The 144,179-nt window shown below is 38.2% G+C and overlaps 2 pseudogenes; both read left to right on the top strand.

Moving 5' to 3' along the window:
- The first annotated feature begins 57,762 nt into the window (after positions 1-57,762).
- On the top strand, positions 57,763-112,071 carry LOC112857251 (ribonuclease MRP subunit p24 pseudogene; annotated as a pseudogene).
- Positions 112,072-124,331: 12,260 nt separating this feature from the next.
- On the top strand, positions 124,332-124,830 carry LOC112857253 (large ribosomal subunit protein eL20 pseudogene; annotated as a pseudogene).
- Positions 124,831-144,179: the final 19,349 nt, after the last annotated feature.

Here is a 144,179-nt window from a genome sequence, read left to right on the forward strand (position 1 = left end):
TGTTAAGAAACTAGAAGGGGGGTAGAGGGGAAGTGAAGGAAACTAGAAGAGCAAACTAAACTCAAACCTAACAAAAGGAAGGAAATAGTAAACATTAGACTAAAAAAATTTTTAATAAAATATAGGGAAAATAGAAAAATTAAAACTAAACCAAAAGTTGTTTGTTTGAAAAGATCAACAAAATTAAGCTAGAGTAGCCAAGAAAGAAAAAGACAGAAGATACAATTATTAAAATCAGAAATGACATGAGACATTGCTACCAAACTTGAGGGGAAAAAAATATTTTAGGCGACTACTATGAACAGCTGTATGCTGACAAATTAGCAGGCTTAGGTGAAAGGGATAGATTCCAGGGCACCTGGTTGATTTAATCAGTTGAGCATCCAACTTAGGCTCAGGTCATGATTTCATGGTTCATAAGTTCAAGCCCAGATCAGGTTCTCTGCTGTCAGCATGGAGCCCGCTTCAGATTCTGTGTCCCCCACCTCTCTCTGCCCCTCACCCACTTGTGCTCTCTCTCTCAAAAGTAAATAAACATTTTAAAATAGAAAAATAAAGAAACAGATTCCTAGAAAGACATCAATTACCAAAACATATTCAAGGAGACATAATACAACATCTACATAGACCTAAAAAAGTAAAAAGAGCCCACTAGTAATTTCAAAACTTCCCCAAAAAGAAAAGCTTAGGCCCAGATCATCTCATTGATGAATTCTACCAAACATTCAAAAAAGAATTAATACCAATCTTTCACAAACTCTTCCAAAAGATGTAAGAAGGAACAAATTAATTCAGTGAGGCCACTATTACTCTGACAACAAAACCAAGATATAACAAGGAAAAAAATTACAGACCATTATCCATTATAAATGTAAATATAAAAATTCTCAACAAAATACAAACAGTACATAAAAATCACATCTAGCAATATATACAAATATACACCACTACCAAGTAGGATTTATTCCAAGAACACAAAGTTGATTCAAAATCTAAAAATCAATTAATGTAATATACTACATTAACAGAATAAAGGACAAAAAATAATCACCTAAGGGGCACCTAGGTAGCTCAGTTAGTTGAGCATTTGACTCTTGATTTCACTCAGGTCATGATACCAGTGTCATGGGATTGAGCCCTGTGTTGAGCTCCACACTGATCATGGGGCCTGCTTGAGATTCTGTCCCTCTGCCCCTCACTCCCACTCACACTCTCTCTAAAAAAAATAAAAAACTTAAAAAGAAAATAATCATCTCGGTGTAAGCAGAAAAAGCATTTGGCAAAAATCTAACACCTTTCATGATATGAACACTCAAGAAACTACAATTAAAGGGAGTTTTATCACCCTAATAAAGGATATCTAAAAACCCCATAGTTAACATCAAACTTAATGGTGAAAGTTTGAATGTCTTTTCCCTAAGGTCAGGAACACAACAAAGGTGTCTGCTCTCACCACTTCTATTCAACATTGTAATGGAGGGCCTAGACAAGGCAATTGGACAAGAAAAATAAACAGCATGTAAAGTGAAATGAAGTAAAACTATCTCTATTCACAGATGATATCATCTTGTATATAGAAAAACCTAAGGTAACCACTATAAAAATATTAGCACTAATAAACAAAGTCAGCAAGATGACAGGATACAAGATCAATACAATAAAATTGTGTTTCCATACACTTGAAACAAACATTATGAAAATGAAATTAAGAAAATTCTATTTATAAAAGCATCAAAAAGAACAAAATACAAATAAATGTAACACAAGAAACACAAAGCTTATAGATGGAAAACTACAAAGCATTGCTGAAAGAAACTAAGGAAGACCTAAATAAATAGAAAGATAGTCCATGTTCATGAATCAGAAAACTATATTGCAAAGGTAGCAATATTCACACTAAATTGATCTACAAGTTAAACTCCATCTCTATCAAAATCCCAGTTAGCTTTTTGTGGAAATTTACAAACTCATCCTAAAATTCCTATGGAAGAGCAAAAAATCCAGAATAGGCAAAAAAAAAAAAAAAATGTTGAAAACTAACAAAGCTGGGGACTCCCACTTCTTGATTTCTTGTTACAATGCTTTAGTAATCAAGATGGTGTGATAATTGACATAAAGACAGTCATGTGGATCAATGAAATAGAACTGAGAGTCCAAAAATAAACCCTGACATTTATGGTCAATTGATTTCTGAGAAGAGTGTCAAGAAAAATTAATGGGGAAATAGTCTTTCCAAAAAACGGTGCTGGGACAATGGAGAGCCACATAAAAATGAACGAAGTTGGATCACTACCTCACACTAGACAAAAAAAAAATTAACTCAAAATGGATCACAGACCTAAATGTAAGAGCTAAAACCAATAAAATTCCGAGAAGATAACAGAGGAGTAAATCTTCATGATGTTGGATGAGGCAAAGGTTTCTTGGATACAACATCACCTGTAACCCAGAATGTCTAATGATCAATGGTGATAATAGGCCAATGCCCTTTATATAGGCAGCCTTTCACACATTTAAAGGAAGGGTTTTTATAAGCTAGGGTCCATGAACAATCCCCCAGGTCAGCTTTGGGTGGTACCTGGAGCTCTTAAAATCATGTGTAATCTTACATACATAATCCCTTTGTCTTACAGAGAATCCTCAGCTGTCAACATATTCTAAAATTATATGTGATCTCCCCAATAGTTAATAACCATTGATTTAAAGTGGACCATGAAGCACTTCACCTTCTCCAGAGTTTTCATCTCCCCAGAAGTAGCACCTCCAGTTCCTCCAGCCATACCTGTTTATTTCCTCTACTCTACTCCTCAGACATGTTCTTCCCTACTCTTCCCCATCTGAACAAATGGTAGTCACCTGAAAGTCACATTTGATTTCTTATTATCCCTCACCCTAGCTTCCAATCCAACACAAGAGCTTTTAATTTTCCTTTTCAATGTACATGAATCCATACAAGTTTCTTCCTCCAAGCTGCTATGATCATTTCCAGCCTGAGCTTATGCAGTCTCCTAATTGCCCTCTTCCCCCTTCCATGCTCACCCCTCTTTCAGCCATTCTTCATATGGGAGCCAAGAACAATCTATCTAAAATGTAAAGTACATCATATTGTTCCCTTGCTTAAAACCCATGACACTCAAAAAATTTCAACCTCCTACCCCTACTCCTCGACCCAAGCCCTTCCCCTCTGATGCCACCACATTCTCTCTCTCCCCTCATTTGCCACATTACACTGACAATAGCCTGCATTCAGTTCCAAGGACGTGTTAAATTTCTTCTCATCTGAGGACTGTTCCACTCTGCTAGAATGCTCCTCATCCTGTTCCTCCCCATTCTTCAGTCCTCTATTTATTTCCCTACAGACACTGCCTCTGACAATCTTCCTAAATTAGGAAGTACTTACCCCTCCCTGTTTATCACAGTTCCCTCAGGAGTTAGTTAGCTAGCTGATTTGTATGTTTAACCATTTTCCCCTTTAGACTAAGCTCCATGAAAGCAGGTTCAAGATCTTTTACTGTTGTATTTCCAGTAGCTAATACAGTGGGTGGCACATGATAAATACCCAAAACCTCCACGGAATGAATGAATGAATACATGGTGTCAAGTCCACTCACCATTCTTGATATATTCTCATGTGTAATATACACCTTAAGATGTGGTCCCCAAAACTAAACTCAAATTTCCAGCTGAGGCCTAACTCTTTCACAGACATCTGGGTATGCCATGTTCATCTAATTTTTTTTCCTTTCTAATATCAAAATAGCCTATTTCATAAACCACCCCAAGAAAATGGTCTAATAAGATTTGCTAGCTGTGTATCTCTCCCACTGGTAACAGTAACCATTCATATAGTCAGTATGTCATAAATAATAGAGAGAATATAAATATGGACTCATAAAATATCAGTACAGAATGCAGCAAGCCTCTGGCTCACAATTTGGTGTTCTTTGTACTGCCTCCCTAAAATCAGGTGATGACTTCAGATTTACTTTTAATTAAATTTAACTTTGGCCCCAAGTAAAAAAGATTTCAACATATTGACCATAGGAATTTGTACAACAAAGAACTCTATTACACTGCCTCCAAGATGTATGATGGCTCACCAGTTTTCTTCCCCTTCACCCTTGATGCTACAAAGCACAGAGGCACCAACAATGCCAGGGATTTCCCTGGACACGAGAGATCTGGCTTGTTTTCTGAGAGGCAGGGGTAAGCTCAAAAGATGTTCTACAATTCAGACATACAAACAAGTTTGTGCTAGAAGAGGCTGCTGAGAAATTGCTATCTCCACGTTGTTGAGATACGCTGCACACAAAATGAAACCAGCCTGCTAAAATTATTACCATCTCCATACTTACCAGCAATGATGCAGGGGACAGCAGAGAGCATTAATCACCTGAAAATACCTAATCAGAGTAGAGACCTTTTATATTACCATTCAAATTCTTAACTGCCCCCAGCCTGATTTCTTTTAAGCAAAGGCCCACAGGCCTTACACATTTCATGGTTATTTTCTCTAGTTATGTAGCCTGTATTTTTTTCCTAGTGTCTCATTTTTGTCCACCTCCCCCTTCCTTTCTTTCCCTTCAAATGGACAGAACCTGGTTCCTATCACCTAGAGATGAATTAATCTTTCCAAATATCCTGACATTGCCTTCCTAGAAAAGTTCCCTGGAGCTCTGTAGCTGTTGGAGAAGAGAGGCGGCTTGGCTCTGACTTTCATATACATTTTGAAATACCTTTTGCAGGATGGCTGGAAATAAGGAACTAATAACAAAGGACTTCTAAAATTACCGGTAAATCTGAAGCATTCCGCCTGGTGCACAGCCTTTGAGAGTCTTTAATTCATCAATTAGGTGATCAAAGATCTTGTTCAAGATATGATTACATTTCTTTTGTTCTCTTTGCGCAATCATATTAAAATTGATAGCATTCCTGAAATCAAACGGGTTCCAAAGCTAAAAATAAAAACAGGCAAAATGACACTCTCACATTCATCACTTTCTAAAGGCAAGGCTATGATCGGCCCTTTAACTATCCTGGGACCCAAATGTTAGGACAAACCATTCTATGGTGATGATATCAAAAGAGGAACTTGAAGTTTCCACACTCCTAAAGCAGCTACCATGCATTTAGGCTGTGGTCGGGCTCTTCTCCGGTGTGTGTGTTGGGGGGGGGGAGGGGGGTTGGGGGGGGGGGACAGAGAACTTGTGGCCACTCGCCAAAGCCAAAGCCAACAGCTAACAATTTCAATGATAGAGAATGGAGATCTTTGAGTGCCTGCTGGTGGCCTCTGTCACACACAGAGGATTAGTCTTCCTTATGCCACTAAAAACAAAATAATATCATAGCCTGAGAAGGAAATGTTTCTCAAATGACCACAACTCTTATTCCTTGTTCCCCAGGAGTTATGCCAATTGTATTTTGTCTGAATATTCTTGATCATCATACAAGAGCATATAGTAAGGTATTTCAGTAACAGGTCAGATGATAAGTATTTTAGGCTTTGTGGCCCACTCGATCTCCTCCACAACCACTCAGCTCTACCTATGTACCATGAAAGCAGTCACAAATGACATGTCAATAAATGGGCATAGCTGTGATCTAGTAATTCTTTATTCACAAAAACAAGCAAAGGCCAGATTTGCCTGCAGACTGTAGTTTGCCAATCTTTGCTCTAAAACACGGTCATGACCATAACCCATACTTGTGGAGTTTAGTCTACATCACGCTGATGCTGGGCAGTTTGAAGGAGAGTCCTTATTATGACCTCAGGTCAGAAAATAGAATTGGTCTGATTAGGGGGGAAAAAAGGTCACTGAGCTTTCAAAAGTCCAACTTTAGAGTGGTTTTCTCTTCAAAAAGTTCATTTTACTCTCCAAATAAAATTTGTCGGTCATGTTCATTGTTTCTTTTAAAGAACATTAGATTTCACATTGCATCCCACTTATTTATTACCTGAGTTTGGGTCTTAACAAATATGATTCTGTTATTCTCTGTCATCAATAGAGCAAGCACATGTGGTTTTGATTGACAAAATTGTGATAAAATTCACTGCATCCTTAAAAAAAGTGATTGAAAAGTTTTCAGACTCTTGCAGAGAATGTAGGGGGGAAAATGAGAGGATTGAATTTCAACAAAAGACATGCCAGGTTTTGTTGTTTTTTTTTTCCTGCTCTTGTTATTCAACATTCCCACTACTCAGTATCTAATTAGATACTAGAACAATCCAGGAATCATGTGTTTCTCTTTAAACTTTTGGCAAAGTCCATCCCACCATGGTTAACATTGGGTACACTTAGGTTTCCCTCCAGGGGCCAGTACTGGGTGACATCATATGCCATGTCACAAACAATGGAACATAAATAAGTACACATGCTCCGAGACATGCAAAACACTTGCAGTCATTCTGGTTTTCTCTCTTTTCATTCACTTCAAATCCATGTTCATTTGGTTGCTTGCAAACCCTCCTTTGTCTCTCAAGTTTTTTAAGAAATAGATATCCCTTGCTATTATTGCCCCCAGAAAAATCACAGTTCAATTTTTTTAAAATCTCATCAGTCACATAACAGTTCTGTCTGCCTCATCGAGTTCCATTGGAATGGCTTTCTTGAACACTGAACAAAACAGTACATTCCCTGAGAACACCATGGTAAGTCACCACATAACCTACGTGCTCTTATAAACAGGTCACCAACTGGACAAGAAAAAAGAGAATGGACACAATGCAAACAGCTTGACCTTCAAAGCTGTCTGGCATGTGGCTCTTTCCCTTATGAACTGATATCCATGTCTGAGAAACACGATCCCATCTTCATGCTACACCCTTTCTGATACAGAACTGGAGCAGACAGAAGTTATGTAACTCATCAGCTACTAGGGAAAGGTGGAGAATGCCAAAAAACACACAGACATAGTCAGAACTTTTAACTTGAAAAAAATGTGTTGTTTGTGAATGGGGAATAAATATCCTGAAACTCTTCCATATGTCTGCTTTCCTTCTCCTGGGCTACATTCCAGAGAGGTCATAGTAGTTCCACGTTTTTCTCTAAAATATGAAAAACTATTGCCGAACAGGTTTTATAAATGGTTTTTTTCACAGTGACTAATATACAAATGCTCCACATAATTGGTTCAAATGAATTTACCAAATATTCAGAATTCCTTGGCCAGGTAGTTCCTAATTTAATTTTTAACTTAGAGTCATCTCATCAGATGATCCTCACCTACTGTTGCTGGGAAACGAACACTTTTTAAAGAATACACCACTTGACAATGCAATCTACTTAGTAACATTGCCTCATGGCTACAGATATTGTGCTACTGACCAAATGCTTGACATGAGCATAATGCTTTCTAAACTTCTTTTTTCAAAGGACTCTTGTAGAATATTCCTTTGAGGAATGAAGATACCAATAAGTTTGTAGAATCTAAGCCTTTCACTGGGTCATCCTCAAATACAAGTCAGTTATGATCCCACAATGGACACGCTTTCTTATATTAGTCATTTTTGCTTCCCCAAACCACCAGGTCAACCTCACTTATCTGGCTTAATGAAAAGTTCTGGGGAAATGACTATCACCTATCAGATTCCCAGGATAAGCCTTACCAAAGTGAGCAACAGACCTACTACTAATCAGCTCTCCATTTCTCTTGCTTTTTCAGTAAGCTCCTTTAAATGTTTCTCTCTCTTTTGTTATAGGTCTTTATTTGTGTTATTCTTTACCAACCCCAAGGCAGAAATGTGGGCTTTGGGCATCCAAGAAAATCATAAATAATTCCTAAACTGTAGAAAGTAAATATAACTGAAAGAAGAGTGGTAGATTTGGTGGACATTTGAACCATGTTCATCTAACTCCAAAGACTATCCTCCAATTCAAGTATGTCAGCCAAGGCATGGTTCAAAGTGGTAACATAATAAAAATGATCTCCACCATTCTTCATCTCTCTGATAAAAGGGGCAATGACCTCCATATCTCACTGTTATTACAGGTCAAAGAGATATGCATGGATTTGGCTGTTTTAATAAACCAAAAACATTTTCAAAAGAAACTCATTATGTTAGAAACAATTACAAATTCATATTGAGGCAGCATTCTGTGGTTCATAATTCTGTCCTGTCTGTGGAACTATAAGTCTATTATTTTATTTCATTTTTTATAGATCTATTATTTTAAATTTTGGCTTTCTATGGAAGCCTCTCCACTGATTTTGTATTAATTTTCTTTCCCCTAATCTTTTCTAGCTCCACCACATTTTTAGTCAATCACAGCAAACAAAGCAACAAAGGATGGCTATTCTAGGAGCAGATACATTATGATCTTTAAAAAGACATATTTTATACACTATATGGTTTAACTAGTCCTATATACAAGTCTACACAAAAACTCAAGTTGTTTCCTACCACTATTTCAGAGGCAGAAATTTTCAGAGGCTGTTATCTTCCCCACTGGTTCTGTAGCATTCTTCCAATTAGTGTTTTGAGCTACTATTTCAGTCAGCTTTGAAAACTGGAAAAAAATTAATAATAAATACTTTGGAAAGAGCATAGGCATCATTTAAAACATTAAAATCAGGATATATAACTTCCAAAAAAAAAAAACACTGGCAAAAACAGAAGCAAAGAATGCACAGTTTATGGATGAAAAGACAAGTGACAGCAAAAATATATTTCAAAAAGGAAATTTTTTCTGAAAGAAATAAGAGCAATATGGATTATCCTAGTAATTACAATCAATATAAATGAGTTAAACACCCCTATTATGGAAAAAAAATTCTTAGATTTGATTTAAAAATTGCCTCAGGATTTACAAAGTAACACAGAAAGTTAAAAAGTAAAAGGACGAACAAAAATATAATGGACTAATATAAACCACAACGAAGTGATAGTTCTTATATTAGTATCAGTAAAAGCAAAAATGAAGGCCAAGCATTAAATGAATAAAGAGGATATTAATATATTACAAGATACAAAAATATAACATAACTCTAACAACTATTAACTTTTATACGTGGAATAAAATTGTCCCACAATAGAAAAATAAATCTAAAAGAAATAAAGGAAAACTACCAGAAACTCAAGAAATGTCAGAGTATAAATTTAACAGATTAAAGAGTGAAACTTAAATAACAGTACATATGATTACTCATATGAAGCCAACATTTTCATATCCACAGAACATTCGTATTATTTTACCATATATTACCTAAAAATAAATACAGGATAAAATCAAAATAGTAAAAATTACACAGGCAGCAAGCTCCATTATCTTTCTACAGTATAATAAATCTTTAAGCATAAACAAAACAAAAGCCTTCAACAACCTGAATACTTTTTAGGGTCTCCTAAGTAAAACCACTCACAGATCACTTAGGAAATAGTAACAATAACAACACTACTACAGCAATTTATGAGATGTACCTAAAGCTATTCCCAAAGGCAAATTAATAGTCTTAATTATTAGTTTATTTAACAGTAAAGAATCAAAATAAATTAACTAAAATATTGAAATCTATATATATATTCACACATATATAAATTAAAATATTCAAATCCAAATATATATACATATATATTTTTAATGCATATAGTATACTATTTTTAAAAAGCCCATTATATTGAACCTTTATATTCACAGAAGAAATGCTTGATGGTTGGCTCTTGTCTACTGCTTGTGGATGAGTAAAGGAACACCTACCAGTAAACACACGAACTGCTATGCTTAGAATGCTACCAAGAAAAAGTAAAGAGAGTAAATATACAACTCCAGCTAATTTGAGTTTTACTAGCTACATATACTAAATAACCCAGGTCAACAGTTCCCAAATATTGTTCTATACCTAATAGTGGTGTCAAAGTATTGAATACTTATTTTTAAAAGTAGGATTCCTGGGTCTTACAACCTATCTTCCAAATGACAATCTCCAGGAATAAGACACAGGCGTCTGTAATTTTAATAAAGCCTTCTGGTCAGTTTAATGCATACTCAGTTTGGGGAATAAGTACATACTCTACTGATCTTAATTTTTAGGGATTGGACAATATGGCAAAGTTACTCAACACATGAAGATTAAGAGCAAATTGAAAGAGAAGAAAAACTAAGACATCAGACCTAATGTTAATGCAGAAAACAGTAGAAGGTATTTGATTTTCTGTTTCAATGGCATTAAAGAGGCTATTTTATCATTAAACCAAGAATAGAGAAAAGGAAGAAAGGATAAGAGAGAGAAGAAACTACTTGAGAGCAAGAATGAATTTTTCAAAATTTCGATTAAAAAAATAAAAGTATGGGTGATGACTTTAACAAAGGCAGTGAAGAGCAGAGTACCAACTGCTGAAAACTGAGTAAGTAAATCAGAAGACCAGGAAGAATTCTCCATGTAATAACAGTTTTTAAAAGAGCAAATGTGGATATTCTCCAGTGTGAAGACGTTATCATCTGTCAGTGTGACTAGGATGGATTACATTTGCCAGAATCCCACCACTTTCCTAGGTAATTATACATGGAATCCTCACAACCATCTTCTGAGATTGATTCTGTAACTATCCACATTTTATAGACGCGGCAACTAAGGCACAAAGCAGTTTACATGAGGTAGTCATAACGTGTTACGGCACATAGCTAGTCCGTGTCGGAGCTGGGTTTGAAACCAGACCCAATGGCCCCAAAGTCCACCCTTTTAATCACTACAAGTCACAGAGAGCAATTAAACCAGACACATTAAAAATTGCCCAGATAATTATTGCTAATGTGCTTTTGAAATTTCATGTTTTTATTTATCAAGTCTACTATAGTCATGTTTCTTTAATTCATTAGTGTCTTTTGCTCCAATGCAATTAATAGGGTCTTTTTTCTTTTTTAGTGTATTATTTTCCTAATTGAAAAAACTGTACTCCTAAAAAGCTCAAACTACAAAGAACTGAAAAAAAGTGAAAGCACCACCTGATTCCTGCTTCTGCTAAGTTTGTTGTATATAATTCCAGACACTTTTATGCATACTTCCAGAAGGAAGACAAAGAAAGGATACGGAGAGAATTATACAAGAGGCTTCAGTTAACTGATGGGTATATAGGTGTGTAATTTATTTTTACTTTCTACATCTAATATGCCTTTGTAAAAATATTTGACAAATAAGCAAGATGCCTTCCACCACAAATGGCATACTTCTTAATACATTCACCAACTTTATTAAACTTTCTAACAGTGATCAGAGATAAAGGCACATTTTGCTATTCTGCAGTTCCCAAGATGACCCTCAGAAATTTGAACTATGCGCAGTGGAAATGCTTGAATGAAAAGTAAAAAACACTGGCATTCATAATTGGAAATTATAACTCTATTATTTTGTGCACTCTCAGGAGCAAGAAAACATTCTTTTCCAGGACATTTTAATGAAAACAGTATTAAATATAGTCCTAAAGTATAATAACAGCACAGTTACTCTGTGTTCAAACACAGGATCTTCCCATTGTGCTGCTTTTTAAAAAACAAAGACAATAATAAAAACAAGATGTGTCAGGCACAGGTCTAAGAACCTTCATGTGATCTTTGTGCCAAATGGTTGAGGTCAGAATTTTTATTACCATTTTACAGATTAAAAAAAAACTGTAGCTCTGAGAAGTTAAATATACCCCAAGTCATATAGTCACTAGGTAGCAACCCCTGCTTCCAACCCAGTTTCTTGTGTACAAATCCAATGCTCTTTGTATCTTATCACTGAATAGGTTATAGAAAGAAAAAGGAAAAGGATTAAAAAGAAAAAGAAGAAGAAAGAAAAGTGATAGTAGGGAGTGCACAGAATTCCCAGGAAGGCTGGAGAGCTAGATTTGGGGCAATACAGACAAGAAGACTCCCAATTATCATGCCTCTGAATGAGTAGAGAGGGAACATGCCTACTGTCCTTGTTGAGCACTCAAGAACACAAGCAGGAGCATAGATGGTCTCAATGATGTCGCACCAATGCTGTCTCAGCAATGCATTCTTTCTGTAGCTGCTGCCCTATAGAGTGGTGCCCTTGAGGGTGTGCCTTCCTTTTCACTCTAAGACAGCTGCCCCTAGAGCTTGTATTATGTGCTTGCACCCCTGCTGCCAGAGCGTCAAAGGGGACTCTCAAAGGGGATAAGAAAAGCAAATAACTGGTATTTTCAGCATCTCCAGAAAGAGATAGGTAGTATCCACAACAAGTCTCATAGGAGGAGGGAGTACCCAAAACAAAGGAGGTGGTTCAGATATTGAGTGGCCAAAATGGATGAAAAATGTTCCCTTAAAGACCACCCTTTGACTGTTCCACATCAACCTACATTGTTTTTTCCTCATACAATCCCTCTTATGCACACAAGGAGCTCTTGCCTAACCTAATACAGCCATCCTATCTAAACTAAAAACGCACCTTCCCTCCTCCAACAGTGGGCAATCCAAAGACCTTTCAGTTAAACGCATCCAGTTCCAAGTCCAAGATCCTCTCTACTACTTTCACTTTCCAATATTCTATAATCTAGAATATAGTTTATAGAATAACCTATAAACCATAAAGTTAATCACTGACATACAATCACTAACATAATTGCCTATATATATAAATAATTGCCTATATATAATGTATACATAATTGCCGATATACACATATATACGTATGTGTGTGTGTGTATACCCACACATAAATCACATGTATAAATCACACACATAAATGATAGGGTAAAAAGAAGAGAATTTTTTCAAGTACAAAAATATACATGAGACATCGTAACAGATATGAAAATATGGCAGATGTTACAGTTCTCTGCAAATGGGCATGATGCTATCACTGTTATCTTACTTCCCTCCTCCACACCTCCTTCCAGGTCCAATTTCACCCTGCTTCTATGCTGACCAGGTTTCTTTACCCAGTGAAATGATCTAAACCTTCACTCCTGGGGGACGTGAGATATTAACATAGTCTTTTGTTAAGGTATCTCACTGAAGCAGTACAAGATGCTACTTGTACAAGATGTGGTACAAGGTACCACAGAGCATCCTCTGGGATCCATGCAGCAACGTGTTGACAGCAACAATCTCCCATATCAACCCTAAACCCTTTTACATATTTATCAAGTGGCACAAGAAGTCTGAAATTCTTGTGGGTTGGCTCAGCCTGAAATCAATGGAATAGTTGCTATTTCCCTGAAGGAAGCCATCTTTCTTTGGGTACTAAGCCTCTCAAGCAGCAGAGTTCCAGAGCTGAGAAATGTTCCATATACAGTTGATAAGTACTCACCATTCCAATGTTCTTCATTTCAACTACCTAATTCCAGAATAGTGGCTACAGGAGGTTTTTTTTAAAAGCCATTATTCTTAAAATGACTTCTGATACTCACTCTTCCAGCCTTCCAATGATTTCATAAGCACCTAATTACCCACATTAAAGCCCTTTCTGCCTAATACACTTGAAGTGATTTTTATATCCAGCAATAAACACTGAGTGACACAAGAAGTAAAACTTTTTTGAGTGGGTCATTAGCTGAACCTGTAAGAGGTATTATTATTTTTTCCTCCCCCTTGGTTCCCAAACTTACATATTCTCAATAGGACAGACACAGAATCACATGTTGATCACTAATTCAAACTATATATTGTATCTCATATGACAGCACCTCAACCTCACCAAATAGTCTCTGAACTGAAGCTGTAATAGTCTTCAGTGGGCCAATCCCCCATTCTGGGTATTTATACAAATTCAGAAAATGGTCGATTGACTCTTAGTATCCATTCCTACCCTTCTTCTTTATGCTTTCCTTGATTCAAGGAAATACAAAGCTAAAAATTCTATTTCACAAACTCCATTGCACTTTCGGGAAGATTACATGAATCTCACATGCTATACCTATTGCCCTACTTTTTTTGATGTAAAGTGAGTTCATATTCAGTAACTACATGGTGTGGGACACCATGATGGAAAATAAAGCCTTTAATGGATCTAAGGAGGGTGGGGCTGGCTAATCACATCAGGCAAGAAAAAGCAAATTCAAACTCAAAATACTTTTGCTCCATGTTATTACAGTTTAGCATGTTAGGTATCTGGCTAATCTCCCCTGAGCATGGTACCATATTGGGGACTACAGTCTTCAGGCTGGGCATTCAGTAATGATGATAACTCAAGTCAACCTTGATGAGATAAAGTTTATAAACTGAGGCCAAACTATCCCTAAGTATATTTGTAAAACTAAAACTGTCCATGTCATGTTGGTACTAACCTATCATGCAACAACAGTGGCAATTAAGCCTTCATTTTTCTTTCCTTCTTAATCAATTGATCATAGAACCCTTCCCTTGACACCTAAGTATAAAGCTGAGAAAAATCTAATTGAGTTAGATCACATATATACCACCTCCACTTGAAACTATATTGCAGTTTAGCACATCCAAATATTTGACTAGGTCAAATAGCAGGCACCGTAAGTAGCTCAGGTCGAATAGCTACATACGCCATGCTTAAACATTTAGTCTATATGGCCTTAATGCAACTTGACAACAGTTTCTCAATAGACTAGTTAACTAAGAGAGCATGGCTTTAATCCTGAATCCCAGGGACATTAGCAAGAGTTCTCCTAATGAAACAATACAGTCTTCATACAGCATCCCAGTTTGTCAAGACACAGAGTAATGGACACAAAAGTATGCTCTGGCAATCACAGAAATCTCTCAGACCAAAGAATTCAGGTGCTGTCAGTTATAAGTTTTCTTGGAGTGCTGAGAGAGGTACAGATAAGGGGATATACGTGAGGGGTGTGGGTGAGGCCACCTGCTACACCTAATAAGTACCTTCAAGCAACATAGCCAAATGTGGTATACATTGCCTTCAAAATGAAGAGATCCACTAAGTTCTGTGTCTCTTTCTTAATGGTACAAGATTCAAACTTCAGCAAGTATCTTGAAAATTTCCAAACCAGTAGACCCTCTACATGCAATCCTCTACACTGTGCAACTCAGGCCTTATGTTTTCATGGATATGGCTCCCATTTTCTGGTATATGTGTACCTAACGTGTCTGCTACTTAATATTCTCCAGATTATGTCAGCATAAAGTCATTAATTTCAAGACCTAGCCTGATGTCCTTTGGGATAATAAGAAAGTCCTTACACATTAAATTACAGCTCAAGGTCAGAGAATGTACAGAATTCTGAGGCAAAGTAGCAAAAGTATATTGCTATCCATGCCAAGTGTAAAAAAAATACTATTGGTGTTCTACATACATTGAGATAGAAAAAATATTCGCAAGATCAGTAGATAAGATTATATTCATTTGCTTCAGTAAAAACACCACATCTGCAACACTTTATTTAAATGAAGTTACCACCAGGGGTGCATGGGTAACTCAGTCAGTTAAGTGTCTGACTTTGGCTCAGATCATGATCTCACAGTTCGTGAGTTCAAGCGGCACATTGGGCTCCATGCTGACAACGTGGAGCCTGCTTAAGATTCTCTCTCTATCCCTTTCTCTCTGCCCCTTCCCCACTCGTACTCACTCTCTCAAAATAAACAAAAAAGAAAGAAAGAAAGAAAGAGAGAGAGAGGAGGAAGGAAGGAAGGAAGGAAGGAAGGAAGGAAGGAAGGAAGGAAGGAAGGAAGGAAGGAAGGAAGTTCCTACCTACTAAGCTCAAGCGATAATTCACCAGCATTCTTCAAGACCTATTCATACTAGAGAGTTACGTCAGGAAGTAATACAATTTAACATCCCTGCTCCTTTTAAGTGGTTTATGATGATACTTATTTCTGCAGTTCCCCAGGGATGGAGTAATGCTTTTCATTTATTCTCCTGGTTGTAAGACATATTCCAGTGGTTTCCACTTGGTTCTTTCTCATATGCCAGAAACCATTATAGGGTTCTTCTACTGCTAACGATACATGTTTATTTTTTCTTCATGTTTATTTATTTTTGAGAGAAAGAAGAGTGCGAGCAGGGGGAAGGCAGAGAGACAGGGAGACACAGAATCTAAAGCAGGCTCCAGGCTCTGAGCTGTCAACACAGAGCCTGACGGAGGATGGGAATGGGGGGGCTCAAATTCACAAACTCCAAGACCATGAGCTAAGCTGAAGTTGGACGCCTAAGCAACTGAGCCACCCAGACACCCCTGATGATATATATTTCAAAAATAAATTCATGAATTAAATAAATGAGTGATGCATTCAGGATCAGAGTGGATCACATCAAATCTCTATCATGTGAATTCTATAAATCCCATATTCTGACAGAAAAACCACATCATATTCTGAGTCCAAGGGCTTGTGTTAGTGCAGAGCTAACATCTACTGCTTTCTGAAAGGTCTAGGCATTTCTCCCAATTGCCCGATTGCCCAGTTGCTCTGGTGAATTTCCTGGGTCCCTTGGAAAAGGATAAAAAGATGTATATATACCAATTAAGATGTACTGTAGACTTCTCCCTGTCAAGGTATCTGGCCTCCCCTGCATGTAGAGAGTTCCTAAATTATAAACTCGTAGAGATTTCAGACTTTTTATAAAGGGATCATGACTACTGCCATGGTTCATGTCAGGCTACAGTTCATCAAGTATGTAATATTTCTAATATTTCTATTGAATAGAAACTTATTGGGCTACTCACAGATTTTGGTATTTTTTAAGTTCTATTTATCTTTTTTCATAATCTCTACACCCACCATGGGGCTTGAATTCATAAACCCGAGATCAAGAATCACGTGCTTTTCTAACTAAGCCAGCCAGGTACCCCCTACCCATCTATTTTAATCCTAGTCATCATCAAACACTAGAGTTGGTCAAACTATTATCTTACTAGATTTGATGCATATTATGATAACCATATCTACTCTATTGTTTCTGATGCTGAGCTGCTACTCAGACTTTGCCGCTCCAGAATCCACGTAAGCTGACAAATTCGTGGAACTCTGCTGTCTCCCACAAGTGTCACTTGCTTATAGAGAATGGCCACTTCAGTACTCTTCCAAGACCTGGAATAATCTCATTAATATATTTCTAAATGCATAAAGGGAGTATCTTCTGAATTCTCTTAGAGGACATGGTTAGAGTTAGGCAAACATGATAAATTTACTCCAACATTTCTAACTTCTGAGCAGGTGAATGCCTAGCGTGACACTGAGCACTCAAACTTAAGCTACTATATTGAATCTGGAAGCTACAGTAAGCATATCCATATCAATTAATTCAGTTAAGTTTAAAGTTATACTCCTTCCTTGTTCTTTTATCTTCAGAATCCATTTGCCCATAAACAATCAGATTTTTGCAAATAAAAATTGGCAAACTCCTGTAGTTTCCACTCTATAACTGATACTCTAGGGCACACTAGGATCAGTCTTAAGCATATAAGTCTGGGGATAGTGTATAATGTTGAGAATGGCCATAAGGAATATTGCATTCCCTTTGCAAGGGGTCATTCCAAAGTCTTCAAGCAAGAACAGGGCAGTAAGTCTCCTTCAGCCCACAAAGTAGACTCATGGAGTTGGAAGTTCATTATAAGCTAATTCATTCAAATTCTTCACTGTATCTCCACCTCAATTTCAAGGCTTCACTTTTTTTCATCAGTATACTTTCACAACAGGCAATGAGTTCAACTGAGTTGGCAATTCAACAATAGACTCAAAACACTGCAGAATTCTCCCAACACAGAAAAAATATTAATGTTTGTCAAAACACCAAGTATATCCAATAGAATGAAATAGAAACAGAAATCCAAGGAAAAGTCATTTTCTAGGACTGAGGATGATGCATTAGAGTAGTACTTTGTGCATAAAATTAACAGATCTAAACATTAAAACACTCAATAATGGTAAGGTATGTGGAAATAGCATTCTTATACCCTGTGCTGGTCGGAGTGGAAGATTTCTGGAGACCAAACAGACAGCACCTACCTCAAAGGCTCTCCATTTCTTCTTTTGTGCCTATTTACAGTTTCCAAAATCTTAGGGTGAATGTTATTTTATAATCAGAGAAATAAAGTCTTACCAAAAAATTTAAGCAACATCACCAAGTCCAGCACAGATTACATTCTATCTTTTCTTCTGGAGGAACCTACCAAATATTATTTTTCCCCCTATTCAGGTACTTGTTCAGCAAGTATTTATTGAGCATGTGTGTGTGTCTACTCTTCATCAGCAGCCGGCAGTTTGGAAAATTATGTTTATAACATTCTGTCAACCACATTTTTTAATTGATGAAAGCAGAATACAGCATCTTCAAGTTCTTACGTTGAACTTGAGTTGGCATCTCAAGTCGTAAATGCTCTTAAATATACTTCAATTGCTCTGCTACAAATTAAGGTAATAACAAGCACTGAACTTTTATATAGCCAGGATGCCACAAGCATTAGAAGCTAACAACTCAGAGATCTATGCATTTCCCAAGCCCCAAATTCATTGTGAATTCACAGCAAATCCTCCCCAAAGTGTATCTAATAACAGGTCTAGAGTTCCTAGACTATTGTTTGCAGACAACACAAAAGGGCAGTTCCAATGTAAACACTGTATTTTAATGGAGGCTTAATTTTTAACTCTAACCACAGAACTCCAAGTATTTGGTTTCCTGGTGCCTAGTACCGATAGAATGACTAAATATTCAAGAGGTATGTAAGGAATGTCGAGTATCTTCCTGCCCAGGGAGCTTCAACGTTTTTTGTATGCAACTGTTGAGCTCTTGATCATGTTTTCGTTACTTGGAATTCCTTTCGGATCCTCCAAAATTCTGCAATAATTTCAAGGAGGCTTCCTGGCATGTGTTCTAGATTGGTCTCTACATTAAACTGATAAATCAAGAGATTTCTTTCCTCAATAGGTCAAAATCATCATTACCTTCCTCTCCCCTTTTGGAGGAAAAGAACTTTATCCTTCTATGTGATTTATTCTTTTCACGGGCATCCATTCAAAACCGAGCTATTGTTTCAGAACAGGGAAAATGTATTCCTTTTACAGGTTTATTCCTTCAACTGGAATTTGTTTAAGGAGGTTCCACTGCACAAACACAAAAAGCCCTAATACATGCAGACTGGGTCGGCTTCATGCCATCAGATGTCACCGCTGACGGGTGATGGCACTTATATAGATTTACACAACAAAAACTACATTAAAAATGTTAAGGTGGTGAGACAAAGGCACAAAGGCCTAGAAATTCACAGCTCGGGATTTAAACATACTATATCTAAGAGGAATGGAGTGCATTAGGGTAATGCGAAGGTGACAGCGTCCCTATTATACCTACCGTGCTAGACGCTTAATCCCTAACTGAATTTCCTGGTGGTGCTCGCTTTGTCTCATTCTTGGGGGCTTATGTTTTTTAATGACATTATTGTTGTGTAAATGTTCTTGTTTTATAAAGTAATTTCAGGTTGATTATCATCTGTTTATGCAATTAGTGTAATTACACCTAATTACAGAGTAGAATCAACATATATAATTAGTTTATTAGAGGTATAACTGTGATATGTAAGGATTTTAAAATCTTTGTGAAACTTTGTGAACAAATATTCTATGAATGGGAAAGCAAAATATTTAGATGCCAACTCTCCTACGTTATATATACATTTTTTAATATGCTCAGTAATAATTAGATTTACTGCCTGTCAAATATAGTGTTAAAAATCATAGAGCCATACTAGAGGGAGCACACATATAAAATCTGTCCTTAGGAAAATTAGAAACACTCTCTGGTGTTTTCTTTAAAGTTTGGTTTTATAAATCTCTCCTCAATTAAGATTTCTTACCTATAGAGCGTCCCCCTCAGGTGAATTTTAACAGTAAACTTATAAGCCCAGTAAAGAGATTTATATTTAACACCAGGACATATAATACTCACGTATGTTATGTGACATTCCTAACAAACTAATAATAGTGCCCCCTGTACTCTCGTGTTGGATTTCTCCATTTGATTCTGAGCCAAAAAGGAAAAATGAGATGAACTACAAATGTTGTGATATAAAAAAGCAAAGACATGGATCATAAAATTAGAAAGATGATGTATGTTTCCAAAATCAGCCAAGAGTCTTAGGAAGAAGAGTTGAAAATAGCTGCCAGAAGAGAACATAACCTGAACACACATACAAGAAACGCATATTAATGCAGGGGATGCCTATTTATTTCTCTAGTTAATTTTTATCTCTGTTTTTGGGCACTTCAGAAATTAGTATCTGACCATTCCTTCTCTCCTCAAAATACTGAAACCAAAAAGAATGCAATATAAATAAACTGAATACCGAGATTTGCTGCTTTTAAATCATGTGGTACATTGTGCCAGATGGACGAAAAACCATCAAATAGTCTCAGTTATTGCTTACTGTTAAGACAGGGATTGGAGGGTCTAACTGACACCACTGGAAACTTTAAGCAATAATATCAGAAAAGCAGCACTTTAAATATTAGCAGCACATTACAGTAAAAATATAGTTCTTCTGCTTTTGGAAAGATAATAACTTTGTGAATAATGAACTCCATCAGAAGGTAAGCATTCTTAGCAATTGGTCTACAAGAGACTTGCATTAAAATGGACCCTGGGCTTCAATTATTATTGAAGCAAAGTACCAGCTCAAGTTTTTAGTCTTTCCACTAAGATACCTATTCTTTTAGAATTGCTGTAAGCATATTCAACATATTTCTTTTTTTTTTTTTTTTAATGGAACAAGAAACTTTAATACTGAAGGTAAAAAGGTTTCTTGGCTTTTTGCTTCAGATCAGCAGGAATTATCATTACTCAAAAATCAAAACATGCAACTAATCTTTCCACAGAATAAACAAACAATAAACGTTTTTCCTCTTTCATTTCTTTCCTAGTCTTCTTTTCACAAGGACTAAGTTGGTATTTAAAAAGGCAAATAGTGGGGCTCCTGGCTGGCTCAGTCAGTTAAATGTCTGACATCGGCTCAGGTCATGATCACACAGTTCATGGGTTCAAGCCCTGCGTTGGGCTCTGTGCTGACAGCTCTGAGCCTGGAGCCTGCTCTGGATTTGTGTCTCCTCCTCTCTCTGTCCCTCCCCCTCCCCCACTCACGTCCTGTCTCTTCTCTCACTCAAAAATAAACATGTTTTTAAAAAGGCAAATATTGGGGCGCCTGGGTGGCGCAGTCGGTTAAGCGTCCAACTTCAGCTCAGGTCACGATCTCGCGGTCGTGAGTTCGAGCCCCGCGTCGGGCTCTGGGCTGATGACTTACAGCCTGGAGCCTGTTTCCGATTCTGTGTCTCCCTCTCTCTCTGCCCCTCCCCCGTTCATGCTCTGTCTCTCTCTGTCCCAAAAATAAATAAACGTTGAAAAAAAAATTAAAAAAAAAAAAAGGGGGCGCCTGGGTGGCGCAGTCGGTTAAGCGTCCGACTTCAGCCAGGTCACGATCTCGCGGTCCGGGAGTTCGAGACCCACGTCAGGCTCTGGGCTGATGGCTCAGAGCCTGGAGCCTGTTTCCGATTCTGTGTCTCCCTCTCTCTCTGCCCCTCCCCCGTTCATGCTCTGTCTCTCTCTGTCCCAAAAATAAATAAACGTTGAAAAAAAAAAAATGTAAAAAGGCAAATATTCAGACCCCTCCCCCTCAAATACAATAAGTTGTATAATCTAACGTCATAGTCTAACAAAGTGTCTGGCACACAATAATCACCAGGAACGTTAGCCCATGAAGAAGATTCCAAACAAGATAAATATTCCCCAAAAAGTTCTGAAAGCCATCAAGGAAAACCCTTTCACACAATCACAGTGACTCCAAAACTCAGGAAACAGGCACTTAGTAATTATTTGCTTCCTCTCATCCCTTTCTGGATTCCCAGGGGGAGGCAGAGTCCATGTTTTTGGAGGAGGCCACCTGGGTAAAGAATATTAATACACTCTAAAGGGAAGCCCTGTGTTGACTCTTGGGAGCTCTCCTCTGCTCACTGTTTCCCTCTGTACCAGGGGCGGCTAATGAAGTGGACCAGCCAAAGAGACACAAAGAATCAATGTCCGACATTAAAAGGAAGCAGTGACAGGACATAAACCTGAGAAGCAGAGAAGAATGCGACTCCTAGGCAGCTAGACCCAGATGTACTTTCTTTTACTTTCCTGATAGACCCATACACACTTTAAAATGTATTCAAAAATTGACTTGATGTTGGCATTCAGCTGTAACAATTTAATGAAGACTAAACAAACAAAAAAGTTAACTCCTATATCCGGACTTCAGAATCTGGGGACAAAGCAGAATCAGGAATGGGTTGTTCAAGACCAACTCTTTTCTCTTCACCTCAGAAGTGTCTATCCCACAGTTACGCCTGGGTTTGGCAAATATTGCGCTTCCTTTCCATTCCCGTGGCCTAGACGTGAACCCTATTGTGCAGATAAGGAAGGCTGTGAATACGTGCTTTTCAGACAAAATCAGTATAACCGTAAGTTTGCTGACTTGTTTCAGCTGTGCCGGGCTTCTGGGGAGGTGGGTTACTCTACCTTAATATTTGCAAAAGGTGTAAGCCAGATGGGATGGACTTCATGGACAGTACAGACAACCAAATGATTAAACAGAAGCATCCACAATTTCCAACCCAAGAATGGCACCAGCACATACCTGACCAGGGCAACAATACTAAAATCTCATGTAATGTCCTAAAAGGGGATGAAGTAAAAAGAGCTAATAATCACCAGATCACATTAGGTCTTTTATGCACATCAAATGAAGAATGGACTGCTTATCTCTGCTCTTTGAATTGGATCCATAGGGTGAAAACAGTGAGAACTTCTGGAACATTCCTTATAGTCTCTATCTGGCTGTGAATGCACATCTTTCTATCTTAATCTGCCACTACTTTTTCAAAGAGGTCCATTGCCCCAAACGTGACAGCTATGTATTAAACTTTGAAAAATGCCTTTCCTTATTTTCTCTCATAAACCATTAGTTTAAAAGCTGGAGATTAAAAATCGAAACATTTCCCTAGCTTTATACTAATGTGGCATTTACACATTCTTCCATACCGTTTGAATGCACTCACCAGGCTGGCATCCATTCTAAGCACAGTGTAAAGTCCAGAAAGGCATTTTATTCTTTCCAGGTGTGCTCAACTGGCTTATTTATGGTCTGACTTCCTTTCACAGTGTGAGAAACCTTAGCCTCTGCCAGCTGCAAAGGATTGTTAAGAAGAAGCATTTTTAAGTTAAAAAATATATAGCAACACTTCTCTCCCTCTCCCCATTCTCCCTCTCTTGCTGCCACACTTTATGCACCTTCTTGCATTGGTTAGTGTGTGACATGTCTAAATAGGCATTTAACTGTACTCACCATCAAAGAAGGTGCCCCATGCAGGCAACAGTATATTAACTTAATGAATACCAGAAAGGATAAGAAGGAGGGTACAGAGCTGTTAACTCAGCCAAAGTTATCCTTCCTGAGAGCACTCATTGCATTCAGTGCAGACACACACACACACGCACACGCACATACCTTTCATGTACTTTCCCCCCATTCTTTGGTTCCAGAAAAGCCATGGGTCACTACAATGAAACACAGCTGAAAGACACACCTGACTTGCTGTGGGGCCATGTGAGATGCTTATGTTTTGTGCACACAGTACATCAACTAAGTTTTTAAAAAAAAATTTTTTTAATGTTTATTTAGTGTTGAGAAATAGACACAGAGCATGAACAGAGGAGGGATAGAGAGAGGGAGACACAGAATCTGAAGCAGGCTCCAGGCTCCGAGCTGTCAGCACAGAGCCCGACGTGGTGCTCAAACTCACAAACTGTGAGATCATGACCTGAGCCGAGGTCGGTCGCCCAACCAAATGAGCCACCCAGGTGCCCCAACATCAACTAAGTTTAAATGTTCTCTCATTTAGGACTGACATCAGAAGGTCCTTAGCAGTATTTCCTTGTCTGACTACTTACGCAGTCCAAATTAAAGACCACGATTTGCCTCTTTTAGTGGCCACATAACTCAAAAGTATAAATGTAAAAAAATTAAGTAACTTTGAAAGATAAATTTTTGATACCATTAAGGAGAAGGTAGTGTATTTTCATTTAAACAATTTCTCACATACATGCAGACCTAGGTAAATAGTTTGGGCTGAAATAAACGGTTCTACCTGCTGGAAAAAAATTTGCCCTCAATTAGAACAAATTTCTAAATGTTTCTGAAATAACCATGGTTTTTAAAATTATTTAAGGGAGTCATTTATAACAATTATGACTCTAAAAAGAAGAAAGCATGTGAATGATGGCAAAGATGAGACATAATTGACAATCAGTAATAAAAAGGTTGACAGGACTTGAACATTTTTAAATAAAAAAATGACTAAACCCAAATAGCATGGATCCCAGGGAAAATTTGAGTGCTTAACTAATAAGATCACAGAGTACCTATGTTTCCTGGAAAAAGAAAATGCATTTTTATTGGGAAGGCGTGGTTCAAAAAATTACAACATAATTTAAGTATCCACGGGAATCTTTGGCATTTCAAAACTTGCATGGAGCCTTTGGAAAAAGCTCATCACAGCTCCTTTCAATCTTTGAGGACGCTGGCACTCCATGATGGAGTTGTTTAACAGCCTGGCCATGCCAAAATTCATCATAGCACTGCCCCAGGGAGGCTGCTAGCTGCCTGACCCTAGCAGCTCAGAGTGGGACTGGAACAAAAGGCTAGCATCCATTTCAAAAAGAACCCCAGGAAGCATCTACGGGAGGATGAAGAGTGTTGAGGTAGAAGCTGGAAGACTGTGGGAGTGAGGAAAGCACTAGTAAAGGAAGGCAAAGAGAGCTGGGAGCAAAGAAGGCTGAGCCAGCAGGTTTACAGGCAAAAGTCACACACACACACACACACACACACACACACACACACACACACACACACACACGACTGCGAGGCAGTGGTCAATTTCCAGACAATAATAGCAGAATAACCACAAAGCAGTAAAGATGAGAGATCATGAAGAATATATCTTCACACACAGAGAAATGACAAAGAGAAGGAAAGGGAAAAGGAGAGACAGAAGAGAGGCAAGAAGAGAAAGTGGGAAAGATTATGAAGGTGGAGGAAAAGCCACCTGAAGAAAGCAAGCTTTATCAACATGAATTACCAGGAATCTTGGTGTTTACAGACTGTAGAGTCCATCTAGACTGGCTAATGGCATGCTATTTCTTTTCTTCTGCTGTCAAGAAGTATTACTGATTGTTAATAACGTTAAAATCTTTATCACTTAATTTATTTTATTAATCCCATTCGGGTTTAACATTACTAGCACACAACTGTAAATAGCAATAATAATGCCATCGAGGTTGGTATCAATGATGCTGAAGGGTATTATGTACAACACAGCCAACAAGCAGTGAGATGACAGGTTCTTACAAACCTTTACATTAGATTAAGGAAAAGCCTTGCACAGATTCACCAAACTGTGATCTTAATATGATACAACATCCTCTGTCCTTTGATGTCCCTCTAGAATCACTTGTCATCCTCCAACATTTAAAAAACAAATCTCAACATCCAAGGAGCATCTTAAAAAGAGTTAATGTCAATTTAAACGACGCAGTTTCCTTAACTCTTTGCTTCTGTTTCTACACTTCTCCCCAAGTTAAAGCCATTCTTTCAAATAAAACTTTGATTTGTTAAATAGCATGCTTTTAAAAGTAAAGATAGTTTAAAGATGGGGTTATTGCTTTAGATAATATTTTAAATTATTCACTCAATTAAGTGTTTTATAGTCATTTTAATTCACCCAACTAAGGACGTGAACGGTGTCAGGTGGGCTCGAATCCTCCCGGGGCATCTCCCATCACTAGCAAAACAAACAGGGGTGAGCTGTTTCAGTGCCATCCCCCAGAAGAGGTTTTGTGCTTCATTCTGTGGGACTTGAAGACTTTCTCTGGGTTTCATACACTCTTACTCATACATCAGATTGGTAAGTAAAAGTGATTCTGACCAGCTCTGTGGGCTCTCCTTGGATTCATCATACCACATGTGCAACTGGCCCCCAGTGTCAATGTGGGGAGTGAAGGCGATTACATTATGATGAATGAATTCGTTTGTGGTAATTAAAACAAAAATCTGTGAAGTTGGAAACAATTATCTTGACACTGAAAAACTCAAATGCAGTAACACTTTCTTACAACACAAAGTTTATAGAAATTAAATTTGGAGAAATCAGGTGACCTTACCTAATAAAGAAGTATCTGTAATGGTCGGTATTAGATAAATCTCAGGAAGACATGCTCATAGCAGTTAAGGGGTCTAATTAAATTGGTGTACTTATGAAAAAAATCACTAGTGAAGAATATCAGGGGTGGTTTTTGGTTTTTTAAATGCTGAATCTGCTATATAAACGTAGAAATCGCATGAGGGATTCATTAATTGGATTATTTTCTGTTTCGTCTCAGCACTGAGTTTTGGAACTTATGTTAAATTCAGATGTGATTTCTATGGAAAAAGAGAAAAAGCTCTATCTGGCAATTTAAAGCTGTTTCAGGCGATACTTTTTTTTTTAAGTTGAATAATGTCATCTTCCAATATGTTTTGTAGTCTTAACCCAGAAGCACCTTCATTTTTAGGAGTTTGTCCTCAACACTGTAACTTCCTTAAGAAAATAGTTGTCTAGTCTAGGCTTATCTTTACATAACTGAGGCCTCCATCAACAAATATCGATAATAACTAACTGGAGTAATTGTAACTAACATTTCTAGGCATCTGGTAGGTTACCAAGTGATAGAATACATTTTCATTTTCTTAAACTTCACAAGAACGCTAATGAATTTTGTCCCCTAGCAAGTCGAGTCTCAACCTAAGGTAAGAGACATCAAGTCTCCTTGACATCACGCCAGGCAAGAGGTAAAAATGGCATCTTAACCCCTGGATTCCGATTGCCAACCTTCAGATCCCACAGGATGATACAGAGAAGTCGAAACTGGGGTTCCAGCCACTCCAGAATCACAACCAAGTTGTAAAATAAATACAGCGGCAACTGCGTAAGATGTAAATCACGCTTTAAGGCACAGTAGATGTCAAAGCACTTTGCATCCACTTTGAAACCAAACACCATCACTCCACTGGAAACAATGGCATTTCCAGCAACTCTATTGACTTAAAGGGTGAGGTTAAATAAGCCAGTAAATGCCAACAAGTATTGTTTGGCTAATGTAGGGAGGTGGTCTTGGCAATCTCCTGGCCTCTGAGATTTTGCTAATTGTTTTTCCAAGAAAAAAACTGAAGTCTCTTTCAAGCACTATCTTGAGTAAGCGTTGCCATGGGAAAGCCTGGGGATTCCACTTTTTATAGTGGTTGCACAGCTACTGTAGTGAGTACAGAGAGGAATTTTTGTAAGCAGCTGCCAACCACACCCTAACTCCAGGCAGCTGACTCGCTTTATGAACTACCAGTCACGACAAGAAGTGTGGATGGTGCATCAGAAACCATCACCATTCAAGACAACACAAAGTAATTCTTACTGGTGGTGGGAGGTGGTAGATGGAGGGCACAGGAAATTGTACTTAGGTCCACTCTTGCCATCTTGGGATATAAATGACAGGAGCTCAGACACACATTCTCAGTCAAATGTCACTCTTCAATAGATCGTTAACCAAATGCGCCTGTTCAGCAGACAATGGGATGCACACATTCTTACCTTAAAGGCCAGAGAGGGAGCAGTCATTTACAGTTCATCCTTCCATATGTGTGCTTTGGCCAGGTGATGGGGAGCACAGGACTGAAGGAGGGGCAGTCTCCCGAAGTCACTGTGGCAGAACCTGTCAAATCACTAATGCTGCCAGTATCTCTCTCCAGCAGTGCCTAATCAGAGGGAAAAGTTGGGCAAGGGCCAGCCTCTTACAGCACAGCAATATTTAAAACTTAAGAAATAAAGCAGAACTTCTCAGGGGCATTCCAGAAGGTTTGTGGGTAAACTGGTTTCAGGACCCAGAATTCCTAGTCCCACCTTGGGATGGGATTTCCAAACACTGGAGGGTTATGTTGGCTTGGTGCATTTACCAGATGCTTGAGCATCCTGACCACTTGATTTTCGGAGAATCGGGGAAAGAGTTTAGCCTATAAAATACCTTCCTGATAATTTCTGAAGCTGCAGCAGTGAGAGGTTACCAAAACGTCTAAAGGCACAGAATATAAAGAAACGTTTCCCACAGCATCCCTGGAAGGCTGGGTCCTCGACACCCGAGTGTCCCACCTTTGGAAACCCTTCTCCCTTTGTTATATCTGCTGGGCCTTCCACTAAAGAACTGAATTAGATAGACGGGGAACGGGAGGAGGCGGGTGGCGAGTGGGGGATGGAAGGAAGGCTGGTGCAAGAATATATTTTCTATGTCTGGATAAGGGAACAGGATTCTAGGTAATTGCCTGGTTTTCTCATTGTTCTCCGCTGCCATTCCAAGATTCATAGAGGGGCTGAAAGGATCGCTCTTTTTTCCTTTCTCTTCTAATTCTTCACTACTCCCCCCAACCTCCCGCAGACCCTCCAAATCACCCCTCCCACCCCTGTTAATCCTTTTCCCTCCCCTCTCATGGTGCTTATTCCATCCTAGGGAAAAAAAAAAAAAGTAATTTGTCTGTTTTATTTATGGTGCAATGAAGGTATGCTGCACGCGTCAGGATAGCCTGACACTGGTCAAACTATCTGACAGCCGAGAGGAACTGCCTTCATACTCCAATGAGTGTATATTTTAACCATTTGTTCACCACAGCACACCACTGAGGTTCTGTCAGGATTCAGTGTACCCTTTTTTAATTTCTTTTGTTACATGCCAATTAAATTCAGAACACAGATCATTTTCAAACAATTTTTTGTCTTCCATGTGAACCCTAAAATGCGCAGACACGCTGAACATCATTTGCCAAAATTCACAACTGCCTGCATATTCCAATTAAAGACCCCTGGGGTGTTCTTAGAACTTCACTAAATTTAAGAACCTAGAACCGATATGCCCCAAGTCGCAAATCAAAACACATCATTTAGTGATCAGATCCGGAAAGTGGAATTAGCTCAAACAAAATCAAAATTTCAAGCTATTTCTGAGCAGAATTAAAAAATGAAAGCACAGGTTGGAGAACTAGAGGACCCCTGTTATCAATTCTGCTGAAAAAGCCCATGTCTAAGTAAAAAGGCCGCAAGAATATCAAGATTTTTATCCTAGAAAGAGCCAAAGTTGGGAGGTATCTAACAGCCCATCTTCTAAGTTTGAATCAGAACGGTTTCTCCATCATTTGTAAATTGGGAATTTTAAGAAAGAAACTGACAGCAGCAAACAGAAAGACCAGAGAGACCATTCCATTGGTTATTCCTTTTCGATTCCCATCACATTGTACTCGGTGGGTCCCACGATCTACCTGGGAAATACTCACTCACTTGGGTATACTCTGAAGCGCATTGTCCCTTTACTCTCAACAACAAACCCCCAATTCCAGAGGGCCTGCCTCACATCCACTCTCTCTATCCCCTGTTGCTTTGCCACCAGCAATTTAATTCTCCTTTTCAGACATAAAAGGACACACCGGGTTTTAACAATTATACTTTTGATTTCCTCATAAAAACAATGCTCAGAATTAGGCCCCAGACAATCTGTTCTTGTCCTGCAAAGGCCTGTGGGGCAAGATTGCCAGAAGAACCAATGGGATTTCTGCTGACTGAAAATATTTTTATTTTAATAAACTACAAAAGAAGAATGCTTTAAAAAAAAAAAAAACTCACAACAGGTTCAGAAATGTAATGTGATGCACGCAGCATGAAACAGAAACAAAGACCCAGCAGACAGGGAGTGTGATGAATGGTCCTAACCACATCGTATTTATTTATTTTTTTTAAATCTGCATTTGCCTTTCATCTGCAAACGAAAGGCATGGGGAGAAAGTGAGTAAGTTTTCCAAGGAATTTCTTTTGCTGTAATAAGAGCAAACGCAAATATTATACACTCAAGCAGAATTAAGAGTCTAACAGCAACAAAGATACAGAATGGCTGAAAAATCAAGGTTCGCACCGTGGTTTCTTTTTTTGCTCTCGGCTGTGGAAGGTGGCAGGAAGAGGCAGTACAATGCAGAGTCAAGACACAGGGGTGACCAGAGTGTTGGATGCTTCTGCTTTTCAAATCAAATGTGAAAGTTAGTTAAATTGACTTGTTCTGGAGTGGATGAAAAAAAAATTAGCATGCTTTTTTCATAATTTCAATGTATACTTAAGATTCTGAGACCATCTTTTTTAAAATCACTTAAGAGCAATAGAGATACAAGATGGAATATTATTTAAAATTTTCAAGCCACATAAAAGCCACCAATCCTTTTCTCTATAAGCAGTGCTCCCGAGGTGCTGGGGAAACAAGGCAAATCTGTGTGGATTCTGGACAGGACAGGATGCTCCTGAAAGACTGTAAAAGTTAACATATCTTGGCAAGGGTGCTAATTTAGAAATTGCTAATTTAGAAATAGCTAGCCATGGAAGAAAGTAGGCCTATTTTTTGTAGAAAACAGTGTTACAGATTTTATACCTATGTCTGTTTGTGCAAGTGAAGAGAGAGAGCATCATTCTCCTAAGTTGTACCATTAGTGGTGCCACAAAACACACCAATTTCACAAGTTCAAAGCCTTCATTCTTTTAGTGAAAAATAACTGATCCATACAATGTTGCAACTCTTTAAACATCCGTCAGGCTCAATAGTACTTTGTACACTTTGTTATCTTATTTATTTTAATTTTTAATAGTCAATGAGTTTTAAGTTATGTTCTTTTAAAATAAAAGGACCCAATGTAAGTAACTTTGAAAATTTGTTTAGATTAGAGGCTATAAGCCCAGCTGTTCATGACAGCAGAGGGAGAAATACCCCTCCAAGATGAGCTGGTAGGAGGTATGCAAACATTTTGTACTTGTTCTGTACTTCCAGAAAAGAAGAGTTACAGGTTGGCCTTCGCAGCTATGACAAGACAGAACAATGTCAATATAACAGAGAATAGACTATTTGATTATAATAAACTTGCCACAGTAAAATTCCTTCTAAATGGTTGAAACTCACAACCATGAGTGTATGTGCGATATCACTATGCTACAGAATGGGCCGCTTGATTACAAGAGACTCACCAATAAAAAAATTCATGGCAGCCACATGCACATCTGGACGACAAGCTATGACAGTTGTGAATCTCCCTGTGTTTTAAATTTTGAAAGGTTTGTAATTTATGTTTTCCAAATAGTTCAGAACAGGCTAACCAGATAGATCACGTCACTGTCTATGTAACCTGATTAAATTTCGCGTTGGGAACTGACAAGACTCCTCCGTGATCTTGCCGTCCAGTAATCGTCCCGCCATTCTGCAGCCTTTGCTCCACCTGGCTCCACCGCAGCCGTCATAAATCCAGACTACAAAGCTGCATGATTTGAGAGCCGGCTCCCAAAATAGAAGTTCCAAAAATTAGACCACATACAGTCCCTCCTCTTCATTTAGAGACCAATTTTGCGCTGGCGTTATCTTGCTATATAGTAATTGCACATTAATACAAACATATGTGGTGAGAAGAGAACAAATAAATTGCCCTTCACAAAAGCAGCTCAACACGAAATCACATTTTCAAACAGCTTTAGAAAAGGAACCGAGAACACGCTGGCAAGTAAACAGGCAAGCAGCAGAAGAGAAATTCTCAAAGGTATTCCCAAACTTGCATTCACAACGTGAAAATCGGTGGAAGCTGCAGATACCTGTAATATTCCCAAGACATAAGTTTCTTAGCATTTTTCTCTGTATTAGTTATTGTGTTTTTAAGGAGTGTTTTACCCATTTCTTTTTTATGTTTTTCAATAAACAAAAACTATGTAAATCTTTTTTTCAGTGTTTACAAATATCTACCCCAGGAAGGTGGTTTCTTTCCCCCGTTGAAGCCGATCCACTGAAATGATCGTTCGCAGCTTCATGATGCCTCACACCCCCCTTAAACTAAGCTTTCACAGTGTCTCCAAGCACTTTTCTCCCGGTCAACATAAAGTGAAACCTCTCCTTTAAAGTGCAGGAAGCCTGCCATTAAACTGTTTGGGAATTCTGTTGCCTCGTATTTATCTGTGCATCAGTTACACACATTTCTGTGTCCTCTTCTCGAAAGATTCTCTTCTGGAATACTGCCTCTATTTAATCCATTCCTCTCTTGGAGAGGTACATCAAACAGGAGAGAAATATCACAGAAAGAAATACCTATTTTCTCACACTTTTCAGATTAAGTATCTCCAGCAGCAGATAGAAACCTCCTTAAACTAAAATTATTTTCCGTATTTACAAAATATATACCTAAGGTGGGTATATTTTACTTTGACTGCATCTGTGGTCCAATTTGTAGGACCTCAAATTCTTACTATAAACACATTTTTAATCTACGACCCAGCCTGATGTTTCTCTTATTTTCCTTATTACCATTTTCCCCCTCCTTTTGGGACTTTATTTGTTATCTCTCTTGTTCAATGCTTATTCAAAAATGTCTTCAATCTTAAAAAGCTGGTCAGCAAAACAATACATAAAGAAGCAAGAAGAAAACACACGAATTGAGCTCTACACAATCTATAATTTTCTAATATAGAAGATTTTTTTTCCCATAGCCTCATCTGAAAGAAAAAGAATTATTTACATTTACAGCTTAGAAAATAATTGTACATACTTGTTCTCTACGCTCAAACGCTGCCGAGGTCGGGTGTGTTTTGTAGAGGCACACTGCCCTCTGCAGGGGAAAACATCTTTGTCGCAGCCCCCTTTTGAGCAAACTCAAAAAAAAAAACAACAAAAAAACCTAGCATAACTGTGGTATTGAAAATATAAACAAATCGGTTCTTCAATGTATTTACTTGCAACCAATTAAACTGCATTTATTCATCCTAAAATATACTTGTCCACATTCTTTTTTTTTTTTTAAGTTGACTTATCCCATATTTCCAGCCACAGGAAAACAGGAAAGAGGCAACATTTTGCCACAATCTGCACAGCAATATTAAAGGGAACACAGAACTGTTCCAGTCTCCTTTCTTCCCCCAGTTAGAGTAGACCACCACCACTCCCCCCACCCTGGCCCAAAAATTTCACAGTCATTCAAATGCCATGTGGCCATTGTACAGTGGGGCCCGAAATTCTTCAAGAAGTCCCTCTAGGTTTCCGCTCTGGGCTAGTGAAAGTACTCTTTGGTACTTAGGATCCTGCATTGTGGTTTTCTGATTTTCCCTTTAATATTCTGGAAAATGAGATAAGGCGATACTGATTTCACCTCGTTGAATGTATTTCAGAAAATAAAAATGCTCATCAAGAAAAATTTTGATGATTGAGTCCTAACACCTCAAACTTAAATGTTGTGGTGAAAATTAGCAACAGTAAAGAGGTAATGAATCCTTTATTTCATCGAGGCTTTCGTTCTTCTCTACCTATCCTGTGCCACATCCCCTAAAACCTGTTCCAGCAATGAAAAGGGGAGGGATATCCGTATTAAGAAATGGTGTGTGTGTGTGTGTGTGTGTTTTAAGGTTATCTAGAGTAGATTCTATAAATACAAAGCGTGTAAAAAAGTAGCACAATTTAGTGGCATTGTCCAACTCCTAATAAAGTCTTCAGGGGGAATTCCTTACACTTAAAAAGACACTTTTGACTTCTGCTTTCATTGTTTTGCCCCCTTTACACCACAGACCTTCTGCCAAGCCCACAAAAGCAGATTTCCTTCCTCCAGTCTCTAAATGCGACCAGCAGGGGGGCTGATGAAGTGCTCATTTTTTACATCAGTCTTATAAAATTGCTTTCCCCATTAATTGTATCCATGGAAACAATACATTTGGCTGGTGAGGGACTCCAGAATAAAATTTAATGGGATTCTCAAAAAATTTTGCAGGCTAGGGGGAGATCCAACGATCAGCCATTCTGGCAAGCCTAAGTTTTAGCTCAGTACAGGATTAATTTGTTTTCAAAAACTGTATTGCACTAAATCCAAATTAAACTAAGTCATAAAACGTCATTTCACTATCTGAAAAAGAATTTTAAAGAGAAGGGCCAATAGAAATTACACAATAATTCTGGGGGGAAAAAGTTCTAATGCCTTCTAGGATAAAACGATCACCAGGTCTTGCCTGAATGGCAGTCCTTAATACCCAGGTCCTAATAAGGTAAGCATGAATTGTTCGGGGAACTGATCACGTCTGCTAAGCAATGCTCAGGTACTTGCATTATTGGTCAACCATCTCTGCAAACGCCCCCCCACCCCCGCCCTAAGTGGGAATTCTACAAAGTCACATACACCCCTTCGCCCCCACTGGCTTTTTTTATTCTCACTTCCCCATCAGTGCTTCTAGTCCTCGGGGTAATTTGGGTTTAAATTTTTTTTCCTTAGCAGGTAAAGTGTCTGTATTATAAAATCTGAAGCCAGGCTTGCATATACCCACATTTAATTTGGAAAATGTGTGGGTAAATACTGCTCGTTATGGGATTAGTTAACAGCTGCAGGTCTGCTACTGTGAAAAGCCAATTTGGTTTTAAAGAAAAAAAACAGTGCCGTTTCTTTACATTCAAAAAAAAAAAAAAAAAAAGTCTCATTCAAACTCCTGGGATGTTTCTCTTAGAATTACACTGGTATCATCTAGATCAAGAAAGAGGTGACTTTAAATCAAATAATAATGTATGAATTTCAAATTATCTGTCATTTTTTTTTCTAAACCCCAAATCACTTCTGCCTCTGGGTAAATATGTTAAATTTTTAAAATATATAAGAATTCAGTTTCAGTGTATCCCCTTACACATATTATCCTTTCCCTGAAACAAAATAATGTTCCCACTGTATCAAACCTTTCTGCACATGGAAGCCTTAAAAAGCTTTGTTAATGCAAAATCGAGAAGAGAAACCCAGACTGTATTGCTCCGCCAGAAGCCAAGGTCAGCCTGTGATAAAGGAAATGGGTGCTGGCTCTTAAGTGGAGTACATTACATCTCTAACCAGGTTCTCTGTCCCTTGCTCTTTTGGGGGATGGGGTGGGGGGGGGCACATCAGATGCAAATCAAACTTAGGATATGCAAATCCATCAAGAACCAGGGCTACAAAAAGCCCTGAGAGAGTAGTATCCCTGAGAAACTGAGACTCAACAGAGAAAGCCAATTCTCTTCAATAGCATGGTGGCCTGGTTCTGTTATCTGCTCAATTTGACAAATCAAACTTAGCTGTTGCTTCTACTGTCATCTCAAGTCTACACTTCTTCACAGAAGAGTTCATTTTCTGAGGCATTAACAATTACCCAACTGCAATCAGGTTACGATTTCTCCTTCTCCAATAGCATGGGTCCATTTACAAATTTATCTAGAGCAAAAACATAACAAGACCCTTGAAAATGTTTGTATCTTTGATACAGTCTTGTGTTTGTTCTTGAGGAATTTATCCTAAACAAATCTTTGCACAGTTGATACATTATATGTAAGAGTATCATAGCATTAATACATAATTTATAAAAGCAGATTAGAAAGAGTAAATAATGGGTTAAGTAAACCATGGGACTTGCACAAGATGGAATCATTCACAAAGCAATTAAAATTAGGTTAATGAAAACTTCTTAATGGTGTGGAGAAATGTCCATAATATGTTAGTGAAAAAAAACAGGATGCAGACATCACTTCTGTAGCTAATGCACACAAAAAAGAAAGACTGGAAGGAATGCAAATGTCTCACTATTTTTTGTACTTTCTATGTCATTTCCATGTCATTTTGTATATTTTCTCAATTTCTACCTCGAGCATCAATTTATCTTAGGCAGGAAAAGAGCAACCGAAGTTCCCACAAATGGATGTGCATACATATACTGTAAGAGAAGCTTCAGTAACATCAACCCCTAATATGGTCTTTTATTTATTTTTTTATTTTTAAGTTTATCCATTTTCAGAGAGACAGAGAGAAAGAGCATGTACAAGGGGGGGGGGGGAGGGGGGAGGGCAGAGAGAAGGAGAGACAGAATCCCAAGCAGGCTCCACACCATCAGCACAGAGCCTGATGTGTGGCTCAAAGTCATGAACTGTGAGATCATGACCTGAGCTGGGATCAAGAGTTGGACGCTTAACTGACTGCGCCACCCAGGTGCCCCTAATCGGGTCTTTTATAAACAGAGATCATAGTAGAGAAATGTTTGCTGGGATGTAATATGATCCATTCCACATGTCCATTATACAATACACACTGTGCTGTGGGGAGGAGGAACAGTGCCTGGGGAAGCCCTCAGCTGGCCTAAGGAAGGGGTGACTGTGTAAAAACTGGGTGCCAAAATTTAGGAATACAGACATAAATGAGATACAAGCTTTCCTGCCTTCAAACAGCTCAAGAGAGGCAGTTCACTAAGTAACTGCAACATGGTGGGAGAAATATTGTAAAAAATAATTTTAAAAAGCAGTGGTCTTCAAATTCAAGCTGTGCTGGGGTATTTCAGGGGTACAAAAAGGATGTCATTTTAATTTCTTCATTTAAATAGCATGAATTTTTTAAATGACTATTTAAGGAGCACCTGGGTGGCTCAGTCAGTTAAGCATCCGACTCTAGATGTTGGCTCAGGTCATGATCTCAAGACTCGTAGTTTGAGCTGCCTATAGGGGTCTGCGCTGATGGTGTGGAGTCTGCTTGTGATTCTTTCTCTCTCCCTCTCTCTCTGCCCTTTCAGCTCTTGCTTTCTCTCAAATGAACTCAAAAAAATAAAAAAATAAAAAAATAAAATGAGTATTTAAAAACATGGACACACAAGAATATTATACACCAATCGTAATACATCTGAAACTTTCAATACATTAACTTGTGCAACCAGGTTAATTTGCTCTTACAAAAACTGAATGAAGCATTTCTTACCATCCTGATCTCAGACCTAGAGACTGCAAAGCAAGCTGCTTCAACAAGCCAACAAACCAAATCCATAAATTTCTGACTAATTGGCAGCGTGAATCAGAATTCTCTCGACAGAGGAACCTAAAACCAAGTCACCTGCTCAAGGTGACCTCAAACTGCAACTGTCACCCATAATCACCAATTATAAATTTGAACTCATAAAATCAATATATTGCAACTTCTTGTTTGTCAGGGGAGGTGGTGTTGACCCTTTGGAAATTAGTTGGAAATAAGAAGAGTTTCAATGCTTGAAAAGTTTCAAAATGACAAACTATGATCAAGACACAGCAAAGGTACAAAGGACACAATGAATACAAGTTACCTCATCACATTTGAAAGTGCCAAATTTTTACTTTTCATTGTGTTTGGCCGAAACTAATTTTCTTTGTGTCGTTTTTTCCTACTTCTCATGGCAAAGGAATTGAATAGGAAATAGATGCATCCATTCTGTGCAGCATCAATAGTTCTCTTGGTTTTAAGGCATTCAAAAATCAACTGGAAGAGCCTACTTTTAGGCTAGAAAAAAAGGGGTGGAAACACACAATGAGGTATACAAACATCCAGTTATTCTGTTAACTGTCCAAAGGCAACAAACTGAAAAGCAGCCCGAGTCACCTAGGATCTTGTCTGCATCCCTACACAAGCCACTTTAGTGGGCTGCAGGGACTGTCCAAGGTGACAAGAGTCCCAGAGGACAACTCTAAAGTCTTCCCATCTTACTTCCTGTATTTGTTAGGAAGATTTTTGCTTCAGATAATAAAAAACACAAATCATATGGGCATTTATCACGACAGCATTAAGTAGGACATCCTTCAGTTTCCCTCCCTCCTAGTTTTGCCTTCTCCCTTGTCTGACCTCATCCAAAGGCTGACGGCAGGATGATGGGAGTAGTTCCAAATACAACATCCAGACCCCAACAGCGGCCACTGAAAGAAGAATCATCTCATCTTTTTTCCCTTGTAAACATGAATACATCTTTTCAAGAAAGTCCCCAGCAAGATTTCCCTCTTGTGTACCACCTGTGTGTGCCTAACCCAGTCATTGGCAAGGAGAATGCTCTATGACCACCTTGCATTAACTGGAACCATAGAGCAGGAATGGGCCTAGCTTCCTCTTGCAACACACAGCCATGTGTGAGGGTGGTGGAAAACCAGACCATGAGTTTCTAGTGAGAAGGAGGAAGTTGAGATGAGGGTTATAATGTGACTGCTATAAGGAAGCTCAAAAACAGACCTGGCAGTGTTGCTCTGACTGGTGACACGGTGACGAAGTACTTGGACCAGGAGTGAGCACTGTTAAGAGGCAATTCACTCACACAAAGAAATGTTTAGTGGGATAATTATACGGACAAAATTATTAACTAATTATAACTATTCCTCCTATAACCACACGTTCATCTGTTGCTCCAACTTTCTTCTCATCATTTTAAGGGTCATAAATTATTAGGCAGATATGGTCCGCTCCTCCAAATGGATTGGGTAGATCCTTCTGAGATCTCACAGCATTCTCCAGTTTGTACTCTTCAGCATATCACTTGCTTAGGCCCACCATTTTATTAGAGTTCCTTGTAGTTCTATTTATCCCCATTAAGAGTTTGCCTACATTCTTCTAAAGAACAGAAACCACCTTGTTTTTTATCCCTCATCCCACCCCATCAGGTCCAATATTCAACATAATGTCACAAAGATCTGTTTTCTGAATGAACTAAACCAACAGAGATTTGAAGTTTATAATGGCAAAAACTTCTAGCCCATTGTACTTTTCTCTTCCTCTTACCATTTTATTGTGTTTTTTCCTAAAGCTCAGAATTTTGTGTTATATCTATTATACTTCCCATTCCTCTTTAAACATTCCAATTGTTAAGATCCTATCCTTATATACAGTAATTCTTCCACCTCTAATAAAGTAGCCCTGGCAGAGACACCCACAAAGATATATACATAAAGATGTTCATGGAAGCATAATTTACAATTGCAAAGAAAATTAGAAATAACTTAATATGCAACAACAAGAAGTACCTAGATAAATGATAAATCCATTCTGTGGAAAGTAACTACTAAAGAGTCATGGTTTTCAAGATAAATAATGGCTAAAGGCTCATGATAAATTCTTAGAGGTAAAAAATGAATTAATAAAAGGTTATATAGAGTAGAATCCCAACTGTATAAAAAGAAAAGATAAAAAAGAAAGGCCATTCCAGCCAAGATAGCAGATTGAAGTGTGAAATCTCTCCTCCCACTTCAAACACAATTCTAGATAAAATTTGAAGAAAAATTTTCAAGTATGCAGCCAGACTTGCAAATAAGAAAAACACATTTCTAAGAGGCAGAAAAACAAGCCACTGTGCCCTCAGGAGGAAGTGGATTTAGATTTGGTCACTGACACAGAAAGTCAAGATTTTAAGTCCTGAGCTTCCTCCATAAAGCTAGACTAGGGGGCAAACTGCAACAAAAAACTCCCCACAGCCTAGAGACAAGGTTTGCTTCCAGGTATGGACAGGAAGCAGAGTCAACCATCACAATCTTAACTCCCTACCCTGTAAGGTATGCAAGCACTGTGTAAAATTCTTTGAGCCATAAGGAAACTCCAAACTCACAAATTAATATAAAAAGTGGTCCAAAGGTAGAGAGAGAACCCATACATCCATGGTAAAGTAAAGCACAAAACTGCCCCATTAGGATGCTTCTACAATGCAGCACATAGCCTATAAAAAATATAATCACTATTGATAAACCCCAAGGAAAAGACTGCAAAGAATGCAAAGAAACCCAATGCTATGCAAGTTTGCAAATCCAACAAAAGGTCATCAAAAAACTTAAGATACTAAAGTAATTTTTTAAAATTTGAAGTAAATATTTATGACTGTCAAGCAGATAAAAAAATATAGATTCCACGTGGCAAAAACAGGGTATTACAAGAAGTGAAAAATTTAAAGAAGAATTCTGGAATTAAAAGTATATCAATGGGGAACAAAACAATGATGTGTTAAAGATTACATAAGCCAAGGAGAAAGAGAATTTAGTAAACTGGAAGGTAGATCTAAGGAAATAAACTAGAATGTGTCACAGAAAGCTAAAAATATAGAAAGTATGAAAGAGAAATTGAAACAGAGCAAAGAGAATGAAAAACCCCACCATATGATAGTCATCTGAGAAAAAGAGACTACAAGACAACAAAGAAAGATACTTTTAAAAGTCTCCAGAACTGAAGAAAGATATGAATGCATACATTCAAAGAGTTCATCAACTCCTAGACTAAATAAAACCAAAGCCACAACTGAAAAGCTGTACTGAAACTATAGAACACCAAGAGAATGGAGAAACAATTGTGAAAGCTGCAAGAAAGAAGACCAACTACTTTCAAAGGACAAACAATCAGATCAATACACTATCAGCAGCAACAATAGGTGCACAAAGACAGTAACAGTAACTTCAAAATACTAAGAAAAAATAAAATAACCTAGAATTCCATACCCAGCTAAACAACCACCTAATAGTTCAAACAAAAGAAACCTGCCAAAGATATAAAAACTAAGAGCTTACTGAGCACACATCCCTCTGAAGAAAACTACACAAGGATTCAACCAGAAGAAAAATGAATCCCACAGGAATGAATGAGATACAAGAACTAATAGCAAGCAAAGAAATTAGTAACCTGTGTTGGTAAATCTAAATCAAAAATAAATCAATCTAAATCAAAAATAACTCATTTTGGAGAGTTTCCAATCATAATGAAATTCTTGATAATAGTAACATGAAACAGGGGAAAGAGGTGTTTAGGTTCCAGGATTACTGTTGTATTTAAGAACAGGATAGGCCTTTTCATCAACTATACACTGTGTTAGGATAATCTATAGTTTAGTATGCATGTCGAATATTTTAGGGTAAATATTCCAAGAATTGAGGTAGAATGTGAGCTACAAATCAAGTAAATGGGAGAAAATGTGCAGGGGAGATAAATCAAATAATTCATCTAACAACAAGAAAGACGGGGAAAAATGCTAAACAGAAAACAAAGACACTAAAAAATGTTTAAGTATCTATTACCACAAGAAATGCAAAGGATTTAGATTGCCTTTTTGAAGACATAGACTCACAAACTGTATCAAAATTAAAGTCCAGTTGTAAGTTGCTTATTAGGGAGGTACAATGAGTGGCACTGAAAGGTTGAAAATAAACTGATAAAGAGAGGCATGTTAGGCAAATTCTAAAAAAGTAGAGTTGCCAAGAATGGAATGATTTATAATTAAATATAATAGTGATCATCTCTGTGGGAAATGAGTGATTTTTATTACCTTTTTTATCTCTTCCTGCATTTTCTACAATTTTTAAATAAAAATGTTATTTTTAAAATTTGAAAAAACACATGCATTTTTAATTAAGTACTTTAGTAACATAGCATAACTGAGAATAACCAACACTTCATCTTACTTGAATTCCTACAAGATATATGTAATAAATCATTTAATCTTTATAACAACCTAAAGAGGAAAATACTGTTTTTCCTTCATTTTGCAGATGAGGAAGCTGAGGCACAGAGAAATTTACGTAACTTGCCTAATATCAAACACCTAGTAGAGGCAGAATTAGGTTATAAACCTAACTCGTTCTATGCACTAGAGAGATCAGACACCTACATCCAGGTTTAATATGTATGATACAACTCAGAACTTACAAAGATTACTTGTTCATTTTTTTTACTTTATTTTTCCACTAAAGACTATTTCAATGAAAAGATATATTATTTAACATTTACTGCTAATAGTTGAATTCATAGACAAGAGAAAAATCCCTTTCTATAAACTGGTTCATGTGTATATACTCTAGAACTATACAACAAAGTACCAGTGGGCGACTGGGTGGCTCAATCGATTAAGCATCAAACTCTTGATTTTGGCTCAGGTCATGATCTCACAGTTTGTGAGTTGAGCCCCATATTGGGCTCCATGCACTGACAGCACCGAGCCTGCTTGGGATTCCCTCCCTCCCTCCCTCCCCCTCTCTTTCCCTCCCTCCCTCCCTCCCTCCCTCTCTCTCTCTCTCTCTCTGTCCCTGCCCTGCTCATCCTTGCTCTCTGTCTCTCTCACACACACACACACACTAAGTAAATAAACTTGAAAAAAAAAAAGTACAAGTGTGTCTACCAATGTAAAATTCATGACTTTTTCCAGTTAAAAAGTACCATTTTTTTAACAGATAGGATTCTATTCTTATATTTTAATTGCTTCTGGTTTGTGTCAGCAAAGTGAAGTTTTTAAAAGTTTAACCAGTTTTTAATAATGAAAACTTTGGAATTTGAAATTTCTATGTTTTGAAATTCTGGCTATAAAATGCATAGCTACAACTACCTCCATGTGGATATGGTTGTCTTTCTCAAATTTTATTTCCCTTTCATTTTTAAGCAAATACACAGTTTAGAACGAATTTTAAGAAAACAACAGTATATTTAAAAATAACTTCTGTAACAAAATAAAAAATGAACAAAAATAGGGGGAAAAGCAACATTATTAGAAATTACCTTCACCTGTATTTACATTAACCAAAGAGAGAGAGAGAGAGTTATCATTTATATGTAATGGATGCATTCCTAACCAAATGGATATTGAAAGAAAAAGGTGCATTTCGCTAGCGCTATCAGAAAGGGTCTTGTAAATAGCATGTAGACAATTACAGTTCCGGGAACATTCAATTGGCCACCTATCTTGGCTAAATTACAATAATGTGCATTTGGACAAATCATATCATTTTACAAAGTCATTTTAAGTGTGCTCTGTGCATTTCTTCTCTTACGTCTCAAAATAATTCTCTAGAATGCTTCAAACTTAAAGAAATATGCAGATACACCCTGGATATCCCATCACACTCAGGCTTTGCAGGAAGTTTGAGACCCTTTCTCCACCTAGAGTTCATATCCCAAGACAGTACCGTCACAAAGATCCACTTGTATCTACATTGTCACTGCCATGGTAGATGTTAAACATGTTGGAGGGGACGCCATATTTGTCAGAGGTACTATTTGATGAAATGAAGACAAAGGTAAATGGTTGATCAACACCACTTCTTCCAGTGTCATGGGCTGTCAGCAAGTTGTCCCTTCCAAGTAATGAAATAGGTTCATAATTTTCAAAGTTAACGTCTTTTTTGCACAATCTTATCCACTATAATACTGTTCATATTCATTTATGATATCACATTATAATGTATGAAAAAGTGATTCTGAGAAATGGGGGTGGAGGCATTCTAATGCACAGTTATAATAGATGTGCATGGGGCTCTGGAATATAAAACTAATGATTTCATTTGTCTACTCTTAATGTTATTGAAGAGTATTATCTTATGCATAATTAACAGGATTTTGAAAGGTTGAATATAAAACATTATAGTGTTTCTTGTCAACTTACACTGGGAACTCTACTGTGACCAATACAAATAACCTCAAAGTATGCTTTCTATCTAATCTGGAAAAATGATAAATACTACACTATGCTGGTACATCTTTGTTTTCACAGATACTCTCTTTCTCCTTGAGTAACTATAAAGAGCAAAATAAAATCCATCTGAAGGCTATTATAATTTCTGGCTCACATTTCACAAGTGACAATGCCTATTGACCTTAAAATTATAGAAATTAAATTATTGGCATGACCATATAAATTTCATGTGTAACTACAGAAAACCAGAAGTATCTAAATCCTTGGCAAGGGTTTCACCACTTACGCCACTGGATCAGAAGAACAGGAGCTGGTAGAAACCCTGTAAGCCACGTAAATCCTATTAATAATAAATATGGTAGTGGCTTATGAAGCCTTATCAGTAGCCTCACTTTCATTCAGTCACCCAAATAAAAGTACTCCCATCTGTTCCTGACTTTTTGTTCAAAAAAAAAAAATCAATAGTTGCAAGTCTTTTCTTAACATTGCAATTAATAGTCTGAAAAAATGCTTGTTATAGATTAGGTAGTAACAAGCAGATTGAATTGTCTGGGTCAGGTTAGAGCTGAGGCACCAAAACTGAAATAAAGTCAAGAAAGCACTACTGAAGTGTCATGTGACTACACAAAGCTGGGGCTAAATTAACCTGGACAGCACACTCCCCATCAACAAATTCATGGGCTTAGCACTCCGGTGGGTGCAGTTTGCCAACATTTGAACAGGGTCACTCAGGACAACTACGCTTTTCCTGTTCCTGCACATAAGCAGATCTTTTTTTAATACGTATATAATTCTTTTTAACATTTATTTTTGAAACAGAAAGAGCATGAGCTGAAAAGAGTCAGAAATAAGGAGACAGAGGATCGGAAGCAGGCTCTGCACAGTGAGCACAGAGCCTGATGCAGGGCTCAAAACCATAAACTGCAAGATCATGACCTGAGCCAAAATCAAGAGTTGGCCACATAACTGACTGAGCCACCCAGGTGCCCCAGAAAGACTTTTTAAATAAAACATTTCCAAAATCTGGAGTAAGCAATGACTCTAAAACTAAGTATATGTAATCAAAATAATTGAGTCTATTCTCTTAATTGAAAGGAAAGGTGGTTTTAAAAGGGGAAACATTTTGGTATAAGATCCAAATGCTCTAAGTACCTTGTCCCATTTTAGAAAATGAGAAACAATACCATTCTTGATAACCTTGTTAGTGTGACATGAACCAGTTTTAAGTCTGCTTTTATCTAGAATAGCACATACCACGCATTCAGCAAATAGTTGAGAGAAGGAGCAAATATTTTAGCCGCTTTTTATTTACCAAAATAAAAAATAATACATAATTTATTCCAACGGACTTCTGAATACATAACTATTCTATGTATAAAACAAATTAGGACACAGTTTTGCTAAGCAATTACGAGGGCAAGATCAACACTTAGCACAACCTCTTTCAACTCCAAAATACCATCATAGCAAGAAGGTTGTTCACTCCTGATACGGGGAGAAGTTCCACGAAAACTTCTCTTCCCAAATAAGAAGCCATAAAAACTGAGGGATGTCGCTTTATTTTGGTGAGAAAATATCTATTTTCTAATCATCTATAGCCCTTTTGTAATCATCAGCATGCAGAGGACAAAGATCATCCCCTTCCACTTTTGCATATGACCCTAGCAAGTTTTGAAAATAGCAGATACAGTGTGAAATTATACCTAAGTGTCAATGATACATTAAGAATCCACTGATGGGGGCACCTGGGTGGCTCAGTCTGTAAAGCGTCTGACTCCGTCTTGGCTCAGGTCATGATCTCACATTTCGTGAGTTCAAGCCCCACATCGGGCTCTGGGTTGACAGCGTGGAGCCTGCTTGGGATTCTCTCTCTCCCTCCCTCGCTGCTCTTCCCTGCTCACTCTCTCTCAAAATAAATAAATAAACTTAAAAAAAAAGTTTTTTTTAAGAATCCACCGACGCCACATATAAATCAGACAACCAACTTATCGCCTTCTCTAAACCATTCACAGCTAACTCTTTTTTCATCTTATGAAGACACACAAAAGAAATTCCAGCTACAAACCACATTAAAATGTGAATTATTTGCTGGAGACTTGATAACATTGGTGGGGGGGTGGGGGGGGGTAAGGCAAGCATTCTTGCCAAGTGAAAGCATGGGGAAAAAAGTCTCTTACAGTTACCTTCAAGGTAAAATTAATTATTAATTGGCAGAGCATGGACATGGAATGATTGCTATCAATATTTTAATACTTTCAGTGTTAATTTCATTCTCTCCACTGTAGTTTGTCTACTGCAGCAGCAAGAGAGCTCTGTTTACTTTCAGTGAGGCTTGCTGTAATCATCACCTTAAGAAGGTTTTCAATATTTTGAAATGCTTTGAATCTTCCTCTTCTTGAATTTCTAATATTAAACAAACTGAAAAAAAATTTGCATTTCATTCACATAAATTAACATTTCTACCATTCTTAGTTGGCTCATAAAAGATGAGATTGCTCATTTCTGAACAACATTCATTTTTTTTCATTCCTGCCCACTGGCACTGCAGTTCACCATGTGTGCCAATGTATCTTACCATATGTATTTTATCATAAAAGTTTGGGGGTGCTTCGTCAAACTTGAACTTTGTGAAATGAGAAAGTTAATTTATCAATTAGCTGAATTCAACCTAACTCATCTCAAGAGCTAAGCTTGCAGAAACACATACTTAAACTGCACAAGTGTTCAAGTTTCAGCAGAATGGCTCAAAAGTAACCTTGAGGACTAAGAAATGGGAGTGTCACAAGGGGTACTGACAAAGAAGAATTAAGAACTCTCAGCTTTAACTTCTCAGGGCCAATTGTCCCAGGGGGAAAAAAAGCATCCTCAGAACCTGGAGTTAAGATCCCAAGACAATCTCAGATTCAAGGTGACCTCCAATTTGCTTCAAGGATAGACACAACCCTTAAATGCCAGTAAAGAGGCTCCAGAGCAGATAAGAGGAGAGTCAACACAGGTTTGGAATTGCCCAGGGCATTTAAAGCCTAGAGGAGCTGTTCTGGGGACAATGTTCACTAGAAAACAGTCACATTAGGTTAAAAAAAATTTTTTTTAAAGGCTGCCTTCTGCTGTGTGGAGCCCTGAGTGTGTGAAGGAAACATCCTGGGCTGTTCTCAACATTGGCCCCAGATTTGCCCTCATTTTCTATGTTTAACATCCCACACCCATTGCTTCTATAACCTCTCCTGACCTCCAGCCTATGACCAAACATTTCAGTTTCACCTGTGATGCCGTCTCACCCCTGACAGCAGCTCCACCTGACCATGTGACTCCTTGAAGCTTCACAGCCCACCACAACATTGGTTACGCAGTCAGGGAGATGGGCAATGTTCTGGTCAACCACAGCTTGGAATGTGGCCATCAACCTCAACTCTTACCTCTTTCTCACCCACCAATGTAGAAACAATCACTAGACGCTACTGATTCCATCTTCTCAATAGATTTCAAATTTGTCCATTTCTCTATCCCCAGTGGCACACCAGCCTGGTTCATCCAGGCCACCATCACTCTTTCCACTTAGCAGCCTCTTAACTCACTTCCTGCACAGGTCAAGCCCCCTCCAATCCCTTCTCTGAACTTTAGGCACAGTGGTGTTACTCAAAGATCATCTCAGCATGTCACTCTCCAACATAAAATCATTTAGGGCTTCCCGGGATCATCACGGTAACAGCCAAGCTATGTTGCATTCAGGATTCAGTCCTCACTCTCTTACCTGGCCTCATCCCTCACCAACTCAGGCTGTGCACTCTCAAACGTGGAGACCCATGTTCTTTCTCACCCTGAAGGCTTGTGTGCTTAGTCCAACCTTTAATAACTCTTCCAAGACATGACACACCAGACATGTCATTATATTTTGTTTCTGAGCTAACCCTGTCCATGGTACTCTTACATTACTATTTCCTCGGAGCTAAAATTTCTAAAGACAAGAATATTCCTAATCTATCCATAGCAATTCACTGTTCTAAGCATTTATTTGTATTAACATATGTAATCCTCAGAGTCACTCCAGAGTTGATCCAGTTATTATCCCCATTCTATGCATGAGGGAACTGAGACATGGGATGATTAAGTAAAGATGACACGGTTCCTAACCAGATCATGAGGACTCAAACCAAGGGCATTAGGTTTCAGAGTTAAGTACTAAACTTAACTATTATTCTGGAGACAATCAGAAAGAACAAAATACATTTGAATTCATGATATGTAATGGCAAACCATTTGACTTTAATAACCTTTCAGTGTCAGGGTTAAGGGCATTTATGATTACAAGAGTATCTAGTCTGCAAATCTCTGCGAGGCTTCCCTTTGTAATACAAACATCAGGTCCCCCTTGCTCAGTGCATACCACCAGGGGAAAATCTCCCGTATTGTATCAACATTTCAGGCTAACTCTGAGAAACAATAAAGTAGAAATATCACACTATACAATTATGCTGCTGCCAAAACTAAAACTACACCATCAATGTTACTCAAAAATGTGGGTTCCCAATGCTTTGAAATCTAAACTGTTTGTCATTTTACCATTTACTGTTTATTAACAAAATTAGATGCTGCCTTTTTTATATTAACTGCTGTACATTTTTCTGATGTTAAATCAATACAGTTTCCATTTTTCATGTAACAGAAATTTAGAAAATTAAATACATCAGACAAATGGTCATAATGCAACCATAAAATAAAATCTGAAAGATTAAAATGATGGCTATTATTTATCATGCATATTTGCATCCCTGAACAGTAAAAGTCCTAATTGCTTGCCTTGGGTTCTTATAAGTATAAAAGTAAAATATGTATTAACAGATTGGCCTCTTTTAGAAAAAAAAAAATTCCTGGGCACAGAATATGTAGGCAATAATACTTGATTGACTGATTCCTGTAATAGGCTTGTTTAGGTGCTAGAACACTTGATATTTAGTGTTTTAAGTTATTTTGTGGGGAGGGGAAGGGGAGGAGGAGAAACTATTTATACCTGGTATAGTGAACCTTATTAAAAGTCCTTTGAGGGTGGGGGTTAAAAAAAAAAGAGCACCTTAAAAGTTAAGTGAAAAAATTACTTAAGCAGTATAAAGAGAAACATTTTTAGGGTAGCTTCTGTATACAAGGTTATTCATTCATTCACATGTGTTTATTGAACACATACGATATGCTGCTACCATACCACTTGCTTGACAAATGCCACTGAATGAACAGAACTTGTTCTGCAGAACTTATGCTCCCATCAGAGGTTATACTATCACACAATGAAGGTCTCAACATTGTAGGTCACTCAATGAGATGAAGCTAAAAAAAACTATTAAGTCACTGAAATGTGATCTTCCTACCTTCCCTTCCCACACTCCCAAATGCTACAGTAAGTAGTGTCCTATCACACCCACTTCAGCCTGATTTCTTCTAAAGGGAGCTTCTATTCCACATTATTCTACTCCTAATAATCTTAAAAATTATCTGCATTACGGCATGTGTGACTGATAATAATTTGCATTTTTTCTCATGGTGTTTGCCAGAGGAAGGACACACTGATTGAAAAATTAAGGCAATAACAACAGATGTTATAAGTAAAGTAGGGTTATTTAGAGGAGATGAGTTTTCTGGAACCTTCAAGACTCTATTCAGGAAATTCTGCCTCTGGTTGTGCCTAAGTTGACCTTGAATGGCATTATCTTTATGAAGAAGCTACTTCCTAAAATGTTCAGCAAAACAAATGGTCCAAATAACGGGGATAAAGAGTAAAATCCTCAGTGAATTACAGGATAGAAGATTCAAAAATGGAAGACCATGATCACCAGAAACAAAACAAGCTAAGAACGATTATTTCCACTTACTTGAAAATTATCCAAATATGCAGCTGATTTTTCTTGGTCCTAACATCCTGTCTCTCAAACATCCCGTAAATCTATTTCAGTGTAACATGAGCATCTTTTAATCCCAAAGATTTTAAAGTCAATAAAAGAATTCATTCAATGTTGTAACCTGAAAGCTTTCTCTGTTTAGAGCATGGGCCCTCTTCATTCTGTTGAAAGATGAACAAGTGACTCTAAAATCTTGCTGTGTTGACTATGATATTATATCTTCAGGTTGCTTAGCCTTCATGAAATCACAAGACAGATAATAAGCAGGGCCATGTAACAAATGTGAGATGTGTCAGCCACAAAAAGAAAGGTCTTCAGACTGTCTTCCCTGATTTCCATGACTGTTCACAACCCTGCCAGCTACTGTAACAGCATTACTAATATGTCCAGAATTTTACTTTTCCTACAGTAAATAAGTTAGGGAAAAGTTGTACATTGAGCACTGGGTGAGCTTCCAGCACCAGCTTTGATGAGATTCAGTCCTTTTCTCTTAAAAATACGTTCCAGAAAAATGCTCTATTTCACAAAGATAGTTTTCCTTCTCCTTACAAATGTTTGTGGCTCTGAAGAAATTCAGGCTTTGTTAATAAATTAAACAAAATGCTTTTAAAATTCAACCACAATGAAACATTTCATCCAGAGCTCATTATTTGCCATTTCCATGCCTCTTCAGAATTTGAGTACTCCCCCGTGTGTGCCAAAGTGACAAGAGAAAAATCTGTTCACAAGCTACTTTTAACCAAGTAAATACTTGGAAATTCATTCTATAGCTTAGAAAGCATATCATTATGGCCTTTTCAAAGACATCCTGTAAACATCCAGCATTGAGCAAAGTAGATAAGCTCTTTCAGAAAAGAGTGGAGTCCTATTTTCAATTTCAGTGAAACCATTGCCATTGAAAAGAGCATCCTCTAGGTTTGCCCACAACTCTCCCAGTGGTAATAATCATCAGTCTGCATTTTAATTTTCCTTTCAATTGCCTGTATCTCCTACTAGACTGGAGGGCAGGACTGTGTCTTGGTGACTAGTGGAACAATGTACCCAGTATATAGTAGGTGCTCCATAATAATACTGTTCTATGAATGAATACCTCTAAGATGAGGAATGGAGAAAATTAAAACCAGTTAAGTTTTAAAGGAATTATAAAAACAAGCTCTCTGGACTCTGGGGTCCATTTCTTTTCTCACGGGTCAAGTCCTTTCCATGCATAAGTTAGTGGGGTTGACATTTGGGGGTGGGTTATCCAGTGGTAACTCATGGCAAGCCTAGCCCTATTGGTAGTCATGGCCTTCTCAGCAGGTCACAGAAGTTAGTCTATAGCTAATCCAAGGCCTAGAAGTATAGGTAAGAAAGGAAGGAATAGATCCATTAATTAAAAACTGAATTCTCAAATAATTTCAAGACTAAATATATTGGCCAATTAATTCTATAAAGACACATAGCATGTTGGCTGTCTCTTTCCTTTAGAATTCATAATCAAGAAGTGACTTCTGTATCTTAGGATTAGCTAGGGAAGAGTTTAGAACCATTTTTGATAAAAGCAGGAGGAGGAAGAATGAGAAAGGGGGAGAAAAAATAGAAGGAAGCAGGAAGAAGAAGTAGAGGAGGAAGGGAAAAGAAGAAGGATAAGAAACAGGAGGAGGAAAAGCCTCACAGCTGCTCAGGACAACCTTGGTCACATTAGATTTTCTGCAATGTCCTCCAACCTCTTGCAGAAGGTGAAATTGGCCTTACTTCGCTGCAGTGATAAAACCTGAAGGAGAGGGTAAACCATGAGCTCAGACACTAAGGAACAAAAGGGTACAAAGCTTCAAAATAAAGAATATAAACTGGTTATTACACGTCCAGGGTGAGGCCTGAGAATCTGAATTTCCAGTAAGTTCCCTAGTGACACTGATCCTCTTGGTTTAGAGACCACTCCTGGAGAACAATGGTTTGGATCTGCATTTTTCTTAATTATACAAAGGATCTCAAAACCTGAACCTGGAAATGCCAGTCCAGACTGGGCTCCTGTTTCTTGACCTTTATACAAAGCTTCCAACTACAGACTTCCTTCCATCTACATTCTTTCTTTCAGAAAAACTGAGCCTTTTAGAAGACACATAATATCTTTAATAGTTTAAGTTTCAAGTAATTCAGACATGGTTTTAGTAGTGTCTGATGCTGTCCTTTACTTTAAAAAGTAACTCAAAATAGTGCTTCAGCTAGATTCCCTTATTGTAATGGGATGCATTTAAAAGAGAAAAGGATGTAGGCCAGAAGAGCAGCAACTCTAGTAAGTATATAAATCCAGATTCCTTAACACCCAACAATTGGTTATTTTTCTTCTTTGATGGCTGCTAAGTCAGAGATCATGCATTTAATGGTACTGTTCTTAAAAGAACCATTATGGCCAAAATAAGGCTAGTAGTGATATCAGTAAAACAGAGTAACAAATACTGTACACAATGGAATACTACGTGGCAATGAGAAAAAATGAAATATGGCCTTTTGTAGCAACGTGGATGGAACTGGAGAGTGTGATGCTAAGTGAAATAAGCCATACAGAGAAAGACAGATACCATATGGTTTCACTCTTATGTGGATCCTGAGAAACTTAACAGGAACCCATGGGGGAGGGGGAGGAAAAAAGAAAAAAAAAAAAAAAGAGGTTAGAGTGGGAGAGAGCCAAAGCATAAGAGACTGTTAAACACTGAGAACAAACTGAGGGTTGATGGGGGGTGGGAGGGAGGAGAGGGTGGGTGATGGGTATTGAGGAGGGCACATTTTGGGATGAGCACTGGGTGTTGTATGGAAACCAATTTGACAATAAATTTCATATATTAAAAAAAATAAAATAAAATAAAACAATAAAAAAATTAGGAACAAAACTAATTTTGAAAGAAAAACTACTCTCTTCAGCAAGCAAAAATAATTAAATTCAACTCTTAGGTCGAGAGATGCATAAAGTCACAAAAATCAGTACATAAATTTTTATAGAGTATATAGAGTGCATGGAGTCCATAATCTGTTGAAATCTGTATGGGTGTATCATACATACACAGCTATGATTTAAGAGAATATGACTATATATATATATATATATATACACACACACACACACACACACACGTGTGTGTGTGTGTATCAATGAAATTGCAGTTCCTATTATCTTAGCTAGAGTCAACACTGAGTAGTTTATGATTACATTAGACCGTTAAGATGTGTGGATCCCTTAGTCACCATTTTCTTATCATTTATTAAAATAAATACAAGTATATGTATGCAGACAGTTGAAATACAAACGTATGACTTTCATTAAGATCCAAGTGAGAAACACTGCTGAAACCAGCCATATGGATCTTATAATGAAAGTTCCATTTTTTAGGAAATCCTTTCCTAAAAAAAATAAATCCCAAGTTTATTTCCTCCACAGTTTTATATATGGTAAAAACAAAAACAACCTCACTGTTTTAAGGATTCAAATGAATCAAATCATGTGCCACCAAGTGTCCCCTATACACATAGCTAATCACACCATAACCCAGTAAGTCTACAAAAGAGCAGGTGTTATACTCATTCCCCAATATCAGCATTATAATGAGATTGTACTCAGTTTTCATTAGGGGAAGCAATATTATTTATTTCTATGTGCTTTTCTTCTCGGGATATAAAAAAGCAAAAATCCAAGAGTTCTATCAGGCCAACTTAGGAAACTAAATCAGTGACAAAAACTCAAGACTTACAAACAAAAGTCTGAAATATCAAGAGACTGAATAGTTGATAAAAAGGATTTGGATAACAAAAATTACTTATACTGGCACTAGACACATGAAAATATGCCTTTAAAGAGCTGCCACAAACATACGGTAATATAAACAAATAGATTCCCAACTGCTTCTTTCTAAGTTACACATTAAGGAAGTTTTACAAAAGGGGATGCAAACAATGGCTCTGTTTTTCAAGGCCAATTATTTCTTAGTCTTGGAAAACAGAATGGAAAGAGTATCCATAAAGGCAGAAGATGGGTTAATAGACCAGTGGAGTCCAACAGAGCGCCTAGAACAGAATCCATGCTTATGAAAATTTGATGGATGTCAGAGCTGGCTCTGTATCTCAGTGGAGAAAGGATGGAGCATTTTATGAATGATGCTGGGTTAATCGACTGTCCATGTAGGGGGAAAAAATGAGTTTGGATCCCTACCTTACACCATACCTAAAGACCAATCCCAAGTAGGTTAAGGATTTTGCCATGAAAAGCACAAATTTAAAATTTTTAGAATTCTTAAGTCCCATAAATATGGGAGTTTATCTTTACGGCTTCAGTATAGGGAAAGATTTTTTTTTAATGTTTGTTTGTTTTTAAGAGAGAGAGACAGAGTACTAGCCAAGAAGGGGCAGAGATAGAGAGGAAGACCCAGAATCTGAAGCAGGCTCCTGGCTAATCAACTAAGCCACCCAGGTGCCCCAGGAAAGATTTATTTTTTTAACAAGACACTAAAAACCCCAACCAGAAAGCAAAAGATTGATACCTAAGAATATCTTAAAATCAAGAACTATTCTTCCTCAAAAAATAACATAAAGGAAAAAAATAAGACCAGAGAAGAAATGAAAAAAACAAATCACAGAATAGGGGAAAAAACTGTATATCCGTAACTAACAACTAGCTAATGTCAAGAACATCTAAGAAAATTATACAAATTGGTAAGAAAAAGACAAAAAAAAATGTATGAGGAAAAAATGGGCAAAAGACATTAACAAGCATTTTTCACAAAAGGAAACACAAGTGGCTGATACTCATATAAGATGATCAACCTCACTAGTAATCAAGGAAATGCACAGTAAAACCACAATAATTTTATGTCACTAGATAGGCAAAAATATGGGAGCCTGATGATTCCAGGGCCTGGCAAGAATATCAAAGAATGAGATATTATACATTGCTAATGGAGACAGAAGGTCTACATCTCACATAGTGGTACAAGTGTTGTGTTTTTTTTAAAGGACAAGGTAATAAAATTTCAGGATGTTTATTACTTTTGTCTGGGAACAAAGGAGAATGCATCCCAAAGAGATTTTTTAAAATAAACTCTTATTTATATGCTTTACATATATAATGGAATACTACTTGGCAATGAGAAAGAATGAAATCATGCCATTTGCTGCAAAGTGGATGGAACTGAAAGGTATTATGCTGAGTGAAATAAGTCAGTCAGAAAAGGACAGATATCATATGTTTTCACTCATGTGGATCATGAGAAATTTAACAGAATTCCATAGGGGGAAGGGAAGGGAAAAAATAGTTACAAACAGAGAGGGAGGGAGGCAAACCATAAGAGACTCTTAAATACAGAGAACCAACTGAGGGTGGATGGAGGGGTGGGGGAGAGGGGAAAATGGTTGATGGGCACTGAGGAGGGCACTTGTTGGGGTCAACATTGGGTGCTGTATGTAAGCCAGTTTGACAACAAATTATATCTAAAAATGAATGAATGAATGGATGGATGAATGAATGAATAAGTAAATAAATAAATAAATAAATAAATAAATAAATAAATAAATAAAACTCTTCTTTATTTTGATAGCAAAAGGTTAAAAATCCAAGTGTTTATAAGCCGCATTTGCACACACTTAAAACCAGAGGTGGTAGAAAACATCCCTGGGGTGGCACAGGGTACATGTTTCTTGGCTGAGTAGACACCAGCAGGAGGGAACTAGCCCCCCTTTACAGTATCCTGATAAATACTTTTACCCCAGGAACTCACCCCCTCTGCAAGCCAAGGATGAGAAGGAAGCAAAAGGTCTACAGTCAAGGTTACATGCGAATACTACCCACATAAGTGACACAAGCAAGATCCCTCGTGCTCACTCTAGAGTCTTACAGTTCAAATGGCTATAAAAATCAAGCTGTCATAGTTCTGGTCAATGGGAATGCCAGACCCAGTGGAGCTCAATTGTTGGGGGAAAAGGGAAAAAGAAATGTCACGATGTATACATAAAGATGCTGTAATGATTGCAGGTGGGCAAGAAGGATAGAGATTATGGCATCCAACTGTGATCAATTTCATCCCACTAACCAATCCTTGCCTTTGGCACCAGAGCCATTTTATACTTCACTGCTCTCCTTTATTTTTAGTTGGAGCACCTGTAAAACTAGGCACCACATCTAAATTTTTGTTCCATTTTGTTTTCTTATTTTAAAAGTTAGGGTTTGGGAGCATATCTGAATCCCATTTCAATGTCAACTCTTTAATAGCAAATGGAAATTTGTGGGATGCAGAAATGAACCACATAGAGTTCTTCCCTGCAAACCACTTATAAGGTTTAGCAGAGAATGCTGACAAGTTCTAGTAACCCAATTATTGAATGAGGTATCCTAGAAATTTATGTGGGGCCAGGGAGGAGTACCCAGGAGATAAGGTCAAGTCTATCTATAAAACTTGAGCTGGGAAAGATGGAAATAGCAATAAAAAGAAAGCAAAGTCTGAAAGCCAAAAATACAAGCCACTAACGTGGAATCTGCCCTGACATTAGGGATTACTAAAAATTTCCTGTGCCTTTCCTGGGAGTTATTTCTGTCAAAATATTAACTATATTATCTATTCTTCTGGATCCTAAATCCAACAAAAAAATTATTTTTATGACTTAAACCTGAGTGATCTTACTCTGTGCTGAATGAATGAATCCAGTGAAATTAACAAATGGTATCTTTCATGTATCAGGCACTGGACTAAAGACACAAAACAAACAAGGTATGGTCCCTGTCCTTAAGAAAAAAATAGGTGTATTTTTTCTTAAGGAAATAATCGTACAATTAAGTAACAAATGTACTTGTAGGAATTATATGGCTTGTAAAAGACAAAGGAAAGAGTAGGCCATAGGATTCATAATTATTCTAAATCTTTTAATGTTTTGACTTATTTTTGAGAGAGAGAACGGGGAAAGGGCAAAGAGAGAGAGAGAGAGGGAGGGAAGGAAGGAGGGAGACACAGAATCCGAAGCAGACTCCAGGCTCGGAACTGTCAGCTAAGAGCCCAACATGCAGGGCTCAAACTCACAAACCTTGAGATCATGACCTGGGCCAAAGTCCAAAACTTAACTGACTGACCGAGCCACTCAGGCGCCCCCCTGATTCATAATTATTTTAAACAATGCCCTGTAATTCATAGTTAACTTCCAGTGGAAAGGGGCAATATGAGAGCTGGCTACCAACATGCACACTGTGCACGTGCACACCCACACAGCGCACACATACACTCAAATTTAAAACCTCCATATGACCCACCAAAGCACCTCCCAAATGTTACTTATATTTGAACCTGTTTCCTAATGATTATGTTCCAATGTATTTCACTGAATATATACTCCTATAATGGTAGGTCCCCAAACATAATTTATTTCAAGTTTTATTTTTAATGTTCCAGAAGCAGCAGGGGGCAATCTAACGTAGGAAACATGCTGTGGAATTGGTGAAAGATAAAGCAAGGTTACATCTAGAGCGAGTTAAAAAAAATCTCCACTTTGCTGAATACAAAATATAGCATATAGGGAAAACGGAAATATACATTGGAGAGAACAAATCCAGGTCAGTAAAATAACAGAAGGTGAAAGATCCACTCTGGGATAAAATAAGATGAAACAAAATGCAATAAATATAAAATAAAATTTAAAAACTCTCATACAGGCTAAGAGAAATCTATGAAGGCATATAGACATCCTGGATTTTTGTTCTAACTTTGCCTGCAGGCACTTCAGAGCCCAAATAACTGCAGATCTGGGAATAACAGGTGTTTATTGATTTCTTTGTGATTTTTCTCCTTTTTATTTCTTTTTTTTTTCCCTGTGGTAGTAGAACAGAAAGACATATGTATTCCATATGTAACACTTTAGAAAATGAAAGGCAACAGAAACACTTAACAGATGTGGAGAGTAGGGACCCACTTTCCCCAATACAGCTTAATGTCAACATGCCTACGGCTTTCTCTATATTTTTCTTAAAAAGAAAAGGGACCAAAAGTTCCTAAAAAACATTAACTGACAAGAATCTTGAATGTTAGCATGGGTATCTATGCTAACCAGAAAGCAACAAGTATACATTTCTTTCTCAGTTTGATTCTTATTTTTAAAAGACTTAGGGAAAAGACCATACAATCATTACAGGGCTATCAATAGTTTGGTTTTACTTGCTTTTGAGGATTAAAGAACTAACCCATATCCAAAAACACCCATTTTTCTAAACCCTTGAGTTGAGCCACAAAATCACCAAATCAAGTTTGATTTCCTTTGATATGTACAGAAAAGTTCAAGAAACAAGAATGTATTCTCTTTATGACAAATCATCAACCATAATCTAGCTATCTTTTTATTTATATGCAGGCTTCAGCCCCACACGTTCATCAAATCAGGATGGGTTCCTCTTCCATTTCAAGTAACTAATAATGTTTAAGGGACAAAAAAGGGAAATGTACCAAAATAAAATATGTGTATTTTTATTTTTTCCCCGATTTCAGAAAAACTTCATAAACTCTCCGGGGACAGAATTTAATTTTAAAAGCAAGGGAAATTACAACTGGTCAAAGGATAAAATGTAGTGGAGCAGTAAAAAAAAAAAAAAAAAATGTAGGAGAAATTCAAATTTCAACTCTGCTGATGCTTGACACAAGATGAGGAGGTTTGGAGTAGAGGAGGGACGGGGGCCTACGGAGGAAGAAGATGGGATTTTCTCAATGCGGTTTGGGAGGCCAACAGAGAACTGAGCAAGAAGACTCATCATAAAGAAGAGGGACGTATCGGAGTGGGCAGAGATAAACAGACATAAAAAAAAAGAAAGAAGAGAAGAGTATGAGGGGTCCTGTGAAGTCTGCAGAAAGCCCCATGGTTCCAAAGATGAAGCAAACTTCTCTGGGGAAAGAAACTGCTTAAATATTCCTACATCTGTCAGATGGTGAACTTGGGAAGCAAATAAACTACAGGGGAGACTAATGGCAGACTGTGCTAAACAGCAGTGAAAAACTACAGTGTCCTGTGAGGAAGAATTCATTGTTGAAGAATTACAGTTTCATAAGGACCCAGACTTTTTTTTTTTTTTCAAAGGCTGTGGCAGCTGCAGTCTGCAGATGTAGTTGAAAAAAACACCCCGAGCAGGAGGTACATTCCCCTACGGCAAGACCATATTTTCTATAGCAATAATCCTATGTCCATAAAAGGAACAAGAGAAAGAAAGACAGAGAGAACAAGAGACGGATACAATCTCATTCAAGGGAGAAGCCAGGGTCATACAAGCATTACACAAAGAAATATGCAGGGGCCCTTGTTGATTATTATTTTAAATGTTGATAGAGGTTCTTTTTATATCCACCAGCTTGCATTTGGGGATCGATGGAAAATTCTAGTATATTAGGGGAGCAAAAGCAAAGAACACTGGGCTCACTGATTTAAATGTGTGCATGCATACATAAACACACACACACACACACACACACACACACACACACACACACACTTCCTCATCTGGCTACAGCTGCTTAAAAAAAACAAAAAGTCTCCTTCAAATTGTTTGCTACCACTCCAATATCCTGTACAGACCTGAACATTTGTGTGTTTTTCTGCGTCTCCTAAGTTACCTGTTACCTGATGCATGCCCAGTATGAAACATTTTTAAATGAGTTAGTCTTTATTGAATTATGATTTCCAGCAGACACTAATAACACAATTCAAATTGCCCTGGCAGACAAGAAGTTTTAGAGTGCTGGGATGTAACTGAGTTTTTAAGATTATCTCGAAGAGCCACCCACCAAGTGTGTGTAGTAACGGGGTAGCGCTTGATGAAATACTTCAGATAGTTAATTAGATTTGCCAAGAAAAAAAAAATCCATCGTTGAGTCAACACTCTAGGAGACAGAGATGATGAAGAACTGTTATTGGCACACTCAGGGTAGAGTCAAAAGTAAAGCTTAACAAAATAAAGTTTTTGGATTTCCGACACGCTGTCTCTGTAGTCGACACAATGCAATTAGCAACACATCAAAAGCAGAGGAAAGCAACTTCTACCACATGATTTCTTTTTCCTCAAGAATTTCTCTGGCTTGCTTAAAAGGCGTTTTGCAAGGAAGAAGAGAGACACTTGGATTCTATCTGGGGTTGCATTGCCTATGAACACCTGCAAACTGATTTCGCTCTGTTTTGTTAACCATTTATTTTGTCTTTACCGGATTTTCAAAGGGAAATGTGATAATCCCACTGTTCTTCAGATGCTCAACAGGGTGTTTCATCTAATAAAGCCAGTGCAATGGAATGGATTAAAGCAACATGAAGCATTCATAATTTGGGATCTGTGAAAGAATGTTAACATCCGGGCACTATGAGCTCCATCTTAAAAATGTTATTGGCAGGATAAAAGTGGAGTGTCTAACATCTGCTTCTCTCCTTTAAGCATCTTCCTAGTGATATCACTTATGTGAGGCCAGGACAAGATGGGCTGCTGGGGCATCCTTCACTGCATCTTTGGGGATTGTGCTCCATCATTAAAAAAAAAAAAGGAAAAATATCCCTTTATGTCGTATAGTAATCATCTGGCAGAAATATCAAAGAGTAGAAATAAAGACATGAAATTTTTAAAAGAGACTTTTTAGTTGAAAATTATGAGGGTTTTTTTTTTCTCCAAGAACTTGAAAGCTATCTTCTAATAAGACTTGATAGAAATTACTCATGCTTTTAAAAAATAAACCAGTGTCTCCCAAACATGTTTTGCAGTAGGACATGTCTCCTTGGCTGCAAAATGTATGTTATACCTCCCTGATTTGATGCCCATTTTTTAATGCGTGGAGCTTTTCATATTGCTGGGAAGAAAATAAAGTAATAGCTACCATTAATCTCTGCACCACTCATTTGAGAAGTGATTGGCTTATATCAAGCTAATTTAACTACCACAAGATGCAGACAAGTGATGTGCAGTAGAAATGCGTCACCCAAATATTAATTTTAAATTTTCTAGAAGCCACATCAAAAAAAGTAAAAACAAAAGACAGATACTATCTTTGTACATTTCATATTATATGTAACATATAATGGGTAGCTACCACACTAAAAAGCTCCGCCCCCCAAAGATGAAGAAACTGGAAGAAGGATGTCAGGTGGGCACAGAATAACGTGTTAACCAGGAAGGTGTGGCAGCAAATAGGTGACAAGCCTCCCCATCTTGGCCCCCCCTTCTTTCTGTCCTTCTCTCCAACTATGGAAGATTCCCAAAGCTCAATCCTTTACCCACTGCTCTCTCTTTAGACTCTTTCTCAATGTAAATTGAATTATTTGTTCATTTATTCATTCAACTCACCTTTAGTGAATGTGGACAATGTGCTCAGTACAGTGCTAGGTACCAGGGTTATAAAGTAAGATAAATCTTCGCCCTTATAGTAGTATGGCAGAGCACATAAGTAAGCCAATGCATATTCATCACCTAATGTGGTCAGTTAGCATCCTGGTGGAGGATTCTAATATGAATGCATTTGTGCATTTGAGTTCATGCATGATGAGGAGGGATAGGAGAAAGAGGGGGGAAGGTGGCTGACAGCTCAAAAGTTACCTCCTCAGAAAGACCTCTGTTGACCAATAAATATAAAGTAGAAATCCAGGATGCCTGGGTGGCCCCGTTAGTTAAGCGTTTGCCTCCGGCTCAAGTCATGATCTTGCAGTTGGTGAGTTTGAGCCCCGCATTAGTCTCTCTTGCTGTCCGCTTCAGATCTTCTGTCCCCCTCCTCTCTCTGCCCCTCCCCTGCTCATTCTCTCTCTTTCTCAAAAATAAATAAATAAATAAACTTTAAAGTAGAAATCCTCGCCTACCTCCTGTCACTTTCTATTACCTCATCTTTTTATCTTTGGAGCATGTATCACCATCTGAAATTCCTAGTGATTCATGTTTTGCTTATCATTTGTCTTCCTTCCTAGAAGGTAAGTTCCATGACAGTAGGGACCTTGTGGGTCTTTTTGTTGTTTTTTTTTTTAAGTTTATTTATTTATTTTGAGAGAGAGAGAGCACGCGAACATGGTGGAGTAACAGAGAGAGGGAGGGAGACAGAGGGAGAGAAACCCAAGGAGGCACGACACTGTCAGTGCAGAGCCTGGTGCGGGGGCCCAAACTCACAAAATGTGAGATCATGACCTGAGGCGAAATTAAGAGTCAATCACTTAACCGACTGAGCCACCCAGGTGCCCCAGGACCTTGTGGGTCTTATCCATCCTGTGCCTGACAGAGTAGGTAATAAGTTAGTAATGTGGCATCCACCCATCCATCCCTGGATCTCTAATCATACTGCTACCAACCAGGCATCTCATTTCAAAAGTTACTATAACCCTTTCTATATAATAAAAAATGCCATGCTTTCTAGTTTATCTAAACAACACCAGGTTAAACCACCTCAAACAATGATCTCATTACATCAGCTCCCTCTTCAAAAATGCACTATTTTAGGAAAAACTCCAGATACCCTTATTGGGGCAATCAAACCTTTCTGTACTCTGGTAATCAGGCTTTTCTCTAATCTGGCCACTTCACAACTTCCCTTATTTACACTGCAAAAAAAAGAGGATCCCTTTCCAGAGGTATGGAGAAATTAAAGGATGTCTTAAACTATTTTCCTCCTCCTATCAACTCATCAGCAGAAACATAAAAAGGCATTCTCTTCTCCTCTCCTGGCTGCATTCCAGGAGGATAATTGGTCCAAGCATCTTTGATGTCCAGCCTTATTTTCCCAAGTGAAAACTTGTTCCCAAAGAGCAGGTTCCATGGATGGCAGCACCTCGTAGGTACAAGACCTCAGATGCCAGTAGCTTTGTGGAAATCCATGACTCACACTCAGTGCCACAGCCAAGCTTGATATGGACACCACCAGGAGAGCTAATCTATTAAATGGCCCTAGCGCACGGTCTCATAGTAGTACCTCAGGTGAACCTGCTCAGAGATGTGTATCTTTTTTGTAGTAGATGCACAAGCCCTGGGCTCACCCCAAGGGAAATTGTATAAAAATTGATACTAAACCTTATACCAACCACTGATAGTGGAGAGCCTGATTTGACATGAAATAAGCCATCCTATTATGGACATGAAATAAGCCATCCTATTATAGTTACTACTAAACAAGTCACAAACACTCTCAAAATCTAGAGTTTTTCCCCTAATTCCTTTCCCTCTTTGCCCCTGAAATGCTTGGCCATTTCAGAACAATCAAGCTTACTATCTTGTTGGAATGAGAGCACACAGGGGATGGATACTGCTTTATTTATTTTATTTATTTTTTGGTGAGTCAAACATACAAGAAAAAAAGGACACTAATAGTCCAGTTTCAACAATTTCCTGACTCATTAGAAGACCCCACATCAAGTACAAGAGTAAGAATTAACTTTTAAAAATTTTCAAGCTGAAAATATAGAGGGTTAGGCTATTAATCCTACTAACATCCCACTCTTTGAGGTTTATGCTCCAAGTACAGCACTAAATACAGATTTATTCACAGAAGTATATTTAGGAGAAGGGACTCTGACAAAAATGTTCTTGATTTCAGCCTCTATAAAATCAATAGAAGAGACTAGATCATTTTTAAACAGTTTTCTAATTTTCTTCTACTCACTCCAGACTCCGGACCCCAGAGGAAAGAATCTAAGCATTTATTACCTATTCTGTTAATTATTATTCTTAATTAAATAACACCTTTAAGAAGTACTTAACCACTGAGTGCATGTCTTGCCTCCTTAATTAGAAGTCCCTCAAGCATAATTCAACAAAAATATAGAAGTATCCACTGGGTTCAAGGCATAATATAAGGACAGATTTCTCCCTAGGTGGTTGGCACATTACTTGACATTTAGTAGCAGTCACTTTCGATATGAAAGATTTCTCAAGATTTCTTTGTCCCATTGCAGCATTTTTGAGTTTGTTTTTTTCATATGGGCAGGATACCTGTTGTAATGTATGCACAGACTTGGAGGGGATCCAGAAAACAAATGAACACATCTGCCATCCTGCAATTTCTCTGGAGTCTTCTGAAATCCGTGAAATGTGGTAGAAATCACTGCCAGTTATTCTCTTTATTTTTCTGTGAACAAAACCAATCTTTCTCAGGCTCTACTATGGAGGAGTGCAGTACTCTTGTTTCTGCTTAAATGCTCCTTGGGAAAATACTAGGCAGGCACTGTCCCGGTATGGAAAGAGGCCCTGAGCAGGCTAGGAGTTCAGCACAGGCCATTTACATGGAAGGTAATCTCAGGAAGCACAACGGAGGAATGAGAAAAATGAGATGGGAAGAGAAAAGCCAACCAAAAAAAGATGTGTTAACAAGAGGCTATTGCCATAGGCAACCAGCACTCAGTCCCAGTGGACACTCTCTGAGCTGCCATGTGAATCAGAAGTGTCCCTCCAAAGGGAGCCTGGGTGGCTCAGTTGATTAAATGTCCAACTTCTGCTCATGATCTCATGGGGTTCGTGAGTGAGCCCCACGTTGGGCTCTGTGCTGACAGCTCAGAGCCTGGAGCCTGGTTCAGATTCTGCGTCTCCCTCTCTGCACCCCTCCCCTCCTCATGCTCTCTGTCTCTCTCAAAAATAAACATTTAAAAAGTTTTAAAAAGAAGTCTCCCTCTGACATAATAGCAAAAATAAAATATTGGGACTACATCAAAATAAAAAGGTTTTGCACACCAAAGAAAACAACAAACCTAAAAGACAGTCTACTGAATGGGAGAAGATATTTGCAAATGACATATCCAATAAAGGGCTATCATCCAAAACACAGAACTGATACAACTCAACACTCAAAAAACAACCCAATTTCAAAATGGGCAGAAGACATCAACAGACGTTTCTCCAAAGAAGACATACAGATGGCCAACAGAACATGAAAAGATGCTCATCATCACTCATCACCAGGGAAACGCAAATCAAAACTACAATAAGGTATCACTTCACACCTGTCAGAATGGCTAATATCAACAACACAAGAAACAAGTGTTGGCAAGGATGTGGAGAGAAAGGAACCCCTGTGCACTGTTGGTGGGAATGCCAACCGGTGTAGCCACTGTGGAAAACAGTATCAAAATTCCTCAAAACCTTAAAAATAGAACTATCAGGGGCAACTGGGTGGCTGTCAGTTGGGCATCTGACTTTGGCTCAGGTCATGATCTTACAGCTCGTGGGTTTAAGACCTATGTCAGGCTCTGTGCTGAAAGCTCAGAGCCTGGAGCCTGCTTCAGGTTCTGTGTCGCCGTCTCTCTCTGCCTCTCTCCCACTGACACCCTGTCTCTCCTTCAAAAATAGACAAACGTTTTTTTAGGGGCGCCTGGGTGGCGCAGTCGGTTAAGCGTCCGACTTCAGCCAGGTCACGATCTCGCGGTCCGGGAGTTCGAGCCCCGCGTCGGGCTCTGGGCTGATGGCTCAGAGCCTGGAGCCTGTTTCCGATTCTGTGTCTCCCTCTCTCTCTGCCCCTCCCCCGTTCATGCTCTGTCTCTCTCTGTCCCAAAAATAAATAAACGTTGAAAAAAAAATTAAAAAAAAAAAATAGACAAACATTTTTAAAAAATTAAAAATACAACTACCCTAAAGGTGCCTGGGTGGCTCAGTCAGTTAAGCATCAACTCTTAATTTTGGCTCAGGTCATCATCTCACGGTTGGTGAGTTAGAGCCCAGCATCGACTCCATGCTGGCAGTAGGGAGCCTTCTTAGGATTCTCTCTCTCTCTCTATCTCTCTCTCTCTGCCCTTTCCCAGCTCACTCTCACTCTCTCTCTAAAATAAATAAATAACTTTAAAAAAATAGAACTATCCTACAATCCAGTAATCACTGTACTGGGTATTTACCAAAAAAAAAAAACCAGGAACACTAATTCAAAAGGATATATGCACCCTTATGTTTATTGTGGCATTATTTACAAGAGTCAAATTATGGAAAGAGCCCAAGTGTCCATCAACAGATGAATGGATAAAGAAGGTAGGTGTTTATTAGTATGTGCATGTATATGAATATTATTCATCCATAAAAAAGAATGAAATCTTTCCCTGTGCAACATGAATGGAGCCAGAGAGTATAATGCTAAGTAAAATAAGTCAGTCAGAGAAAGACAAATACCCTATGATTTGACTCATATGTGGAATTTAAGACACAAAACAAACAAAGGGGTGGGGGAGAGACAAACCAAAACACACACTGTTAACTACAGAGATCAAACAGAGGGTTACCACAGGGGAGGTACGTATGAGGATGGATAATTAAGAATGCACTTATCATAATGAGCACTGAATAATGTATAGAATTGTTGAATCACTATATTGTATACTTGAAATTAATGTTACATTGTTTGTTGACTATACTGGAATTAAAATAAAAAACTTATGGGGCGCCTGGGTGGCTCAGTTGGTTAAGCGACTGACTCTTTCTTGGTTTCAGCTCAGGTCATGATTTCACAGTTTATGAGATTGAGCCCTGCATCTGGCTCTGCACTGACACTGTGGAGCCTGCTTGAGGTTCTCTCTCTCTCTCTCTCTGCTCCTCCCCCCACGCATGCTCTCTCTCTCTCTCTCAAAGTAAATAACTTCTAAAAAAACACTTCATTTAAAATAAAGTGTCCTTCCAAAGGATGGGAAGGCTAGAGAATATATTCATGAACTCCCATCTCCCGGGAGCTAAGGGTTGCTATTGCATATTTTTGTTTTCTGAAATATTGTTCACATTTTCTTCATATCATGAGCTATCTTTGTTGTATTTTAATGAATACTTTAATAGAAGGTTAAATCCCCAGCTTCTGGACAGCCTAGTTCAGCACTTCCCAAAGGAAGAGAAGCAGAAACACAGGACTAGAAACGGAAGCTGCCACAATGCATAGAAACTATGGACACAGTAGCCCCAAGTGGGCTCAGTTGTAAGCCAAGTAAACAGGAGGCAGAACATTAATTTTACCTGCTACATGAACAAATTCATCCATCTATCTTAACTGCCATCATCAGGCCAGCAGCTCCAGAAACCTAGTTTCTACTCATGGTCCTATTAGCATTTTCTGATTGATTGAAGATTTATGTCAATTTACATCCATCTTAGGCATACAATAATGTAAAGGCTATCATATAATACAACAAGGTAGCAGGGGGCTTAGAGATGTGACTGAGCTTTCATGTTTATTAGGGTTTGGGTCAGGGGTCACAAACTCAAATGCCTTCCATGGTTTTGGCTTTATGACCATCATAAACAGGGATAAAGCCTCAATGAGAGTAATCCTGATGGCGCAAGGTAGAGTTCCCAGCTGGCAAGGGGTAAAATGTTGGGACCAGAGGGTCTTTCCAAAGGCATATGGAGTTCTGGAGCATCTATTTAACTCCTGGTGACTCCAGTCATTCAACTGCCAGTTACTGTCTACAGCACACCAGAAACCGTGCTGGATACTAATAATATAGCTATATTCCTGATCCCTTGCCCTGGGGGAATCATGGCCTATGGAGGGAATGCTAATAAAAATAGAATCCTTCACCAACCCTGAAGTCTATTCCTGAAAATCCACTTCACAGTAGAATTGACATGTAAGAAGCCTTATACAAGTTTATGGAAAAACAGGGTCAAAAGCCTGAGTTAACCTACGGGAAACTTTATAAACATCGCATGCTACTTCTAATTGTTCATATTTAATCATCACTTACTATAGGTCAGGAACAATATAAAGTGCCTTTCATACATTCTCATTTAATTCTCCCAACAACCTATTTTACTGATAAGGAAACCGACTCTAGAGAGGTTTGGCAATTTGTGCAAAGCCGTTCACCTAGCAGATGAGTCAAAATTTAAATCAGATAATCCAACTACAGAGCCAACACTCATTATGACAAACCTACAGAACTTTAAAGTAGAGCAAAGGTAGCACATGAAATGAAGAGGATATGAACAATATTTCTCAGAGCAAAAGTACATACTCATGGCTGCTTTACTATTAATTTCTGGTATAAAACCAACCACTTCAAAAGTTAAGCTAAACATTAATTACTTCTCCCAACTCTGATCTGGGCTGGCTCAGCCAGGGATAATGATGTGGCATGGCCTCACTTATGTCTGTGGCCTCCACTGCATGGCTTAGATGATTGGAGGTCACTCCACATCATCTCTCTAATCCTCTAAGAGGCTAGCTGGGCTTGTTTACATAGTGGCAGAAGGGTCTTCAATGACTAGAGCATGTAAGTTCTAATTACAAGTACTTTTCCAGCCTCTACACAGTATTTGCTATTATCGCATTGGCCAAATCAAGTCCCATGACCAAGACTAGAGTCCAGACAGGAGTAGACCCAGTGAGGCAAGAATACCTTGAGGGCAATGTGTAATTTCTACAGAAGCTCTATGCTCTCATTTCATTTTGCTTTCTTGCAGATGCATAAACTAAGAGGAACTATCTTCTATGTCAGTCACTTGCCCATATGGTTGATTCCTTTCTCACTGTATGACTCAAAATAAATTCTTTCTTCCCAGGCCACAAAGCAAGGGAGCTGCAAAGTAACTAGATTAAGAATATATTGGGGCGCCTGGGTGGCTCAGTCGGTTAAGCATCTGACTTCAGCTCAGGTCACGATCTCGCGGTCCGTGAGTTCAAGCCCCACGTCAGGCTCTGGGCTGATGGCCCAGAGCCTGGAGCCTGCTTCTGATTCTGTGTCTCCCTCTCTCTCTGCCCCTCCCCCGTTCATGCTCTGCCTCTCTCTGTCTCAAAAATAAATAAACATTAAAAAAATAAATTAAAAAAAAGAATATGATGAAGAGTAGGAGTAGGAATAGGAATAGGAGGAGGAGGAGAAAAAAGAAGAGGAAGAAAAGCAGCAGCAGCCACCACCACCACCTTGAGTAATGCTACTTAACCTTGCCAGCATGGCAGAGTATCTCTGAACCTCCCTCCCCTCACTCTCAGGAATTGCACACCCCTGCTACTTCCCTGTCCTTCCTCCCACAGCATCAGGGATGCTGTCACAAGACCCAGAATTTTGCGTGTTCTAATTGTTATTGCACCAGCTTCTATCCCAACTCTTGGTTCCCACGTTTTCAAATACCAGCAACAGAAATGACTCACAGTTCACATATACTAGAAGTAAAATTCTCACAGTTGATAAGAGTGATATGGAAATAGAACTCATATACTAGGATTTTCCAAAGGGAAATGGGGAAGAAAGCATGCATGACTCATGTAGGGGCAAGGTGGAGAAGCTGTTAGATATGCTGGGGGAAGGGAGCTAGGAATCCCTCAGGTAGATTTCACGTCATAGGTGAAATGAGTCACATCAATGTGTGACTTTGGCCAGTGATGCCTCTCTGTGTGTCTTCTCATTTGACTAGAGATAATCAATAATAGGAGATAGCACACTGTAAGCACTTACCCCAGTCCCTGGAAAATGTAAGATAGGCAACAAATACTAGTAACCACAATATTTGAGTCTAACTGCATATTGGTTCACAGTGAATGTTCCTCTAATTCACTCAGTGTCAAAAGAAACTTGATGGTGAGCTTCCAGCCTCTTCCCAGACTGTTCACGAGCCATGGTGAGTACCTGGACATCTCTGCCAAGGTCCCTAAGCCCAGGTCTACCTCCACCCAACATCTTACGAGGCTAAGGGGAATCTCTCTCCCCATTCTTTCTTTCTCATCCCCTGGCATACTCTGAGTACATCCATTTTAGGAAAACAAAAACTAGAACGAAACTATTAATGTTTTTGTATAAATATAAACATATAAATAAATGTATACATACATATATACACATATATATACTTATTGCTTTCTGCCTATAACTCCAACCTTCACTGAGGCAAAGGAAAACAGAGGTCTGGCTACCATGCCCACAGGATGCAGGGAAAAGTTTGGAGCTAATCAAAGACATACTGATTTCTCAAATTATATTACTTCCCAGGACATGCCAAGGAGTTTGGATGTCCTCCCATGCATGACCCAGATGATCACTGAAATGTATACGTGGGGCACTGACACAAGCAGATTCATTTTAGAAAACTAATATTTGCAGCAAGCAATAGGCTGGAATAGTGTCTAGAAAAGTGGTGTTCAAGGTGGGATCCTCAAACCACACCATCGGCATCACCTTGGAACTTGTTAGAAATACAGTTCTCAGGGGGCGCCTGGGTAGATCAGCTGGTTAAGCATCTGACTCCTGATTTCAGCTCAGGTCATGATCTCACCGTTCATCGGATCAAGCCCTATATTGGGCTCTGTGCTGACAGAGCAGTGCCTGCTTGGGATCTTCTCTCTCCCCCTCTCCCTCTCTGCCCCTCGCCCATGGATGTGTGCATGCATGCTCCTGCTCTCTCTCTCTCTCTCAAAATAAATCAACTTTTTTTTTTAAAAGTCAGATAATAACAAGTGTTGACAAATATGTGAAGAAATCAGAACCTTCCTACACTGCTGGTGGGAATGCAAAATGGTGCATCCACTTTGGAAGATAGTCTAGCAGTTCTTCAAAAGGTTAAACAAAAAGTTACCAGATGACCCAGAAATTCTACCCCTATGTAGAATCTCCCGCCCAAGAGAATTAAAAACATATATCCACACAAGAACATGTACCAAAATGTTCACAGCAGCATTATGCACAATAGCCAAAAGGTGAAAACAACCCAAATGCCCATCAATTGATGAATGGATAAAAGAAATGCAGTATATTCATACAGTGGAAAATTAGCCAGCCATAATAAATGAAACAGGGATACATGCCACAACATGGATACACCTTAAAAACATGCTAAGACCAAGAAGCTAGTCACCGAAGACCACATATTATATGACTTCATCATATGCAATGTCCAGAAGAGGCAAATCCAAAGAGAAAGTAGAGTCACTTATAACTAGCAGTGGCAGGAAGAGGAGGGACAAGAATCCGGGTTGGTTGGGGGGGGGGGGGTCAGGTGACAGTCAAAACAGACAGGGTTTCTTTTGTGTGGTAAACGTTTCTTAAAATGACTGTGGCCATGCATCTGTGATTCATGTATCTGTGAATATACTAAAACCTATTGAACTTTGCATCCTATATGTGAACTCCATCTCAATAAAGCTATGAAAGAGAGAAGAAAGAAAGAAAATAGGGTAACCAAAACAAACTTTGAACAAAGATTTAGTGACAGATACCCAGAAAATTTAGCCAACAAACAAGCAAAAAAAAAAAGGACAATTATCATCTGTAGGAAAGCAAAAACCCCTTGGCCCCAAGAAGGAAATCAAGCTGTACAACATTAAAAGCTCAGTTGATAACAATATTTATGTAATCAAAATAATACATACATTAAAATTTAACCAAAAAGTATGGCATAACTGTATTTGGAAAATAAAAAAAAGCCAAGTGTGACAGTATAGGATGGTGAGTAGAATAGTATAAAAAGACTCAAAATTCCTCATCTTCCTGCTACAAAGTCAAGGATAATGTCTGAAGGTAGGGAGCAAGTAATAGCAATGTATACAGATCATTTAGAAGAAAAATTCTGAACAAAATATCCCAAAGTGTTGGAAGCAGCTGCTTTTGAGAGGGGCAACTAGGGAATGGACAGTGATATACAACTGACCAAATTTATAATTCCAAAACTATAGAGCTATCCAGACCCTTAAAAACCATATTCATTGTATGCTGGAAATCCGAGTAGAAGCCATAACTAATGGTTTGATTAACATCTAATTGGAAAAACAAAAACATAAAAAAAAAAAAAAACCCATAGAGCATCCAGTGATGATCACACATGAAATCATCAGGAAAAAAAAATCACCTAACCATTTTCTCCTATGTATCTACCAGGGATTTGCTATTCCAAGCTTGTTGCTTTGTAATGACTACTTTGGGAGGCTTAATCCAGAAGGCACAGGACTACCAAAATTAACCCATTTTTCAGATACTACCTGCATACACCAGCTACCTCTGAGGACAAAAATCATGAATATGTCTGAAATTCATGCTAAGATTTAGCCACCACAAACTTTCCTTGCTTACCAGAGCATGAATCTCATGAGGCCATCCAAATAAGAATAAATTAAAGAACCTGACAAGTGCCTAAATGTCAGATTAAATTTCATAATATTAATACCCAGTACTCATTTCAAGTTTGAAAGAGAGTAAATATCCTTCATTGCAACTCACAGGAGAAATTTCTCATCACAAGCGATGATTTTCTATCACTTGTGCACAGCCATAAATTTTCATAATACTATCAACCCTTTAAGGTGATACAGCGTTTAATTTAAGAAACTTATGTCCTACAAGGCTGGAAAAATTCTCAAACTCACCTTTCAAAGGTCTTTCTTTTCCCCTGGCAGACAAGAGGATAAAACAGTTTTTTTTTTTTTTTCCTCTTCCTGGCTTTGAAATAGGCTACTATCTACTTAGTTTCTCCTAGAGGTAAGAGCTCACTGCCAGTCGTCCAGCTATGGAAACAGATTTACATGGGAGCAAGTCTTAGTATGTTTCATGACTCAATGCAAGGTGGAAATGGTACAGATGACAGCAATAACTATCAGCAGTTAGTTCTTTCCCCCCTTTTGCAGGTGGAGAAAGACAAATGAAAAATTAAATTACTGCATTCGGATTAGTTCTGGTGAGTTTATCCATCAAGAATTGATCCAATTAGATGAAACTCTCCTGGTTAGCTTGAGTTAGTTACAGTTTGGAAATCAGAAGACAAATTAGTTACTTTCATCTAAAGCAATGAAATGATCATTTGGGCATTAAATTGAAAAAATGGTTAGAGAAGGCTGCACTTATTCACTCTAAATAGGTTCATATCCTAATTAGCTTCAACTAACAGTTCAAAATCAGATTTATGACAAGGGTTTCAGAGATGTAAATGAATACTGGGGAAAATTCTTGCGGAAAGCACTTCTGTCATCTGTTGGCAATTGGAGAAGCATTCTTTCCAATCACAGGTGCTCCAACTTTACCAAGGATCAGAATCATCCAGGGGCTTGTTAAAATACACAAGACTGGACCCTATGCCCTGAATTTCTGATTAGGTAGGTCTGAGGTGGGGCTGGAAAAGTTGCATTTCTAACAGGTATCCCAGGTGATAGTGAAATAGCTACTCTGTAGAACATTGAGAAATACCATTTTAGATACACACCTATCTTGGGTTAATAATTTTGTTCAAGTAAAATGAGCTTTTGAAGTAAGTCACAGGAGTGATTTACTTTAATATCCTTTATTAGACAACTACACTTTCATTAGCTTAAGAGACAGTGATAGAATACTCAATATTTGTCTTAAACATTGTTTAAAATCCTTATTTCGAAATGTCATTTTTAAAAATTGTTTTAAGGAAGTGAGTCGTCATTTAATTAACATAGATCTTTGGAAATGGAGACAAATAGAGATCAAAACTGGAAAACCGTGTTATTTAGTAATTAACATCTAGTTATGAATTGCACATTTATTATAATGAAAACAATGAATTCAGATTATGTTTGCGACCAGGAGTATCGCTGCTGGTGCTTATGACTGGCTGAATGATCATCTGTTCTCTTCCATAATGAAAAGAAATTATGATTATTCAAATATTGTACTTGTGGAATAATCACTGTAACTCTTGAAGCTTGCAAACTGTGACATTTACATGCTGAATTAGTATTCAAATCGAGTCTTTCAAGAAGTAAATTAACTCTCTCCAACCACTACACATCTGTATTTAAGAAATTGCCTCCAGGCAAATTTTAGTGACTATTTACCACAATGTAAGTTCAGTGGTTAGTTGTACTTGAGATATGAATAACTGAACCTAGCAGAAATACATGAAACACCCCATCAACTCACAAGGCATTTTTCAGTAAAAACAAATCATTTTACTAACTTAGCAATATGTTTTGAATCAGGTCTATTTTTACTTGTAATTTAATTCCCCATTAAAAGAAAGACAAAGAGAAAAACCCATTTCTGAATAGAAACTGTACATTCTTATTACTTAAGAGTTCAGCCCATCTAAACTAAAAACTGGTTTTTTCTTCTTCTCTTATCTTTTTATTTCCAAAGCCCTATTCTGACTTTTCCAGACTATTCCATGACCTCCATTTATATTCAAGGACTGCCTTGAATCATTTGGAGTATGGTCTCTTTACACAAACAAACTAAGGAAATTCTGCTATTTTGAGATTGATTATAAAGATTGATGACATAACAAAATTATTAAAGGCTTGTGGTTCTTGTTCTGCTTTGACTTTGGTTTTACGAACCTGACACACCTGTATAACAAAGAACCACCTGGAGAAAGCATTACTAAATGAAGAAGCTAAAGAGGGAACCCAGGGAGGGGATGTGCTTTCATGTTTTTTTCTACAGTGAATATACAATCCAACATACTAGCATTTTAACATGTAAGCAGCGCAAAGGATTTCACATGTGTATACATACATATACATATGCACAACCACACACACTGGACTGTCCACAAATTTCCAGCATTGTAACTGCCTTATATCCTCTAAGCTTAAGCAAGCATTATGGATTTTTTTTTAATTTTTTTAATGTTTATTTATTATTGACAGAGAGAGAGACAGACAGAGCATGAGTGGGGGAGGGGCAGAGAGAGAGGGAGACACAGAATCTGAAACAGGCTCCAGGCTCTGAGCTGTTAGCACAGAGCCCGACATGTGGCTGGAACTCATGAATTGTGAGACCTTGACCTGAGCCGAAGTCTGACGCTCAACTAACTGAGCCACCCTGGCGCCCCGCATTATTCTTAATTTTTAAACGGAAACACTATCTTCTGAAAATTATGAATTGTTTTAACTGCTTTGACTACATATATAAAATCAGTAAGAGTTTCTATTTCCAGCCAAGACTGAGTAATTGAGACTGGATTTATCCTCCCACCTGAAACAATCATAAACGGGACACAACGTGTGAAGCAAGAGTGTTCAAGACATTGGACACCAGACAACAAAGGACAGTGATCCCTGAGAAATGGGAGACAGGGTAAGCCCTACAACTGCCCCAGCTAGGTACCAAGAGAGAGTTTCCAGGCCACGGTGCATGAACAGGAGAATCCAGGAACATCCCAGTGAAGCCCTCAGTTGAAGAGATACAGCCAAAAACCTGGGGAGGCCAAGCAGGCTCTAGAATGCTAGAGGCGAGAGCTGGCCAGAGACGGGATTTCAGAGATCTCCAGAGGCTCTCCTCAAGCGGTCATTAGAGAACTGACCAGCACATGGTGTAAGAAAACTATCCTCACACCATAGCTGAGGAAGAACCATCTGAAGGATTAGAAGGAACAAAACTTGGACCTCACCGAGTCAACAATGCCTGTTCACATCAGCCAAACTGGGAAATCTCCTAAATCAAGGGGTTTTGGGCAGAGTATTCAGAGGATCTTGCTTCAGTCATGGAGAACAGTTAGACTAGACTAAATGTAACACTGGTCCTGCCTCACAAATCTGAAAAGCAACACCCAAAAGGATTAAACAACCTTTAATAATTAACGGTTTCTGAAAACCAACCTCAAGAATATATAAAATTAAAAATAGAAATTCCATACAATCCAGTAATTCCACTACTAGCTATTTGCCTCAAGAAAATGAAAACACTAATCCAAACAGATATATGCACCCCTATGTTTACTGTAGCATTAGTTTTAATAGCCAAGATATGGAGGCAACCCAAGTGTCCATCGACAGATGGTTGAGGAAGATGCGTCTGTACGGAATGGATTATTACTCAGCCATAAAAAAATGAGATGTAGCCATTTGCAACAACATGAATGTGGCTAGAGGGTATAATGTTAAGTGAAATAAGACAGAGAAAGACAAATACAGTATGATTTCACTTATATGTGGAATCTAAACAACATAACAAATGAATTGACAAAAACAAAAAAAGCAGAAACAGACCCATAAATAGAGAAACTGGTGGTTGCCAGGGAGGGAGGGTAGGTGGAGATGGACAAGAGAGGCAAATGGGGGGTGGAAAGCAAAGGCTTTCAGTTAAGGAACAAATAAATCACAGGGATGAAAGGTACAGCATAGGGCATGTAGTCAATGGTATTGTAACAATGTTGTATGGTGACAGATGGCAACTACACTTGTGGTGAATAGAACATAATGTATAGAACTGATGAATCACTATGTTGTGCACCTGAAACTAATATAACATTCTATGTCAACTATACTTCACTGAACTTAAAAAAAAAATGTCAGAGAAAGTATATAGAAATGCAAAAATATCCAGCACTCAACAAAGTAAAATTTACAATGCCTACATCCATAAAAAAAATTCTTTTTACCAGGCATGTAAAGGAAACAGGACCCAGGGGAGCCTGGGTGGCTCATTCGGTTAAGTGTCCAACTTCAGCTCAGGTCATGATCTCACCGTTGTGGGTTCGAGCCCTGCGTACAGCTCCATGCTGATAACTCAGAGTATGGAGCCTGCTTCAGATTCTGTGTCTCCCTCTCTCTCTCTCTGCTCCTCCCCTGCCGACACTCTGTCTTTCTCTCTCAAAAATAAATAAACGTAAAAAAAGTTATACAAAAAGAAAACACGACCCATAATGAAGAGAAAGCCAATCAAGTTAAACCAACCCGTAACTAAAATCAGTGGGAAATGCTTTCTGTGTGGCAACAACAATTGAGTCTAAACTGAGATTAAATTCTCATGAGAGCGCCAGCACCCAACTCAGTTGCACAGCCCAAAATTTTCTTTTTGAAAAAGTAATAAAAATCACTAGTATATCAATACTGTGCATAATGCATATGATTTTACATAATGCATATGATCCTACACCTTGGAAAATAGAAGAACCGCCAAAAAAAGGGACAATTACAATCAAAATGGCAAATGTTGGAAGAGCTGCTTCAAATTACTGCTGACCAACACACTCTGGGATGACTCACAATGGCCAGTGCTTCCTGAGACACCTGCCACTCTGCTCACCTGTGATGTGCTATCAACTCAAGCAAAAAAGTGCAGGCTGTTTCTCCCTCTAGAGATAGTATGCACACTGGACCACTAATTAAGCACTAATTAAGAGCGTCTGGGGTCATAGCTGCTTAGAAATAGGCAATCATGATCTTCCTCATGCTCACATTTCCTTCACTATTAAACAGCATCACTAGTGACAAATATGTTTTCCTTTGTGTTTTACATTTCCCCCACATCACTGGTTCTCAAACTGTGTCTAGCATGCATCAGCATAGGAGCGCTTGTAAAAACACCGATAACTGGGTCCAGCCCCAAAGCTTCTGATGCAGCAGATGTGTGGCAGGGTGAAGGGGTCCTCAGGAACTTGGAGTATCTAACAAGTTCCCAAGTGATACTGATGCTGCCACGCTGGGAACACATTTTGAGAACTGCACTCAGTAATATGTAGCGTTTCTGATCGATTGAATCTGGACTTACAGGAGGGACTCAAGCACCAAAATTTTTAGTAACACTGGAATCTTCCATGGTTATATTCATTAAGTTGAAAAGGGGAGGAAAATATGCAAATATTCCCAATTTCAAAATTAAAGTTGCAGCGACAAGCTGATGATTCAGATCTCTTCTGTCTGTGGTCTCCCATTCACTCACCCCTATCGGGTTATGGAGGCTAAGTAGGATGTTGTATTGGAAGAGCTAAAAGGAGCACCAGACTGAGATGCTATGCTTGGATAAGGAGTATCTTTGTTACAGATCTCATTCTCAGTCCAAAATAACATGTATCTTGGAGAAGCCTGAGGTTCCACAGGCTAGGATCTCCCAAGGATTTCTTGAAAAAAAAAAAAAATAAATAAACTCTACCAACTTACTGTCTTTTATATTAACCCAGGACCTACAGGATTAACAACTACCATATTTTATCAAATCTGACATTCATCAAATCACGACCTTAAGCAGCATCAAGAAAGAAAAAAAAAAATGCTACAAACTATGATACACACCTTCAATTTTAAGTTTCCTTTGGATTTTGAAAATGTGCAAATATGATCTTACAATCAATAAAACCCAGTAATAAAAAAATGTGCGCTGGCCTTGGGAACATTTGGGATCATTTCTTCATGTGCTACCATGCTTCATTATAGCAGTTAACATGCTGATTGTTTAAGGCTATGGCGGGGGGGGGGGGGGTCTATATGAAATCAAAGGAAGAAATTCCATCGAGTCTACAGATTTTTTTTTAATGGAGAACATTTTTAAACTTTTTATTCTGCAATAATTTTAAGTTTAAATTTGCAGGACCAGTATAAAAAGATTCCATAAAAAGTTTTTCCTTAAACATTTTTTTGTATTTTATCCAACATTACTTGATTTTTATTTTTTTATATTAAATATAATTTATTGTCAAATTTGTTTCCATAAAACACCCAGTGCTCATCCCAACAGGTGCCCTCCTCAATGCCCATCACCCACTTTCCCCTCCCTCCCACCCCCCATCAACCCTCAGTTTATTCTCAGTATTTAAGAGTCTCTTATGTCCTTAACCATTTTAGAGTAAATTGTAAACATCATGTTCCTTTAGGACTTCAATACTTCAGAGTATATTTCCTAAAAAACAGAGATATTCTTTTATTTAACTATAGTACAGCGATCTAAGTCAGGAATTGAATATTAACATCATTATCCACTAAACAATCCATTTTCATATTTCTCCAACCTTCCCAATACTATCCTGTATAGTATTTAGTATGGGATGTAACCTGGCCCTATACATTACACATGGTTGCCATGCCTCATTACTCTCCTTGAATCTGGAAACCCATCTTTATCTTGCATGATACAGAAATTTTTGAAGAAAATAGAATAATTAGTTTGCAAAATATCCCTCAGTATGGGTTAATGATGCTTACTTAAGATTACAGATTTAGGTTATACTGAATACATTTTGGGCAGCAATACCACTGAAGTGATATTATGTCCTTGGTTTAATCCCATCCTATCAGGAGGCTGATGCTATCATTTTGTCCCCTTAGGGGTAATATTAACTTTGAGGACTTGGTTAAGGTGGTAGCCATCAGATTTCTTCATTCTAAAGTTGCTTTCCATTTATCATCTGTAGGGACAAAGTTTAAGACCATTTAAATATCCTGTTCTTCAAACTTTCCAGTAGTTTTATCATTCGTTGATGATTTCTGACTGAATCTGGGATGAATGTAAAACATTTTCAAGAAAGATTTCAGCACATCCTAATGCATACTAGTGATGAGATTTGTTTTGTGTATTACATTCATTGAGCTTTATTTTATGGTGCTCTTTATAGTTTTGGAAGAAATACAGTGTACAGAGACAAAGGGGGGATTTAAGACTCTCTTCTTCCCAGCTATACTGAGGGAATAGGATTCTTATGTAGGGAATTTCAGGGAATAATTTCATGGTGAAATCCTATCCCTCTACCTCATTTTATCTTCAAAATAGTATACAGACCAATAGAGTATAAACAAAACTGAATGAGAGCAAAAATAAATTCTATTTAGGATATATAGATCATTTTCAAAGATGTAAATTTGAAATAATGAAGGTTCAAATTGCTTTTCTTATATTTAATACTTATAGTGGGTAAAAACAGAGGAAATGTGAAATAGCAGAACAGTGTTCCCAAGACAGATTTTAAAATCTCTTCTCCGGAGCAGTTTTTAGAACATTCCCAAGTAGCAATAGGACCGAAAGTTAGATTTTGGCCTATGATAAGGAGGAAGGTAATAAGATGAATTAGGATAATGCCATTTTATAGGTCAAAAGGGGAGGTCTATCGGCAATCCCATATACCTGCTAGCTTTCTGCAATTACAAGTGCCCAAAAGTGAGACGGCCCCTGGTCAAGGAGGACGTTGCAGTAAAAAGCAATCCACGCGTCATCATAAGGAAGGCGGGCTAAATCGGCCCTAACACCGTCTGTGATCCTAACAGTCCATATTCTTATTAATGCCTTATGCACAGTCCTCTGTTAGGCCGTGTGTGAAGAAGGACTTGTCTCTACTTCATTAACCTGAGGGATTTGCCTGTTTCACACTGTTTTGCAACTCTTTACTCATTTGTTTCTGTGACTATAGAATATTTCAGGGAAGGTCATTTGGGTATCAAGGGAGAAGGATTCCTGATTCCTCCTGGAGGCTAGAGAATTTGTACAGACAAGAGGTTACAAAATGGAAAACTTTATAACTGGCTGCAGGAAGCAAATCATTGTTTTGTCTAGATACTGGGTGAGACCAAGGGCACATGGGTGGCTCAGTCGGTCAAGCATCCAACTTTGGCTCAGGTCATGATCTCGCTCTGTTCATGTTGAGCCCCACATCAGGCTCTACACTGACAGCTTAGCGCATGGAGCCTGCTTCAGATTCTGTGTCTCCCTCACTCTCTGCCCCTCCCCCACTCATGCTCTTTCTCTCTCTCTCTTTCTCTCTCTCAAAAACAAATTAAAAACATTAATAATTTTTAAATACTGGCTGAGACAAAATACCTAAATTGTACACCAGGGTCTTCAGCGACAGAACTTAAGCAAATGACTGAAATCTCTGATTTGTGTATCTATACAGTTACTATTAAAACTCTGAGTCTTGCAAGCATGTTATGAGAGTAACCAGTTGATTATTGTAAAGAATCTGAGTTCCTTGAAGAAAAATATTACATAAAAATAAAGCACTAATATATTGCATTGATGCATTACATCCATGGTGAGACTACTGTCCCATCCCCAAAATTAGATCTCTAAATACACATAACAAGCTGTAGTTAGCAAATTCAAACACCATAAAATAAAAGATTGATTTTTTTTTTTATTTTAATCATGCTGTTGGGACTAATTTTGCCAATTTGAAGGTTATTCCTAAATAACCAAACCCTCATTTACACTGCTAACTAGCTCTTTAGTACATTTGCAAATAGAACATATTACATTCCTATCATCCAACAACTTTCCCATTAGCTACAGTAAATACTCTGCACTTTCGTTACCCATCAGTTCCCCCATAGAGTTATGGGTTACAAGTTTAATTGTTCCATTTGCATATCCAGCTGAGGTAAATTAGAAAAAGTCACCACACTCATTACACGTTATTGCATTACAAACACAGATGTCTGTTTTTTCTAGACCCACTTAACCTTGACCTAAAGAGAGATTAGAATAATGCAGTGAGAAAATATAAACTGTTCACTTGGTTTCTCACATCTGAACTACAGTGAATTTCCTACAATATAAAAGAACTTTAGTTTTTTAATTAAGAAAATAACCTCAAAAAAAACCCCACCATAACCAGATATTGCTTTCCTTACTTATGAATGATCTATTTAAAAAAAATCTTTAGTTATTATTTCTCATATATATGGGAAATAATTATCTCTGTCAAGAGTAACTTTGCTACCTCAAAAAAAAAAAAAACTTTCTTCACGAGGAAATTACCTCCAGCCACCATTTGTCTGGCTTAGTGATTCATTTCACAAAACTACAGATGGAAAGACCAAGGACTAGGCAGCTAAAGGCCCTCTAGAGTTTGTAGCTTTTGCTCACTACAGTATCATAGGTCTCCACCACTGGTACTTTTACAACCTCTCCTGATGCCCTTATCTAATCTCTGGAAGATTCCTTACACACAGCTATGCAAGCACATGATATAGGGAGAAAGACCATTTGTTTATGCTTGTGTGGCAAGTCTTTGATCAGGGACCATCATCCCAGTTGTCACATTCCCACCCACAATGGGGACAAGCCATTTTTATACCTAATTTGCTAAGAGCTATAATCAAAAATTCAGTGCAAAATTAAGCTTGAAGAATTATCTTCAACTTTTATTTATTTTTGAGGGAGAGCAAGAGACAGAGTGCAAGCAGGGGAGGGGCAGAGAGAGATGGAGGCACACAATCCAAAGCAGGCTCCAGGCTCTGAGCTGTCAGCACAGAGCATGACGGTGGGGTTTGAACTCACAGAACGCGAGATCATGCCCTGAGCTGAAATCAAGAGTCAGATGATTACCCAACTGAGCCATCCAGGCACCCAAGAATTATCTTTAAACCAAAGACAAGGGGCGTCCAGGTGGCTCAGTTGGTTAAGCATCTGAGTCTTGATTTTGGCTTGGGTCATGGTATCATGGTTCATGAGTTCATGTCCCACATCTGGCTCTGTGCTGACAGCATAGAACCTGTTTGGGATTCTCGGTTCCCCTCCCTGCTTGCGCTTGCTCTCTCTCTTTTAAAAATAAATAAGCATTGGAGTGCCTGGGTGGCTCAGTTGGTTAAGCATCTGACTTCAGCTCAGGTCACGATCTCATGGTCCATGAGTTCGAGCCCCACATCGGGCTCTGGGCTGATGGCTCAGAGCCTGGAGCCTGCTTCTGATTCTGTGTCTCCCTCTCTCTCTGCTCCTCCCCCATTCATGCTCTGCCTCTGTCTCAAAAATAAATAAAAACGTTAAAAAAAATTTATAAAAATAAATAAGCATTAAAAAAAATCCAAAGACGAAAATTCGCAAAGAAAACCAATATGTATATGATGCTTAAGGTAGATTCAAGAGAGCCTCTGACACTCAACCAAAGCCTATGCACATATGAACCATTGTCACACACAACTATGGAAGACAAGGAAAATACCTGGCCTCACACCTGAGTTAAAACTGCACAACTGCGTAAGACTACATATGTCCAGATAGAGGTTTCCTTCAAGATAAACACATGGATAGAAGGAATTGAAAGAGGAAAAGCCAGAAAGACGTGATAACAAGCAAAGTATTTTAGAAACTACTTAGATACAAAAATGAACTTGAGTAACTTATAAAAAAAAAAAATGTGTTCCCCAGAAAGAGACCTATCAATGACCAAGAGAAGACCTTGGTGGAACATATGAATAGTGCTGTATCTTTGTAGCTGAAGCATCTGTAGTGTGCAGCTAATGAAGTTTCAGCTCAAGGGCCTCTCCTTTGCATAGCTCCTTCCAAAGCCCTGGAGGGACTCTTACAATTAGATTTTATAAAATTTTCAAAGCCAAGATATTTTTAACCATAATTACTTAAAACGCTGTCTCTTTCCACTCTGACTTCTCTGTTACACTTCCCCTTGTGTCAGGTGGCATTAGAGTTACCACAGGCATTTTTGATGTTTTGGAAAGGGGAAGTTGGGAATACAGTGATTTGGGGTTTATAGGATATAGTGATGTGTTTTGCTGTCCCTTCCACGTAGAGTGAAAATATTGCTCATCTTCCCAAAGGAATGGCTTCCAGGAATACTCCTGACTTCCCACTGTGCCCACTCGCATAGCTACAAGACATGAAGGAGAAGGGTCATGAGTTGTATACTGATATGATGATGTTTGAAAGGCATCAAGCCAGAACCTAGTCTAAAAAAAATTCTTCCCATCATCAGATGTATAAAATTGCAAGCAGAGGATTTGATTCTCATCAACGCATAGTCAAAATAGATGCTCTCCTGTCAGAATCAATACAGCATGCACAACGAAACATACCATACATTCTTATTTCTTTATTTAAGAGGAACGTTTTAAACACACCATTTTTACTATAATTTTAAAAGATGTCTTACAAGGTTTTAATCAAATAAGGAAGAAATTAAAGACCCCTGATTTGGATGTATACTAAGTGTACCTTTTGGCTTCTTTCAATTTATTTATTTAAGATCTGCAAGTTCCAATAAAAAATGATGAATGTGTAACAAAAGAGATAAAGATGGGGGTTGAAATCAATAGAAATTACTCTGACATCAAGAAAAGAATTGGATCCAAAATGTTTAAATCATACCTAAGCATTAATTCATTAAACCAAGAGATAAATGTTGACTAGCCATAATGAATACATTCTTGGATTGTTTGATCCTGAAATTAAAAAGAGGAGGAACACAAATGAACACATTGGGAAAAGATTAAATTTCTTCCTGAGTTGCCAGGAAGTTCTGGTATTGATGAAAATCACATAAAACATACAATGTACAAGGACATTGACAACAAATGATTGTCATCAATTCAAAGACCAAGATTATTCACTGTCTAAGTAAATCTCATAGCCCACACAGAAAAGAAACTTGGGGACAATTTTGCCCAATTTGAATACTAAACCATTTTAAAATTCCAACTGCCACTACCAATAAAGATTCAGGATGCTAAAACAAATTTTTCTTTAAAATAATTTTTTCTAAACAAATAAATGCCAATCAGCCATGCTAAAAAAAAAAAAAAAAGATTGAATTATCTGTCCTCTCAATGAAAAGCAAAATTTAAAAATTATCATGAAGTGCATGTATCAAATCACATTGTACACTAACTTGACACCATGTTATATGTCAATTATATCTCATTAAAGCTGGGTGGAAAAACTGAAATTAAATTTAAAAATTAAGACCATATAGCCACAAACAATAAATAAAAAAGTATCATTGAGGTGTAGTGGGCAATTAATTAATAAAAATGTTATATTATCTCCTGGGTCATGTCATTATTGTTATGTTAACTGTTTTAATCTTTTTTTTTCTTTTCTCAATCTAAGTATTTACCTTCACACTTAATTTTATATCAATCATTTTGTGTGTTCTTCACACAAAAAGAGCCCTTTAGAGGGCTCTAAAACTGTGTAAGCTTTAGGCCCTATAACTCCTGCATTTACCCCTGCCTGGGCAGCTAAGTGTTCACAGTAAAGCAATGTTTGCCCTGGCATGTTGTTCAGAATCATGATGAGGTAAAAAGTAAAGATCAAAGTGAAACTTCCTCATGAAAATGGGACTGACCTTCCATCTCAGTGGGTACATCACTCCTAAAAATACCAACAGCAACCCTTGCCTTTGCTTAGAAACGGAGAGTCATTGGTGCTTTCTCAACTGTTGCAATGTTGATTCTCAGCTAAATGTCACAGCACCATGTCTAAAGGACTGTGCACAAGCCATCTTGTTCAGATTACAATGTTTCTATCTCTGAAGCACACAGTTTTTATTAAAGAATTACTATGGGGGACAAAAAAAAAGAGAGAGTCAGACTATCAAGCTCCATTTTCCTTAATTGAGGATTTTTGTTTAGATTGGTGAAAATACGGAGTTTTCACCAGTCTTGCCTTCAGTGTTTCCAAAAAGACGTTATTAGGTCCACAAGTGTTTTTCAGGCCTGTAAAATTTCTTGGTTCTCACTCACATTTGCTATGTTATATACCTCCTTCCTTTTATCTTCCTAAACTTTTTCTCCCTTTTCCTCTATTGTAAGACTTAGAGGGTACCAACATGTACTAATGGAAAATTCATCGTGAATTCTTTTGTAAACATAAAATCTTCAGGGGATATAAAACAAAGGCTTAGAATATCAACTTTACTTTAGGCCAGCTGGTTATCATTTGGCCTGCCTCAAAACCCTTTAATCCCCAGCAATGAGCCAGTCTTTATCCTCAATGCAGCAAAAGACTCTCAAATGAAAAACAATGAACACTTATGAGTCCCTAGTTGATCTACTTCTGCAAGAGATTCAGTTAGTTTTTCCAGCAAAGAATCTTAAAAATCACACTACTGAAAAGGGCTCTAAGAGGTCATCTTCTATACCAGACTGCCAAAAAGGGCTGCACTTAAAATAATCAAAACAGATAGTCATTGCTCTAGTTCTTAAAAATTTTATGGGACAGGAGTTTCTCTCAAAGACAACTCTGCACTGGTTTCAGAAGCACTGTTGCTGATGAAAATCTATAATGCTGGGAAACTGATCAATACTCCCTCAACTGCAAGAACACTGTTAAGAGGCCTACATCAGAAGCAACCACTGGCTCAAAGAATTCAGGTAACGTGTATAACTCTCAGTGGGAAGGTATCAACTCTGTGAAACATTTAATCAAATCAAGCATCAGAAATCACAGTAGCCTATATGGAAAAGGAACTCTTCATCTAAATTTTTAATTAATAACCTTATTAATTATCCATCCAATAGAATGCTTATATATACAGACTAAGTTTTAGTGGACTAAAAGGAAGACCCCTAAACAATGATTCCTTTTGATTTACTAGATACATCATGAAGTTTTTTTAATGCTTCATTTAAAAGTACAGAATAAACACCATATGGAATAAACTAGATTGAATGACTGGCCCTAAATCTTCACCCTCACTTGGACCCAAACCCTTGTCATGGCCTCCTAATGGGGTTGGGCCAATGGCACATTTGCAGAAGTAACAGTGAAGTGGTCTCTCCTGAATGTTGTTCTCCAATTCCTTCATGGCTGCTGTGTTTCTGTCCTGTTATGGTGCCATCTGACTGCCATTACTCTATAGTCATGGATGCCTATAAGATGGACACAGGGCTTTATATCCTCTTATTTAGTCTAATTTATAATCCTATCTAGACCACTAGAACACAAGGTAACAAAAGCCAACAGATTATTGCCATCATCATTTTCACAATAAAATAAGCATTAATCTACATTCCGCAAAGACCTAGTGATTCCTTTTTAAATGTAACCAAGTAAATTGGTTGCCATTGTCAACTTTTAGAGCTGCAACACATTTTAGAGACTGTTATTTATCAAATAAGACTGAAAGACTTAGTGATGTAACCAAGGTCACCAATGCTACTCAGCGGAAAACCCAGAAAAAGAATGTGCCCAATACTTACAGAAATTCCTATACCCTTAGATCAAATCAAATTCTGGTACAAATCTAGAAACACCTTTAAAGGGATAAGTCAATATAAATCCAAAGGGTATCTAAAGAGGAAAAGAAGAAAGGTATGAGAAGCTTGGGTAATGAAATGAAAAAGAAAAAAGACAAAGAAAAAATTTCACCCCAAGGCAAATTAGTTTCAAAAATATTTCAATAGTACAAAAACAAAGTTGGTATTGATCTTGACACAAGATTTTGGAAGGATACATTCTGTGCCTTCGCTTCTCTAATACAAATACGGAAGTCACAATACATTTATTTAATAGCTATCATCCTGTATTACTCAGGGTTACCCAGACAAATAGAAGCAATAACCATTAGGGTGTGTAGACAGACAGATAGATACAGATCGATCAAGCAACAGCAACATCAAGAGTGATTTTAAGGAATTGGCTCACGTGATTGTACAGGCTGGCAAATCCCAAGACTAGCAGGCTAGAGACCCAGGGAAGTTAGTATTTCACTTCTGAAGTCTACAGAATTCCCTCCTCTCAGGGGTAGTCAGTCTTGGTTTTATTAAAGCTTTCAACTGAGGGGCACCCGGGTGGGTCAGTAAGTTAAGCATCTTACTCTTGGTTTTGGTTCAGGTCATGGCCTCACGGTTCTTGAGTTCAAGCCCCACGTCAGGCTCTACACTGACAGCATGGAGACTGTTTGGGATTCTCTCTCCCTCTCTCTCTGCCCCTCCCCTGTGTGCTCCCTCTCTCCCTCTCTCCCATTAAATAAACAAACTTCGAGAAAAAAAAAAAACTTTCAGCTGAATAAATGAAGCTCACCCACATTATGGAGGATAATCTGTTTTACTCAAAGTCTACTGATTTAAATGTTAATCACATCTAAAAAATACCTTCACAGAGAATCTTCAATAATGTTTGACAAAATACCTGGATACTATAGCTTAGCTAAGTTGACACATAAAATTAACCATCATATATCCATCCATCTGTTCATTCAACAAGCTTTTATTCAATGCTACAACATGCAAGGCACTGTGACAGATGCTGCTGACCCAGAAATGTTAGCTGTTACATTGATGTGTTTATTTACAACACATAATAGTGGGAGTGACACTGGTTTCATATATTTTTTGACCAACAACTTTTCCACATTTCTTAAAATTTTGTATTATTTTTACCTAATTTTCCACAAGACTAAGTAGCTAATGTGCTTAAGGAGCACATTAACACTGCTCTTAAAGTATGAGAAAAAAAAATACCTTTGTTTGTATTTCAAATCACCAACAACCATGCTCTAATTTGAATATAAATAAATAAAGTAAAAATATTTTATTTTATTGCCATCATGGTGCAAATCAAGTTCTAATTTTTATTAGTAATTCATTTGTGGAGCACCTAGGTGGCTCAGTTAAGCGTCTGACTTAGGCTCAGGTCATGATCTTGCAGTTCATGGGTTCCAGTCCCACATCAGGCTCTGTGCTGACATTTCAGAGCCTGAAGCCTGCTTCAGATTCTGTGTTTCCCTCCCTCAATGCCCCTCCCCTGCTCACTCTATGTGTGTGTCTCTCTCTCTCTCTCTCTCAAAAATAAATGAACATTAAAAAAAAGTAATTCATTTGTAATTATTTTGGAAACATTGCCTTGAAGCTATTTTTTTGATGTGGCCAACAGAGTTTTGGAAAGTACAAAATGGCATGTGCAGAAAGGGCAAGAAATGAAATAGGTTACTGATAGAAGAGAGATAGCATTTTAAATGGTCACCTAAACCATGAAGTATTCAGATTAGGAGGTTATTGACCTGCATCCTGGGCTAAGTGAGCACCAACTACATCGATGGGACAGATAAATAAAATGCAGGTTAAAAATTAAACATTCTGCCAACTAATCTTTGACGAAGCAGGAAAGAATACCCAATGGAATAAAGACAGTCTCTTCAGCAAGTGGTGCTGGGAAAACTGGACAGCAACATGCAGAAGAATGAATCTGGACCACTTTCTTACACCATCTACAAAAATAAACTCAAAATGGATCAAAGACCTAAATATAAGACAAGAAGCCATCAAAATCCTCGAGGAGAAAGCAGGCAAAAACCTCTTTGATCTTGGCCACAGCAGCTTCTTACTCAACACATCTCCAGAGGCAAGGGAAACAAAAGCAAAAATGAACTACTAGGACCTCATCAAAATAAAAAGCTTCTGCACAGCAAAGGAAACAATCAGCAAAACTAACAGGCAACCGACAGAATGGGAGAAGATATTTGCAAATGATATATCAGATAAAGGGTTAGTATCCAAAACCTATAAAGCACTTATCAAACTCAACGCCCACATCCAGTGAAGAAATGGGCCAAAGACATGAATAGACACTTCTCCAAAGAAGACGTCCAGATGGCCAACCGACACAAGAAAAAATGCTCCACATTACTCATCATTAGGGAAATACAAGTCAAAACCACAATGAGATACCACCTCACACCTGTCAGAATGGCTAACATGAACAACTCAGACAACAATAGATGTTGGCAAGGATGCAGAGAAAGAGGATCTCTTTTGCATTGTTGGTGGGAATGCAAGCTGGAGCAGCCACTCTGGAAAACAGTATGGAGGTTCCTCAAAAAACTAAAAATAGAACTACCCTACTACCCAGCAATTGCACTGCTAGGCATTTATCCAAGTGATACAGGTGTGCTGTTTCGAAGGGACACATGCACCCCCATGTTTATAGCAGCACTATCCACAATAGCCAAAGTATGGAAAGAGCCCAAATATCCATTGAAGGATGAATGGATAAAGAAGATGTGGTACATATACACAATGGAGTATTACTTGGCAATCAAAAAGAATGAAATCTTGCCATTTACAACTATGTGGATAGAACTAGAGGGCATTATGTTAAGTGAAATTAGTCAGAGAAAGACAAATATCATAAGACTTCACTCACATGAGGACTTCAGGATATACAACAGCTGAACATAAGGGAAGGGAAGCAAAAATAATATAAAAACAGGGAGGGGAACAAAACTAAGACTCTTAAATATGGAGAACAAACAGAGGGTTACTGGAGGGGTTGTGGGAGGGGGGATGGGCTAAGTTGGTAAGGGGCATTAAGGAATCTATTCCTGAAATCAATTGTTGCACTATATGCTAACTAAATTGGATGTAAATTAAAAAAATAAAATAAATTTTTTAATAAAGATGTCTTCAAATTAAAAAAATAATTAAACATATTCTGTTTAATGTTAGAGTCCTAACAGTATTTTTAATTAAAAAAAAAACAAAGGTAAAAATATTTTCTCCTTTTTAATTTTTGATATACAGAGATCAGGAAAGCAACTGGATATATACACCAGTGCTATTAAAAATAAAAGGTTTCTGTTTTTGTGTTTTACTCCATTCCTCATTCTATATATAGCATTATAACAAATCCATTTTAATATCATTTAAGTGGACACTCTCCTTTCATCAGTATTTTCTGAAAAGGCTTTCTTTGGGAAATTATTTTCTAAACTTTGTTTCATTAGAATGGCATATCTAAGGGACATGCCTGGGTTTTCACAACAGCTCAACTACTACAAGGCAAAAGCAATACCTTGCAACAATTTTCACTGGTGATGTAACTGTCCTGGTTTTTCAGCCTCTTCACTATAAAGAATATTTCCCCCTGGATAATCAGTCCTATAGTCTATGCAAGTCCTAAAGATTCCTGAATCTGCCATTTACAAGCTGTGTGACATCGAACACTGACTCTACTCTCCCTGCCTCAGTTTTCTCATCTATAAAATGGAACAATTATAATATTGTTATAAAGAATTTAGGAGTTGGGGCCCCTGGGTGGCTCAATCAGTTAAGTGTCCAACTTTGGCTCAGGTCATGATCTCACAGTTCATAGGTTCCAGCACTGTGTCAGGCTCTGTACTGACAGCTCAGAGCCTGGAGCCTGCTTCAGATTCTGTGTCTCCCTCTCTCTCTCTCTCTCTGCCCTTCCCCCACTCATGCTCACGCATGTGTGCGCTCTCTCAGAAATAAACACTAAAAAAAATGAATGTAGGAGTTAAGCATCCATTCATGATAAAAACCCTCAACAAAGTGGGTTTAGGTGAAACATACCTCAAAACAATAAAGGCAATATATGAAAACCCACAATTAACACCATACTCAATGTAGAAAAACAGAGTTTTCATCTAGGATGAGAAAACAGACAAAGATGTCCACTCTTGCTACTTTTAATCAGTACAGTACTGCAAGTCCTAGCCATAGCAATTGGACAAGAAAAAGAAATAAAAGGCACCTGAATTGGTGAGGAAGAAGTACAACTGTCACTATTTGCAGATGACATGATACTATACACAGAAAACCCTAAAAACTCCACCAAAAAAAACTACTGCAAGTAATAAATGAATTCAGTGAAGTTCTAGAATACAAAATTAACATACAGCCATCTGTAACGAAGAAGAAGAAAAAGAAATTTAAATAACAATTCCATTTACAACTGCACCAAAAAGAGTATCTAGGAATAAACTTAACCAAGGAGGTGAAAGACTTGTACTTTGTAAACTGTAAAACATTGATGAAAGAAGAGATGACACAAATAAATGTAAAAATATACCAGACTCATGGATTGGAAGAATTAATAACTGTGAAAATCTTCATACTACTCAAAGCAATCCACAGATTCAATGTAAGCCTTATCACAATACCAATAGTGTTTTTCACAAAACTAGAATAATCCTAACATTTGTATGGAACCACTAAAGACCCTGAACGGCCAAAACAATCTTGAGAAAGAACAAACCTGAAGGTCTCACAACCTCAGATTTCAAAATATACTACAAAGCTATAATAATGGCAACAGTATGGTACTGACACAAAAACAGACACAAATATCAATGGAACAGAAGAGAGAACCCAGAAATAAACCCGTACTTATATGGTTAATTAATTTACAACACAGGAGGGAAGACAATGGGGAAAAGACAGTCCATTTACTAAGTGGTTCTGGGAAAACTCGAGCTACATGCAAAACAATGAAACTGGACCACTTTCTCACACCATACAAAAAAACCAACTCAAAATGGATTCAAGACCTAAATGTGAGACCTGAAATCATAAAACTTCTAAAAGACAACATAGGCAGTAAACTCTTTGACATCAGCCCTAGCAACATTTTTCTAGATACATCTCAGGCAAGGAAAACAAAAACAAAAATAAATTATTGTGACTACATGAAAATAAAAAGCTTTTGCACAGCAAAGATAACCATCATTAAAACAAAAAGGTAACCTACCAAATGGAAGAAGATATTCACAAATTATATATCCAAAAGGGGACTAATATCCTAAATACATAAAGAATTTATACAACTCAATACCAAAAACAGCAACAAATAATTTGTTTAAAAATGGACAGAGGACCTGAATAGACATTTTTCCAAAGACCTACAGATGGCCAACAGACACAAAGATATTCAGTATTACTAATCATCAGGGAAATGCAAATCAAAATCACAATGAAGTATATTACCTTAAACCTGTCAGAATGGCTAGAATAAAAAAGACAAAAAATAACAAGCGTTGGTGAGGATGTGGACCAAGAAGAACCCTAGCGCACTGTTGGTGGAAATGTAAATTGGTGCAGCCACTGTGGAAAACTGTATGGAAATTCCTCAAAAAATAAAAAATGGAAGTACCATATGATCCAGCCATCCCACTACTGGCCCTTTACCTAAAGAAAATAAAAACACCAATTCAAAAAAATGTACACACTGCCCTGTTTATTGTAGCATCATTTACAATAAGGAAGCAACCCAAGAGTCCATTGATGGATGAGTAGATAAAGGTGTGACACATACATATATAATATTACTTAGTCATAAAAAAAATGAGATCTTACCATTTGTAACAACATGGATGGACCTAGAGGGTATTATGTTACATGAAGTCAAAGAAAAAAAATACCACAATTTCACTTATATGTGGAATTTATTTTTTTTTTATTTTTTTTAACGTTTATTTAATTTTGAGACAGAGAGAGACAGAGCATGAATGGGGGAGGGTCAGAGAGAGAGGGAAACACAGAATCTGAAACAGGCTCCAGGCTCTGAGCTGTCAGCCCAGAGCCCGACGCGGGGCTCGAACTCACAGACCGCGAGATCATGACCTGAGCCGAAGTCAGACGCTTAACCGACTGAGCCACCCAGGCACCCCTTATATGTGGAATTTAAATACACAGACAAACAAGGCAGAAACAAAACCATAAATACAGATAACAAATTGATGGTTGCCAGAGGGGAGGGGGGTTGAGGCAAAATGGGTGAAGGGGAGTGGGAGATAAAGACTTCCAGTTATCGAATGAATAAATCAGGGGATGAAAGGTACATCATAGGGCATATAGCCAAGGGTTATTGTAACAGCATCGTATGGTGACAGATGGTAGCTACATTTGTGGTGAGTATAGCCTGACATACAGAGTTGTTGAATCATTATGTTGTATACCAGACACTAATGTAACATTGTATGTCAACTACAATAAAAGAGATTTTTTAAAGAATAAATGTATTAAGATTTAGGAGGGATTTAGAACAGTACCTAGTACATAATAAGCACTATGTGAGTGTTAGCTGTTATCATTTTTATTACACAGATTAAGACCAAAACTAATTACCCACAATGGTAATTTGCATCATAAAAGAATGTTTGTTGACTTCCTTCCCTTCCTTGTTTCAGTTCCCCAATGTCCTACTCTGTCTCAGAGCCTGCTGTAGGGGAACCCAATTAAAACAAGCCAATTGATTTTACAGGTTAGAAAACTCTGCAGTAAAGGAAAGGGTTTTAGATAATCTTAGGGATGCTAGTGTACTTGGAACTCACTGGGAAAAGCACCACACAGTCTGATGATCTAAGTCTGGATCGTAACATTATTAGCTGTTTGTATCCTGGCTTTTAAAATCAATAAGGAAAGGAAGAACTAGTCAATAAATTGAAATAACTTGCTGACCATCTTGGGGGACAGAGTAATAAATTAGATCTCTTACCTCACATCCCTACAAATGCCAAAGATGTCATTTTGATGTGGAAAGGCTTCCAAAGACAGAAACTCTTTCCTACACCCAAGGTCCCTTCCCAGGCTCCTCACCTTCAATGGAAAGGAGGGGATGGAATGAACAGAAATTGTGAAAGTAGGAACTGTAAGCCTTGTAAAGTGACTGCACATGGAGCACCCTAGACAAGGAGTCTCAGACCTTGATCTTGGATGACAGACTAAATAAACTGTGCAACATCATCTCTGCTTGTCTCACTCTTATGCTATATATAAAACCTTCCATGGCTCTCACCGTTTATCAAATTAACTTATAAAACCCTTTAGCTGAGTATTTTGACATCTAAGACCCTAACTTACCTTCCAGCTTATTCTTGATCCTCTTCTAAGTTTATCCTACCCTTCATTCATACTGACCGTTGCACTGTTCTACACACACACACACACACACACACACACACACACACACACACACACACACACACGTTTACTTGCCTCCATGCCTAGATGTGAGCTAGGTGCTCTACCTAGAGAGTTTTCCCTTTCCCATCCCAGGGTCATCTCAGAGCCAAGGTTTCCCGACACCCAGTAGGGTGATGGTCAATGTTTAACAATCAGCACTGGGGCTTCTGCGTGGCTCAGTCAGCATCTGACTGTGGTCATGATCTCGCAGTTTGTGGCTTCAAGCAGTTTGTAACAGCAAACGGCAGTTTGCTGACAGTGCGGAGCCTGCTTCAAATTCTGTGTCCCCCTCTTTCTATGTCCCTCCCCTGCTCACATTCTATCTTTCTCTCTCTCAAAGATAAACAAACATAAACAATCAACAACAACAATCAGCACTGGATGGAGGAAGCCCTGAGTTGTAGCATTTACCAGCTTCAGGGTCAATATTCTCACTGTGGTGCATTTCAAGCCATTAAACTGACATCAGCCAGCAGGCAAAATTCCAGAAAACACAACAGGCTACAAACAGGCAACATAGCTCTCTGTAGCATAGCACCTTTCCTAATCCTCCCCTCCACTTCCCATCTTCCCACCTCCCCTCCCAGCAGATATCATTTGTGTCCCCCACCCAGAACCTCCTCTCCCCTTAGAGCACTTTGCATTTAACTTGTTTTATTATCCCCCTCATCATATAGTTAAGAATTTGCTTTATCTACCCACAGACTAAAAACCATTTGAAAATAATTCATTGTTTTATTCCTTGTTAAAACCCCTGTAGAATTTTTTTAAGTTTATCTGAGAGAGAATGCTCACACATGAGAGATTTCTCATGACCAGAGAAATCATAACCTGAGTTGAGATTAAGAGCCAGACACTTAACCAGCTGAGCCACCTGGATGCCCCAAACACTATAGAACTTGAGGAAGGGGTCATAAACTCCCCAGGGCCCAGAGCAAGATGGAGTAGAAAAACAAAAATTCATAGAGAATGTTTAGGAAGAGTTTTTAGCTGCTTAGAAGTGCTATGACATGTATGTCTTTAAGTAGGAAAAGAAGCGACAGACTTGAACGTTTGATCCTGTTTATCTACCCAACGTAGAAGTGAGTCACATAAGAAATAAAAAGTAACTCCAGTATTCTTGCTTCTTGCTTTCTATTTTTTTCCCCAAAGCATGCCATCTGGGCCTCAACCTCAGGAAATGTCTTGTCCCATGTAAAACTATTCCCATTCTCTCCATCTCCCTACCCTCTAAGGAAGTGTTGCTCATTGAGAACATGAGATCACTGAAGATAAGGATGAGGTCTTCTTTGCTCTTATAATCCCCAGATCCAGCCTAATGCTTGGTACCCGGCAGGAAGATATAGTGAGTACACAAAATCATTTTTTTTTTATCTAAAAAAAGGCAATGGGTTTGAAATAATAGAAGTATTGGTGTTATTCACATAATATCCTTTTCAATTGAGCCAAACTTTAGGCTGTTACCCAGAGGGTAGATTATAGTAGTGAGGACCTCTGTCGCCCCCCTCCCAAACCTTAACACCTGAAGACCTGTGAGCTCTTTGTATGCTTATTAGGATGAAGGTCAAGGCTAAAATGCCACTCATTTATTTCTTCCTTCATTCTGCCAATATTTATCTAGTACCTTTTATATGCCAGACCCAGTGCTAGAAATTGTACACATTTCTTCAAAGTTGGCACTCATTTTATATCCAATGCGGAAGAAAAGAAGATTCATGAAATTCTTGAATGCCCCAGGGCAAGAAGCATGACACAATAGCACAACAACCTTAAAAACAGTACCACCTGCCAAATGCACACCCAATACATAAAATCCAGGTCGTTTCCAATTTTCCTAAACTATACACTTAAAGAGAATTGTTACTGGAAGGTTTGTGAACACTAATAGTACAGCATTAAAAATGTTCTACAATACAGTCCTAAGGAAGTGATGAATCACTAAATTCTACACCTGAAACTACTATTACACTGTATGTTAACTGGAATTTAAATAAAAACTTGAAATAACAAAAAAATATATACTCCTAAGGAGACAATGAGCTCAAAGGGCCTGCTTAAAAAACTCAGCAACAGTTTTCCAGATTACTCACAAAGGCTTCCTGCTATACAGCTTAAAACTTATTGGTATTTAATGGTGGCGTTTATTTGCCAGTCATAGATACTTGTCTGTGACAGCAAATATGATGGTCAACTCATCAGTAAATACTACCAACTTAATCAACAAAATGTGCCTTATCTAACTACACCATCTCCACTGATGTTATTCCTGGTTAAGTCTCTACCACCTCTTTCCAGACTACTCTAACAGCCTTGTAACAGAGTAGTCAAAGCCATCCTCTTAAGGTACAAATCAAATGTAGATCCTCCCTTGCTTAAACTCCAATGGCTTCTGCAGATTTAAGGAGACTCCAAGATCACTCTCATTTCTGACACCACTACAAAGTTCTAGTGTCCCCATGACCACCCTCATTTGTGTCACCAATTGTAAGTTTGGGAATCCCAAAGACTACCCTCAGGTTGGGTAACTTGCTAGAAAACCTCAAAGAATGCACTGAAAGCTATTATACTCATGGTTCTGGTCTATTACAAAGTAAGGATACAGATTAACATCAGCGAAAGGAAGAGGAACATGGGAAAGAGTCCAGGATAGCTCTCCACAGAGCTTCCAGTTGTCCTTTCCCAGGAGAGTCATGGATAGAACTAACTCTTCCCTCCAATGATATGTGACAATACTCATGGTATTATTGCCGGGGAAGTTCAACCAAGCATTGGTATCCAGAGTTTTTACTGGGGTTCAATCATCTACATATGGTTGGTTATCTATATGCCTGATCTTTAGCCTCCAGTCCCTCTGGAAGTTGAGCTGCTACTGCATGGCCCAAAACAACCACAATAAATCACAATGTTAAACTATCCAGTGTGAATCAGGACCACCAGGTAAACAAAGACACTTATCAGGCAGGGCATCCCGTAGAGCTCCCAGGAGCTGAGGGCAAAAGCCAGACCTCTGTCTGGGTAAAGTTAACTGTTTCCAATACATTCAGAACCAAAACTCCTGGTCTATAAGGCCAGATAAGATCTAGCCCCTACCTGCCTTTCCTACATCTCCATTTCCCCATCACTTGCTCTGCTCCAATCACATCTGCCTTCTTTCAGTTCCTAGGATAAAGACAGCTCCCAAGTAAGGGCTGCAGCTCATGCTGTTCCCTCTGCCTACAATGCCCTTCCCCAGATGTTCATATGGTTGTCTGTGGCTCATCAAATTAATTGTCACCTCCTTAGAGGCCTTCCCTGAACACCCTAGCAAAAGCAGTTGCAACCTGCCTCCTCACACACACACACACACACACACACACACACACACACACAAGGGCACACACTCACACACACTACAAATGCACACACTATACACAAACACTACACACACCTATGCATACCTGCACAGACTATGTACACATACGCTCTCTCCACTCCATTGAACTATCATCTTCATAGAACTTTTTAGGACCTAAATTATTATTTATTGCTTCTGTGTTCTTTACAGTAAAAATGTTTTAAGCCTTATTCACCAATCTTACTGACCATTCTTTTTGCAGTGTACAAACTGATACCTAATATCCAGTATATGTTGAAAAAAAATTGTGGATTGACTATGTGCCTCATATGGGACAAATATAGACACACAGAATTGTAACTTCCCCGAACTGGCTTCAGATAAAGTGTATAAAAAGCATTAAAAACAAGTCTCTTTTTCTTAGTGACCAAGAGACTAGACACTGTATGCCATTTATAATTAACCAAGGGAAAATGTTAATATGAATATATGAAGCTTAATCAAATTAATGAGTCTCATTTCCCATGTGGATTGTTAAATCAGTTAAATGAGATGCCAACCTGGACCCAGGAGAGTGAAAGTTTAATCTTTTTCCTTTTGACCTGTATCAGAAAACCTGAGTTTCCAACTTAATGCTAGACAATTAAAAGTATAAGTTGATTATTCACCAATTAAAAAGAAATGAACTATCAAGCCACAGAAGACAAATCTTAAATGCATATTGCTAAACTAATCTGAAAAGGCTACCTACTGTATGACCCCAACTATATGACATGCTGGAAAAGGCCCAACTATGGAAACAGTTGTTGGGAAGGAAATTTTTTTCTCTGAACTTCAAAGTTTCTTACAGCTAGTCTAAGCATTAAATTGTCATGAGACAGATTAACAGAGAAAATGAAATTTCATTCCATACATATAGGAATATCACATAAAGAAGTTCAAAGACAGAAAGGTAAAATGAGGAATATATGCCATCCTGAGCTAAGGAATGGAATAGGGGCCTGGCACTTCAAGGGGAGGAAGGTAATTCACAGGACAATACGAAGAGCAGATGTTTGGTAATTAAATGTTTGTCTCACCATACAGATGGGTGACTCAGATAAAGTTTATCTCTGGTGATAATGCTTACTCTGGGAAAGACTCCTAATGTAGAGTCTTCTAAGTAGTTAAGTGAGGGACTCTCTTGAGTCTACAGGGTCTCGATTATCTTCAACTCAAGATATTCCACACGCCCAAGTGGCACATTTTAGAGAGACTTGTCCTGAACCCCTTCACAATAAAAAGAAGAGTGATTACCAAAGCTTTAGGGGTAGGGATAAATAGATGAACAGTGTCACGGACTTGTGCTCCAACAGGATACCGTAATAGTGAACACATGTCCTACATTTGTCAAAACCCATAGAATATATACAACACCAAGAGTAAACCCTAATGTAAACGAGGAATTTTAGTTAATAATGATTTCAGTGTCAACATTGGCTCATCTGTTGTAATAAATGTACACACTAAGGCAAGATGTTAACAGGAGAAACTGGGTGGGGGAGAAGGGAGTATATGTACTTTCCCCTTAATTTTTTGTAAATCCCAAATGGCTCCAAAAAAATTCTACTAATTAAAAAAAAAAAAAAAGTGCAAGCTGCGTTTCTTTTCATGGAAATTTGAGAGGCTATTTCCTCAACTCTAAATGCATTAAGATACACAGTCTTGCCCCTTTTTCAGTTAATTATAACCTGTTTTCCCATCACATTTCCAGATTCTGTGTAACAGATGGTGAAAATGTCTATTCTGAAGGCCTATAAAGTATTCCTGTTGAAGAATAGTGGCTATTATTCAGCGTCCCCCACGTAAGAGTTGGAATACTCAGGGTAGGGTGCGAGGAAAGGGGGGCCACATGCAGGCAACAGGGTGGAAAACAGAAAGCAAATCCTCAGGATGTTAACAGGAATAGAGAGTACTCCTAGAGGAATTAAAAGTGACCCCCACCAGGAACCTAGGGAAATCATCTATGCAGAGAAAGAAATGACTTGTTTGAAATTCATTCACACTGGCAGGGTCAATAGAAAAATTTCAATGTAAATAACGGGAGACCTTAAATGTGTGTTTGCTGAATGCTGAAGCATTGGGGGCAGAAACTAAGCAGAGGTTTCTGCAGTGGCCAAATGTTTCCTCTTATCACAGCAGAATGGTCATTAAAAGAGAAGCCCTAAGAATGTCTTGAATGTAGATGAAGGCCAATCAGATACCCCTGTGAGAGATTTTTAAAGATTTTTTTTCTATTCTCCATTGTATTCCATCTGGATTGGATAAGATTTGGGGGATAATTTGTCATTATCTTAACCTCGGAATTGAAGCAAAATTTAAAGGAATTAATGCGGCTTTTTCCCTTCCCAGGAGCATCTTCACCTTTATACCACCAACTCTTCATTCGTCATCAGCAAGCGGGGACAGTTATTCAGAAAACAATGGCAGGAGCTCCACAGCACTGGGGGTTTAATGTTATTTCTGTCTCCATAAAATCTTCAATAATTTGTTTACGACTTCTAAAATTCAACAACAGTGTGCAAATGCAATTCCACTTATGTTAATGTGTGCTTCCTTCTCGCGTATCAGATTCTGAATAAAAATTAGGCAAGTACTCTGTTTTGAAAATATGTAAGATGTGAACTTGCAGGGAGGAAAAAAAAAAAACCTCGAAATGCACTATCCTATCAACCACATTTTTTTTAACTTAATAACTTAAGTGAACTGTTAGTGAAATTACAACCTGCTTGTGACACAATAAATTTACAACAAAATTCACTCCATAAATTATTCAATTCTGTGACTGCAGTCAAGGAGAGAAATATCGCCAGGAGCAGGTGATTAGCATGTGAAAAGAAAACCCATCTCCCCACCAAAACAATCACTGTCAAAGCCTCCTATTGGAGTTTTGTAAAAATTACCATTAAGAACACACATTTAAGTCTTTGTAGTTACTTTAAAAGGGCCAAGTATTTGATTTACATTATATTCATTTGTTCTTTCTTCAACTGTCTTTCTCCCACAAACCGTAACTGCCTCAATAAATGCTTGCTCAATCAAGTGTGCATTAAAACAAAAGAATTTAACTTCAATAAAAGTGATGAATCAGAGCCAGAAGTTAACTTTTCCTTCCTCTGTATATCTGGCTACCGGTTAGGCAAAGTAGAAATTTACATTTGATGTTCCACAGGGGAATACTAGCAGATTCTGCTGTGAGATGTTGGGGTCCGGGAGCCAACATGGTCCAGAAAGAATCCTTGATACATCTTCAGCACAAAAAGGATGGTTTTATTAAAGCACGGGGACAGGACCAGCAGGCAAAAAGAGCTGTCCTGGGATTGTAAGGAGTGAATGATTGCACACTTTCAAGTTGGGAGGGGGTTAGGGATAGCCTAAAGCCTCTAAGGAATTTGGAAGCAAGGCTTACAGGACCTTGAGGGGCTAGCTGCTCAGATAAAGTTCATTAGATCCCTCAGATGTATATCAGAGGGCCATATACTTGGAGAAGGACTGCTCACCTGTATCTTGGGGAGGTAGAGATAAAAAAGTTTCTAAAGGGATTTTTCTGTGTTAAAGACTTACAGGATCCTGGAGGTCCAGCTACTGTCAAGGTAAGGTTGCCTTTTGCGTCTAGCAAAGTATTTACAATGAGGCAGTTGAGGTCCTGGAGGAAGGTCACTCTGCCTGCCTCAAGTACTTGTTAATGGGCTGCAAGTTGTAAGTTTGTTTTCTTTTGCCTTTGTTCTCCTCAGTTGCTATTGTGCGGTTGGTCATATTTGTACATTTTTGCATAAATCACCTTTCTTCCTAAGTCAAGAATGTGTCAGGGCACCTGGGTGGCTCAGTCGGCCAACTTCCACTCAGGTCGCAATCTCATAACCTGTGAGTTCAAGCCCTGCACTGGGCTCTGTGCTGACAGCTTGGAGTCAGTAGAACCTGCTTTGGATTCTGTGTTTCTCTCTCTCTCTCTCTCTCTCTGCCCTTCCCTCACTAGTACTCTGTCTCTCTCTCAAAAATAAATAAAAACATTACAAAAATTTTTTTTAAATCAAGAATGTGGCTATCCTCACATATTAATACATAAATTGTTTTCAGTTCAGCAGATGCCTTGGAATTGGGTTTTCTTTAGAGGCTGTTCTTTTTCTTGTAATGCCCCCAATTTCGAATCAGAGAGACCACCAAGGAGCCGATACCGATGCAAACACACGAGGGTTTATTTGCAAGCTCGAGCTTGGGCCTAAGTATACCTGACACAGCAGAGCAGGGACTTGGACCCCTAGGTCAAGAGGCGTAGAAGTTTTATAGGGACCAGTGGCCAATGAGATTGTAACACACACAGAAAGTTGCATAGTCATGTCAGTCCACATACAGGTGGCCAATTGAATTACAATTTACCCTATAGTAACTGTTTGAACTAGCCTATCACTCTGGTCAGAATTGGCGGGCAAAAGGCAGGGTTTACATTCTTTGGCGTTTAGGGGTTCCTCATTCCTATATGAGCCGGTTTCCAGTAAGGGTGTGCTCAGCAGCTTGACTAGGGTGGGGAGTGTCTTAAGCAATAAGTAGGTCATGTGGGGGTCATACATGAGATGGTGGGTGTAGCACAAAATGGAGTTAGTCTTGCTCTGCTTGTCCAGGGGTAGGGGATTTTTGTTAAATTCCTTGGGTCCCACATTTCTCATAAGTAGTGCGTGGCAGGCAGAATAATGGCCCCCCAAAGATATCTATGTCTTGTTTCCCAGAACTTGTGAACACATTATCTGGAAAAGGGAAATTAAAATTGCAGATGGAATTAAGGCTACTAATCAGCTGACCTTAAAACGGAGATTACACTGGGAATTCTCAATGTAATCACTGGGATCTTCAAATGTGGATGAGGGAGGCCCAGAGTGAGTACCCAAGTGACATGGTATGAAAAAGACATATATGGACATTGTGGGTTTCCAAGACGGAGGAAGGGGCCATGAGCCAAGGAATGTGGACGGATTCTAAAAGATGGAAAGTCCAAGAAAACAAATTATCCCCTTGACCCTCCAGAAGAAACACAGCCTTGCTGACACCTCAATCTCAGCCCAATAAGTCCATTTCAGACATGTGACTTCCTGAACTATTATAAATCTGTGATATTTTAAACTCTCAAGTTTGTGTTAATTTATTAAAGCAGCAATAGGAAACTAAAATAGAGTATTTAGGGGCGCCTGGGTGGCGCAGTCGGTTAAACGTCCGACTTCAGCCAGGTCACGATCTCGCGGTCCGTGAGTTCGAGCCCCGCGTCGGGCTCTGGGCTGATGGCTCAGAGCCTGGAGCCTGTTTCCGATTCTGTGTCTCCCTCTCTCTCTGCCCCTCCCCCGTTCATGCTCTGTCTCTCTCTGTCCCAAAAATAAATAAACGTTGAAAAAAAAAATTTAAAAAAATAAAATAAAATAAAATAAAAGAGTATTTAAATAGTACTCTCTATTGTGAAAGGCAAATGGTGTGAGAAAGGAAAAGAATTCCACAAATTGTTAGTATTTGTTCATGAAGGAAATCACAAAAGACCTGTAATTTTATATAACTCTTCTTTCTTAAGTATTTATTTATTTTTGAGAGAGAGAGAGAGAGAGAGAGAGAGAGAGAGAGAACACAAGCAGGGGAGGGGCAGAGAGACAGGAAGACAGAGGATCCAAAGGGGGCTCTGTGTTGACAACAAAGAGCCCGATGCAGGGCTCAAATCAAACTCCTGAACCATGAGATCATGACCTGAGCTGAAGTCGGATGCTCACCCAACTGAGCCACCCAGGTACCCCTATATAACTCTTCTTAAAATTACATCGTAAGGAATAATTTGAATGGTATATTTATTTTAATTTCTATTACAGTTCTTCCATTTATCAGAAAAATTATTTAGTGCTTATGGATGTATCTTCCACTAGTATTGGAATAATTCACCCCATGTAAAGCTACTCTTTCTTTCTTGGATAATATCTCTTTCTCATCAGCTACCAGCTGGCATGTGCTTTGTGTTTTGATACACAAAAGCCATCTAAAAGATCACCTGTACTTATAAAAGTAAATTCTTGTTAGATAGTATAGGACAAAGAAAACTTTCCTCGATCCTCTTAGGATTCCTGGCTGGGCCTGAAAATTAAACAGACAAAAACAAATGAACAGGATAAAAATGTAAGTATTTATTTAATCTAAGTTTTGCCCTACACTAAAGCATTCATAAGAAAATGAAAGACCTGAATAAGCAGTTAAGCCTGAGTTTTTATACTAGGTTTGATAAAAAGTCAACAATGATGGGAATACTTGATAGGGCAAAAGGGTATGAGCTAAAAATAGTAACTGGAGGAAACTGAGCAAGGCCTGTTGGTACGGACTTCCTCTCAGCATTCCGCCATCTTGGCAGATAAGAGTTTCCTCTGGGTGTAAGAAGGGCACCTCTCACATGAGGATCTTAGTACCTTCTTCAGGAAAGAAGGGAGAGGTCACAAAGTCCTTTCTGTATCAGCTATTTCTCAAATTACTTCAGCTTAAAATTTGGTGTCATATTTTGGGGTAGTGTGTTCTGAACCCTGTCAATTGTCCAGCAGGGAAGAAAAAAGACACAGAATCACAAAGTGGAAGAGCTGAAAGAAACCTTATGTGATCTAGTTTAACTTCCTTATCTTATCAGAAAAGCAATCAGGATTCAAAAGATGGAATTCTCTTCCCAAATTACATAATCTGGGGTAGAAGTACCTTTAGAATACTGGCCCAGATCTCTTTTAATAATGCACAGTGCCACCTATATGGGTCATTCAAATCAACCTTTGTTAACCCAACAGATATTTATTGAGCACTTGTCGGTATGTTGGGCACTTGCCTTAGGCACTGATTATGCAATGAGAAGCAAGAGAGACAACTACATAGTTACTATGTAGTTATTCATATAACAGAGATAACTATGGTAACTACTTACTATAAGTTAATAGTTCATTGGGAGCAAACAGTATCAATAAACAAGCAAACAGTGTTCTATTGAAAATGTAACATATTCATGTGATATAGAAGGACTAAGGGCCATCTCAGAGAGCTGATCAGCAAAGAGCTTTTAAAATAGCTGAATGACAACAAAGAGCCAAGCAGAATGGGAAATGAACATTTCAGGCAGAGCGTCAAGGTTGTGGAGGAGAAACTTAGTTCTGGAGGAATGTACTGAAAGCCAGTAAGGTGGGAACTTGGCAATGAGGGTGAGTGGGTAGATGGGAGATTAAAAAAAAGGAGGGAAAAACCAGGTTCAAGTTCTGAAATCATTTTGTGTTACATGTAACTATGGTCATCTCTACTTATATTTGCATTGACTTCCATGTTAAGATGTGAAACAAAACACCAAATATTATCAAGTAAATATGAACTCAGATCTATCCCCCTGCTTCATGAAAAAGGCTTAGGTTCAAAGAAGTCAAATCAATAAAATATAATTGGATTATTGGCACTCATCAGTGACACTGTGCTAGGTTTTATAAAGTAAAGGCTCACAAGAGCTCTTCAAGATAGAGATCACATATTTAACTAAAGGAAATTTAAAAAAAAAAAAAAAAGAGTCAGGTGTTTCTTAGCATGAGAGAAGTCAATTCGTATTTCCTGAACACACACTATCTGCCAGGCATTCCAGTAGGTGCTTTACCTACACTATCACTATTAATGCCCCAGTAAACAACTGCATGTCCCAAGCACTTTGATGTTAAGTCAGTGGCTCAAGATTGCACTCTTAGGAGAAGAAAGGCAAGTATACACTGGTCTGTCTGCCTCCAAAGGTCACACTTTCCCCATTAGGCCATGTGCCACTCACATTGAGCAAAAGATTCCCTACATAAGTCACATCACCTCATTCTCTTCCTGTATGAAATGACATGTGGGACTAGATGATCTCAAAAATCCCTCTTACCTCTAACATTCTGTGATTCCGTGATCCTATTACATTGGCACAGACTGTCCTCTCCCATTCTTGCAACTTCTGCACCTGGAAATTTCCTCCTCCACAAGTTGTACTGCAGTTGCTACCCACCAATGAGGAATGTTTCCTTCCACCAAGAAATCAGATTCTTGCCTACACCTGCGCAACACCAGAGAAAGCCAACCAACTTCCCCCTGTGGCAAGGGGAGCACAATAACGGGAGTCTGTATTAGCTGACCATGTTTCTGTCCCATTTATTTCCTGCTCACTAAATGACTATCAACCACGTGACAGTCATTCTCAACCATGTTTGTGGGTTGAGACACCATGATGAGGAAAATTCACAGATCAACCTAAAGTACTGTTCTCAGCAGCTTAATTTGCAAATGTCAGTACTTCCCTTCTCCATACTGGGCTCACCTTTTTCAATTCTAAGTCACATAGCAGCAAATACAAAATTTGCTTCTAAGCATAAACTGTTTCTGGGGAGTATAGTTCTCTGCCCCACAGACTTCTCACCTGAAAAATAAAATATTCAATGGCAGATGATAATTAAGTCAAGTTTCAAGATTTGGTGTGTAGGTAGCTAATCATTTTTCCTTGATATTAAACAAATTATACTTAATATTCTGGAACAAAAATTAAATATTTGAGTGTAAAAGTCATTATTTGTTATATATTTAATTATTAAGAATAAGGTGCATCATAATGAAAGAATCAGTTCTGATTATTCTGTAAGGCAACACTAGGACTAAAAAAATTCAGTGTTTCTTCTATGTACTGCTTTCCTTGATGTGTACAGAAGTTTTTGTGTGCTCTAGGAAAATCCTATGTGTCTTCCAAGTCACCACTTGTAGTGAACAGTTGCTATTTTTGCCTGCTTAGCATCCTGCAGGTGGGATTTCCTTTAGATATCACTCTACTTCAATGCTCTGTGCAGTGGTTCAGGTGGTTCAAGAGGATTATAACTCCAGATCCAGGAGCAAGTGATGCCTTGCCAATCAGCATACATCCTCCTAATAGTAATGGGCACATAACCCAAGTCTAATAGAGTTTAATTCCTAGTTTGCTGCTGGAGAATTCAAGATAAAAATGATCTCTTCCCCTGGAAAATGTCTATCAGTCTGGAACCATTGGGAGCTATCCTGCCAACACATGTAAGAGTTTACTTGAGCACAAACCAACATAAGACAGCAAAGCGGCAGAGAGAGTTTGGTAAGTCTTGGTGATGAAATCTGAACTCCTGGATCCACCTGCACTAAAGCCCACTTGGACTTTTCAGGTAGTTGAGACATCATTCCCTATTTGTTTATATTAGTTTGTGTTTTTTAGTACTTGCAACCAAAAAATGTCGAAACATCCCATTTTATACTACAATGTTAACGTAATATCCTTCAATCATTAAAAGTCCATGAAAGTCAACTAAGTTTGTCCATAGAAAAGATACACAAGTACTCTTAGAGAGATAGGATTCTTTCCACCAAAAGAAAATGTGTTTACAGAATTATTCTAGAAGTACTACAAAGGAGTATCTACATTCCCATCACTAGCAGCGGAAGAAAATTATGGCTGTTCTGTTAAAATAGAAGTTCCTCTATCCCTGATCTCATCCCTCATTTTCATTTTAAAATAAAATTTTGGGGTGCCTGTGTGGCTCAGTCGGTTAAGCATCTGCCTTCGGCTCAGGTCATGATCTCATGTTTCATGGGTTCAAGTGCCACATCGGGCTCTCTGCTGTCCATGTAGAGTACACTTTGGATCCTCTGTCCCCCTTTCTCTCTGCCTCTCCCTCGCTTGTTCTCTCTCCCCCTCTCAAAAATCAATAAATAAAAATTTATTTAAAATAATTTTCTTTGAAAGAGAGAGAGACAGAGTATGAGTAGGAGAAGGAGAGAGAGAGAGAGAGGGAGACACAGAATCCAAAGCAGGCTCTAGGCTCTGAGGTGTCAGCACAGAGCCTGACACAGGGCTTGTACTCACAAACCATGAGACCGTGACCTGAGCCAAAGTTGGATGCTTAACTTTCTGAACCAACCAGGTGTCCCCCATTTTCATTTTTAATAAGTCAACAACATGTTTTCTAAAAAGGTATTCAAATTATGTGTATACATACTATATCCTCCCATGTAAAAACAGAAAGCCTTCCCACTAGAGCACTTTGTCTTTAATTGTACAATGTGGAAATTTTTATTTTTCAGTCTTTGGGGAACAAGAATATTACAGACTAGTACACGTAACTGTAAAAACAACCTGAATCTGGATATCTCAACAAGCAGTGAGATCACAATCCATTTGTAGAAAAATGGGCTGATAGACAAAAGCAAGTACACAATGCCATAAAGGCAAATCCCACATAGTCCACCCAGGGGAATATTTCAAAAGATATACATAGAGAACAGATGGGGAAAGTGGTGGACATAATCTGGTAACATTAAGTAGATCACAAGATAACAATAATGTTACCATGCATATATTAGGAAGGGCCTGTTCTCCAACAATCACAAAGTACTTTTCCAACTCCTAGGTCAAACACCAGTAGTCAGAACTGATAGTGAAAAAGCATGATTCTTATTTTTCCTGTATTACAGAACTGAAACACTCACATTCTAAGAAATTGGCCAAATGGAGGCATGCATTGTGGAATATCTCTGATTAGACATTAAAAGACAGCCACTGGAATAAAACATACCAGGGAAGAAAAGAACACATCAACCCACACAAGAGAGAAATCCATTTTGTTCAACAATTATATTGGTGTACAAATAATATATTTTTTAATGTATTGCAATGTAATGTATATTCCTGTAGTAACCACAAGGAATGGCCACCACAAAGGAAATACTATTTTTAAGTAGTAATATTTGAAATTTTGTGACATTAACTTACCATAAGATTGGAATTTCCTGACCTAAAGGGAAGTTCTTACTCTGGGGGAGAAAAGTAGCATATGGATTTATGCAGAAAACCTCACAGTGGGAAATGTAATTAGCATAAAAATATAGATGATCCAGCTTCTACGAAACAAAGTTGAGCTACTGTGCCTACCTGTGGTTCAGAGTAGAATAGGAATACATGTAGGACTTCTGAGCAGGAAATTCTTTACTTGCAGACCCTATTTTCTAGTGGCCTTGGTAGGGTATGTTATTCCTGCACACGCAGAAGGGCACCACCTCCACTTTACGCACATGAAAGAAGGACAAATTCAATAAATTAGGTATGGCCCATTCAGGATTCACAGCTAAGATCCAGCTCCATAGTCACTTACATTTGTAATTCACTTTGCTTTCCTAGTCTTGAATCCCCCGGGACCAGATACCATTCTCAGACCCAGGTACAACTGTAGTCTACAGCACTCACCCCTAGGTAATGCTAAATTTGTCCAGGAAGTTGTACTGGCCTTCTGCCTTTGCACAACCATGTGCCACACTGAGAGCATGGCCTTGTTTCCTGAATGCCTATTTGAGGCACACACATCATGACTCGTTCTCAACAGTACCTCTCTCTGATGCCTAAAACTGCCTTGCATACTCTCAGCACTGACTCTATTCTCTATCAAATGAGCAGCCTGGAATCAAGACACAACAAGTGGCCAGAAGCATGCTCGGCAGGCATCAGCATGGAAGATGCTCCAACATTGGAAGGGACTCAACATGTTCAGTGAACTGCTGGGAGATGACAGAGTCCATTTAGCAAGGGAACTTGTAAAAATCATCATCATCATCATCTCCAACCTGAGCCACTCATACTCACATAACCGACATTAAGATGTTTGAAATCCCCAATATTCCAGTGTTATTTTATGTTACAAACACAGTTTCCAAGTAAAACATAAATTTATGTAAATTTCCTTTTACAAAAATGTAAATGTTTTTTAAAGAATTTTCAACACATGAATTTAAGCAAAGTGGGTTTGGTTTTTTGCTTTGTGTTCTTGATTTGTTTTGTTTTAATTAGGAAGATCCATTTCCATTTTCTGAGCATTTGGGTTAATTGTAGCTTAAAATTATGTACATATTATAGTTATCTGCTGAATTATAGAACATCCAAAACTTAACAGTATACAGCAACAACCAAGAATCTCCAAAATAAGGAGCCTGCAACCAAGAATCACTGAACATTTTAGGAAAACCAACATCACAAAAGAAAAGGCATCAAACAAGGGAAGAATTGACACATGAAGAAGCTGAAACTCTCATACTTTACTGTGGCATAGTAAAATTGTGTGGCCACTCTGTAAAACTGTCTGACAGTTGCTCAAAATGTTAAACCTAGAGTTACCATATGAGTTAGAAATTTCACTCCTAGGTATATACAAAGGAAAATTGAAAATACATGTCAACACAAAAACTTACAAATATTCACAGCAATACTATTCCTAATAGTCACGTGTCCAACTGATGAATGGATAAATAAAATGTGGTGTATCTATACAATGAAATACTTTTGAGCAATAAAAAGGAATGAAGTTTTGATACATACTACAACATGGATGAAACTTGGAAACATTAACATTACATAAAGAAATCAGCCTTTTGGGGTGCCTGGGTGGCTCAGTCGGTTGAGGGTCCAACTTCGGCCCAGGTCATGATCTCACAGCTTGTGAGTTTGAGCCCCACGTCGGGCTCTGTGCTGACAGCTCAGAGCCTGGAGCCTGCTTTGGCTTCTGTGTCTCCCTCTCTCTCTCTGCCCCTAACCCACTCGCATTCTGTCTCTGTCTGTCTCAAAAATAAATAAATATTTAAAAAAATAATTAAAAAAAAAAAAAAGGAAATCAGCCTTTAAACAAATAATCCAGTGAAGAAATGGGCAAAAGACATGAATAGACAATTCTCCAAAGAAGACATCCAGATGGCCAACCGACACATGAAAAAATGCTCAACATCACTCATCATCAGGGAAAGACAAATCAAAACCACAAAGAGATACCACCTCACACCTGTCAGAATGGCTAACATGAACAACTCAGGCAACAACAGATGTGGTGAGGATGCAGAGAAAGAGGATCTCTTTTGCACTGCTGGTGGGAATGCAAAGTGGAAAACAGCCCGAAGGTTCCTCAAAAAATTAAAAATAGAACTACCCTACAACCCAGCAATTGTACTACTAGGTGTTTGTCCAAGGGATACAGGTGTGCTGTTTCAAAGGGGCACATGCACCCCAACGTTTATAGCCACACCATCGACAATAGCCTATGTAAACAGCCCAAATGTCCACCGATGGATGAATGGATAAAGAAGACATGGTATTTATATACAATGGAGTATTACTCAGCAATCAAAAAGAATGAAATCTTGCCATTTGCAACTACCTGGACAGAACTGGAGGGTATTACGCTAAGCAAAATTAGTCCAAGAAAGACAAATATCCTATGACTTCACTCATATGAGGACTTTAAGATACAAAACAGATGAACATAAGGTAAGGGAAGAAAAAATAATATAAAAACAGGGAGGGGGACAAAACATGTATCACTCTTAAATATAGAGTACAAACAGAGGGTTGCTGGAGGGATATAAACACAGGGAGGGAGGATGGTCTAAATGGGTAAGGGGCATTAAGGAATCTACTCTTGGGGCGCCTGGGTGGCGCAGTCGGTTAAGCGTCCAACTTCAGCCAGGTCACGATCTCGCGGTCCGTGAGTTCGAGCCCCGCGTCGGGCTCTGGGCTGATGGCTCAGAGCCTGGAGCCTATTTCCGATTCTGTGTCTCCCTCTCTCTCTGCCCCTCCCCCGTTCATGCTCTGTCTCTCTCTGTCCCAAAAATAAATAAACGTTGAAAAAAAAAAAATTTAAAAAAAAAAAAAAAAAAAGGAATCTACTCCTGAAATCACTGTTGCACCATTAATATTTTATATTATATATTTTTTAATATTTAATATTTTATATATATGTTTATAATGTATATAAATTGATATATATATTTATACATGCACAAATTATTTATACACACACACAAACATATGACAGAACATTGCTTTCATAAAATAAGAGCAGGCAACTATGAATAAAAACAAATTAGAAATGAAATAAGCAAAAATTTGTCACTGAGACAAAAAGATCAATGGAACAGAATAAAAAGTCTTGAAATAGACCTACATAAATACAGCCAATTGATCTTTGAAAAAACAGCAAAAGCAGTGGAGTGCCTGGATGGCTCAGTTGGTTAAGTATCCAATTCTTTATTTTGGTTCAGGTCATGATCCCATAGCTCATGGGTTCAAGCCCAGAGGAATGGAATTCCCTCTCTCTCTGCCCCTCCTCCACTCCTTCTCTCTCTCTCTCTCTCAAAATAAATAAATAAACAGCAAAGGTAATATAATGGAGCAAACATAGTGTCTTCAACAAATTGTGCTGAAACAAATGAACATCCACATAGAAAAACATAAATCTAACACAGACATTATATTCTTCACAAAAATTAACTCAAAATAGATCACATACCTAAATATAAAATACAAAACTATAAAACTAGAAGATAACGTAGAAGAAAATCTAGATAACCTTGGGAATGGCAGTAACTTTTTAGATACAACATCAAAATCACAATCCATGAAAGAAATAATGGATAAGATGAATTTCATTAAAATTTAAAACTCATGGTCTGAGAAAGATTTATCAATAAAAGGAGAAGACAAGCCACAGACTGTGAATAATGATTGCAAAAGACACATCTGATAGCGCCTGGATGGCTCAGATGGTTAAGCAACCAACTCTCAATTTCAGCTCAGGTCACGATCTCATGGTTCATGAGTTCGAGCCCCACATCACACTCTGCCCTGATGGTATAGAGCCTGCTCGGGGGTTCTGTCTCTCCTCTCTATGTTCCCCCACTTATGCTCTCTCTCTCACTCTCAAAGTAAATAAACATTAAAAAAAAATAAAAACAAAAAGACACATCTGATAAAGGTATACTATCCAAAATAAACCAAGAATTTAAAAGTCAACAATAGGAAGGGATTCAGAGGTCAAGGTCCAGCAGGCTGCCAGATCCTGGAGTCTCCTATCTTGCAGGGAGCGGCTTCCAGCAGCTATAGCCAAGAGGCAGAAGCACTACTTTGAGGCTACAGCATGGCAACTACAGGAGAGCTGGCCAGGCCAGGCCCACTATCTCCTCTGGGCCTACAGTTCATCATACAATGGTAACATCACTTTTGAAGGAACATGTGCACACTGTTTCCAGTTGCTCATCTTGGATAACTCTCAAGTGTACCTCAAACCCAAATCCAAACTGCCACCCAAAATACAGAAACTTCTTAGCGAGAGGCAAGAAAATATACACTCAGTTTTAAAGAAGCAAAAATTGAGAAAAAATACAAAGACCCCAAAAGTGTGTTGATTACTTGTAAAACATGCAACAGAACAGTTAAATATCATGGTGAAAGTAGAAGCTTTCTATCCACACTGAAGAGCAGTCCTACCATTCGTATGACTAAACTTGGCCTGAAGACACCAGAAAGACTCTGAGTTCTACAAACATAAATCATATGTGTGGTTCCAAATGCAAGAGCCCAACCTTGATATTCAGGACACCGACATCTCAACACTCAACACTCACTTGCTCCTCAAAGAGTGTGAGCAAAACTAAGAAACACTTCTCTCAATTAAAAACGTTGCTTAGCCAGAGTGAATCCCAAAAGAATTCAAAGGTGGACTTCAGAAATTTCTTACTATCTTTGTAAAGGGTACGCTGTGAAAATAAATGTTTAATGCAGCTCTGAAACTAAAGGTAGTAAGAAAAACATCTGTTTTAAAGCTTTACTTATTTAAATACATGGATACTAGGGTCCAGGAGCAAACTTCTCTTTTTCAGTGTTTATGGAGAAAATACTTCTTTAAAATGAATAATTGAGGGGCACCTGGGTGACTCAGTCAGTTGAGTGTCCGACTTCGGCTGAGGTCATGATCTCGCAGTTCGTGGGTTCAAGCCGCACATCAGGCTGTGTGCTGACAGCTCAGAGCCTGGAGCCTGCTTCAGATTCTGTGTCTCCCTCTCTCTCTGCCCCTCCCCTGTTCATGCTCTGTCTCTGTCTCTCAACAATAAATATATGTTAAAAAATTTTTTTACATGCATAACTGAAACCTGTCTACCTCATAGGGTGGCTGTGAGGATCAACAATATATGGAAGGTCCTTGTAAACAGCAAAGACATTATGAACATTGAGTGGTTATATTATTATTTTCCTTCCCTTAATTAGCACATTAGTCATGTTCTTTCATAAGGAAATTGAGACCTTTATGAGGGGACCTACTCACTCCTTTCTAGGTGTCTGTTATTGCTAATTCAGGAAAAGGATCAAGTGTCCTTGTTTTTCCACAATTATCTGCATAACTGTATTAGAGTGCTGAACATGATTCCTGTTTTGCATGCTAAAGTAAATATATGGATCATTCTTGATTGTAAATCATTCAGATACCCAAAATTTCATATTTTACAACTTTCTGTTGTTCCTAGTAATATTTTATCATAAGTGGCATTTCATTTGCTCTGGTGAAGACTTATTTCTATGCCTAAAATTTACAGCAAAATATAACATAGTAACAGTTTAACTATCTTAAACCTTTTCTGGAACATAGATATACCAAAATGATAGACTGAGGTTGTATTCAACCTGTCTTTTAAAAATTCTTTCAATAAATAATTTAGATACTTTCAACTACAAAAAAAAAGTCAACAATAGGAAAGCAATCCAATTAAAAATAGGTTAAAGACTGTGACTCCTCACCAAAAAGGATACATATATTAAAAATATGAATATGAAAAGATGTTCACATCATATTCCATATCAATATAAATTATAACAGTTATGAAATACCACTACACACCTGTTGGAATGGCCAAAATCCAGAACACTGACAACAGTAAATGCTGGTGAGGATGTAGGCCAACAAGAACTCTCATTCACTGCTATTAAGACCACAAAATGATACAGCCACTTTTGGAGACATTTTGGCAATTTCTTACAAAACTAAACATACAATTATCATACAACCCAGCAATCTTGCTCATTGGTATTTACCCAAAGGAGGTGAAAACATATCCACACAAAAAACATCTGCACTCAGATGTTTATAGCATCTTTACTCATAATTGCCCAAACTTGGAAGCAACCATGATGTTCTTCAGTAGGTGAATGAACAAATAAACTAAGTACATCCAGGCAATAGAATATAATTTAGCAGTAAAAAGAAATGAGCTATCAAGCTATGACAGGACATTAAGGAAATTTAAATGCATATTACTAAGTGAAAGAAGGCAATCTGAAAAGGCTACATACTCTATGATTCTAATTACATGACATTCTAGAAAAGGCAAAACTTTGGAGAGCATGAAAAGCTCAGTGGTTGCCAGGAGTTGGAGGGTAAGAGGATGAGGAATATGAGGGTTTTAGGGCAGTGACAATACTTTGGATGATACTATATTACCGTACAATAATATATTCCATATAATATTACACATACATATTATAATAATGAATATATGTCATTACACACTTGTCCAAACCCATAAAATGTACAACACCAAGACTGAACTTTAAGGTCAACTATGGACTTTAAGCAGGATATGTCATTACAAGGTCAGGGGGTAAGATATGTACCACTCTGGTGGAGGATGTTGGTAATGGCTTAAGCTAGGCACATGCTGGGGTCAGGAGATATATGGGAAATATGGGAAATCTCTTTACCTTCCACTTACATTTATTGTGAACCAAAAACTGCTCTTAAAAAAAATAAAATCTTTTTAAAAATCACTGAAATTAGGGGCACCTGGGTGGCTTAGGTCATGATCTCACAGCTAGTGAGTTAGAGCCCTACATCTGGCTCTGTGCTGACAGCTCAGTCTCTTGCTCTTTGAAAAAATAAACATTAAAAAAAAATCAATGAAATTAAATCCTCAATTGGTTATCTAAAACCAAAATGGACAAAACTAAAAATTAAAATCTTCAAGTTGAAAATACAGCCCAAGAATTCACTCAAAACACAACATAAAAACCTCAGAGATTAAGGAAGAAAAAAGATTTTTAAGACAGATGCAGAAACTGTAAATTTGTCTGCTAGGAGGCAAAGAAGAAAAGAGTGAGAGGGGTGGGGGAGGTAACACACACACACATACACACACACACACACACACACACACAAATTCTGGCAAGTTTTCCTAATGTCAAAGAAAGAAGCAAATCCTAAAAGATTCCAGATAAAGTTCTGCCTCCATTATGAGAACTGCCAATACATGTGCCACAGAGATGCCTTGATTTAAAAGCAGCACTAGGAGTTCCATTCCACTTGCCCTTAGATCAAGGATTCCACAGAAGACTACCCAAGATTCAACAAACCTGGGCACCCAGGGCCATTTGGGTAAGATTAGCACCCTGTATTCCTTTATCCCTAACCAGCCTCTCCACAGAGAGAATATGCAGAGTTGCAGAGTGTCTACCATATGCCAGATGCTGGGCAACAGTAACAGCTATACTCTCTATCCTCTCCTTTTCCTAAACCTTCTAGAATATAGTGTTCTGATAGACTGTGGAACACATCTCTTAAAGAGGTGAAGAGATGAAGAAGCTTGAATATTTGATCTATTGACTTCCAAACCTCACTGGGTGAAGGGGCCACTCTGGAACCAAGAGTTCCACAGGATACCCTGTCTCGTCTTCACAAAGGCCAAGAACACCCTCCCACAGTTAGTGAATGTGCTTAAGCAGAGAGAGCCAGGAAGCCTGACTTATGGAAAATAACTGTCCACAGGTGACCTCTGGGGCAGCTGGGGGGATCTGGGTAGATGAGTGCATGCAGGTGCATATCTACACACACATAAAATCAGCCCTAAGGTCAACTTCTGATATAATGTAGAAACATTGGGAGCATTAATGCTAACGTTAGGCACAAAGATGTCATCACCATATTTAACACTAACTTGAACTAACGCAATTAGGCTAGAGAGAGAATTGAGAAGTGTAAGATTGAAACAAGGCAAAGCTATCTCTATTTTGAAATATGATTTTGTATCTGTAAACCCAGTAAATCCACTAAAATACCACAGCAAAATACAAGATAATTCAATCAGGTGGCAGTATGTAGAATTAAAAAGAAATCAATACACTCTATATAATAAAACAACAGTTAAAAGGTATAATGGAAGGAAGAGCCTATTCACAGATAGGAACAAGCTTAATATGAAATGTGCAAAACCAAAAGACAGGGGAAAAGAACTACTACCAAAGGATAAATAGTAATATGAAAAAGAGATGCTGTATCCTTGGAAAGAAAGACTTAAAAGTCAATTCTCTCTCAGTTAATTTAATGCAATCCAATAAAATACCAACAAGGTGGGGTTTTTGTTTGTTGTTTTGTTTTTACCTAAAACTAGACAAACTGATTCTAAATTCATACAGAAAAATAAATTTTAAATTTTTTTTTTCAACGTTTATTTATTTTTTGGGGGACAGAGAGAGACAGATTATGAACGGGGGAGGGGCAGAGAGAGAGGGAGACACAGAATCGGAAACAGGCTCCAGGCTCTGAGCCATCAGCCCAGAGCCTGACGCGGGGGTCGAACTCACGGACCGCAAGATCGTGACCTGGCTGAAGTCGGACGCTTAACCGACTGCACCACACAGGCGCCCCCAGAAAAATAAATTTTAAAATATCTAGGAAAACTCTGAAGAGAAGAAATGTAAGAAATAGACCTATTAGCACACTAATTAAAAATGTGTAACTGGTGACTGAAGAGACAGGCCAAAATGGTCATAACTAGACCAAACAGACCAAAATAGGGCACTTGGGTGGCTCAGTCGGTTAAGCGTCCGACTGCAGCTCAGGTCATGATCTCGTGGTGCACACACTGTGGGTTCCAGCCCCACGTCAGGCTCTGTGATCACAGCTCAAAGCCTGGAGCCCGCTTCAGATCCTGGGTCTCCCTCTCTCTCTACCCCTCTCCCATTTGCACACTCTCTCTCTCAAAAATAAACAAACATTAAAGAAAAAATAAAAATAAATAGACCAAAATGTAAATAGGAATTTATTATATTATAAAGATAACATTTCAAATTACTGAGATGAAGAAGGACATTTTAATAAATGTCTGGACAGCTGAGTAGCAGTTTGGGAAAAGATAAAGTTGTTTCCCAACTTCACACTGTACAGAAAAACTCCCAAATGATCCAAGCGTTAAAGGTAAAAAATGAAATACTAGAAATACATGAAAAATGGAGTGGGGAAGGGGCGCTTGGGTGGCTCAGTCTGTTAAGCATCCAACTTCAGCTCAGGTCCATGAGTTTGAGCCCCACTTCAGGCTCTGTGCTGACAGCTCAGAGCCTGGAGCCTGCTTCAGATTCAGTGTCTCCCTCTCTCTCTGCCTCTCCCCTACTCATGCTCACTCACTCTCTCTCTGTCAAAAATGAACATTAAGAAAAAATTTTTTCAATGGAGTGGGGAAGTCCCTAGAAGTTAGACTGCAAAATCCAAAGGCAATGTAAAATTGGTAAATTTGAATGAGTAAGAATCTTAACCTTATCCGTGCCCCCCCCCCCGCAAAAAACAAACAACAACAACAAAACACCACAAGCAAAATTAAAGTCCATGACTAATCTGGGAAGAGAGAAATTTAAGATTTATATTATAAAACCTGATCTCTCTAATTTATGAAGATTACCTAGAATTCAAGAATACATGAACAACAATCCAAAATAAAAATGGACAAAGGATACAGAGTCCTTAGTAAAAAGAAAAAAAACATACAAATCACCATAATTTTGACAACTGTTAATGTTGGAGTGAAACAGGCTCAGAGGGTACACTGCTAATGGGAAAGTTAAATGGTACAACCCTCATGGAGAGTAATCTAGCTATCTCTACTAATAATACAGATGCATTTACCCTTCGACCCAGCAGTCCTACTTCTGGGAATCTATCCCACAGATATAACTGTACACATATAAAATGGCCTATGTATTTCACCTACCATTATACTTTCTAGCTCTTTCCATGTTGTGTCAAATGGCAAGACTTCATTCTCTTTTGTGGCTGAATAATATTCCAATATGTGTATTATGTACACACACACACACACACACACACACACACACATCCGCTATATTGTACACCTGAAATAATGTAACACTATGTATTAACTATAATGAAATTTAAAATTAAATTAAATTTTAAAAATCCTATTCAGAAACGCTATGTAGTATACTACTTTTTCTATAACAAAAAGGAAATAGAAATACACCTTTGCTTTTACTTTCCTTTGAATAAAGATATATAGAAAAGATAACCAGGAATCTCATAAAAACTTTTATCTATAGAGAGGAGAACAGGCAGGAGAGAAGAGAGAGAAGAATTCTAAGTGCAATTTTTTTAGATTTTTTATTATTACCTAGAATAAGAAAAATATTTTAAACATTCCAGAGAGAAAAATAACACACATGAAGACATGGCCTAAAAGGAAGTAAAAACTGAAATTATTTCAGATTTCTGATGAAACAGTATCACTAATGTTCTAAGAGAAAAGGATTTGAACCTAAAATTCTACAGGCCTAATTATTTTTCAAAATAAAGACATTCTCAGATATATAAGATTTCAGTTTACCATATACAAACTTTCTCTAACAAGAATTTCTCAAAAAGGTACTCCAGAAAAAAAAGAGACAGAGAGGTTGGAAATAAAAAGCAAAGGTGAGCAAAGACACCAGCAAAATTAATCAAATGTCACTGCATGTTGATTTTAAACAAACAAAAATACTTTAACAACTTGGAACTCAAGACGTGAGAAGTGCCAAAGAAGATGGAAAGTGAGGTAAGTAAAAATATATCAGATATTCACCTCATTCACAAACAACAGGTACTTTACCTGATGGTCCAAAGATATGTAATAAATGTGTTTGTTAAAGTTATCAATGTAACTAATAAAAGAAAATAAATGGGAAGTATAACTTACAAACCATCAGTGGAGGGGAAAAAATGGAATAAAATAATCCAATCAACCAAAATTAGGCAGAAAGGAAGAAAACAAAAAAAGGCACATTGTAACAAAAAACATAAATAAGGTAAGTCCAAACACATTGTAAGTATGGGTGAAGAATGGGGTGTCTGGGTGGCTCAGTGGGTTAAGCATCCAACTTCACCTCAGGTCATGATCTCACAGTTTGTGGGTTTGAGCCTCATGTCAGGCTCTGCCCTAATAGCTTAGACCCTGGGGCCTGCTTCAGATTCTATGTCTCTCTGTTACTCTTTGGCCTTTCCCCACTTGGGCTCTCCCTCTATCTCAAAAATAAATCAATACAAACATATTTTAAAAATAGAAAATTTGAAGAGAACACAAGCAGTGACATCTGTGACATGGCTGTACCAACTTCTTTCTAGATACATCCCCTGAGGCAAAGGAAACAAAAGCAAAAATAAACTATGGACTTTATCAAAATAAGAAGTTTCTGCACAGTGAAGCAAGCAATTAAAAGTAAAAGGCAACTTATGGAATGGGAGAAAATATTTGCTATTAACCTATCTAACAAAGGGTTAGTATCCAAAATGTATACAGATATAAAACTCAACACCCAAAAAACAAAGTATCCAATTAAAAATAGGCAGAAGACATGAATGAACATTTCTCCAAGAAGACTCCCAGATGGACAAGAGACACAATCATTACTTATCATCAGGGAAATGCAAATCCAAACTATAATGAGATATAATCACACACCTGTCAGAACGGCTAAAATCAAAAACACAAGAAACAACAGCTGTTAGGGCACCTGGGTGGCTCAATCGGTTAAGTGTCCGACTTGAGCTCAGGTCATGATCTCATAGTCTGTGAGTTTGAGCCCCGCGTCAGGCTCTGTACTAACAGCTCAGAGCCCAAAGCCTGCTTCAGATTCTGTGTCTCCCTCTCTCTCTCTGCCCCTCCCCCACTCTGTATCTCTCTCTAAAATAAATAAACAACAACAACACAAAAACAAGTGTTGGTGAGGATATGGAGAAAAAGGAACACCCACGCACTGTTAGTGGGAATGCAAACTGGTACAGCCGTTCTCGAGAACAGTATGGAGGTTCCTCACAAAGTTAAAAAATAGAACAATCTTATGATCCACCAATCACACTAGTGGGTATTTATCCAAAGAATACAAGAACCACTAATTCAAAGGAATACATGCCCCCTTACATTTAAGCAGCCTTATTTAAATAAGCAAGATATGGAAGCAGCCCAAGTGTCCATTGATTGATGAATGGGTAAAGAAGATTTAGTATATATATACAATGGAATATTATGCAGCCATTAAAGAGAATGAAATCTTGCCACTTGCAATGACATGGATGGAGCTAGAGAGTATAATGCTAAGCAAAACAAGTCAGAGAAAGACAAATGCAATAGGATTCCCCTCATGTGGAATTTAACAAACAAAACAAACAAAGGGAATAAACTAGGAGAAAGACAAATCAAGAAACAGACTCTTAATTATAGGGAACAAACTGATGGTTACCAGAGGGGTGGGGCATGAGAGAATTGGTTAAACAGGCGATGGAGGTTAAGGAGTACACTTATCATGATAAGCACTGGATCAAGTATCGAATTTTTTGAATTATTATACGGTACACACGAAGCTTATATAACACTGTATGTTAGTTAATTGAAATTAAAATAAAAATCTGAAATAGAAACTTTCATTTTACAATAAAAACTCCATAGGCTGTATGTAAAACACGTATCTAAAATAAGACAACACAGAAATAGTAACAATAACAGTGTAAGAAAAGATATAGTAAGTAATTCTTAGTATCAGAAAAAAATACAAAATTTTAGCCAAATGCACTAAAAAAACAAAAAGAGCACATCAACTTTGGGGTATGTCTAACAACACAGCTACCTGGAACCAGCAGATAAAAGAGATGAAGAAAAACTAAGAATATAGAATATTTAAATAATCTAATTAACAAGTTTGATCTAACAGATATAAAATAGAACATTAAGCACATTAAAGAACATTTTTCTCAAAAAGTCAGGGACTCTCACAAAAGAAAATTGATAACACATTAGGTAATGAAGAAAAAATATCATCAACTCCTGTAAAGCAGAAATCATATAAGGCTTATTGACTGGACCCAATAAAATAAAATTAGATTCATCATCAAAAAGCCAAAAATATCTATGGACTCAGAAACTGTAAAACCCTTTGACAGTAACTCTTATATTTAAGAGAAAAATCAGTATAGAACCTGTAAAGTATTTTAAAATGACTTGAGACCCAAGTAAAACCTGTAGGATTCAGGTAAAACAGTTTTCAGAAAAACTGAAATACACTGATTAACCTTGTTCGATTCTTGTCATCTTTCCCAAAGAAACATTTCCACTGTGCACAGAAATATGCACAGAGGTTTTTATTGCACCATCGTCTGTCATGGTTAACATTTCTCTATTTGGACACTTTGTTCTTTCCAGATCTTTCTAGCTCCATGTTATGGAATATTACACAACAGTTCAACAGAATACAGTTCTAAGTATTGAAATGGAAAATTTTTCAAGATGTAATATTAAGTGAAAAAATTTTTAATTCATACAAAATTATTACATATACTTTTATGTTAGAATAATTTAACAAAAATGAAAACTAATGTATTTCTAGAGGTACATATCTATTTCACAGAAAAAAAATGTCAGGAAGAGTAGCTGCTAGCCAGTGTGTTACTTTTAGGGAAAAGAGTAGATAAGAGGAATGACCAATGTAACATTCAATTAACTGTACTACTTTTTAAAAAAATTTTTTTTAAATGTTCATTTATTTTTGACAGAGAGACACAGAGCATGAGTGGGGGGAGGGGCAGAGAGAGAGGGAGGCACAGAATCGGAAGCAGGCTCCAGGCTCTGAGCTGTCAGCACAGGGCCCAATGTGGGGCTCGAACTCACAGACCACATGATCATGACCTGAGCTGAAGTTGGAAGCTCAACCGACTGAGCCACCCAGGCACCCCTTAACTTTTTTTTTTTTTTTTACAACATGAGAGTATTTATGTAAAATCTGTGTAATAGAAAAAAAAGTTACCTATGTGAATTATCCTAAAATCATCATATAGGATTCCTCTCTTATAGACAGATTTTGCAGGAACCATTTATTCAGCTTACATAATTTTTTGCTCAGGCAAGTTTTTATTGATGAAGCTAGCCTTTTTTTTTTTTTTTTAACCATTTACAATCTTAGGTGAACATAAGGCATTAGACGATTTTCATTGATGTGTTTAGTTATATCAGATTTCTAAATTATCAGACTAGAAAAACAGCTAAAATGGAAAGGGGAGAAGCCTCAAATAAAGCACAATTTTACAAATCCTTTTTATTAATAATCACAAGGGTATCATCTGCAAAATACATCTTCAAATCCTTAAATTCATCAATGTCAACATATTTTAAAGTCTGCATCTCAGGCTCACATTTAATACAAGGGTTTCTTTTAAGAGAAAACTCATCATTAACAGCACAAGATAGGAACCAAAATATAAACTATAAATGTAAGAACAAAATAAAATGTTACATAAACAAAGTAAAAAGTGTGTACCCCTTTTCTCTAACTATACAACAAATTATTAAAATAATTCTCAGATACACTGGTTGTTAAACAGGGCAGCAGAAGTGTGAATAAGAAAGATACTCTAATTTAAACAAAATTAATAAAGAAATGTTCTGCATGGTTTTTTTTTCCTGTTTCTACTTCTAATCATTTATCATGCAAATGAAAGCAGTAATGGAAAATGTAAAGAAAACAAATTCTGCAATATACCAAAACCCATATCCAGCAAGAGATAAGATTGAATATCAGAAGGAAGGGGTCTGAAAATTAGCTGTCTGTACAATGACTGGGAGGGAAAACTGTTTTATTTAGCCTGGAGGGATTTTTTTGTAGCAAACTGACTAAATTAAAATCCAGTCTATTAAATCCAGTATCATACTAGAAAATGCCTTTTCCTTGCACTTTTAGATAAATTTTCATTGATCTCATTTTACGCATGATTACATTTTTAATGAGTTGTGCAATATTTCCAGGCTAATATTAAATCCCCTCTCTCCTCCTCTTCCCCCGCCCCCCACTTACTGCTTGCTGGATTAACATTTCTGATAAATTGTTGGACCAGAAAGAAGGAGCATTACCAAGATGAAATAAATTACTTCCATTTTTTTGCAGCTCTAAAGCGATAATAGGAGAATACAAATGCCTACTGCCTAATTATGCCACATCTTCCAATTCATTTTACAAAAACAATTATTTTATTTTTATGTAACAGGCACGTTACCTTGTATTCATCATAAACGACCCTGAACACTGCATGGTTTATTAGAAAAAAAAGGTTTTTTTTCACCGTAACACTGATCAAGTAAACTTATGATCATCTGAAAAGAAGCAACTTCATAAACTAAATCATATGGCAGTGATAGACAATTAGAAAATCTAAACACTAAGAAATAAGTTTATTTTAAAGATAGAAATTATTTAAAATTAACTTCCAAGCAGAGTACAAAATGATATTATGCATAAATGCTTTAAGAGACCAGTTCCTGTGTGAGACAAGAGACCAGGAGAGTACCTTGCATATAGTCTCCCACTTTATGGAAGTAAGACCCATTTTTCTCTAGCAGCATCTTCAGGCTTATATGCCATAAGTAAAGATAATGTCATGGACACTACTGGAATTCCAGGCTCTACTCAAGAAAGGAAGTCAGAAAAATCATTAAAAGTGGGTCTAGGACCAAGAACTTTGTAAGAGAGTTCTTAAACATCTATGCTTCCCCCTGTATTAGCTATAACTCCTTAATTCTTTGTAATGACTAAGAGCAAACTCTGTAAACATATTAAACTTTCTAATTCAAAGAATACAGGAACAAAATGAAATTCAGCTCTATGGTACTTACAAGAGATAGACCGAAAAAAATGGGTCTTGAAAGACTGAAAATAAAAATGTGGGAACAGATTTATCAAATACTAACTAGAAGACTAGTAGTGTAGTAATTTTAGTGATTTTTAGTAATTTTAGTAATCAATGTAGAAAATATAGCAAAAGGATTTAAAATAAAGGGGGAAAAATAACAAGATTTATATACATAAATATGGAATTTATATGTATTATTACATACATGGAAAGAATGTATGTATTTGCATGTAAGAACATAGATATATATTAAATTTGAGTATTTATGTTAAATATTTATTTAGATACAGGAAAAAATATATATACACACATGTACATACACAGTACATATATGCCCACATGAATACACACATATGTACAAAGTATTAACTTGTATGCTCCCAACACATGGCTTTGAAACATAAAAATCACAACTGACAGAATTATAAAGGGAAAATGATAGAAGAAAGATCCAACATGTTAAATGGAGACATGAAATTTTTTTTTTGAAGTTTCTTTATTTTTTGAGAGAGAGACACACAAAGTAATCAGGAGAGGAGCTGAGAGAGAGAATCCAAAGCAGGCTCCATGCTGTCAGTGCACAGCGCAACACGGGGCTCAATTTTCATGAACTCTGAGATCATGATCTAAGCCAAAATCAAGAGTCACCTGCTTAACTGACTAAGCCACCAAGCACCCCTGGACAATATTTTAAGAAGACACAACTGAATTTCTAGAGATGAAAACTACAATGTATGAGATCAAAAATATCCTGTATGGAAGAGACTAGACCAAGCAGAAGAAAAGATTAGTCAACTTCAAGACATGGCAATAAGAACTATACAAAATGCAACACAGATAGAAATAAAGACAGGAAAAAGAATTAACAAAGCATCAGTGAACCATGGGGCAACCTCATAGGGCCAAATATAAGGTAACTGGCATCCCTAAAAGGATGAGAAAGCAATACATATTTGAAGAAATAATGACTGAAAAATTTCCAAGTTTGTTGAAAACCATAAGCTCATTTTGTGGGTGGCAGCAAGCATAAAGTGGGCCCCATGAAGGCCTCAGATAGACTGCAAGAATATATAAGATGGTGGAGTACTGCCTACTCACTCCCAAATGCCACCCCCTGCACTCTACCAAATGCCAATCTTTGCACCTAATCATGTCACAGCCAAGTCCTGTTTCTGGTACTTTCTGTCTCAGCTTAAGAAGTCTTCATGGAAAGTGGTCTACTGGCAGCAGGTATTTAAGATATCTCCCCTGCAGCTACACAACTCTGGCACCTAGCTGTGCTACAACTCCTGTAATGACACCCACATATGCTGGATGTACAGGGACCTAGCCACTGTGGACAATGTCACCCAGGGCTATCATGACATGGGGGCCCAGCACAGTACCCAATCCCATACAATCCATATCATGAGGATGGAGGAGTTCATGGCCAGTCAAGCAGTTCCACAACCTCAAGATTAAGTTTTGTTGCCACACTGGGTCTTGGATTGACAGTAAAGGCCAAGGTTTACTGCCAAAAGCCCCAACACCTTCTTTTAGATGCAAGGTCCTCCCCATTCCCACATCTGCCCAAATAAACTCATAGGGACACAAAAATACAAGAATCTCCCATGAACCCCAAGCACCAAAAACAAAAAAATAAACAAACAAAAAAAAACCCACAAGAAAACTAAGGCATATCACAATCACCAGGCTTAAAATCAGTGATAAAGAGAAAAATGTGAAAAATAACCACAGAGGGAAAATGGAGACATATTACATACAGAGTAATAAAGATAAAAAGGACAGTACATTTCTAACTAAAGACAACATAAGCTACAAAATAGTGTACCAAGACCTTTAAAATACTAACTGGGAGGGGGAAAAAAAAAGAGGGGCACCTGGCTGGCTCAGTTGGAAGAGCATGTGACTCTTGACCTCAGGGTCATGAGTTCAAGCCCCATAAGGGGTATAGAGATTACATAAATAAAAATTTAAAAATTTTTAAAAAAGGAAAATAGATGGAAAAATGATAGTGAAATAAAGACCTTCCCCAGACCTACAAAAACTCAATCAATCACTAGTAGACCTGCAGAACAAGAAATGAAGCAAGTGCCCCAAACAGAATGAAAATGATACCAGATGGAAACCTCAATGCACACAAAGACTGGAAATAGAAACTACAAAGGTAAATAAAAATAAAAACTTGCTTTTTAACTGAAATCTCTAAAACATTATCAACCGTTTGAAACACAAATAACAGCAATTTACTGTAGGGATTTGAACACACATAAAAATGAAATGTGTTGACAACAGCTTAAAGGCCAGGAGAAAAGGAAGTAATACCACTGTAAGGTTCTTCACTGTACGTGTATCACTTGAAGGTTGACTGTGCTATGTTAAACCTGTGTAATATAAACCCCAAAGCAACCAATAAAACAGTTTTAACCTATAAGACAACAAAGGAGACAAAATAGATTCATAAAAATAAAAAACTCATCTAAAAGAAAGCAGAGGGGCACCTGGGTGGCTCAGTCAGTTGAGCGTCCAACTTTGGCTCAGGTCATGATCTCATGGTTTGTGAGTTTGAGCCCCACATTGAGCTCACTGCTGTCAGTGCAGAGATTGCTTCGTATCCTCTGTCCGTGTCTCTCTCTGCCCCTCCCTCTCTTCAAAACTAAATATAAACATATTTTTTTTTATAAAAAGGAGAAAATGAAGATAAAGGGAACATAGAACAGAAGGAACATACAGAAAACAAATAACAAGACGGTAGATTCCAATACAATCATATCAATAACCTTATTAAGTGTAAATGGTCTAAAAGCCCTAATTAAAAGCTGGAGATTGTTAAATTGGAAGAATAAAGATGCAACACCAAACTCTATGCTGCCATAATTTTTTTTCAAGTAAAAAGAATGAAAAAGACACTCTGTACTAGCAACTTGAGAAAAAAGTCAAAGTGGCTGTGTTAGTATTAGACAAAGTAGATTTTAAACAAAGACTGTCAAGGATCAAAGAAAGTCATATCATAATGATAAAGGGGTTACTTCATTAAGAGGGCATAAAAATCTCAAATATTTATGCACCTAATAATACAGTTTCAAAATACATGAAATAAAGTAATTCAGTAATTGACAGAACAGTAGAAAATCAATAAGATAGGAGATATGAAAAACAATATTAACCAACTTGATTTAATTTACATCCATATAATACTTCATCCAGAGACAGAAAAATATACATTCATTTCATATGTCTCTAGTCTAAGATGGACTATATTGGGGCTATACAAGAAGTGTTAAAAAATTATTAAGTATTCAAGTCACACAAAGTAGGCTGTCTAATGACAATGAAATTAAATTAGTAATCAGTAGCAGAAAAAATCTCTGGAAAAATCCCCCAATATTTAGAAACAAAATAAGATACATCCATGGTGTGTAATCCATGGGGAAAGTAAGAAATCAAACAGAAATTACAAAGTATTTTGAATTAAAAATAAAAACACAATTTATGGATTTCTGCATTGTATTTCTTAGGAAAAAAACTTCTCCAAAGACAATGCAGGTAACTAGGGTCACATTTAGGAACCTCATCCAGTATTTTAGGTCTTAGATGCAGTACCAATTTCAACCTTGAATGAAAATCTTCACCTTGGCATTAAAAAAAGAAGTTGGTGTCATCATGACTCCCCAGCTCTTGTACTCATGGTGCAAAAGGGAGGAAGTCAATTTTTTATGGTCATTTCTAGTTCTACCTCTATGTCCTCTCCAAATAGTAACAGAAAAATTCTAATAAACTTAACAAATTTAAACCAATAGCCAAATCTGACCAATTTCTGGATATATTTGTCATTTTTATCACCAAAACAGGTTTCAGGGAATTCAAGGGTATTAATAAAAATCCATGCCTGTGACTGAGCAATTTAACTATTTTTAATGATGGTGAACAGTAAATACATGACCAGAAAGATAAAATATTAACATCAAAGTGAAATAAAGAAAGTCTCAGAAAGTACCAATGGCCTAAAGGAATGCAGTAGAAAATTTAACAGACTATAAAGTTCACAAGAGAACATGACAAGAATCTAAGACTCAAAATAGTAAAAGCCAGTCTTATATTTGTTTAACCTACTGAAAAATTCTCTGCAGTCTGGACAGCCACAGTCTAAGACTTTAGCAATGAAAATGTAATTAAAATATGCTAATATTGGACAAGAAAATAGTAAGACCTGGGGATGTGGAAATGTCTCCCACGTTGCTCAGGTGGGTAATATGTGAGCATGGAAAGGAGATGTCAAGGGGTGGTATGGAGAAACTGTCAAAGTCCCAAAAAATGTTTCTGCTGTTAGACAAGCCTGAAATCAGAAAGGGGGAGGAGGGAGGATTTCTTAATAAAATCATTTCACAGACCTTTGTCCTAGTCTGCGTGCCAAGGACAGGAGCATCCATTTCACGGAAATTCTGTGAGAATTCAGTGAAGTCAACAAGTCTAGTGGAGACGAATTTGACAGCAGTTTCTAAAAGAAATTTCATAATGGGCCTAAAAAAGAGCTACAATATTTCAGTACAAAAGTACCAACTTTGAAATCAGAAACCTCTACGTTTTCAAAGTTGGCTCTACTATATTATAAGCTCTGAGAACTTGGGCAAGTTTCTTATCCGTCCAAAGCCTCAGTTCTTTAAATCAAGAAAAGAGAAGTAATACCTTCTTCATAGGGTTGCTATAAGGACTTGCTCACATACATAAACAACTAAACTCAGTTCTGAGCACACAGTAAGGCCTAACTCAACAGTACCAATTACTAAGAATAATTAGGGCTACCTTCCCTAAAGAACAGAAAATGCTGGCTGACACTGGCAAGTAAACATAAGATTGTTCTTTTCAAAGAAGCTGAAGACACATGAAAAGAATCTGATTTACAAAATTAAATAGTGCTAATTTAAAGTGAATAATGAGGCTGTGACAAGTATGCTCCAAAGAAAGCTGCCATCAGGATACCTGGGTGGCACAGTCAGTTAAGTGTCCTACTCTTGATTTTGGCTCAGGTCATGATCTCACTATTGTGAGATCAAGCACCAGGTCAGGCTTCAAACAGGGTGTGAAGCCTGTTTAAGATTCTCTCCCCCTCTCTCTCCCTCTGCCCTTCCCCCACTCACACATGCATACTCTCTCAAAAAACAAAACAAAAAAATAACTGCCATCAATTATTTACTCTCTGTGTATGAACAAGGCACTCTCCCCATCAAGAAATGGAGTCTAATTGAATTTGGATTTTAACTTAAGTGGAAGTGACACTGTAGTAAATGCAGCCCTAGCCTTTAAGGGGCCCAGGCCAGCCACATGAAGAGAACATGTGGAGAAACAGCAAAACATGAGACATTTGAGTGAAGGTTTCTTGGAACTTCCCTCCCAGCCAAGATGCCAAATGAATGCAACCAACAGAGTAACCTTAGTTGTTGACATCCTATGAGGCGGGAGAACCACCCAGCTAAGTAAGCCCAGTCAACCTACAGAAACATAAGGGGGAAAATCTATCATTTTAACTTCCAGGCAAAAGAGAACTGAAACGAAGACTAAAGCTGCCAACTATCAACTGTATTTATCTGTAGCCTCTGACTTTCAGAGCTGTTCAAATTATCTTTTCTCCTTTAACGTATTTTCAGAAGTTTGTCTGTATTAGGAGTTTCAGACAATGTTGGAAATGAGCATCACCCCCACAAGTAGAAGGGAGAGCTGCAATTTCAGAAATAATCTCTTTGCAGGGAAATGACTAACTCACTGGACAGGGGCCCCAAATAGAGACCCAGACAGTAAAAGCACCAAGAACACCTCTAGTAGAGGGGTGATTCTTTTTTTTTTCTAACGTTTATTTATTATTGAGAGACAGAGAGACACAGAGCATGATCAGGGGAGGGGCAGAGAGAGGGGGAGACACATAACCTGAAGCAGGCTCCAGGCTCCGAGCTGTCAGCACAGAGCCCGACGCGGGGCTCAAACCCACGAACCATGAGACAATGACCTGAGCCGACGTCAGTCGCCCAACCAACTAAGCCACCCACGCGCCCCAGAGGGGTGATTCTTTCTCACCTACAAATAAAATAATGTTTGTAAAAAAGCTTTCTCTGGAAAAGATTACACAAAAACAACTTGCCAATTATGTCTTACAGGAAACTTTATTACCAAAAGCCACTTTGCTAATATTTTTTTTCTTTCACTACATAGAACTGATATTTTAGAACACAACCACAAGTAGCCTTTTCAAATTCATAATCTCATTGGGATTTGATTTATGGTTTTTAAGAACCTGATGGAATCAAGTTCTGTGAACAAAAGATCACCATAACTAGTGGTCAATGCTGTCATGCCAGAAAATAGTTCTAAAAACACACAAGAATTCAATAGACAGAGAATCTTGGAAATACTTGGTCTTCTCCCCTTTTAATTCTCTTTCTTTCCTTAGAGGACAACTCTTTCTGGGTCTTTCAATGACTTAGCTGTCTTATTATCATCCTCAACTGATTTTGGAATAAAAAAAACTTTTCTACCTCTTCCCACAAGTTTTCTCCCTAAACTATTTCCCACACACTGTGGCAGGAGATGGCATGAAGAATAATTCTGGGCATAAAAGCTTTTCAGGTCTTTAATACTATGAACTCACCTCAATTAATCGGATGGAAATATTTCTCTAATTTGCTGACAGTGACCTTACTCTTAATGGCCTTCAATGAAGTCACCAAAGCTTTCACTCTCCAGAATTTCAAGACAGTTATTTATTCGTTTATTCCTTTTATTCTGCCATTTGTCTTCACAAAATAAGTTATAAATTAAACAAATTTTAAATAGCAATTTCTAACAGCAAGGGCAAAAAGACTTAACTTTTGATCTCACCATGGCCTGTTTTGACAGCCAAAGTAACATTCATTTTTATACACATCCTCCAAAGAGAATTTTCAAAAGCTGTAAAAAGGATTTTACAAGATAGAAACAAAAAGAGAAATTTTCATTAATTAAGCAAATATTTAATATAAATTGATTATGTGCCCATCATATCCCAAGGTACAGGAGCTGAAAAAAACAGACAAACTCCCAGGAAGGTCATGGCTGAATAGAGATGCAGACACTGAACAAAAAACTCTAACATTGTGGGAAGAGAAAATACAAGAGTGTGATACAAATGACGGGTTGAGTGTGTACACATGAAGTGGGAGGGGGGAGGAAGAAAGATTCTGAAGCAGTCAATTAGAGCAAAGCCTATAACACAATTCACTAGACACTGAGAGAGAAGCAGGAGAGGGAAAGCATAAGGCATCTTCCAAACAAAGGAAAAGGCCCAGAACAGAAGCGTGAAGCACCATACATCTTCAAGAAATATTAAGAAAGAAAGAAAGAATGAGTATAAAGAGGACTGGGGGTGGGGGGTGGCAGGCGGCACCAGGTGGCTCAGAGGGTTGAGTGTCTGACTCTTGATTTCGGTTCAGGTTATGATCTCACGGTTTGGGATTGAGCCCCAAGTTGGGCTCTGTGCTGTCAGAGAGCACAGAATCCCTGCTTGGGATTCTGTCTCTCCCTTTCTCTCTCTGCCCCTCCCCTGCTCCCTCACTCTCTCTCAAAATAAAATAAACTTAAACAGTAATGATAAACATAACTGAGAAGGGAGACGGTATTAGTTTCCTACAAGCTGCTGTACCACAAACTGAGTGCCTTCAAATAACAGCAATTACTCTCTTGAAGTTCTAGAGGCCGGTAGTCAGAAATCGAATTGTCAGTGAGGTTTATTCCCTCTGAAGGTTCTGAGGGAAAATCTGTTTTGTCTCTCTCCTAGCTTCAGGTGGTTGCTGGCAAGCCTTGGCTTGTAGCAGCATACTCCAGTTTCTGTCTCTATTGTTACATGCCTTTCTGATAAAAACACCAGTCATTGAATTTACGGCCCATGCTAATTCAATAGGATTTCTTCCTAAATAATGACATCTACAACTCTATTTTTCTCACATTCTGAGGTTCTAGTAGTTTGGAGCACACTCTTCAACTCAGCATAGAAGGTATGCTGAGGAATTTGGATGCAGTAAGGCCCATAGTCCTAAACTTTAGCTGTTATGTACCATCATTCACAATTTTTCTCACACCTGTAAGCCACCCACTCTTCAATCTTATTATATTTTATTTTAAATTTTATTAGGTCATCTTTGTTTTTTACTTGTCTATATTTATTTCAAAATGAAGCATATCATTATTATAAATTAAAATCTTGCTTGCCATAACTGTATCCCTAAAATGTTTATCAAATTTTTAATGAAAAATCTTAACTATGAAATATCCAGATCCAATATATAAATCTGGTTTATAAAAACCTGAAAATAAGTTGCTCAGTGATAAGAAAGGAACTCTCAGTGACTAATTATAATAAAGGAGTTTTGGCTTATCTTCACTGGGTTTAAAAAGATGAAGTTCAACAGGGCACCTGGGTGGCTCAGTCAGTTAAATGTCCGACTTCACCTCAGGTCATGATTTAGCAGTCTGTGAGTTCAAGTCCCGCATCAGGCTCTGCACTGACAGCTCAGAGCCTGGAGCCTGGTTCAGATTCTGTGTCTCCCTCTCTCTCTCTCTCTCTGCCCTTCCCCCATTCACACTCTGTGTCTCTCCCTCAAAAATAAACATTAAAAAAAAAAATTTTTTTTTAAAGATGAAGTTCCAGGGACACCTGGGTGGCTCAGTCAGTTAAGCACTGGACTCTTGATTTCGGCTCAGTTCATGATCCCGTGGTTTGTGAGACTGAACCCTACATGGGGCTCTGAGCTAACAGCACAGAGCCTGCTTGGGATTCTTTCTCCCCCTGCCCCTCCCCCACACTCTCCCAAAATAAAATAAACCTTAAAAAAAAAAAAAAGATGAAGTTTCACACCAACAGGACAATTCCCCCTTAACAGCCACAGAAAATCCTGATTTTAATATGTACATAATTATAAAGAGCCAAAGCCACTTAACACCCTTCACTGATACAGTTACACACTGAGAATGAATTCCTCACCAAAATAGTAATTATCACTTGTGCTCAACAATCTTTTGTCACCAGAAACCATCTGACCACAGCACCAGCACCTGTTCCGCTTCAGCATATTTCATGTTGTTTGGTAATACCAGAGAAATAATGGAGTAACGGTTCTCCATGCATTCACCCCTGAATCACAATTTGAGAAAATTCCTATGAGGACTTTCTAGCAAGTCTTTCAAGGGTCCTTTCGTAACGTTCAAAATACTGGTGGTAAGTTCTTTAGGTGAGCTCAAAACCAGGGTTTTCAGATAAGGCTTTCACAGTATTGTTGAACCGATGAATGGAGCTGAAGGACATGGATGTCATCCCAATTGCTGCCATTTATTCAGCACTACTGTGTCTAGCCTCTGCAGGAAGCTATTGGCACTCATGTTCTCATCTCATTCTCCCAAGTACTCCCAAATAGCTACTGTTATTATCTGCACTCGATAGCCAAGGAGACTGAGGTTCCAAGAGGTGACAAGATTGGCATAAATTTACACTGTCCATGAAAAAACAGTCAGGATTATGGGGGGCGGGGGGAGTTGAGGGCATTAAATAGAAGGTGCAAGATGGTATGTGCAAACTATAAATTGCTGTCACTTTCCGAATGGGCAAACTATGCCAGATACGATTAAATACCATTTCCTACTCCAGAATATAGAGGTCAAGGCAGTAATAGTCAAGTTTCTGTAATTAACTTCTATAACAGTGATTACCAAGGCCTGTTTGGAGGGGCAGGAGTAACTGAAAAGTCTTTAAAATGGTTTAGATCCGGCCAGCCCTGCCCCAAGGGAGTTTTGGGCTAGATTCAAGAATGGGAGAGAAACTTCCTAAATGTTAATGGCTTTAACAAATAGACAAGTCACTTCTCAATAACTTATAAAACTCTCCACTTTTCTATCACTTTGCTTTCAAACTAATGAAAACACAGCCTTAATCCGAGGGAGGAGAGTTGTTTCCATCTAAATTTTTTCTGCTGGTTAAGAGATCCACAGGCAACCACTAATTTCCATTTTTATCACTGCTTTTTTATTTAAACATGTTCTGTCTATTGACCCATTGTTTTAAGAAACTCCTACAGCTTGCTGGTTTTTAATCTATCTTTTCTTTTAATACCTGTCATTGTTCATGAACTTCTGAAGCATTCTGCTTTGTGTCTATGAAAAGTTTAGGCATACGATTTTAATTTCCCTTCTGGGCAGCTAAAGGCATCAAGGAAATTTTCACTTTGTATTTCTGTGGGGCTTCAATCAAGGTGTGCTGATAATGCAGCTGATGGTCTGGTTACAAATTGAAGATTTGTGGTTCTTTCTCAACATGTACAACTTTGAGATGAGCTAATACCTGAAAGTAGAGCTCTAATGTAAACATAAGGTGACGGTTCCTACCTAAGATTCAGGAAGCTTCTTCCTTGTGGCAGTTTCTTTCATGAATGCATAAAATCAACTAGGTGTTATTTACAAGTAAAATTTAAACCTACAAATGCAAGGTATCTACCCTCAAGGTGTTTACAGATCTCCCCCTGTAATGCCCGAAGTTCCGAAACCTCCCACAAAGTCCACCAGAGTCGTGAGTCAAAGCCAAGCAGCGAGGGTCGTTTATTGCAGGTTCGAACCTGGTCCTCTGCGTACTCGTCGCCAGTGACGCAAGAGGCCTCGATCAGGGTTGGTACAGCGTTTTTATAGACAGAGACAAATAGCACAGGGGAGGTTTCAAATTATGAGGGGCCTGATTGGTTGATTTTAAAGTAAGGACATTTGTTGTTCTCTGATTGGGCGTCCTTTGTCTGTCCTTTGGCGGGAAGGCTTTGTCCGTTACTTGTGGCGGTAGGAAAAAGAGGGAAGGGGGAAGAGGGTAGGGTAGGTGGGGAATGTGCTAAGCAAGCAGGTTTACAGAAGCGAGAAATGCCGGTTAGTTTATGTACAATTACTCATTCCATTACCTATCAGACTACATTTAGGAAGGTTTACAACCCATTCTACTACACAGCGGGTTACATTCAGGAAGGGCTTCACAATGCTCGTAGCAAACAGCAAGCAAAACAGACTTCTCAGCAATTGTATTTCTTATCAAAGATCCATAATAAGCAGAAAAGAGAACCTAGCTTTAAACTAAGGCAGGGCTGTCATTTGGATTGTTCCTTTCACCCCAGCGCCCACCAACAGGCATATGGTAACAGAAGTATGCATGCACATACACACACACACTCTCTCGCAGCCCCTCTTACTACAAGTACCTGGGTCACTGCCTGTGGACTTTCTCCAGCCACAGTACCATACCCAAAGGGCTGAGAGTATGAATTCCCTGGTGTGAGAAGGGAGAGGATTCATTTTCAGAAATACCAAATAAAAGCTGTGTTGTCTAGTTAACAGGTTTACAACTACATTGGAAATATGTATGAACTCCCCTGCTCCCCCCACCACCACCACAAGGGAGTCCCAAACTCTTAGAGCCTTCACTTACTGGTTCTTCTTCCCCTCTCCATTTTGTGGGCTTATTTTCAGGGGCTTGCAATGAGCATGCGCCAAAGAACAAAGGGAGGAGGGACTAAAAGTCTCTGCATCACCTCAGGGAATGTACATTTGTTCCAATCAGACTAATTTTTCCATTACGTGGGTATAGGTGACATCAGGGTAAGACTGTAACCTCTGTAGGAGTCAGCAAATGAGGAACCAGAGGAAGGACTTGCACACTAAGAGATAAATTGCCTGCTATAACTGCCCCTTGTGTGCCTGTCCATCAGATACCCACTCTTCCAAGAATGTTGATTAAAGCCTTGTTCAACTGTTCTCTGAATCTCTGGGTCCCTCCTTTGACTGGGATGGTGAGCTTATTTCTCATACTGGGGAGTAGTCTTCAACCAGTGACAAATTAAAAACAGTGAAGAGATATCCCAGCCTCCATGCCTCTCAGGTGGGAAAACTCTAAGACATGCTCTATACAATTTCTTCAAAGTCCTAAATAGGACTGCATGCCAATTGCCATCAACCGCCCCCTGCTCATCAATCCTCTTTGCACTGGCTTCTTCCTTTCCCTGTCTCACTTCCCTCCTTCTCTCCTAGAGCATCTTGGAATCCCTGTCCAAGTAAACTACTTACACACAGAGATGGGGAAATAAAATGGGTTCAAAAGAACTGTCACCAGGATAGAGATGGCATGTAATCATTCAAGTTGCATAATCTAATTAACCTGACAATACTAATAACTTTATGGTCTCTTTCATTATCTTTTAGGAAAAAGAAAAGAAACTTAGGAGAAAAAATAGGTTTGATTTCCATGTATAATATAAAAACATCACAGTCAGGATTCAGTAAAGGAAATAGAGTTTATGCCAGGTATTTTAGTAGAGGATATTTTATATAAGGAACTAGTTCTAAAGGAGCTGGAAACACCAAGAGGCCCAAGAGAAGATAATGAGATAAGACAAAGACTTGCAACAGAAAGAAGCCACTATCCAGTTCTTCAAAAGTTTCAGTGTAAAATTAACATATGACCTAGTCATTCTACTGCTAGGTAAATGTTGTTTTGCTCAAGAGAAATGAGAATTTTAATCCAAGAATTGAAAATATAGGTTCACAAAGAAATGGTAACATATATGTTCATTTATAATTGGCATATATTATAAATGGCATTATTTATAATGGCCAAAAAAATGGAAACCATCTAGATGTTCAATAAACAAAATGTGGTAAGTCCATACAATAAAACATTCCATCATAAAAATCAAGTAGTAATATACGCTACAACATGGATGAACCTTGAAGACATTATGCTAAGTCAAAGAAGCCAGTCACAAAAGGCCATATGTTGTAGAATTACATTTGTCCAAAGTGTGCCAAAGAGGTACACACTCATAGACAGAACATAGATTCATGGTTTCAGTGACTATGATGAAAGGAAAATGGGGAGTGACCATTGATGGGTATAGAGTTTCTTCCTGGGGGTGCTGAAAATGTTCAGAATTAGACAGTGGTAGTGGTTGCATAAGTTTATGACTATACTAAAAACCACTGAATTTTATACTTTACAAGTGAATTTTATGGTTTTTTATGGCATTATACTTCAATTAGAAGTAAATAGGGGCGCCTGGGTGGCGCAGTCAGTTAAGCGTCCGACTTCAGCCAGGTCACCATCTCGCGGTCCGTGAGTTCGAGCCCCGCGTCGGGCTCTGGGCTGATGGCTCAGAGCCTGGAGCCTGTTTCCGATTCTGTGTCTCCCTCTCTCTCTGCCCCTCCCCCGTTCATGCTCTGTCTCTCTCTGTCCCAAAAATAAATAAAAAAAAGTTTGAAAAAAAAATTAAAAAAAGAAGTAAATAAAGAAGGCAAAATAGGGGAAAAGGAAAGAAGAAAAAAAAGAAGAGAAAGGAACAACTATCACCACTTGGGCAAGAGGGACAAAAGGGTAAGATGTTTTGCCAGATCTCACAAGACAGGACAGAAACTGGGGCCAGTGTGGAAGGGGCTATGAGATGGGAGCTCGAACAAGGGGGGAGACACAGCCACTGCTAGGCCCTCATCCTGAAGCAGGAGGAGACAGGAAGACATGCTCTGATTTTTCCCTTCCTCCTATCCACCATTCTTTTCCCATTGGACAAACCTATTTGGAAACCATTAGGAAGGGAGCCTGAGAAACCATCTTAGGCATCTCATGTGTTGACCCGATAATACAGAGAAGCGCAGGGTAAGAACACAGAATGAGTCTGAGAACCAACAGGCAAATGACTCGCAAAGAACCCCATTGCTTCAAACATGAAACTCTTCCCAGTTGAGATTATTAAATACAACCTGGTCAACAGCATGGGTGGTATTATTTGTGAAAATTTAACACAAATCCTCAATACTTTTTTTTTTTTTTGAGATAATGGAAGAGGAAGGCAATAATTATTTCAGTAGTAGTTCCATTAAAACGGAAAATCAAGTGTTAACCTTAAGCCAAATGGGCATTCTCACTTGGCCTGACATTCCGCAAACATTACTGAGTACCCTAGGGACACAATGAAAGTGACACCATCCTTACCCTCAAGGAGATCATTAAGGAACTCTCAGCCTATACAAGGGAAAAAATATTAACCAGGCCTGATTAATATGAATCAAAGATGTGGGAACCATAACAGAATTGAAAGTGCTTATTTAATAAGTAAATTTTAATAGCACCTCCCTATCAAATACCTCAAAGAGCTGAAAATCAGAAGGGCAACCTTTGGCAGGATGCCAAAGAAGCCTCATCCTCACTGAATTTCAATCTATCCAAACATCATTACCTTGGGGGCATACTGCATTCTTCCTAAACCATATTCCCACACGCCCATTTCCAACATGCCACTCACTTTAGTACACTCCATGGAATAGCTATTGGAACACAGAACTTGTAGTTTAAATTTCCCAGTGAGAACAACAGGGCTGGGGGAGGCTGGTGGGGGGAGGAGCCAAATTTACAGCGATCTAAGTTTGCCTAAAACCTTCAGAATATTTAACATCTCCAAACAGACATGTCTGCAACCAACTCCTGACACTCAGATGGCCAATTATTCCTCTAACATTCGTGAGCTATTGCAACTTGCTGTTAATTTCATCCCTAGGAATAGTATTGGCAGACAATCGACTCAGAGGCATTAATATGAACTGAGGCTAGATTCCTGCTGACTATAGGAATGCCTTTAATCTAGGGTATATGTCATACCTTGAAGAAATCCTAAAAGAGAATTATTAAAGATGTCTTTCTTTCAAAAAAAAAAAAAAAAAAAAAGGCAAGAGGTCTTCCTTTATATAAGCAAGTGAATCACAAAAACAAATTTCCTTTTTTTGCTTAAGGCCAAAACAATGTCAAATAAAATAAAGCAAAAGATAAGCACATACCTCTGAGGCCATACTTTGCTCATTTCCACTTTTCCTCCTGGATAATTCTCAATATTAATACAGCTTGGGAGGATGGAGCTACCAGAATTGGGGAGGGACAATGGATACAAATGAGAAAAAAACAACAAAACAAAACAAAACACCTATGGGATTACTAACCTGTTTGCAAGATATGCAAAGATTTCCAAGGATAAAATATTTCAAGACTGCCGACATAACAAAGAACTGAGTCACAATTATAGTAAAGTCAGACTTTTCAATAGTTCACTATTTATTTTGGGTTATACCTATACATCAAAGCATAGCACAAAGACAAAATCTTTTGTTTCTCAATATCTATTTATGAAAAGCAGAGCTTTATCAAGCAGTCAATACAGCTAATTTTGTTCTTAGATCTTGTCATTTGTGGACGCCTAAAACGGGAGTGCATTTGGCTACAAAACTTAAAAACAATTTTCCTTTCCAGAGCTCCAAACGAAAATTATCAGGACTGGGGCACCTGGGTGGCTCAGTCGGTTAAGCGTCCGACTTCAGCTCAGGTCACGATCTCGCGGTCTGTGAGTTTGAGCCCCGCGTCGGGCTCTGGGCTGATGGCTCAGAGCCTGGAGCCTGCTTCTGATTCTGTGTCTCCCTCTCTCTCTGCCCCTGCCCCGTTCATGCTCTGTCTCTCTCTGTCTCAAAAATAAATAAAAAACGTTAAAAAAAAAATTAAAAAAAAAATTATCAGGACTTAATGAGGTATGTGCATGAATCAGCAAATATATTAACTTTATTAATATATTATTTATTATACAGATATTAACTTATGTTAATATATTTCATCAATATCTCAAAACCTAGCAAACCACTACTCAACATAAAGTTTCTCCAAGGGACTTTAAATACTTCCTTTAATTTGCTTAATGAAGAAAATTGCCAATTACCAGTTTTCAAGTTCTTACTGAAATAATTAACAAGAAATTAAGAACTCCTGAAGTTGCAGTATTCATTATCTTCTGATTACTTATACTGTGTACAGCCCAGCAGGGGGTGTTTCAAGCTAAAATACTTAATCTCATTCATACTGAAGACTACGTAAAATGCAGAAGCAGAAAAGGGCCACTTTCTCTTTCATACCTACCTATTATGCAAAGAGAAACTTGGGAATATTCTGGGCGGATGAAGAATCATAAAAGGAAAGCTGAACCTTTAAGGCAAGTGTTGGTGAAATTATTAAATATCACAGATACCAGGTATTTGTATAAATGCACAACAAATTGCATCATCTTTTCTGTTAATGTGGTAATAAAAATTCACGATAGAATTCTGTACTCAAGTTACTATAGATTCTAAGATCAAGATGTGGATGGTATATGTGCACTACATCTGGAATTCTAAGGTATTCTTGTCAACGTTTTTTATCTAGTGCCATACAACTTAGCAATTAATACAACGTCTTAGGTAATTAACTGTTTGGTATATTGATCTCCTCTTGCTAACTAAATATTCCACTGTACTCGCAAACTTTATTGCACATGTAGCAGGTGTTCAAAAATACTTCCTGACTGATAAGAATGTTTGTCCAGATTGGAGGTTTCCGGCCTATAAATACACTGGCTAACTTCCAATTCTCCATTTTATGGTATTGTCTTAACAGCCAAAAGTTGATGTCTACCTGTTAGGGACAACTCACACCCAAGTAATGCATTAATATTCTTTTATTTCTCACATTAAAAAAATTTTTTTTTAGGGGCGCCTGGGTGGCGCAGTCGGTTAAGCGTCCGACTTCAGCCAGGTCACGATCTCGCGGTCCGTGAGTTCGAGCCCCGCGTCGGGCTCTGGGCTGATGGCTCAGAGCCTGGAGCCTGTTTCCGATTCTGTGTCTCCCTCTCTCTCTGACCCTCCCCCGTTCATGCTCTGTCTCTCTCTGTCCCAAAAATAAATAAACGTTGAAAAAAAAAAAATTAAAAAAAAAAAAAAAAAAACAGTTCAAAAAAATTTTTTTTATTTATTTTGAAAGAGACAGAGACAGCACAAGCAGGGAGGGGCAGAGAGAGGAGACAGAGAATCCCAAGCTCTGCACTGCCAGTGCAGAGCCCAATGTGGGGCTTGAACTCACGAAATTGTCAGGTCATGACCGGAGTTGAAACCAAGAATCAGACACCCAACCAACTGAGCCACCCAGGTGCCCCTATTGCTCAGATATTTAAGCACAACTTGAATTTTTGCCTTAATCTAGAAAAGCAACCTGTTGTGTAAATCAACAATGAAACAGTGTAGGCTGTTACTAAGAAAAAGATATTTCTTTTTCTCTTTTCATTGTTACTCTTGTGTATGATATATACATCCACAACATACGCTTAGAAGTCAAAGTATTCAAGTGTAAAGAGCCAGGTAAAGAAACAAAACATGGCGGGGCGCCTGGGTGGCGCAGTCGGTTAAGCGTCCGACTTCAGCCAGGTCACGATCTCGCGGTCTGTGAGTTCGAGCCCCGCGTCAGGCTCTGGGCTGATGGCTCGGAGCTTGGAGCCTGTTTCCGATGCTGTATCTCCCTCTCTCTCTGCCCCTCCCCCGTTCATGCTCTGTTTCTCTCTGTCCCAAAAATAAAATAAAAAAAAAACGTTGAAAAAAAAAATTAAAAAAAAAAAAAAAAAAAAAAACATGGCTATTCAGAGCCCCTGTGTGCCCCCTCTCCCCAACACATCATATTACTGCTCTTCCCTACAGATAACCCCCATCCTAACTCTTCTATTACTTTTCCCTTTGCTTTCTTTGTAGTTTTGCCAACTGTGTCTACCCAAACAGAATACTGTTTAGTTTGGCTTCTTTGCATATTTTTATAAATGAACAAATACTGTGTGTTCTTTCAGTGGTGGGCTTCTTTTGCTCAATATGGTCTATTCACCAAGTCCATTCCAACATGGCAGCCAAACCAATCTTACCCAACTCTAAGTTAGGACACTTCCACTGCTCAAAACCCTCAAGTGGCTGCTCAATTCATTCAATAAAAGCAATAATACCAGTGAGATTCTCCACATCTTGGCCAACAGCTACTACTATCTCCTGACCTAACACCCCTCTAGACATAGCACCTCCTTGTCTGAAATGTCTCTACCTTGTACCTTGTACCTTGGGGCTGTTTCCTCTGCCTGTTCTGTTCCCACCATGCCTCATAAGCTTATGACCTTCAAATCTTTTCCACAATGTCACATTCTCAATGAAGCCTATCTGACCTATTTACAATTGCAGACATATACACACCATCTATCCCATTCTCACAATTTCCTGATCCCATTCCTTGCTTTCTTTTTCTTTCCCACAACACTCAGCATTTTGACACTCCATTTACTATGCCTATTACTCTCTACTTTCCCTCCTCACTAGAATATAAGCTCTATTTCATATCTGTTGCTTTGAAAGATCTTTGGCTCATTTCCACTTTTGTTCTTTCATTTTTGAATCTTGCAAGCAATGCTACTGTGCATATTTTTAGATATGAATCCTGGTGCAGATAATGCAGTTGTTTCTCAAGGATGAACACCTGAGTGGGGATTTACAGTAAAACTGAGTATGCAAGTTTCAGCTCCCCTAGCAGTGCCCAACTCTCTACCAAAGTCGTTGTGCCAGTCTAGACCCACCGGCATCCAAGAGAACTCCCTTTCCTCCACACTCTCCCCAGTACTCATTGCCAGGTTGCTCTTATTTGCCAACTTAGTGAGTGTGTATACTATCCCACTGTGCGTTTACTTTGTAATTCTCTGAATATCAATGAGATGAGCCATTTTCCCTACACTTAATGGCCTTTCTTTCTGAAGTGCCTATTTAAGACTTTTGTCCAGATTTCTATTGGGTTGTCTTTTCCTTATTGATTCTTAAGTTTTATAAGTCAAAGTCCAGTCAACAAAACCAAAACCACACAAGGTATTTTAAATAGAGGGAATTTAATTCGGGGAATGGTTACACGGCTGGGGAAGGCTGAAAGAACAGAAAAAGCAGGAGGAGGGAATCTTGAGGTAGCCTAGATCTTAATGACATCAGGAATCAACTTATGCCCCTAGGGAGGAAGAGACAAGAGATAAGTCTGGACTTCTGGGCCGATCAGTCAATACTTGGACCCAATGGGAACCCCAACAACCCAGAGGTGAGTGGGAAAAGATTAATGCTAGAATCAAATACAGATGGAGACTCACATCCTTGTCTACATTTAACCTATTAAATTATATGCTATTATCATATCCTAACAAGTATCTATTCATAACGTCCTAGGAGGCCAGGTGTGAATTTTGGTGAATGTTAGTCCAAAGATGACCTGCAAACAAGTCCACAAACCAAGTCTACTTGTTCCATGCCAAATAAAAATAGACACTGAAGTATTTAAAAAATTTTACAGCAATTTGACAGTAATTTTATATTGGTTGTACACTTTTCAAGTTTTTTCTTGTATTTTTATTCTGTGTACCCAGAGTATTGGTCTCCAATAAATTTGAAGTTTAAAAAAGAAAAGAAAAATGGATTTTCACCACAGTTTGAGAAGCACTGCTTTTAACTTCTCAACCTCTCGAGGTGCCTGGGTGGCTCAGTCGGTTGAGCATCCGACTTTGGCTCAGGTCATGATCTAGCAGTCCATGAGCTTGAGCCCTGCATCAGACTCTGTGCTGACAGCTCAGAGTCTGGAGCCTGCTTCAGATTCTGTGTCTCCCTCACTCTCTGCCCCTCCCCCACTCATGCTCTGTCTCTCTCTCTCTGTCAAAAATAAACACACTTTAAAAAAAAATGTCTAAACTTCTCAACCTCTCAAAATTTTCAAGCCAGAATATAGCAGGCAGTACCTGGAAAGAGCCATACTCGAGGTTCAGATCCCTGGCCTGTGAGACAACCCTTCTACAAGCAGCTCCATCCCCCTCCATTAGAGGTCTCAAGTGCATACAGGTGATCCCCCCCAAGGCCACACATCCAAACTCCATTCACTCCCATACAATTATATATAAAACTATATATAAACAGCCATATTTTAAGCCAAGGTGTGCACAGCAGAGGCATGGCCCACCCTTGGAAGGACGGACTCAGAGCACTCTGTGCATGGAACATCAGCATTCTGTGTTACCCATCCAAGGGCAAGTAGGGAACAGGCTCCAAGAAATCACACCCTTTTGGCCACAGACTCTTTGCTCCATAGGCAGAAATGCAGTCCCAACAGGCTCAGAGTGGGCTCTCTAAAGCACAAGGTTCCATGTAGGGACCCCCTCACATAGTCTTTGAAGGGCAGTAACGGCCGCATGTGCTGAAAGGAGGTGGAATGTGGTTATGTGGTTGAGTCAACTGTATGGTATAGTTAGAGCCACAGTGGCAGGAACGAGAAAAAGGAAAGGAAATATCCCATCTCTTCCTATCGAGCTTCCTATCAGACTCTCATTTCCAAAACCTAACCAGAAGTCACCTGGTGAGAAGTGTGGGAAACATAGTTTGTACAGTCTCAGCTCCAGCCAGAGAGGTGTTTTCTATATCCTCTAGATATTGGTCCTCTGTCACATTCTGTGTTACAAATATCTTCATGCTTACAGATCTTTTTGTTTGTTGTTATTTTGCTCTCTTTCTCTCAGCTTCTGATGAATTTTCAAATTTGCTACAGTCAACTTTTGATAAATTTTCAAATTTAATTTGGACAAATTTATCAATCTAATCTCCTATATTAGTTTCTAAAAGCTCTATTATTTTAAAAATTCTATCTTAGGGGTGCCTGAGTGGCTCCATCAGTTGAGCATCCAACTCTTGGTTTCAGCTCAGGTCATGGGTTCATGGGTTCCAACCCCAACTTGGGCTCTGGGCTGGCAGCATGGAGACTACTTGGGATTCTCTCCCTCCCTTCCCCACTCATGTGCATGTTCTCTAAAATAACCATTTTTTTTTAACTATAGCTTAAAAACCTCATTCAGTCTTAAATTTGATAGTGACTTTTATATATAGTGTGAGATGGGCGTACAATTTCATTTATTTTTTCCGTCTCCATACCCAGATGTCCCAGCATCAATGACCATAGAATC

The sequence above is a fragment of the Puma concolor genome, chromosome E2 (genome assembly GCF_028749965.1).
Source record: "Puma concolor isolate L17-30 chromosome E2, mPumCon1.1.hap2, whole genome shotgun sequence".
Taxonomy (NCBI): domain Eukaryota; kingdom Metazoa; phylum Chordata; class Mammalia; order Carnivora; family Felidae; genus Puma; species Puma concolor.